Here is a 144179-nt window from a genome sequence, read left to right as displayed (position 1 = left end):
TATAGAAAAACAAGGCATTAGCAGGAATGATTTGTTGCTGTCTCACTGCAGTACCTCATGTCTGTTTAAAATTGCTCTTTTTAAACATTTCACGTATTGATTTTGATAGCTTGTTTGGATGTTTTATCAATAATTTTTTGAATGGACTTTTCTTGTTGTTTTGTTATTTGGGCTACATGTATATTAATATATGGCCAAGATGCTGTTAGGTATCTTTCCTTACACTTGTGGTCTGTAAACCATCAGTAAGAGGAAGTGTGCAAACAACTGTATGTAAAACATAACGAGTAGAGCTCTTTCTGGCTGTATAAACAATCAACAAAAAGGACAAGACTACAAGTAATGAGCATCTTGCAACTTAGTTGAATTTGTGCTTGCTGTTGTGGCAACACTGCTGCTGGAGGCAGCTACAAAGTTTTTGTGCCATTCTCTTTACTTTTTTGTGGTAAATGTGTTTCACTTTTGCACACTTTTTTCCTCTTAAGAATTCTTCTATATGCAAGGATAATATATAAAAATCTGGAAGACAATATATGCATGGGCGAGTTATCAATCCCAAGGCTGGCAGACAGGCTGATACTTGAATCTTCTCAGTAAATGAGCTGGGTGTTGTTTTGTGTTTCGTTCTGAATTTTGATGTCTTCTGATAAAAATTAAACTATGTTTTTAGAGAATAAAAATGGGCTGTGAGAGGAAACACTGAGAACATGAACAGGGGAATACTCTGGGTATACTTAAGCCTAATTTGCTCTAATACTCTAACAAATGTAATGTACCTTAGCCAACAAAAAAAATAACGAAGCTATCCTGCAATATTAATGACCAAATACTCACCCTATTTATTATTTAGGTTTACTGGGAAAATGGTGCTCAGATCATTTCCCCTCATGACAAAGGAATTTCTCAGGCTATTGAGGAGAACCAAGAGCCATGGCCTCAGGCTTGGGATGACAAGCTGATTGACAGCAGCCTGCTACTTCATGATCCTTATGCCACAGTCAATAAGGAGTATTTCAAAGATATACAGAAACAGTGCTTTCACAGGTAACTGGTGTTAACTTTGTTCAGAATATGTGATTTTTCCATATAGCACATCAGTAGGGCAGGTTATGTTGGTGGAAGTCAGAGTGGCCATAATCCAGTTCTGTCTGTGCCTTCTTGATGTCCTTGGTGGCAGCACTGCCAGCTGTGTGCTGAGGTAGCAAGTGGGTTGATAAAGCTGCTCTGGCAGGAGTCTAACGCAGCAAAGTGAGCGATTAGTTTCTGATAATGTCATCTCCCTGCATTCGCATGACCACGTGTCAGCCAAAAACCATAGCAAGACTGGGGCCATCTTGTGCAGCTGACACCAGGCAGCCTTCAAATGAGCTTCTAGGAGAGAAGGTGAACCAGGCTGCTAAGCCAATTCTAGGAGAAGGATGTCTTGCTCTGTCATCCCAGCCTGGCGTGGGCTCCTGGTGGGCTTGAGCGAGTTGCGTGAGCCTATTTCTTGTCACTTGCTCAGTAAAATCTTCACTCAACAAAATCAAGTGGATATTTCTGTTTGCGATTAACAAGTAGAATTGGTTTATGAATTAGGTGAACAGCAACCTGTTAGATCTGCTTATTTACATCAAAATTTTAACCACCAGTAACCATGTTCTTACTCTTGCTAAAAACTAAGTCAGAATTACAAGAAGGTTGGGGCTATGTGGCTAATTATCCCATTTTTCAGAAGAGGAGTTCAATGTCTCCTTAGGAGTTTGCATACCTTTGGCTTTGTTTTACACTTTTCAGTAAATGTACTTCATAAAAACAAGCATGCTGAAATGAGGCGTGCTGCTGTCGGTTCACTGTGTTCACAGCTTGTGGAGCTGATTTAAATGCCAGAGTTGGGGATGAAGACTCTTGTTAGTCAGTTGGGTTTGTTTTCCACTCGCCTCCCTTGGGGTGCAATGTATACTGTCTTTCTTATTCCAGTGATTTGCACATACTGGGACATTAGATATCAAGAGCGATTCATATTGCTGAAAAATGAGGCTAAAGCCAATATTCAAGCTATTACCTTTAAAATTTGACCTACTTTAATTTATAGTTCTAAAAGTGATATAGAATACTGAGTCATATCTGTTTTTGAACATAGTTTTATGCAGAATATTCTTCCATATCCAAGTTTACTGTTAATCTGTTTTATTTCAGGAATATAAACAAGGAAACAAACCTGAAATTTGTTCATACTTCTGTGCATGGTGTAGGTCATAAGTTTGTGCAGTTGGCCTTCAAGGCATTTGACCTGAGCCCTCCTTTTGCTGTTCCGGAGCAGAAGGATCCTGATCCAGAGTTTCCCACAGTGAAGTATCCAAATCCTGAAGAAGGCAAAGGTGTTCTGGTAAATAGATTTTTATTTTATTTTATTTTTAGTAGTTGCAATATCTTTCAGACAGTGTTTCTTTTCCACCTCTAGTCGTAGAGATAAATATTGCTTGAAGGTCTATTTTGATTCTGTTTTCATAGCCTTACATTTAGTGAAGAATCAGCTGTTATCCTTTCATTGAAATTTAGAATTCTTTTTGAAGCAATTGGGTTATAATTAGTTATAACTTTAAACTGCTTTGTTCTGTGCTCTAACAGAATGGGCAGCATCTGCACATAGAACAAAGTGATACAGTTCCTTTTAAAAAATAAAATAATAATATAAATATCTTCACACCTGGTTTTGGAAAGTTTCTACAATTTAAATCTGAAATACAAGGATTAAATTGTTCTGATACAACACCGGCTGGGGACAGGGGAAGTCCTGACAGGTGTTTAGAATTTCTGCTACAAGTATTTCTTCTACACTTTGCTGTCGAAGGATCCTGTTGAATCCAAGTAGTGTTTGACTCAGGCTGCAGAAGCGGAATAATGTAGGCGAAGCTAAATATCCTGACCGTGCTCTACTGCTGCCGGGCTTGACCTTTATTTTTCGAAGAGACACATCATGATTTTGGGTTTTTGAGATTAAATAAATTGGGAAAATTATTTAAAAACTATACAGAAAGTGAAAACATGATTTGGGATTATTAACACTCACCTCGCTTACCACTTTTCCAGACATTGTCTTTTGCTTTGGCTGAAAAAGATGGGGCAAAAATCATTTTAGCAAATGACCCTGATGCTGATCGACTTGCGGTGGCAGAGAAACAAGAGAGGTATGGTAATAAAGAAATGCAAACCATTTACATTTTTACTAGCCTTTAGGCTAGGCTTGTTCGGGAGATTTTTGCTACCTGTGTTGCAGAGGAAGATAGGCTAGTCACAGTAGTCGGTTTTGGACTGAAAACACATAAAAATGCTAGAGGACTGCATGAAGCGGACCACAGTGGGGGCAGTAAATGAAAATAATTAACATTAGACACCGTGTAGAAGCCTGAATAAATACTTAAACTTGCTGCACTTGAGGCATGCACAGAAGCATACGAATTGCTGTGTTTGTGCTACACCTTTTGAAAGGTGGGATTTCAGTTAGAAATTTTTCACAGAACACTTATAAACATTTTTATGTTTATTAAAGAATAACTTGAATATTCAAGAGAACCTTTAGAGTTCCCTGATAATCTCAGGGAACTTCCCTGGTCTTTAATATGAGTTCCTTCTTTTTTAAGTACTGTTAGACCAGACATTTTACTTATCATTAGATAATTTGAGCCTCTCTTGCTCAGTTCCCAATTTCTATGCATAATGTTACACACCTGCATTTCACCTTAAGCTTTTTTGTGGTTCTTCTCAGTATAGTCATTTGTACTCTCTCCTTTAAGGACCAGCTAGCTATACATACATTATTTATCTATGTACATCCTGTCAAGGAATGGAATTACCAAAGGTAAACTTGCTTAAACAGGGGCTCCTCATAAATTTTTCATACATGTGGAATGTGTAACCTGTAGTTCTGGCCTGATATTGCCATCCCTTTAGTTCATGCCCCCTGGTATCCTGTACTTCTACAATTGTTTGCATTTCTGTATTGTGGTCATATTTGATTTGAAAATTGAAAATAAGCTCAAGTACTACTTGGTATCATACCTACAAATAGTGATGTTTCTCTTTTACGTACCCTGATAAAGCAGAAACTAATCTAAGCAGTGAGAAACCATAAATCTTTAACAAAAGTAAAATGCACCTCTCTGAGCTGAAAACCTTGAAGAACAAAAATCTGCTCCTGGGCCAAGAACAGCAATAATGTAAATGAATTCCCTATGCATGAGAGCCAGAAGAGGGGCATAAAATCACAGCAACAGTCCTTGGTACCTGAGGGATGAGATGGGCACCTGCTAGATGTCCTCAGTGATTGTGGATGGTGCAAATATTTGAACCTGTATCAGTTACACAGATACCAAAAAGCCAGGAAAAGGAGCCAGTGCACATATCCATTTTGTTCTCCAGAGCGAATCTCTTTTGGTCTTGCAGCAGCTTCAGAGGTGCCAGTGTTTTCTTCAGGGCTCAGGGGCTTTTTTAAATTCATTAGCCTCACAGCATTAACTAAGGAGGCTTTTCTGTCTTTAGAAGAAGAATGGGTAGATTGGCACTCTCTGCTGTATCTCTGCAGTGTTAGCTGGAATATCCCTATTTTATTGTTTATGGCCTGTGCCAGCCTCAGTTAGCAATTTGGCATCAAAGAGCAAGCATAAAAAGCTTCAGTTTGTGCTAGTTGTGATGGGTTAAAGCAAGAATGCAAAATTGCTGATTGTTTTTTTTTGGTCTAAAAACTGATAGCTATCAGAAACTTGAAGAGGGGATGTTAGTTTAGTGTGTTTATCGCCACTGAGAGCATGAAGCTCTCGTTCTGCTACCTCTTCACTAATTGTTGAGCCAGTCAGTTGTCTCCTAACTTTCAGTCCTGTGTCCTCTCAGACCTCTGCCGTAGGTGTTCATACACTAATCAAATATTAATATAGGCTTCTACAGTATCTGTACTTCTTCTTTGACAGAACCTCCTGCTAGAGCGTTTTCTCTCTCAGGGCTCTTACGCTAAGTTGTCGCTGTGCGTTGCTTTGATGCCTGTTGGCATCAATAAATGCAGGAGCTGAGTCTGCTGCTCTTTCACAACAGGTACTGTTTCTGTAGGTCTTGATTTTTGTCAGTTTGGCAGTGTCTTTGTCCCCTTTTGTGACTGTGAATTTTTGGGCAATTTTGACTTCCATCTTTCTCTTGTTCCTTCAGTTTTTCTTGTCCTTGCAATAAATCAACGTTAATATTTTTTTTTACCCATTTGAGATTTTTTTCCAGTCTTCTCAATGACCAGTTGATGTATTTGTGATTAAATAAAAAGTATTTGTCACTAAGTCCACTAAAAATACTGATCCCTTGAGAATTGTATTTTTGTGTCTCTGTGCTTGTCTTAATCAATGATTTTTATAATGTCTGCTGAATATTTTTGTTGTACTTAAAATATGTTGGAAATATCACTTTCATCTTTGGGTAAACTCAAAAGCTGGTGAGTGTGATAGACGAGGAAAGTAACCACTTCAGAAATTTTTGGGGGAGGAATTATTTTTTTGTTCATAAGGAACACGTTACCTTGTTACTGCTGCTTGGAATTCAGATGCAGTGGTTTATTTGTTAGTATTCATGTATGAAAGAACCAATAATTTTGTTTTCCTCCAGTAGTATCGTTTGAATTCATATCCTTCCTATGATTTTTTGTTCCCCTCCAGTGGTGAATGGAAAGTGTTTTCTGGAAATGAGCTGGGAGCTCTTTTAGGCTGGTGGATTTTCACTTGCTGGAAAAATAACAATAGGGATACTTGTGCCATTAAAGATGTCTACATGTTATCCAGTACTGTTTCTTCCAAAATCTTGAGAGCAATTGCACTAAAGGAAGGTTTTCACTTTGAGGTAAGCAACATGTGACACGTTATTCCGTATTCTTTTATTTGCTTTCCTAGGCAGTGTCCTGTCTCTTTGGAACATTGCTTTTATTTTTAATTGTCTTTTTTTTTTTCTCCTGACTGCTGTAGGAAACACTGACAGGTTTCAAGTGGATGGGCAACCGTGCCAAACAGCTGATGGACCAGGGAAAAGCTGTTCTTTTTGCATTTGAGGAGGCTATAGGTAAGAAACACAATATTATGTTCTGGTATCTTGTAAAATAGTGAAAGTAGGACTACAGCATAAAATGGCAACATAAAGGTGTCCTCAACACAATGGATGTTTTTCCAGTGTGTAATTGATAATCATCCGTTTGTCTGATTGATATTACTGGTTTTAATCCTTTGTATCTCTGCTTAGCGCAGAGTGCGATGATGTGAGTAGCATGGCTGTGTAGACTTGGATGCAAATTCTGCCCCAGCTACTAAAACTCTTCCCCCTGCATTATTCTGACTTCAAGTTGAGTATGTTTACCTGACAGTTTTAAACTAATTTTGAAGTTTTGAATGTGAACAAAATAAAGTAAAAACTTGCCCAAATTATACTTTTAAACTACAAAGCTATAAATTTCTGAGAAGGAAGTTGAAAAGCTATAATGCTATTTCTTGAGTATCTCAGTACTTGAAAAATCAGAGAAAATGTGACTAATTTCACAGATAATTATCAGTGTTACCATATGCTCCCATGTAAGCATAATCACATTTGAGACAAAGTGCTGTACTTGCATTGTTCCTGCAGTGTGGCATTTCTGTTTCATGAGAGCTCCCGAAGTACTCAGGAGCAGCTGGCACTGATATGGTACAAATATGTCTCTGTCTTGAAATTCCATTAAATAACTTGCTTATCAAAATTAACACTGATTAGAAGATAATTTTTTTTTCCACATTTGGTTTAACTCTAAAATGTCTGTACTATAGTTATGTGCATTTCTCCTTTAAAAGATGTTGGTTCAATCAACTCCCCCACCTTCCTCCCCCATTGTATCTTATTTACTCAGAAAATTATACATATCTGATATATTTTTATTTGTTTAGGGTATATGTGCTGTCCTGCTGTTCTGGACAAAGATGGTGTCAGCGCTGCTGTTATAACTGCAGAGATGGCAAGCTTTTTGGCAACCAGGAATTTGTCGTTGTCTCAGCAGCTGAAAGCTGTCTATGATGAGTGAGTTTGGTTATAATTGTTTAATTTTCAGATTTTCTCCCTTCTACATATAGGGACTCAACAGCAACTGATAGTATATGAAGAAATAAAACCCGTGTTATTGTACTAACTCTACAATTGTGTGTTAATAGTAACCTTCTAGAAAGTGCTCCTGCCCCATGGGCATGGATACATGTATTACTTGGTTTTGTGTTGTTTTAGGGTATTTTAAAAACGATAATGTTACCTTACTAATTCCCTATTAATTAATGAGATTTTTGAGTTATTTCTGTTTGGTTGTCTGAAAGGCTTCCCTCCTTTTGAGCAGTTCTGTTCTTGGGTCCTTTTACAGAAGACTGGCCTGATTTTCGGCCAGCAGTTTTGCTGGGTTGTAGAGATCATGGCGCCTTTTGCTGCTTGCATGTGCCAGACGCATAAAAATGTTGATGGCAAAATGGGTCTAAGTAGCTCTGGCATATTTATGCGACTCATAGAAGCCAGCTTGCTCCTGTCCTGGTTGCAGAGCTACTTGCAATTAAATTAATTCGAGTTGGCTCTAAAATTGGGCATTTTATTATATAATTTTGTCTTTTCTTTTGATGGATAGTATGTGTTGGTTGTTGATTGTTCCTTCTGTTCTAGAATACTGAGATTGGAGCTGATTATGCAGAAGTGCTGTGACTGGCCATAATTATTGGCTACATACTGCTGGGTATCCCTCTGAGAGCTTTTAATATGGGGCACTACTTTCCTTTTGTTCTTGTTTAATGTGTTCAAAGACCCACAGAAATCAATAGCAAAGATGGCTACTGGATTTCAAGGAGCAGGGAGTGTTCTTTGTGGGAGTTTTGAGTTGTTTGTTTTAAAGTAGGGAGCAGCACAGGCTGGCTAATACTTTCCACCACTTCATGTCTCATAGACACTAAGAAGGAAGTGATGGAACCTGTGAAGAGTCTCATGGAAAACTCCAGTCTCGGTGCTGCTTGTTTTACCAGTCCTCAGAACTCTGATTTGTCTGATGTCATCCACTGTTTAAGAAGGAAGCAAGTGACAAAGACTTGCTAACACTGTATTGCTAAATCCCACGATTTATTTGCTATTGTATATGGCAGAAGTTTAGCTGCGCTCAAGAAACAGTAATATAGAAGAGGAATTCATGCCTAGAGCTGCAAATATAGCGTCAGACCTGAGAATTCTCCTAATTACTAGTAGCTGGAAGTGTATATTCAAAGAACTATCCTCCTCTGGCTCACACTTTTTAAAATACTCATTTAGTAAACTTCTGCTTTAGATTGCCATCAGAAACAGAATAAGTGAGTGGAACTTAGCTGTGCCACAGTGCTGCTATGTACGTAGCTACTGAAAAGGACTCTAAAAGTCAGAGCTTAGTTAGTGTAAAAGCAGTCTGTAGATGCACCTCAAAGTAATATGTCAATGCACATAGTCACTGTGGAAAAGCTACAGATACAGCGAAGGATGCAAATCTTATTATTAAATAGATGCTTGATAACTAGAACTGCAGGTGGGAATTATTGTTATGTTTTGGGGGTTTGTTTTGTGTGTTTGCTTTTTGTTTGCTTGTGGCTGGTATAGAGTTGCAGTTTTCTAGTCGTTACTATTTTGGTCTTTGTCAGATTTGTCTTGTGAGTTGCGGTTGAATCAGAAGAAACTATGTATTCTGGAGGTAATAGAAGGGGATCTGTTCTCAAAGAACTAAATGCAGATGAGGAAACAACACAGTTTTAGCAGGCTCATCACTTCTTTCAAATATAGGATAGGTTTTGTAAAGTCCCTTGCTCAAGACTGATTCAACAACTATTGACCTTCAAGTTGTCCATTTTGGTATAAACATGACGCTATTTAAGGAACCTTTCAGGTTTCAAGCATGAACATCCTACTACTAATGAAAGATTATGCCCTTGAAATGTTCCCTGGCATCAAGGATACTCATCAAGTGTTGATCACTAGTTGATCACTAGTAAGAGCTCACTTAAACAACCAGTCCAGGCTTGTATGCTTTTCAACAACATGCTGCTTTGAAAAGTCAGTGTTAGCAGATGATTTGTCTTTGCAGATTGTGCATCGTATTACCTGGCAGCAAACAGATATGGTAAAGAGACAATGAGACAATGTTCAGAAGAGTTTGGTTTAGTAGAAACACTTTAATGGGAGAGCAGCTTTTGAAGTGTTATTGAAAAAAAAACCAGTCTGGAATTTGTTTTACTCAGAAAAGGTCAGCTGAAATCCAGTTGAAGAAGCTGTTTTGATGTAGTCTGTTCTCTTCCTATGGCGGTTAGCTCTCTTCAGGGCAATACTGACATCTTGTTTTTTCTTCTGGTTTAGCAGTAAACTTTATAATTTTTAATCATTACAGGGAAAAGGTGTTTGCACAAAAGTTTCTTTAAAGTATGTAAAATAGAGACAATTGAGCTGTTGAGGCCTTTTTAAAATAGTAAAGGGGTGAACTGATACTGTGGTTGGGTGACCATGAGTATAGATTCTTGCTTTATAGAAGGTTGTTTAATGTGTATGGTGTACAACTCTAAGAAGCACATCACTTCTTCAATTCGTTAATACTGTGTCTTCACAGATATGGCTTCCATATTACCAAAGCTTCATATTTCATCTGCCATGATCCTAAAGTTATCCAGCAGCTTTTTGACAACCTTAGGAATTTTGATGGAAAAAACACATACCCAAAATCTTGCGGTAGATTTAAAGTTTCTGGAATAAGGGATCTAACTACTGGCTATGACAGCAGCCAGCCAGATCAAAAGGCTGTGAGTATCTTTTTAAAATTACATATAAATCATATAAGTATGTATATACATGTATATAAAAACTTCTGTGGAGAAACACTGAAAGATTATGTTACATTCTGAGTCTTAAAATAAGTTAGACTGGGGATTATTGTTTTGCCATGGTGGGAGGAAATGAAGGGGAGGGGTGGGGAAGGGTTGGGGTGTTTTTGATTGATTTTTGTGGTATTTCTTCTGTCCAAGATGACAGTCTATAAAGGGAGGTAGGAGGATATTGCTGTCTTGCTATAGCAATGTTGCATTATCTTGTTCTAAGCGTAAGTTAAACTGTCTGCTGAGATGTGGCTTAGGTTTTCCACAATCCATCTTTCTTTTCCTCCTGGGAAATGACATCACAGAGCAATTTGTATTTGCAGTAAAAATATTGACTAGGCTTGAAAGGAGCTACCTAGCAGTAACATACTGCTACCAGATTCTAGGTGGAGGATAAGGCTGTAATTTGCATAGTGTCCTCTCAAGATCACAAAGATGAAGGAAACAACAAAGCTTAATTTTAACTGATCCTTCAGTTAAATTATATGACATCAAGTCATGAGTTTTGTCTTGAATTAATTCTATATAGTCACTTGCCAAGCCTCTAAAATCTATTCTTACTATTTCTAGATACTTCCCACTAGTAAAAGTAGCCAAATGATAACGTTCACCTTTGCTAACGGAGGAGTGGCCACAATGAGAACCAGTGGGACGGAACCAAAGATCAAATACTATTCTGAACTTTGTGCACCTCCTGGAAACAGGTATTGTCACCTAGAGCAGTAAATGCTGTGTAACAGAGACTGTGTGGCTTTTTGATGTTGTTTTGGTGTGGAAGGGGCTCTTCATGATCAAATAATATTACTGCAGTCATTATTTTAGCAAATGTATTTGCATAAAGCTTCAATTCTGCAAAATTTGTTGGTACATTCTTGTCACTGAAATTCCTTTGAGCTTGGTTTCACATTCAGTAAAAACAATATCAAGAAAAACATTCTGCTTTAAATGATAGTAGATACATTCACTCTCTTTTTATGCACATAGTTGCTTTAAATTTAAATAACTATATATAAAGTGTTCTAATATATTTTAAACCCTTTTATGTTTAGTAATTATATCCTTGACTGATAGCCTTAGTTAGTCTTAAAGATAAGCACTTATTAACTTTAATAATGAAAATGCTTTCTCACAGATGAAAATTCACCTGAAAATACTATTACAAATATAAAAGTTGCATTTCTAATCACATACATCTAGTAACAGAAGATCTTCTGAACTCAAACTGGCCATTCTATTTTAGATTATATTGTGGGTTTATGTTTTCCCATAATCTTAAGTGCCTTCAATAAACGTCACTTGGTAATGCACTGATATTCACTTCCATGAGAAATCAAGTGTATATACTTTTAGCTTCTCCACTGTGACAGTTTTCTGTATTTGTGTGGATTTTGTTTCTCAGTGATGTTGAGCGGCTGAAGAAGGAACTAGATGAATTGGTCAACGCTCTTGAAAAACACTTCTTTCAACCAGAAAAAAACAATCTTCAACGAAAGACTGAGTAAAGTAGCAAAATTATTACCTTAATTGGCTTTTTTGCAGCATTAGAAGTGCATTATTTAAGAAGTAAAGATTTTTAGGACCAAACAGCTGAGAGCTCAGACTAAAAAGACTTCTGCCTTTATTAAGAGTTACTCTGGGTACTCTTGGATCTAGTGTCTTATTTTGGAAGGAAAATACCTCTGCCCTTAAAGGACCAAAAAAACCCCAATCAGTTGAACTGAAAGCTTTATCAACTAAATGTTGACTGCAAATGTATTTCAATCAAAACTTGTTTTAATTAAATATTATAAGTGATATCCTGATTTCTGAAATGCAGCCTGTTTTGTGTGGACTTCTATTTCTTTTCTGTGTGAGCGATAGTACGATGCAACTTTATCTAGGTTTAGATTAGCAAAGCAAGTTCTTTGGTTAACAGGAAATATTGAAAGCCTGTGGTGACACTTTGGCAAACTTGGGGCAAATGTTTCAGAAACAGTCATCTTTCTTGGGGATTTTGGCTCAAGAAATAAACAAGAAAGTCACAATGAATTTGCTGGAGAGCTATCTGCTCTGGGACTGTACAGCATATTTAAGGTTAGAGGTACTAAGTGTACTAAACTGGCTTTTAGTACCATGAGTTTATTAAGATAATATATCTGTACACAGCACCCTTCTGTTGCCTCATTTAGCTATACATAATTAGTTCAATGCATACCCAGATCTCAGAGCTGTATGCTGCCAGTCTGGGTGCATAACTCTGCATGTCTAATTTAGAGCAGAAGCTTCCGTTTTTTTTGCATGCTGTTGTCTGCACTTCCAGAGTTATTAACTTTAATGCAGGGGTTTTCTGCATTTTCAGTACTCGTTTTGGATATCAGTGTAGCTCTAACAGTTCCAATACTTCTTGAGTAAAGAAACCTTTCCTTCATTTTTGAAGAGGCATTAGGGAGATGTGAAGAGAAAAAGAGGGAAGATTAAATAGAGGTAGCATGTGGAGATTGTGCACTCCTGTACTCAAGTGGAAGAAGAAAGCTGAAAGGAAATAGCTCCCCTATGCTATTGCTCTTCTACACATTGATTAAAAGAAAAGAAGCAGAATGGAAGATTGGGGCATCTCATTCTCCTAACTTGTCCTTAATTTGTTCCCCCTGTCATTTCTGTAAGTCTTTCAATGTGGAACATCCTCCCTCGGAGAACACTCTCCTTGGGGTGTGTGGGTTCGTGGGTGATGCAGGGTGTCATGTTCATCTGCACCATCAGTTCTGGCAGAACAGGTAGAAGGATGAAGCTTGTTGGGGCAATGGAATGTAGTTTGAAAACTCTAAATTATTACTGAAATGCATTCACAACCATAGCTACACACTTTTTAAAATGTAAAACTTTAAAGCTTGATTATCCTCCCAGAAGTCAATTTCTCTATCCTTGTTAATTTCAATGCAACTCAGAAATTGCACCAGTTGTGCAGCTGAGTATGGGGAAGGAACCTCTTGAAAAGCTCAAGAAATCTCTCAGTGGCGTGATGGGAGGGACACATGTGCCATTTGTGTTCAGCTATGACTTGTTTCATCCTGCATGCAGATGTGATTGATTCTTCAAGGTGTAATGCTTTTTATCTGGTGACATTGGGCTTTTTGCCTTCTGGATAATCACGTACTGTAACCTGCTACCAGCCTGTCACTACCTGCTTGTGACATTCAGTCCATGACTATCTCTGGCCCAACGTCAGGTTGGAGGGAGGAACAGGAGACACAGGCATGTGGTCCCCAGAACAGAGTAAGGGGCCTTATTGCAAGGTACTGGCTTTGTAAGAAATGGAAGGATGAATGTTGGGCCTATACCAGCATTTCACTAGTGGTAGAGTTGAATGTCTGGCTTGTGACTTAACCACAGGCCACCCTTGCGAAAACACGGTTTCCTGTGCTGCATCACAGCCTGCGCTTCAAAGTGAATGGCTTTTTACAAGCTCTCAAACCAGAGTGTTCACTGCCTGGTTAAATGCTGTGTGTCAGTGCTTCCAAGACTCGTTTGTGATTTCCAGCCTCTGTGTGACTGCTGTGGACTGAAGATCAGGTTGAAGACAGGCCACCCAGCAGCAGCACCTTTGCCAGAAGATACAGCAGTAGGGGACGTGCCATGCTGGGGTGTGCATCATCTTCCAGCCTGCTAAAGACAAAAGCTTCTTAAAAGAAAAACACTGAAGCAAGAGCTGTGGTATACATACAGTAAGTGTAAAATGTGCCCCCAGAAGGTAAGTAGGCAGAGAACAAGCAGTGCTTCAAACCTGTGGCACATGGGGTGGACTGTGCAGCCTCCGCCCATGGTCCTGGTTGTATTTGACCTTAAGGGCAGTGTGGATGGATGGTCTGCAGCTGGCTGGGCCCGCTGGGTACTCAGCTGCTGAGATCCTCAGGTGTGTGGGGTCCCAAGCTGGAGAGCACAGACAGAGAAACAGTTCTGCAGGAGACAGGCTGAGGCAGAGTCTTCAGTTTGGATGCTGATGAGCTGTACCCAGGGCCGGGGAAGCTTTATGGCTCTGTACAAGCCTGCATCCCTGGATCTGGATTTTGTTAATGTTCCCTCTCTCTAGGAAAGTCATCTGTGTTCTGCCTTGGCCAGAATCTGTCAAGGTGCTTCACTCCTCAGGAATGCTAAGGAGAACCGGATGGCCAGGTCTGTCCCTCAGGTTCCTGTGACAGGCTGGGTTTCTGCTGAGCTGTTGCTGCTATTTGTGGATCATCTACATGCATTACTTACTACTTCTGTTCTGCCTGGAGATCTCCTGGCCAGATCATCTCTCCTAGCACTAGCAGGGACTGCCTGCTCCTGAGGTGGTAGTGGCAGCCTGGCTAGTTCTGCTGACATGCTGATGGTAGGACCATGGTGATGTTGCTGCTGTTATTGTCAATGTCTGCACCGTTCTCCTATTTCAGACCTTTAGAGGGAAATTCCTCATCCCTCTCTCATCTTCTACCTAACTGATCCCCTAAACTTGTTACCTCTACCAGCTACAGTGAGGCTGATTTATTGTCATCAGGCTCAGAACCCCTTTTTTTAGGTTACACAGAAGATCTTAGGGAACAGGTGAATACAGTATAAGGCAAGACAGAAGGGCCTTTACAGCCATCCTACCAAGGCCTACAAGGGATGGCATGCCGTACACTGAGTGGATGCACTTGGAGAACTCTGCAAGTGTCTTAGAAGTCTGGCAGTGAGACCAGCAATGAGTGGATGTATACGGAGACATCCTTAAGATGGCTTTAGAGCATCCTCAGAAACAGTACAGGTATGGTCAAGATGATGACCCAGTCTGTATCATCGTGTCTTCCCAGGAACAAGGAATTTACGTACTCCATCCCCTGCTCTGTTCCAAACAGGAGTTCATAACTTTGGCTGGGGCAAACAAAAAAAAGCCCCCACAGTGTTTTATCAAGCTGATAGAACAATTATGACAAGCTAGAGAATTACAAGATGAAACTTGTTGCTGGAGTCTTTGCTAACCTTGTCTTGCATCAGAGGAAGAGGATCTAGAACTGAAATAAAGAACTGAAACAAAGGTAGTTCGAGTATACCAAAGAGAGCTTATTATTGCCAGTTAGACCAGCTGTAAAGAAGCTTAACACCCATTCCAACTTCTCCATCAAAGTGTTGTGTAAGATAGCAAAGCTAATTTAGAGATGATTAGTTCCAGGATAGACATTTAATTTGTGAATAGCTGGCCTTGAACCGGGAGCAGAGGCGCTAATATTTAATCCAGAAATGGAAATTGCCATGACTAAAAGAAAGGCGGCTTGCAACCGCGACTGAACTCAAGTATAATGGAATCACTGGCTACACCTAGAGAACACATCCCTGTTACCCAAACCGTGTCAAATAAGCTTGTTTTTTATAACTTCCAATGAAAGTTGTAAACAATTGATCCTGTAGCAAATCAAGCCTATGGGGCCGGGGGGGAAATGCCTCTAGACTGAGAAGAAATTAGCATAGTACTAAGAACTCTGCCAAAAAATCCCAAAACACAGGAATGCTTTAAGAGTAGACTGATGGACTTCACTTGAAGGTTATTAGTTTGTTTACTAGTCACAAATCCACCTCTGAATTTTTTTTCAGAAAGCTTTGTGAAGCAGTTTGGCTGGAAGTAAATACATTTATTCTTCCTTACAGGCTGTGAACTTGGTCCACAGAATATTATGAAAAACAGAAATATTGTACTTGAGTTGGAGAAGGATTTATTTGAGACTTTTGTTATATGACAACAATTCACACAAAGATAACTGGAATTCACTACAAAGGAATATTTAATATATAAGCAATTATTTTCATATTTTACTATTATGTGCTTAAATCTGTAACTAATTCACCTAAAAAGTTTTTGTAAATGAAGTTGCCTGCTCGCCATTGCTTTTCAAAGTTCTGGTGGCTGTGGGTTTCGTTTTGACACAACAACAATAAGCAAACCTCATCTTCTTGTTTAACAGTCACTGTGCAGCATTAAAAGGATATTAAATTAACCTTTGTTAAGCAACACCATAAGTCTTTGCAAGATCGGGGACTTTTAGGCTTCTGTGGCTGAAGGCACCTGGATGCCATACATAAATCTAAAAATTAATTATAAATAAAAATAATCGCAACAAAACTGCCCATAAGTACAAAAGTAATCAAAGGCCTGGATGAAAAGACTGAATGCACCCTCAGCAAGTTTGCTGATGATATGAAACTGAGAAAAATGGCTGACACACCAGAAGGCTGTGGCTGCCATTCAGCGAGACCTGGACAGGCTGGAGGACTGGGCAGAGAAGAGCCTGATCAAGTTCAACAAGGGCAAGTGTAGGGTCCTGCACCTGGGGAGGAATAACCCCAAACAGCAGTACAGATTAGGGGTTGACCTGCTGGAAAGCACCACTGCGAAGAAGGACTTGGGAGTTCTGGTCAACAACAGGTTGAACCTTAGTCAACAACGTGCCTTTGTGGCCAAGATGGCCAACGGTATCCTAGGGTGCATTAAGAAGAGTGTGACCAGCAGGTCTAGGAGGTTATCCTCTCCCTCTGCTCTGCCCTGGTGAGGCTGCATCTGGAGTACTGTGTTCAGTTCTGGGCTCCCCAGTTTAAGAAGGATAAGGAATTACTGGAGGGAGTCCAGTGGAAGGCTACAAAGATGATGAGGTGTCTGGATCATCTTTGTGAGGAAAGACTGAGAGAGGTGGGTCTGTTCAGCCTGGAGAAGAGAAAGCTGAGAGTGAATCTTACCAATGTTTATAAATATCTCAATGGTGGGTGTCAAGAAGGTGGGACCAGACTCCTTTAAGTGATGCCCAATGATAGGATGAGAGGCAACAGACACAGCCTGAAGCACAGGAGGTTCCATCTGAATATGAAGAGAAACTTCTTCACACTGAGGGTGACAGAACACTGGAACAGGCTGCCCAGGGAGGTTGTGGAGTCTCCTTCTCTGGAGACATTCAAGACCCACCTGGATGCGTTCCTGTGCAATCTGGTCTGGGTGAATCTGCTTTAGCAGGTGGGTTGCACCAGGTGACCTCCAGAGGTCCCTTCTAAACCCAACCATTCTGTGATTCTGTATATTAAACTAAGCTGAGTTGCTTTCCTTCACAGTATTTCTTTGCACTATATAAGCACACAAATTCATCAAGGGTAGTATTTCTGCTGAACTTCCAGGTGGAAGCCAACATTTATCTTTTGTATAGCAATTGCCAAGTAACTGAAATGAGGTCGTGCACCATCAGAGCACCATGCATAACAGGATAAGCCTATTAAACTGCCCAATCATATCCTAACGCCCACCTAAATAAAATGTAATATAAATGAAGGCATAGCAACAGCAGCTTCCAAACAAGAGGAAAAGCTTAAAATACTCACACAATCACTGCTAAGTAATTTTCAAATGTATTTATGGGAATGAAGGGGAGGGAGGATTAATCATGACATCTCAAATGCACAAAAACACAGAGACGGCAGCAGGCAGGATCTGTAACAGTAGCTCAACTCTTTCTTGATTCTTTACTCACAATCAGTGATAACAGAAAGCCTCTTGTCTACGAAGATAATTACTAATGTCACTGGCGTGCATTCCTACAGCATTTGAAGTAGGCAAACATGCTATAATAACAGTTATTGAAATTTTGTTTATGAAATGTCTGGAACTATATATAAATAGCATCTGGAGATACAGTGTCATTGGATAAGAATGTAGTACTCCATCCAGAGCTCACTTAAGTCAAAGGACTGCAAAACAATTAGTATCATGCCCTTAATAAGGTACTAAACAGATTTACATGAAACACATCACAAAGACTGTTTTATATAATAGTACTAGAAATTCATCATTATGGGTAATCCAGAAAAAAAAAAGCAGAGAGGCTTATAATGCAACTGAAGCACAATGTAAGTGCCCATACTCACATTCATAATCCAAAATGTCACTGCTCAACTGCTGCCCAACTATGGAGCAACTTGAACTCTGAAAGCATCTTGGGGGGGAACTTAAAACTTCCTGTTTGCCTCGTGTTACTTCAACAGGTGAATCCACAGTCACGGCAGCCCCAAGTTCTGCACTTGCCCACGGCTAGGAACATTCACCCTAAATTTCTACTGGTGGGATCACGTGAGTAGATGCTTCTCCTCCTTGGCCTGCAAGAGAGGCTTCATTGCCTCCATGTTCGCAAAGTGTGCTTCATACAAGCCTGTATATTCAGGTTCTGTACAAAAGGCAGTGGTGGGATTTTCTTTGCATTTTTTAAAGTGTGACTGGACAAATGAGATAAAGGTTAAACTGCTGTTCTTTTATAGATCATGTTTGCAGGATACAGAAAGCCCAGTATGATTTTTCCCCTCAGTCTGAAGAAGTTAATTTGATAGTAGTATGTTTTAGCTAATAGGCTGCTGTAAAGAAAAACTAGCCTGTGAAAGAAAAAAGAACAGAGGTTTACTGTTTCAGAAAACTGAGCATTATTAAGAAGTCTGGTGCTCAGGGCTTTCACCTGAATACAGGAGTTCCAGTCTCTGGAAATCAGGGAAGTGTTTACATTTTAGGGACTGAAACATATGACGCCTGTTCTGGTTTTCTTCTTGTTTTCACAAATGAAACTTTTTTTTTTTTTTTTAATTATTTTTTTTTGCCTACATAAGTGACAGTTTCATCAAGAAGCAGAGAGAAGGAATGCTGTCCAGTGCAGCCTGGAGGCTGATGATTGGGAAACCTTCCTGGGAGACAGGCTGACAAACTGTTCTTCCTGCATCCTGGATAAGCAGACATAAAAGACAGAGCAACCTTTTGTTCTTCAAATAAAGCACCTAAATACCTATCTTCAGGGAATCGCAGATGTTGAATCATGAGCACAGGAGACCACATCTTGGAGACCAGATAGGTGGTAAAATGAGAAAAAGAAGGTGACTTTACCTGCAGTCCCATCTTCTACGTATCCAAATGACCTTATGTAGCTCATGAGCTACATAACACCAAAATGCCCTTCTACTGCAAGGATGGACTATAAAGAACAGTTGTGGCTTTACCGCATGGTACTCTTTGGTCCCATCAGAGTTGTTTTTTTCCCTTGTTATCACCAGTCACACCCAAGTATGTTCATATCTAAATACTCTTTGTTTCATCTGATGCAGCTTTAAACTCTTTCTTGTGCACTGTTTCTAAACCCTCTCTGCAAACAATTTGCTGCCCTAGCAGTGTTTCAAGTCTGTATTGGTCACTTACATGCACACTGCTGAATGTGGTGGAGTTTTATTACTTGGATTTTTAGTTAGTTTTACTAAAAAAGGAAAATACTCTAAAATAAAATTATCATAAAATGTTGCAAATATTATAGTAAAATTTCCTTTCTTTCTGAGGAACTCACATATGATATTTTTACTATACCTTATCAATGAGCATCATAGAAACTGGCTGGATTAAACAGATGAGTGACTGTTCCTGAATAGTTTTTCAAGGTGTTTGCTAAATACAAACACTTCAGGTCCCATTAACTGTAAGAAAATATTTTATGTCTACTTAAATGAAAAAACAGGACTTTTTTCAAAATTAGAGCAAATGGAACTATTAAACCAATGTAAGTATAGTTCTTATCAAAGGCATTTCACTTTGCTTATAAAATATTGTATCAGAACATGAGTAATTTGAACTGAAACATATGAGCCAGAGATAACAGGAAAAATAATAGAGGGCCCTGTGAATGAGTTCAAGCACAGCCTGCCTTCTTTCCCAGCCATCAAAGAGGAGAAGGAAGAAAGGATATGTATTTGTGATGCTCTAGTATTGACTTCTCTTGTTGTTCAAGGATTTTCCAAGCAGTCTTTTGTGATCTTGATCTGTTTCAGTATCACCTTCTGAAATGCAACAGTAAAGCAGTAAAGTCTTCGGAAGATAATTGGTTGGTAATTTGGGAATGCATGAGACTTGGCTGAAGGGCTGGAGCTGTCTGGGTGGGGACTGCAGTTCGCCATCTTCTAGAACATGATGACCAGGGGTATGTGATGCTTGGGCAGCAGGCTTAAAATGCACAAAAGGACACACTTGTCTCAGATACTGAGGCTGGTGGGTGATAACTGGAATAAGAGAGTTGTCCTTAGCTGTGATGGTTTAGAAACTTAAGACAGGCACGGTTTGCAGAGAGTTGGCATCACTATTCCCAAGGAATGTAAAGGGTGTTACTGAAAAACAAGAAGAACTCGTATCTATTCCCATGTCTGAACGAGAAGCAGCAAGCCATGAACTGACTGGGACCAAGGAACTCCTGCTTTCATACTTACACGTAGCAAACAAAAGCCATGTAGATACAACCACCACAAACTTTGCAAGTAGGGGATGTAATGTGACTTATTTCTCACAACTGGGCAACATTGTGCTTGCATTTGACAGTTTACTTGACTGGTTCCCTCTCAGCATAGCACACGTGCAGCAGCAGAGCAAATTTCCTTGAGAAAGCTCTGGTTCTACATATGTGCACAGGCTTAAAAGTAAGCAAGTCAGTGGCCTTGGCTGCCAAGAAGACTTGAAGTTAATTGAGTGCAAAAGTGGTTTGCAGAATGGGAATGCAGGGTGCCTTGATAGTCTGGAAAGAGCACTTGCTGAGGAGTATAATTAAGTCTCTGAATCCATTCATTACTTATCCTCTCTGGCAACTGAAAGGCCAACTCATGCCAACTTTTACAGTGATTTTATACATATATATATACATATATATATGCGTGTGTAGCATCTGGTGTGAGGAAGCAGAGAGAGGAAGGTGCACAGGTGTGTGGGAGCAGGTGAGCCCCAGGGCCGGGCCCAGGCCGGACCGGGCCTTAGCCACTCGGGACTGCAGGGGCAGGGCTGGCTCCAGGTCTGTGAGCGAACTCCCCTCTGAAGGCGGTTCCCGCCTCGCCTGCCGGCCTTGCGGTCCGCCCGCGCTCCGCACGGCCAGGCGACAGCGACGTTTTCCCGCGGGAGATGGGAGGTTGTGACAGACACAAGCGGCAGCGCCGATGAAACGCTCCCCAAGAGGGACTCAGCAGGCCGGGAGAACGGGCCTCAGCTGCCCGCTGTCGCGACATGGGCGCCCGCCTGTTGCCGGCTGCCGCCTCAGAAGGCGCCTGTCCCTCTCCGTCCCCGCCGGGCCGGGGACCAGCGCCTGTTGCTATTCCTGTCGCTATTCCTGTCCGCGCTGCGGGCGGGAGGAGGGGGGGCAGCCAGCAGCAGCGTTGGGTGTATGGTCTCGGACTCGGCCTCCCCCGCCTCTTCCCGCCCGGACCGCCGGCAGGTAGGGGCGGGGCGGACCGTCCTGACCCGGCGGGCAGCAACGGGAGCGGGTGAGGAGCTCCCCCCGGCCCGGCCGGGGAGCCCGCGCTGCCGGTGCCCTGAGGGGCCTCCCCTCCCCCGGCCCGGCGGCCGTTAGCAGCTCCCTGCACCTCTCCCTCCCCTCAGCGGAGCTGGGCAGGCGGCGCCTGACAGCCCGCGGCCGCTGCCCGCCGAAGGCGCCTCCTCGCAGCGAGCACATCCTGCGGCAGCCGGGCGGCGGTAAGCGGCGGCCGGTCAGCCCCGACCCCAGCTCCGGGCCTGGCGGGGGGCGGCTGCGGGTGGGGGCCTCCGTTCTCTCGCCGGGGGCCGGCCCGGGGGAGCGGCGCTGGCGGAGCCTAGCTGCGTTTTTGGAGAGGGGAAGGAGGAAGATCGGGTTTTAGCGTTGAGGAAGTGAAAGAGTCGAGGCGAGAGATGGGGCACCCCGCGGCGGGCGCGGCTGCGGGCTGGCGGGGCTGGTCCGGCCGCTGGGTCCGGACTCTGAGGGGCAGAACCCCCCGCCCGGACGAAAGGAAGCGGCTGTGAGGCGGGTGGCGAGTTCGGCCCGGGCCCCCGCTCCGGGGTAGGTTGGGCCACTGCCCTCCCATCCCGCGGGCAGGGTCGCGCCGTCGGTGGTAGCGGAGCCCTGGGGAGGCGGCAGTAGTTGCTCTGAGGACGGTATCTCCGCGGGACGGGCGGGCGGGAGCGGGGACGGCGGGGCGGTGGTGCCGCGGTTCTCAGCTCGCGGGGCCCGGGGGGGCTGGCTTCTTGTCAGAATAACCAAAAGACACGCTTGAGTTTAATCTGCGATTGACCTCATGTGCCACGCTCTGCTTTTAGTTCTTCTCACTCTTGCCTGCACCTTCCTCACCCATCAATGCAAAACCGCTCGGTGTAACTCCCAGAACCTGCTGCTTCTTGGAGCAACACAGCGGCTCTTCCCACAGGGGTGAAACGAACCTTTCCTTCAGCAGCACTGTTGAGTTTAACCTCTCAATCCCCGCACACTGGCCCTGTGTTTTTATGGCCCTTTAAATTCGCGTACTAAATTAACGAGGGAACGATCTCTTGAAAGCACGTTCATGAGAGGTATGAAACAAATGTGGTTATTTATAGTGCAGTTTGAAAAAGATTGAGACCTTTGTGTGCTCAGTTGTGTTTGGGAGAGAGGCTGGTGTGGCGGATCTGCTGGAGGAACCGTCAGTGGTGCAGATGGTGGGATTTGTGCCTGCCGTTAAGCCCAGTGATTGAATTGTGGGTCAAAATTAATAAAAACATACATCTCCTAAACAGCAAATACCCCTGAGCTGAGGAATATGATTATGCTTTTAGCACTTGTAAATGCTGAAATAAAAATTCGCCACAGCTTGTTTTAAAGAAATGCTGAAAGTCATAGGTAATATGCAAAAGTAGAAATGCTTGCAGGTGAGAAAAGTGACAGGCTGGAAGGAATTCACTGATATATGGATGACTTGACACTTCTTTGGCTTTATAATTTGGTTAACTGAAAAGTTGGATGCAAGTATTTTGGCTGTGGATATGCAATTGAATAAAAAGAAATGGCATTCAGAATGAAATTTACCTAGCGAGCTTTCTTTAGATTTTTTTTTAGTGCGTTGCGGTGGTAGAACAGCCCAATATTTTGTTCAGGTACATAAGAGGCTGACTAAGAAGTATCCAGGCTCTAGCTTCAGTCATCAGCAAGCTCATTTCTGTGGACTCTGTTAAGGAAATAGCAACAGGGGTCAAGGGGAGGAACAGTGAGCCATTTTCTTAATTTGATAGTTGATTATAATAAACTTGTATGTTTATAGTAAAGAAAATATTACAATTTTGCTGGGATATTTTTAAATTAATCATCTATTTTTTATCTTATTTGAGGAGCGATATAAATGCTGGCTGCATTGATAAATATTTCAGGTGTGATCATTACCACAAAACCAAATTGTTTGCTTAGAGTACATGGTGGAACATTGTTCAGGGCCGTATCTGAAACTGCTCAGGGCATTGAAAGAATCCTTTAAAAGTCAGCATTTAATGCATGTGTATGAAAAAATGAAAGGAAATTAAAAATAATGTCTGAGGTGAATTGACTTCTGGACTTGCACATACTGTTGCCCACAGCATGTTATTGCTCCAGAAGGTAACAGCAGATAATAAGTAGCTATGAAACAAAAAGAACATCCTTGTAACAGAAGGGCACATTGCCACTTCAAGTTAAATTAGAACTATTTGAAAAATGAGAGCAACCTGTGGTATGATATCTAAACAATCTTATTTAACCATAGAAAACAGATAAAAAATCTTGTTTGAAGTTTTAAGAAAAAAGCAGCTTGCAACTGGCTGCCCAGTGGAAAAGTCTAATGGATACTGTGTTGTCATACCAAAGAGAGTCATTTCATGCATATTGATGGAAACATAAAAAGACCTCTTCTCAGCAGTGACCATATCGTGACATACCTTATACATATTCTCGTTTGTGATTTTTTTGTATATCCTACTATGTGGATAGAGAAATCTGTCAGCATGAGTGAAGACAATGTAAATCTCAGTCTGGGATCAGAGAGAGAGGGAGAGGAGTGGTATTTAGTTCTGGCTTGTGTTCCAGAGCTCTGGCTGCAGGCCAGGGCTCCTCATAATCCTTAAGTAGTATGATATTTCTGCTAAAATAATCAACGCTGAAGTGTAGTCAATACTAGTGCCTCTGGTTCCATTTATCACCAGGGTTCAGCACTAATGCTGTGCAAGGAAGAGCAGAGCAAATTTGTGCTCTTTAAGATGAGCTGTTTTTCACAAGACCTTGCTACATGGTTGGAAGTTTTGCTTGGTTTCTTGGAGTGCAGAAGGAACACGGACTTAGAAAAAACTGCTGTCATGTCAGCAGCCTGATGTGATGTAATTACACAGTTCTCTCTCAGATGAACTGCAGAAGTTAAGGAAGCTGGACCTTTTCTGTTCAGCAACTCATCAGTCAAACTCCTAATTTAATCATTGATGTGTAGAAGCTCTGACTGCTTTCTTGCTTGATGTATCTTCTAAACTCACCAGTTTTGCTGTGGGTCCCAGCACTCCAACTGCTACGAAGTGAGGGGTTGAGCTGGAGGAGAGGGAAGGATTACTTAGGTTAAGAGTCTGAAACTTTTGGCTGTATCTCTTTATTGAATTCAGTCCAGTCCAAAAGAAACAGCAGAAGAAGGATAACTCTTCACCACTGTTGTAGTTTTTGCCTTTTGTGTGTGTTTGTTCTTTTGGTTTAAAACAATCTCTCTCCCTTCTTTAGCTTTTTATTCCTGTATTAGTTTGAGTCCATTCCAAATCTGTCTGGTTTTCTGCCAGTTGCCAACGTGTGATTTACCGTGCCCTGTCCTCCTAGGTTAACACTGTTTGTTTTCTGTACCCCACAAGGTTTTCCTTCCTAATCTCAAAGCCGACCTGGGCTCATCCAACCCAATGGCACCCAGAGCCTGTACCTTGTCCTTGTGATAAAGTCGTTGCTCTCTTGAGAGAAAGTGAGTTTTGAGGGATGGTGTCCTGCATGATGCCACTGCTTAGACATGTCCCTTCATGCAGGGAGAACCTGGGGCCCAGGATGGCGGAGGTATCGATTTTTGTATCTATTCCCTTCACACTGTCCTGCCTTTACCCTGACTTCTCTCTACAGGTGTCCCTTTTAGTTTCTGGTGACATAAAAAGATGAGAATACAACTTGATTTGAGAGAACAAGAGCCTGATATGTGTATTTCATTTAAACACAGTATCAAATTTGGCTAGAACCCGACTATCTGTGTAGTGTTCCATGCTTTCTAAGCAAGCCTGCTCCCTGCTTGTGAGAAGCAGCTGAGTTGATCACAGTGAAAGTGGAGTTGAAGACAAAGAACACACATCTGTTCCCATGTGTATCTTTCACATTGGTGAGTCAGTCTGGTGTCTCCTAGTAGAGAATCTGGGGTTAGATTTATTCGTGTGGTTTGTGTAAATATCATGTGTGCTACAGTTGGCCTGGCTGTTCTTTATGCTGATGGGGCAAGTACAGCTAAATCAAAGTAGGTTAAGCAGTGGCAACTTTAAGATACAGTCTGGAGAATATTATAGTTTCTCAGGCAGTAGCAAAGCTGTTAGCTGAGGAGTGTCACTCAGGCTTTTCTCAGCTGAGTGCAAGGGCAGCGGTGATCCTTCAGAAGGTGCTGATGGAGGGGAGAAAGAGGAGCTATCCCAGTTATGTTTGTGAGCACTGGGAGAGCAACTGGAGCCATTCAGCCTTTGTACAGAGCAAAGCCTGGCAGTCTTCTGCCAGCCTAGAGTAATGGAGTTGAATGCGCTCAGAGCTGTCATCAGAAGATCCAAGTTTTGGTGGAAGGAAACAAGAAGGCGGCTTTATTTTTGTACTTTTTCTATTCTATCTTGCATTAAAGGTAAAACAAGCATTTGCTTTGAAGAAGCTGTGAGTAAATCAGACACTTGGGAGAAAGAGGAAGCTCGTTTGAGCCTACTGTACTAATAAGGATGATAAACCAGTACAGCGCCTGCAGAGCCAAGTTTCAGAGGAGATTAACTGAGTGGTGGCAACCAGAAGTGAGTGAAGGTGCCAAAATTCCAGGTGGTGGAGTCAAGGCAGATGGAGACGGGCTCAGAGCACGGACACTCTTTGGTCATAATGTGTGCTTAATTTTATGGCTGAGAATAGGCCTGTTGAGATAAATAGAACTATTTTAAAGTCTACATTAAGCACGTACACAAATACTTCATGGTTTTGAAGTAAAACCTAGTCCTTGGTGTAGACTTAAAGGATATTAATGCCGGCAGCATGAAATTCGTATAACTTCTGCTGGGGTTTGCATGTAGATTAACGTAAGGATGACAGGAGGAGGAAACAAAGAAAGAATGGCTGGAAGATGGACATGGAGCATGCAGAACAGTAACATACTGAATGACATGGGTTAGATAAGGAGACCTGATGTGGCTAAATTTGTGCTCTGAGAAACTACACTTTTAGGCCCTCTTAATGTTAGGGAAAAAAAAAAGAAGCATTCTGACTTCTAGTTAACTGTTTTCTTTAGAAATAACAAATGCAGACATTGGAGTATTTATGCTGTTGACTTTTCAAGGTGTTTATTTTATTAGAGAAGAATGCCAAGAAGCTTTGCATTTATGTTAAACACATTCCAGTCGTACAGTGTTTGTGGAAGTATGACAGAGTATCAACCTATTGTTGTTAGTTTATTTTTTTTTTTAAATACTGTTCAGTCCTTACAGTTGGCATGCAAAATGTATTATATTGTGGTATTTATTCCTATTTGAGTCTGCAGTGCCTTGTAGGTCTGGGGTAGAAGGGCGTGGTAGATGGTAGTACTCCAAATAAAACTTCTCTTCCTTGAAAAGCTGATTTAAATGAGGATGATGTTGTTGTATTTTTACATGCATTTTATTTAACTAGTTTTTTTAAAGGTGTTCTGAGAAAACACAGTTGAGAAATATGGTTACAAAAAGTATGTGGCTAATAGGTTATCATCTGTGCAGTAGCTCAGTTCTTCTGTTTTCAACTAAGAACAGAGTTTTCATAGGCTTTCTTAACCTGAGACTATTGTGTGTGACACTAAATAATGAGAACACTAAAAGCTAAAAACTAATTTTTGTGTGTTTCAGATTACACACCACTATAGTTGTAAATGAATCCCATCTTCCCTTCAGTTGCTGAACTTTTTTTCATTGTTATAGTTAAGGAGAAAGCATTCGTAATAATGTGTCAAAGAAGAAGAGACAATTTTGATTCCTGACAGGTGCAAAACTGTAATGCTAATTGTATTTAGCAGTCCGTGTTGATAAGGTGAAAAAATGCTTCCTGAAGCTGCTATCCCATGCAAAGCAATGCATTTATATTAAAGATGTTTGTTTTCTTGCTTGTTTGTGAAACAGAAAACAAACAAACACACCAAAAAAGTGTTGTAGTATAATTGAAATGAGACATACAAGTTCTGGATTTTTATGGCCTTTTTTCCCCACACCATCCATGCACAGACACACACAGAGATTTGTAAAAAGGCTTTTTAAAAAATTGTTCTACACATCTGTAATGCTACTTAGGATGATTTCTTCAAAAAGTGTATTTAAAACTTGCACTATTGTATGCTTTTGCTAAATTGGACATCCTTGGGACTGGCAATGTTGCCACAGAGTTCATTTGTCAAAAGGTGCAAAAGTGCCAAAAAAAAGTAAATGTACCTAAAGACATGATGCCTGCAGTTCTCTTGTTTTCATGCTCTGCCAGCTACTGCAGAAACATTTTTCCCCACTCAGACATTTGGAGATTGGTCACATTTTCAACACTCGTTTAGTTCAAAATTAATTTCCATCTTGACTTTTTTTTTAAGAAGATTTTTTTTAATCCTAAAATTTCCTTTGATTTTCAACAAGGTGGAGCACTGTCAGAAACTCTGTTTGAAAATATTTTTACAAGGACAAATAAAGGACAAAGTTTAACACAAGCTCATGAGAAAAATACTGCTGTTTTTGATCACGTTTGTAGATTAACAGAGACAAGAAATACTGTTGCCACAGTAAATAGCTGCCATGAATTAAATTCTTGTTCAAATATAATTAAAAATGTTTTGTAAGGAGTTCTTGGGACTGCTCATGTTGTTTTAATAGGTCTTTTCTTGGGAAACTCTCAGAAGGCCGAGGGTGAGCTAGTGTCACGGTATTTAAACATAGGCAATTATAGGCCTGTCAGCTTCTCATCAGCCTCGCACAAAATAATGCAACAGCTGAAAGCAGGTTCAATTAATGAGGAGTTAAGACATGGTGGTACAGCAAATGCCAGTCTGTGTTTTCATAGACTATATTTTGCAAAATGAAATGTATAGATGAATGCAATTATTGGATTTTGTTACTAAAACTACAGATATATAATAACAGTAGTAGTAGTAGAAACTGAGTATAACAGGATTATAACGGGGTTGTATGTAACTTGGTTCCATCTGATATTGTAAGAAATGAAAATAATACAATATCAATGTGGTAAACATTAAGTAGTGCTGTCTGGCTGACAGGCCTTGAAATGCAATCATTAATTGTGAATCATCATCTGTTTTTTAGTGGGATGCTGTAAAGATTGTTGCTCATCTCTGCTATCTGCCAGGTTTATCAGGATCTGTCAAGTGCTGTTAACTTCTTCAGATGATAGTGATTTCTGGGGTGTTATTTAATGAAAAAGTCTGGTTGGTAACAACCCATGATCACTTGAAAAACTGTACCCAAGGAAACAACTCCATGTTAATAGCCGAATTCAAAATCATCTACCTATGAACGCAAAATATGACCTTTTCTTTCTTTTTTTTTTTTTTTCAGAGGCAAAGGTGTCTTAGCATGCGCTGACTTCAACACCTTAGCTGAGTTCTTTCTGTGATAATAGGGTTGAAATAGGCCAGTGTGATCCACATGCGCCTGCCCATGAAACAGACAGAGGCTAGAAAAAATGTGCATTTTTGAGTTTAGTTACTGATTAGATAGTTTAGCAAGGGTCATAAAGCAACTTTTAAGTCAAGATGGACTTTTTTGCAAGCAATGTGCTATTATGTTTGTTAGACCTGAAATTGTAAGTCTCGATGTAGGAGTAATGTGCTAGTTATGGCTCTTCTGATGTTAGGCTATGAAGTATTTGTGTTACTGACAGTTTGTTTTTAATAGGGTTCTAGCACCTACATAACTATTTCTTTTACTTTCAGAACTCTTCTGTTCCTTAATCAAAGGCACCATCCAGAATTGTCATTCCATGGAACTGAAATATTGGTGAATTAGTTCCTTAAACAACTGTAAAATGGAGCCGATAACATTCAAAGTTAAAAAGTGTCAAACACCTAGTGATTTCTCAGCAAGTTTCAGTCTCCAGCTCATTGGTTCTCTGCCAGTGCATTCCCTAACCACCATGTCCATGCTGCCTTGGATTGTGGCAGAGATCCGGATGCTCAGTACAAAGTCTTCCAAAGAAGAACCTAGCACCAGCCAAATCCGACTGTATATTTCACCAGCGAGTTTGCGATGTGAACCAGACACAGGGAAAATCCAGCAGTGGGATCCTTTAATTTGTTCGAGTTTGTTTGAATACAAGCCACAGCAAGTCCACAAACTGATTCACAACAGCCACGACCCAAGTTACTTTGCTTGTCTGATAAAGGATGGAGCAGCAAAACACCAAAGTATCTGCTATGTATTTAAAGCTGATGATCAGACAAAAGTAAGTAAAAAGAAAAAAAAATAAGCAACCCTCAGTATCATACTGCAGAATTTGCTATCTACTATCATGTGTTTTATAGAGTATTATGTCAGTGTGGGAGAGTTGATGCTACTTCTTTTAAGATGGAATTGCCTTTGTGATGTTTGAATCTTTTCAGTACAGTGTAAGATCTTTTAGTTGCATTTACAATTGGAGACTGTATCTTACTAAAACTTAGTGACAAGTGTCACTTTACTTGATGTTAATGGTTCAGTTGAATTTGAACTGCTCAGTTTGTGAAGTGCAAGGCGTATAACTCTCCTTCAGGATCAAAGCCTGAATTTAATTGGCTTAAAAAACACTTCAGTTTGGGATATGGGCAGAAATCTTGGCCCTCAAGTTAGTGAGAGTTTTTCTGTTGATGTCACTAGGGCTAGGATTTCACCCTTGAGTCACTGTGAACTTTATCTAATCCTGTGGTCAGACCTCTCAGATTTCTATTTTCCTGAGTTGAGGCCTGTATGACTGGGAAATAGAGAGAACTCCTTTCTCAGAAGGAGGAGAGGGTAGGCTGGAGCCTCCATATGTTGCATACCTCCAGCCACAGGACACGGTGGAAACCTCTTCCCAGCTCTGTAATGCACAGAGGCTGGCTCGTGGTGTTGGAGAATGGGAGACAGGCCACAGCACAGTGCTGCGACTCCGTGACATGCAGGCTCGCTGCTGCATGGCATGAGGTGGGAATTGGGCTGCATGCATGCACCAGGGCTGAAGTTTGGCTCAATCTGCATTTCCCCGGAGCGAGTTGTGTCCTTGCTGAAAAGGTAGAAGCATTAAAAATAGTCAATCTCATCTTTTGTTTGCGAGTAATGCAAGACAATAATGCTCATGAATGAGTAAGGTGAGTAGGATTTGGCTCAAAGCTATTGTGATCTACTGGGGGCAAAGCAGTGACATACCCTTCACTACATGAGTGTACACTCTAGATATAATGTTGGAAAACAGAGTCGTGCTACATGCTGCGTGCTTGACTCATAGGAGATGTCCTGCTGAAGCACCTTGGAGGTATTATATGAATGTACACCGCACATGAGATTTATGTCAACCTGCCCAATAGCAAAACATTGTACAGTTCCAAATCCATGGTCTCAAGCTTAGAGCTCAAAACATATGGAAACAGCTTTAGTTAAATCCCCTCCCGATAAAAAGGCAGTTCTGATGAATTAGAAGGAGAATACATTGTAAATCATAATGTGTTCAAGTGAGAAATCCTGTAAAGTTAAAATGTAAAAATTTGTATATGTAAGGGGCAGGAATAGGGAATATATGTTTTGAGACTTGGCATTGAATAGAAGCTGGTAAATGTATTTTGCTGTCTGCTTATACACTTACTTTTGTGGCTTGTGATTTACAGGATTATGGCTAGTATGCAACACTGATCACTTCTGGTACATTTTCTTCTGCAACAAAAGATTGAAGTACTTTTTCCTCATGTTTGATAAAATTCTTAGACATGTTTGAAATGAAAGAAAACAAAGTAGGTCTCTAGTCAAATTTGAAGTTGTGTCTACATGTTTTTGGAGACAACACCCAGAATTTTTGCGTTTGCTACTTGTTTTAGCTGCTTAGCCGCAGATTGATGCAGCTAGCTGTCCTTTCAAAAACTACCTCAAAAGGAAATTGGATTCTTGTCTCTTCACTTGCTTTGATTGCAATGGTTGTTTCTCTTGACTTTTTTGCAAGCTAGGCTCTCAATTAGGAAGTAGACATGAAATCAGCATTTGTGGACCTTTGTTTTAACAAAAGGGTAATGGAAATACCAAGAGTTCTTCTGAAGTGAAGAGCTACCCGTTCTACTGAAATTCAGTGTGATTGCTAATTAATTTACCTTTTAATTAAGTCCTTTATGCTTTATAGGGTGTTGTTACTCTGCCCTGGATGTTGTCATACAGTGCCTTGTAGCTAATTGGTATTTGTGTATTTATCAAGAGGAGTGAACCATTACCTGCTTTACAGATACCCAGCTTGAAAGCATAGGAGTGTACTGTACTGTACAAATTGAGGGAGCTGTTTGTTAAAAGCCAGTGAGTTGCAATTAAGAATTACTATGTTGCCATAGCTTATGTTCAGCTTCAGAAGAAACGAATTTTAGAATCATAGAGTCATTTAGGTTGGAAAAGACCTTTAAGATCACTGAGTTTATGTGTTTGTAACACCTCTTTACGCAGCAATCTTGGACATCCAAACTTTTGTAATAATTGCACTTTATCTATTTTTATTTGAAAATAAAACCAAACAAACCCAAACCCAAACAAACAAACCAATTGTTACTAATTACAATAATATTGTAAACTTCAAGAGCCACAGTTCGTTATATCTGCATAGATAAATCTGTACTAGGGCTATATTCGACAGTTCTCAGATTAGGTCAGGTCTGACTGAGGATTTGAAGTAGAAAGTACTTTGTGGCTTTGCAGTAAGTTCTGAGTATATCCTCACCTTAGGATAAGTAGAATAAAAGAGGGCAGAAGGATGTCTGTGAGAGAAGTAGACTAGGAAGATTAGTATGTTAGGACTAAAGCAGATGAGTAGAAGATTAAACAATGAAGATCTTTGAAGAGGAGGACAAGAAATCTGGACTTCATGCAGACAGAGAAATAGTACTGGAGGTGTTAGGAAGTGCAGAAACCCAGGAATGGTTAGGCTTGTAGCATCAGCATTGCAGATAGACTGTACTCTATTAACTGTAGTTGTGCTCCTCCGTATACGCGAACTGAGTGAGAACATATACTTGATTAGTGTGGGATTACCTTTGTATGTAATACAAAAGCATTTTGTTAATGAGAGATGATTTTTTTTTCTGGGTAATGCTTAACTAAAATCTAGAATTGATGGGGGTGTGGGAATGCATGCCATGTTTTTCCTGGATACAAATACAGCACTGGTTTGTTGTTCCTCCATTACCAACATATCCACTTCAGAGAATGAATTAGTAGACAAGCAAATAATACTGAATAATGTCAGGATTCATTGCAAGGAACTCTTTGTTCTGTTTTTCTTTAGAGCTGAAAGAAAAGGCAGTGCCCTGTTGTGGTCTTTGTCTTCACTCTGTAGGATCTTTTATAATTATTTCCATTGCATCATCGTGGCAGTACATGGCTCATTTTCCCTGCTGGTCTAGCAGTAAGTAGGGAAGGATGAAAGAAGCTTTCCTAGCAACTGCTCCTTGGCACATTACTTGAAAACAAGCACATGTATATAGAGATCATTTCACTCCACTTAGTACAAAAAGGATGGGTTTACACTGCCTAGGGAGGGCTTCTCTTATGGGTTAGAGTTCCCTTTGTAAGCAGATCTGTGATCTGGAGCCTGCCTTCCTTTTTGATGTTTAACCTCAGTAAGTTTCCTCTAGTTATAGATACTGGAGTTTCTCATCCCTTCACCCTCATTCTGTAGAGGTTCTGATGAGGCTTCATGACTGGATCATTTCTGCCAGAAGATGGGGCTGAAGCATTAATGCCTCTTCTTTGCAGGTGCTCAGGATTGGATTCTATTATATTGCCCATAGGGAGTTCATGAAGACAAATGATAAGTAATGGATGGGGATTATGCACACTGTGTACCACACTGTTGTTGTTGTTGTTGGAAGCTGAGGAAAAATTCACTCTCCAGAAAATCTATGCTTGCAGGGTAGTATCTTTGTCATAAGAATGCAGCCTTGTTGAGCAGCTTGGCCAAAGTGCTTGGGTATTGTGGGAGTGCAATGGCTTAAATGAATATATACGTGCTACCAGCCTACCTGTCTTCCCAGTGGCATCTGGTCTGACATCTGATTACATTCTACAGCAATGTGATTTTATTGACATCATTGTTGCTGTTGAAAACTATAGATATGGAAAATTATTGGCATTTTTATCCCGCACTTGAAAGATGGTGTTTGGACCTGTAGGTGAGGTCTGCTGCTTCCTTCATGAGCTCATTCTCCACAAACACAGCACCACTCTCCTGTAGGACACCTTGCTTTTGTCCATAATGAGAAGCTAATGGCATGCTGTCACAGGCTGTCCCTCTCCAGCAGATACAAAGTAGCCAAAACATTACAAAGGAAGAGTAATTTCTGTTCTTATTTTCAGTTTGGAAAAGTAATTCCACATGCCGTTATGTTGATCTTTCTTTTATGTGTCAAATGATTAGTTTTACTTAGGTATGTTTAATCTTATTTGATGGATGTTTTGGCTGGCTAATGGAATACTGGTCACTAGTTGATCTGATAATGCCCTGGGCTAGTTTAGATTTAAGGCAGGTTAAGGTTGTACTGTCCTTTATTATGCTTTTATATTTATTGTAAATAAAAGATAACAATTCTAAACTTAATGTTTTCAAAGAAGTCTGAGTCAAAGAGGCTATTCAGTATCTCAGCCTTTTCCACCTCCTGTGCTCCATTCAGCAGCAGGCCCATGTTTTCCTTAGTCTTCCTTTTGTCATCTGTATAGGTATAGAAGCTCTTGTTGCCTTTGACATCCCTTGCCAGATATCTTGTAAGGATAAATATTTCTGTGATGTTATTGATGATGGATGCAGAACAGCAGCATGAAGAAATGTAAAAAGTTCAGTTCATATTTTGAAAAGGTTAAGTTTAGTTCTTTTTTTTTTTCCCAAGAGTCTGGACAGAGGTTGTCATAACAGCCTGTAATATATACTTGCGTTTACCAGAGCCATTAAAGCTATAGTGGCAAAACACTGGATAGAACTGTTCTTTTCTATTTTATAGAGAAATATTGCTTGTGGTTTAAGCAAGATCACAGCTGCACAAGACATGCACAGGTCTGCTTGCTGCTTCTAAATCTTCATTCTGTAGCGTCATACATCAGGGACAGCTTTTGGCCCAGGAACTGGGTTTCTGGTGGTTGCAGGTGTGTGGCCATGCGGGTTGCAGTGCCTGGGTGGTTGTAGTGGACCGGGGCACCTGCTCCAGACCTGAGCCTGCTCATTGTCTTCGCTTGTGCCAGTTCTCCCACACAGCAGACACAGATAAGCCACATCTCCTTATGCTGATTCACTTTTAAAAACGTAGCATTTGCCCTGTTGTTGAGCTGTTTGGTTACAACAGTGATCTCTCCTTTTGTCAGAGCTCTTTATTTCTTCGGTTGACCAATTGCATTAGTGTTACTATGTTTTTAAATAACCTTCACCTACTTTCCTGAGTTACAATAGCTTATGCACTTAAGTAGATCATGCTGTATTACCTGGAATGCAGTACGCTCTGTTACATGCTGTTTGTGATCTGATTATGTGCTGGAGAAGCTGGTTTCAGATAATCAACACTTAGCTCTCTGTGAGGCTGCACAGAGCTGATGTTGTGAGTGAACTTCACATTATTCATCTATAAAAGGAATGGCAGAGGCCCAGTGAACTCTGAAGCAGTTGTTGTGAGGCTTAGCTTCGTGACTGAGGATTCTTGCACAACTTGTTTTCACATTAGACTCTAAGATATGGCCTCGCTAAGTATCTCATTTTTAATTGCGCCGTTTCCTTTTCTTAAAAGAATTCAGGCAAGATAATTTTAAAGGTGATCTTTTTCTACTATATTTCACTGCTTGATGAGTCTAAGGAGATTAAAACATGGTTCTTTTGCAAAAGGCATAAAACACTCAAAATGAAGTAACTGGACTTAATTCAGTGCAACTGGGGGCCTTTTTTGGCTGTTATCTGCCACCTATTCATATGCACCTTTGTTTGTTTGTTTGTTTTTATGGAATCTATGTAGTTTCAAACTGCTAGCACTGCTTTTTGGTTTAGGAAGTCTCTCCTGCCTCCCTAATGCTAACTGGAGAAATTAATGTAAAAACCAGGAGGAAAAAAGCCAACAGAACAAATGAAAAATCAAATACATATTTGTGCACATACTTACTCCAGTATATAAAGTAGGTCAAAGTTTAGCTGTGTAAATCTTCCTAGAGTGTCTTGTGTAATGCAGACAGACAGCTGTGTCTTGGACACTCTCGCCATTAATCAGGCTTTATGCTCGTCCTGAGCCCAGTGCATAACTGTGACTACACCAGCTCTGTCTTGGGATCTGTTCAAAGGATTCATGTGTGTGAACTCTTCTTTCAGGGCACTTTAGTGCCCAAGGACCCTGTCCCTAGCAGCATTATCCCAAGTCTTTATGGGGCTCTTGTCAGACCCTAGAGTGACTTTATAACACCCTGGCTCAGCTCAGTGCTCCTCTGTTCACCCTCATTTTATAAGAAATACTGCATGATTTTCCTTAACCTCGTGTGTAATTGCCACATGGAGGAACTCATTTGTGCAATTTCAATGCCGTGTCCCGAGTCAGAGATAATGTATTACCAAGGAAGATGAAATTAATCACATGGTTTGTAAAAAGAGATGCCTGTTCCCATTTTCACATTGGCAGCAACATAAAAAATTAGATTTTATTGTGATTTCTTCAATCTCCTAAGTCATACAGAAATTTCTGCTACAGGATGACTAAAAAGAACTCTTACAGTGACTTCAACAGTATAGTTTTCTGTATCAGATGACATTGTTAGCATACTTTTTCAAGTTCAATAATATTGAAAGTAGCCATGTGTTACTTGTGCTGTCATGTGTGCTTTACTTTAGAGCCAGAGTTCGTGCCAAGTTTATTTATTGTTCCCTTGCTTTTTCTGTTGGGGATTGTAGCGAAAATGCACAACAGTGGAAATGAGGCTAAAACGTAATTAGCAGATTTGTGATAGCTTCTCCTCTGACTACTACCAATTCCTTTTGTCTTACAAGGTCTGATGCTTGTGGCCTGTGCAGTCCAGTACAGGTAGCTGGAGCCATAATATCCAAGCGTCCTCCAGAGTTACAGTAGAGTTTCCTTCAGAAACTTGCTTTTCACATAGAGAAGAGCTTCCTTACGTATCTGCAGAGAGAAGCTCGCTCTTAACATCTTAACCTAGTCTGAGTCCAGCTTTTGGTGGCCTTGCAGACCCTTGGTTGCTGACTTGCACTTTCCCACCTTTTCCTCTAATCTCGTATTATACCATGGTATCACTCAGTGAGGCAGTTCAGAGCAATTTAAATATTCCAAAGGGAAAAGTGATACAGTTTCAATTCACTTAGCATCCTAACCTGATCAGACAACAGTTTTCTGAGCACCCTTGTGAGAATCAGGGAGAAGCAAGGCCACGCTTTCCAGCTGGTTCCCCAGTTTGGTCAGTCTTAAACTGCCGTGGGATTTTAGTTCAAGTGTAATATCTGATGATATACTGAGGTTTAGTAGCTGTCCTGTGTTAAAAGAGGCAGTTCTGTTATTCTCTTCTCTTCTGATCCATCCCCTGGTGTACACTCTCAGTGTTTTCCCTTGTGCTGGTGTTGGTGTTTCTCCAGTTCCATGTTGAGCTGCTTTAGGGGAAAAGGTAAAAAAACTGAACTGCATTCTGCTCCAAACCAGCTCAGTGCACCTTGCTAGATCAGCTTAGGTGTTCTGACAAAATCCAAGTTGACACAAATTTGGAAACTAAAGTGAGAATGTGAAGTAATTTGACAGTTTTTTTCCTGGTGCTTTGACAAGCAGATGATAGAAGCACCAGAGATGCTGCAAAGGGATTGGGCTGTGCAGCAGGAAACCTGATGTTGTTTCTTCGTATGTGACACAGATCCTGAAAGTATGGCTATGGGGATGGAGGTGCACAGGGAGACTTGCAGGCTTATTTGGCCTCTATGGAGGTAACACGGGGCCACCTAGACACTCACTGTCACAGACCAAAGTCTGTGTCTGTCCCACTGGCATTGTGTGGGAAGAAATCACTGTATGTGCCCGGTGAGTCCAAGATGGAGTAGCCCTGCTCTGAGAAGACAAAACCAGCATGGGAACAATCTGCGAGCTGATAAATATCTTCTTGTAGTCTTGTGCCTGTGGCTGTTATGTGGATGGGAATGGAAGGCTTTTAGTACATTTCCATGATTTACATCTAATGGTCTTAAAATTACTAGCGAACCTCCCTTGGAGAGGTTGAATGTGTTGTGAAATACGGTCGTGTGGCAATTTTTTTATTTTTGTGGTTTCGACATCATTCTGGCACTAATTTTCGGGTACTCATCTCGTGCCTTATGATGCAGCACATTATTTCATTTTCTCAGCTGAAATAATTTCTTTCTTCTTTGCTGAGCAATATCCTCACAGAGAAAAAAGTTAACTCTCTGTGACCAACTGCCTAAACTTTGCAAAACTTTGGTGATGCTGCAGTCTTCAAATTTGAGTGAAAAGCTTGAAGATAATTTAGTGTGGAAGATAAATATGAAAATGTAAGAATTTTTTGAATCCACAGAGTTCTCAAGGTACAGTGTAGGTCTTTAGTTGAGAGGCTATGTCATACACTGCCTCAGCACTAAACATGTTATTTCCCCAGCTTCAAAAGGGGTAGCAATAACAAAATAAGTAACAGTAAAGTTATTCAGCTCACCTTGCTGTAGCAGCAAAGTCTGCCTTCTGCACAGGTGTTGGATGCAATACACACAAAGTGAATGGGTCTCCTCATTGCCTTGCAACCCAGTCAGACATACAGCTTCAAACCAACTCACAGCAGAAAATTATGTGCAAATTAAAAAAAAAGAGTTCCACCTCTGGAAAAGTCTAGAGTGAGAAAGAGAATGAGTCTAGACACCCAGGTTCCGTATACAGAATTGAGAGTTCAGAAAATACTGTTTGGTATATAGCAACGTTGAATATTAAGCTGAATGTATGATACTACAAAGAGGAAAAATTAATGATAAAAGAACTCCAGTGAATTTGCTGCAGTTACCCACTGCTGTGGCCGACTGAAGTTAATTTAAGACTAGAGGATGTGTGGATGAACTCTGCCTTACTGAGCTCCAAACAAAAGTCACAAAGTCTAATTTAGATTCAGTAGAGGGTTTTATTTTGCATTTAATTAATAAATGATCTTAAGGAATATAAAATATGCACAGTTGTGATGTTTTAAAATTAGTTTTGTGGGTACATGGAACAGTGCAACAGTGCAACTTAGAGCTAGAAAGTATATGTTAGAGGCAAAAACCCCTGCTTTGGCAAACAACAGTTCTGAAAAAAAACAGTCTTACCTAATATAGTGTTAGATTTTGTGGCACACACCACAATAACATATTGAGGACAGTGTAATGTAGTTAGTGAAAGCGAACATTCAAAGTGTGTACAATCTGTTTTTAAACATGTGGGAAGATAGCTTTTGTCAAATATATGAATAAACAAAGGCCATATTTGTCGTGTAGGTTGGTACAATCTCTCCAGACAGACTCAAGGGTTGTTCTGGCATGAGTCAGATTGCACGACTGGTTCTGTATCAGTGATCTTTCCGCAAGACTAGTAAAAACCAAAGCTTTCTGTTTTCTCTGCTTATGAGTTTCTCTTAAAAGCTTGGGCTTTAGCTCACTTGGAGCTGCTACTTAAACATATACATTCATGTTTAGGCAATCGTATTTTTTTTGTTTGTTTGTTTGTTTTTTTTTCAGGTTCTAAAATGTCCCTAATGGACAAATTCAAGCCATCCACTTAAAATATGAAGATGCCAATTAATAAATTATGGTACTGAGTAAATCACCTTCCTGAAATACCTCCTTATTTTTCCAAGCAATCAGCTTTTCATTTAGAGTTTTGCCTGCATGGGGCTGACATTTGTGCTATGCCCTCAAGGTCATCAGATCTGGGCTCTTTGGCTGTAGTGGAGCAGAAAACTAAAGCAGGGGAGGCATATATAACTGCTGTATTTACTTTAGCAGCACAATCTCCCATCCTGTTTTATGTCAAAGTGAATAATGGGAACAAATCACCATCATAAAATCAGTGCTTTCCCTTGCCCAGTGTAGACACAGTTGTTCTATATTTCTGTTTTTTTACCCTCTCTGTGGACATCAAGTTATGGGAAGGGCTGTGGGAAATATTTTCTTAAAGAATGATTTGTATGACTGGACAAATACAGGCTTAAATGGATATGTATGTATGCCCTAAAGGTTGATCATTGAGGATTTGATACAAGGATTGAGTGGATAATGCCAGTTTATACTTGGTTTGTCCTTTGTATGAAACTACTGGTTGACGTGGATTTCTCTTTTCTTTCCCACCCTCCCCCCGCTTTTCCCAGAGTGACGGTGACTGAGATCTATTGCTGGTCATAAAACCAGCTGCACTGCTGGTCATTCCTCATGCATTAAGTTTGATCCCTCTATGTAACTGATTAAATGCTTTTCATCTCCAAGCTTCTTGTTTCAGCCTCTAAAAGAACCCCACTAAACTAATTTCACACATGCAGAATGTGCTTAAAAATTGTATTCTTAGTAATCATGGTATACTTGTCTTCTTGAGTTGCTTCATTGCTTGTATCCAGGGCTTCTGATCATAACATAACGAACTTTCACAGGAAGAGAGAATAAAAGATGAAATTTGTAACTCACTTAATCTGAGATTTCTCGAGGCCACATTCAGCACAAAGGTGAAAAACAGAGCTTGCAGCTAATATCTGGTGTTGTGTTTTATATCTAAATGTGTGGCTAATTGAAATGGAAGTGTTTCTTTCAGAGTCTAAAATAAAATTGTACATAAATCTTACTTCTGGGTCTTGCTGAAAACCTGTATGCACTTTACGTTTAGGCTAGTTCAATTGAAGACAGCAGAAATACTTGCAATAATGATGCTGAACACGTTTGAACTTGCTTGGTTAGCACCTAGAGTACCTGATATATTTTTCTGTTTGGTTTTATCTTTGGATTTTTTCAAGTGGCAGTTATGTTGTTCATATAGGGAAAAAATGGTTTCCAGTTTCGGTAGGCAATTCATTTAGAAATTTTTAATGAAGCAATCACTTAAAAACAGATGAAAAGAAAAATGGTAACTGTAATTCATTAGAGTAATCAGGATGATTAATGTATTTGATTCAACACCACTATTATGAAAATTGCGTTTCTTTCTTTGATTAAAAATGCATCTGAAAGTATGGCATATGTCTAGGAAGCAATAATTACTAAAGAAGAGCTTCATTCATCACTTTTGATTCTCTGCTGACTACTAAACCCCTGTTCTAATGTGTGTCTGCAAGTACAAATAGTGTTGGTCCCTGCAGAGATCTCTGACTGAGCTCAGAGGCATTGATAGAAGGTGTGTTAAGACCTTAGGGCTGCTTTAGTTTGACCTGTAGTCCAGCAGGGATGAGGCACTTTCATTTTCCTGGTTTAAGTGCATATTTCAAAATGGCGCAAAAGTGGGTAATGATTTATTGGGAAGAGGCACTCTGATTCCAAGAGCAGGACTGGGATTTAGGAGAGGAAGCAGCTGCTTCTGCAGAGCTCTGCACAGTATTTCTGCTTCCACAGAGCCCTGTACAGTATTTCTGCCAGTGACATTTTCATCCACAGTCAGGCCCTTAGAAAGTTTCTCTAATTGCAGGAAGTGAACTTCATTGTTCTTAAAGGGATTAGTCGCCAGAGGACTTGACTCCTTTTTTCCCCCACTCCGTGCAGAACAGTGTGTAGATTCACCGTGGTTTAAGACGAGGTGTTTAAGTGCCACTTAGTGGCTGTCCGAAGCAAATGTACGATACTGCGGTAGGATACTGTGAGAGTTCTCACCTCTCCTGCTGTTCCCAGCCAGCAGGGGAATTCCTCACCTTATCATGTTGAAGGCTTAATCTAGGCCTGGTTGAAATCAATCAGAAGACCCTGGGTGGGCTTTTGATAAGACTTACAGTACCACCATTCCCAATTTACCGGTTTGTTTGGTTTTTTTACTCTGCATGTAGGTTGCATACTGCACAAGTTTTTCTTTAAAATGAAGTCTTTCTCCCCATACCTCCCCCCCAACTCTGTTTCAGTTTTCATATTTTAATATACTGTCCATATGCCACAAAGGATTGAAAGAGTCAGAAAAGTAGTTCTCAGGAATCTTAAAGAAACAAAACATGGATTTCTGATTTATAGGTAGATTTCTTATCAAAGTTACACCATGCAAACTGTCAAAGTTATAGAATATGAACTGTCAAGGTATTGGGATAGATCCTTTCAAGCACCTTGAGACTGCGCACTTGCAATAAGCCATATAAAAACTAGTTATGTGATAAATTTTCCTTATCCGAATGACACTCACTGACTTGACTTTTGCACACACACACACAGGGGAACATCAGTCTGTTCTGTTACACAGGTCTTGGTAGCAGTTTGAGACAGCTCAACTGCACCTGGATTAGTGCTGAGTTAGTCTCAACTGAAGTTCAGTCCTGACTGGATTGTGAGTGAAATCAAAGCATGTGTATGGGGACGGTATTATGGACCTACAATAAGAGAATGTAATACTTTTTTAAAAATTATTTTTTCTTCTTCTTTTTTTTTTTTTTTTTAGTTCTTGCTGTTTGGCTGTATATTACAGCTTTTTGCATATTAGAAACAAGCTGGAAAAATGAATTAAAGCTGGCCTACATTCTACTCATAAATTATGATTGAAACCAAGAGGAGGCTTCAGGATTTATTACATCCTGGGGTAAAAGACCCTGCTCAGCAAATTTCTGAGGTTTACGTATTGATTTGGGTCTTTGTGCCTGTGAACACATTCAAATCTGTGAGCTCAGACTCGCAAGTTGCAACGGTATCTGAATTTACCAGATTGTCTGAGAGAAGAGTTCAGCTGCCCAGCCCATCCATCCAGCTGTCTGCAGGATTCTCCTGGAATGCCAGAATTCCCTGTTGGTGCGGGAATACCCAGGAGGGAGGAAATGGCAGAATCGGTGCTTGATTATTTTATTGTAACTTTATTTATTTATCTATTTATTTCAGGAGTGTACCACAAGTCGAGTAATATTTTGGGCTTTATTCCTGAAACTATGCACACATTTCCCAAACTTTACATACTCCAAGTCTGACATGAAATGACACAGCTATCTAGCATTCTCAGTGACAAGACATGGTTAAAGAAACCTGTAGTGAGGGAATGCGTGCGTGGATCCATGGTTGTGGGAGAGCTGACTCGGCGCGAAGGTTTCCATTGTTCTGGCAGCAGAGCGGAAGCGCTGTCAGCACATGTGGCCCAAACATGCAGTGATGTCTTACAGTAACATATCCTGAGCCGTTTGAAGTGACACAGCTTTATCAAAACCACAAAAGAAACGTAAGGACAAATCCTATTGCTATATTTTAAAAGTCTCTGTATGGTGTATTATATTTCACAAATGTTTCCAGTGTGTTTTCAGGGGTCAAATGGAATTGGCTGAAATAACTAAATGTGGAATGCTGTTTGTAATTAAACCAGGGGCTACAGACTTGTGAACAGAAAGCTAACTGAACTGTGGGGAAAACGTTTTTTTAAGATCAGTAGAGATGGTGTTTGAATCTTGCTTTCACAGACATTTTATTGCCATTTTCTGGCTTTTGCTGTTACTGAAAGACGGTATGACTTAGCCAAAAATATGTAGAATCACAAGAGCAAAGAATCCACAAGACTGCTAAAGATACACTTGATGGGTTAATAAGCCCTGAGAAGAAGTTAGGAAGGGGAGAGATAAGAAACACTAAGTTAAAAGGGTGTGCAAGGGAACATTGCTGATAAAATTTTCCACTTATAACACAGCTGAGAAGGAACATAATCAACATCACAACATAGCAAAATAAAAATTGAAGGTAATTTAATAGAAAGCCAGATGTGCATGCACCAGGCAAAATTACCATACATGTAAATCATTATTTTGGTGTGTTCTCAGCAGTATTCTCAGTCCCACACTACACAGGAAATACCTTGGGAAGGGCTGTGCTGCAGCCTGGATCAAATCAAAGGCTGGTGATGAGCAGCGGTGCTGAGCAAGGGCCGGGCGAGCTGCTGCATGCGCTCCTTCATCACTCCTTCATCAGCTGTGAGGGGCTGCTGGACTTCCCATCAGGCTGCTCTAGTTCTCCCACCGGGGCTTTGTCCAAGAGCACCAGAGCGAGGAGGGTTATGATATGAAGGCAACATTACAGAAGTTAAAATTTCTTCAGCTTGATTGCGGAAAAGAACAAGACAATATGGTATTTGTTTCCTCTTTTTGTTATCTACATTTAAGATGCATAAGGATATAGCAGCAACTTGGTCTGTGATTTCAGTGGGGGCGGGACTGGATCCTTCTCAGATGAATAGCTTTTACACCCACATGCTCATCATGTATAATTGCAATACAGCTTCATTACCTGTGGGTAATTTCTGAACCCTACACCTGCTGAGAGGTAAACCTGAACTGATAGTTTTTATTGTTAAGCTCTTTTCAGCAAAACTGAGAATATTATGAGTTGGGAGTGGAATGGTTAACACTTTAAGTTTTTTTTTTTTATTTGAACGGTTGTGGTTTTTTTCAGTTTAGTGAAATGAATGTTGCTTTAGAGTATCTGAACTACAGTAAAAGTCCAGTAGAATCTGTGTACTGTCTGTGGGGATTGAGGCTGAATTTAGTTATCAGGAATCAATGTACTTTTGGCATGTATCAGTGCTGTTAGAAATTAATTTATTAAGTAAGTCGTAGAGAACTGAGAAGACTGGCTACTTTTCATGGCACTTCATACTGTGGAACTCAATGTAGTTTCCTAGTTTCCTCCCATTGCACACAAAATAATATTCTTAGGGCGGTGGGACTATTTTTGTTTTTATAGTTAATTACGTGAACAAAGAGCTAGGCTACAACTCCATAAAATTATGCATACAAGATTGCTTATTTTGTATTATTTACTACTGGGGCATACTAATAGGATGAAGGGAACATGGACATCTTAACTAATGTAAAGTCCCATGTAATGGTAATAGACATTCATAGTATATGTATCTCCCATATCACATGGGGAATTGATGAATTTTATAGTTATGTTCTGATTTTAACCAGTCAAGTGAGAGTTGTCATTTTCTGTTCACAGTCTGGTTTTCCTCAACACTTTCTAGACTTATATATAACTTATCCATTATTGGAAGTAGAAGTGCTTAGTATTTAAATTTTTTAGCCAGTGTGACACAGTGCTTCTCCACCAAGGAAATGAGACATATTTTCAAATGAAGGATCTTTTTTCCCATCTGAGTAACTTAGATCAACCATATAAGTTTCAAGATCAAGGAACATTTTAAGTATAAACTTTAATTAATTGCATTTCAGAAAATGCTCCTTAAACTTTGAGAGTTTTGTTTGTTTTTTTCTGCTGAGACCTTTCAGTGCTAACTGCAAGGAAGCAGCGGGAGGCTGGAGGAAAAGGGTGTAAAGTCCTTCCACGGCCATGCATCTGGTGCCAGTGGACATTAATCCCTATTTGTCACATCCTTCACTTTGCATTGTCGGGGGGATTTTTAAAATAAGCAGTCTTACATCATTAATATTTTATGGTTTACCCAGTAGTCTCAGAGTGTGTGTGCAGGTGTGTGTCATCCCTGTGGTGGCTGCTGCTCCCTCCCCCAAAGCCACCTGGAGAGCTCAGCTAGATGTCCCTTAGCTTGGTGACACTGAGAAGAACAAGAAATATTGTCCTGCAGGGAGAAAAATAGGATGTTTCTAACTGTCTCAATAACAGTCAAGACCTAGTTGATGATCTCAAGGGCTTGACCTGTGTCTTTGTCAGTGCACACTGAGAGCATCCCCATTTGTTTTGAGCTCTGTGATCTGCTTCTGCAGTTTGCTCTGCTTGTGCTCCACTCTGCCTGCTCCAATTCCACAGCTGCCAGAAAACCCATCATTGCAAAACAGAATAAATGCGTGGAACCTCTGATGTGCCTGTATGATGATTCCCCACTATGTGCTGAGTTTCCCCTGTTCATTTGCCACATTGTCCTTGTAGGTTTTTTGCATCCATCCATTCAGATCAAAGTGACTTCTTCACAAGTCTGCCTGGACTTACCTGCAAATTCAGGCTGTGGTCTTTTGCTCATTTACAGAGATCTGATCAGTTGATCACAACTGGATCGATCTGCAGTGCTCATTAGATCTTGGTTAAACGCAGACATATGACCATGCTAGAGGGGAATTAGTCAGAACCCATGGCAGAGTTCCTGACAGCTTTAAGCTTTTTTTCACCCTCTGTGGGAAGACAAAAAAATACTCAATCCAGCATAAAGTTTGCCAATCCAAAGTTTACTCATAAATGTTTTCGAAAGTGTTTGAAGTGGCAGGATGTTTTTACTCCAGACAAGCATTTTGCATCAGGTGGCCTTAATGTTTATGAATGAGCACTGAGACCCTAAAGCTAGATTGTGTTTATTGTTCACTGATGACATATAGCCTTGGTTACCTCTACAAGTGTCCTCTTAACAGCTTTACATCCTGTAGGCAGCTTCAGCTGTTGAAGGTAAAGCTACTTTTTTTCTGGTTTTAAATTCTCTGTAGCGATCATCCTTATGCAAAGAGAGATCCCTTACAGGATGATGGTATTTGCTTTCCATGAGTAGTGTTTTCTCCACTCCCTTATTTGGTCAAGGACTTCACCAAGACCTTTCTACTCTGAACTTTCTGAATCAAAGGCTGAGATGGTCCATTCCACTCAAGATATCTGACTGCTCAGCCCAGCATCTGCTTCTGCCCAGAACTGCCTTACGATGGGGAGGGGGGGGGAAACAAAAACAAACAAAAAAACCCAATCTGTACACATTTTCCAAGAAAAAAAAGAAAATCTGAATACTTCTTTGTCCAAAACAGGCCCACAGGGAAGAATCTTTAGATAATGGTAGCAGCTAGGAAAGCTACTTCAGCCTCATGATGCCTTTTGTCATAATTTATCGTCATTGTCATTTTACTCTCATGACCTCATTCTAGTTGATCTAACCTTGCCTGCAGGACAGCATTTAGCCAAGTAGGACTTCGATCTACTGTCAGCTGAGCAACACGGCCTGTGGGCTCTTGTGCCTCTCTCCTATATGGTGTAGGATCAAGTTTCCCTTCACAGATCCCTCATTCCCTCAGTCCCTCACTGAGATCCAGGATCCCAAATGAGCCTCAGCACATGATAACCCTCTTATGGATGGATACTGCTGGTAGGGAAGAGGACAGATCACGCATCACCAACACTGCTTTTTATTTCTGAGTGGGAAATGCTAATACCACTTGAATCAAAGCATTTTAGCAGTTACAAATTTTGTGGCCAAAAAGACAATTGTATAAAAACTAAAACCTACAGGAGAGCTTGGAAGGGCTCCACTGTGGAGTCAGTGCCCAGCACTCTGGTGAGGAATTGTTCTTTTCTGTGTGCCACACAGGGAGCGAATTGCATGTTATCACTGGGCACCAGCCCGATGTCTTGTGTTTTTCATATCTGCTACTGGTTAGCTGATAGCCAAATACTTCGGTTTATGCTTTTAATTCACTAACAGCACGAAAAAGATTACCCAAAACATTATCATTTCCATTTCCATTGGGTATCTGGAAACCATCAAGAAAATCATCCCGTTTTCTTTGATGCAAGCTGAATTTCATCTTCAGCATGGATGTGCAGCCCGGGGCAGTGGGCTCCTCTGCGCTTTGCATTGAGGGGACAGTGGTCAGCCAGCAGGTCTTGCTGTTGTCTCTTATCAGGGGGCTGATGCAGATCTTGTTTGGTAAGGTGTTTTGGTTTTGTGATTAATTTTTTATTTTGTATTGAGAAAAAAGGAGATTGTTTATAATTTAGCCAAAAGAAGCAACAAAGCTCATTCTTTTCGTCACTACAGTATCTTTTCAGAAGCCAGCTAGTCAGGCTTGATGAAGTCTCTGGATAGGACGAAATCCAGAGGTTTACATTATTCTTTTCCTTCAGTGGATCCAGATGAACCATTTATCTCATCATGCATCATACAGAGGTGCCATAAATATGTGGGATTTTCAAAATAGACACCTTTGTTTTGGTATCTTTTAATACAGCTGTAGCTAAGAATTGAAACATTGTTATATTCTGAATCCACATGACAAACAATACTCTCACAGTAGTTACTTTCTATCTTTTGACTCTAATAAAGGAGAAGCCATCTAGCCTACTGCTTGGGATGGGAAGGGATGAGACAAGACTCAAGGAAATCCTAATGAACAGTGAAAACTAAGTAGTAAAGGATAAAAATTGTGTGTGTTTTTATACAAAGGCCAAATAATAGATACTGATAATTACTGGCAGGCATATTCTTTTGTGTTTTTTCATCTGAATTTACAAAGACCTTCTTGTGTACAGGAAAGAAAGATGGAAATGAAACTTGTAACAGGGAATGTGGGCAGAGGGGATAATTTGTGAGAATAGCTGCCAAAACATGTTTAAATACAATTCAGAGGAAAAAGCTTCGAGAGGGAATTAGTTCTGCTGTAAAACCACCACTAGAGTTAACACAAAAGCAACAGGACAAGCCCGTTCTTGGGTAATTCACTTGCAGCTATACCCTGCTGCAACTTCTTGTGAGGCTTCATTTACCAGTGACATATTGTGAAGACTCTCAAAACTATTTAAAGCCATTAAGTATAAAGAAAGTTGAAATCGGAGAATGAGTCAGAAAATGATCCTCTTTTGAGTTAAAAGTTCAACTGTAGTTTCCTTTCTTTTTAATATTTCCTTACATCTCACATCCCTCTCTATCTACAAGTGGTTCCCTTTAATAGAGAGCTGCTTTGGAGGACAAATGATAGGGGTATTTGTGTATGTGTTAATTTACGAAGGGCATGTGTAAAACTGAAAAATCATCCTTCTGACGATGTAAGCTTTAAGTTGTGGCTTTGAACTATTTTAATTTCTACTATTTTATAAACAGCCACAACTATCTTGCTAATATTTTCCATGATAACATGGAGCTGTTCATAGGAATGAGGGGTTTGCTTTGTTTTTTAAAAGATCATACACTTAGATAAGGTTGTGTCAAGTGCTACTTACTGTTTATGCAATACAGATGTCATTCCTTGGCCTTGAATTTTTCCATTTACTCAAAATGGATATATAGTGTTTTTGGAGAGACAGTTATTTGCACAAGCCAAACTTAAAATAGAAAAATACAGAGGTTCGGTTTTTAGAAAGTTGAACATCCTGAAAAATGAGTGCAGTTATTGTTCTTACTACATTGCTAAATCTGTCTTTTTTTGGAAGGTGAACAACACAGTGACCTTTTAGTTTACACTGAAGAATTTCATGCGTTACTAAACATTTTTGTATCTGAACACTTAAGCCTCGCTGCCAGCTGTTTCCCAAATGCCAGTGTGTGCCCACTCCTTCCTTCAAGGCTGGCAGATATCATCTCTACTTAAGAGATGAACTAAAGCAGAGCGAGCGGTGAAGTGGCATGCCTGAAAGTCCTGTTAACAGCAGAGGTTGGAATTCATTCGCTGTTACTTTATCTCTTAATTCAGTGTCTTTACCACAAGACCAGTCTTTCTCCCAGTCCTAAAGAACCATGTAGAAGGTTTCAGAGGGTGTTTAAAATCCTACAAACATCACTAGAACAATTGCATGCAACAGGTTTAGAAGCTAAATAGTGTGAAGTAACATAGTGGGGATGGCTCTTTGAGCCAGTTGCAGTCAGGGCGAGAAGCCAGATCTCCTGACTGACATCAGCATTTAATGTGGACTCAGAGGAGATACATGTATTGTTAGTTTAAAACTTTGGAAGGGTGCCAGTCAGGAAGGGAGAGCTGGAAAAAATCCCAAGCAAGCAGGATCTTCTCAAAGAAAGGGAAGAAATAATTATGTAGAAATACTATTGTTCACAGTCAGTGTTAGAGAAATGCAACTCTAATGCTACCACTGAATAGTGCAACTATAAGCAGCCTATAGAATCATAGAATGGTTTGGGCTGGAAGGGACCTTAGAGATCATCTGGTTTCAACCCCCCTGCTATGGACAGGGACACCTTCCACTAGACCAGGTTGCTCAAAGCCCCATCCAGCCTGGCCTTGAACACTTCAAGGGATGGGGGGCATCCACAGCTTCTCTGGGAGCCTGTTCCAGTGCCTCACCACATAATGAGAAACATTCAGCCTTGCTTTTGCTCTCAGTTGCTCTATGAAATAAACGCAGATCCAATTCCATACTTCAAGTGGTAATACTTCTAGTGTTCTTGTAACTTGCCTAGTTTAAAGCCCTGAGAACAGATGTTGTTTATTCATGTATGTGCTCTATACATCATGAACAGTAGCAGTAGTGAAAATTTCTTCCCTCTATCATGTCAATAAATCTTTAGAGACCACCACCAGACTGAGTGTAGGTCATATTAACTCGTTATTTGGCTTATTGCATCCATGCAATCAAACTGCCCATGGCCACTATTGTAATGATAGAGTGAGCCCTTCGCCACCCTTGTGAATGACCTCTACTTTAACCTATAGAACTTTTAGAAAATGGATCTCTAGTCTCATTTTATGAAAATATGCAATATATTTGTTGTGGTTTTAGTTCCAGGAACTGTAGTGTAGGTTCTAAGTTGATTAAAAAACAGGTCCAGACAGGCTTTGGGTCACCATAAGTAAGTTGTAAGTGGTAAGTTGTAAGTTGTGGTAAGTAAGTAAGTCGTATACTGATTTGTAAGTAAGTTGTAGCATGGAGGGTGTTGGTCTCTTCTCCCAAGTAGCAAGTGATAGGACAAGAGGAAATGGCCTCAAGTTGTGCCAGGGGAGGTTTAGATTGAATATTAGGAAAAAATTCTTCACAGAACGGGTTGTCAGGCATTGGAACGGGCTGCCCAGGGAAGTGGTGGAGTCACCATCCCTGGAGGTGTTTAAAAAGCATTTAAACGAGGTTCTTAGGGACATGGTTTAGTGCTAGAGTTGGGTTATGGTTAGACTCAATGATCCTGAGGGTCTCTTCCAACTGAAATGATTCTATGATTCTGCTTTTTCTAGGTAGGTGTTACTGTTCTGCATCAGCATTCTGCTTTGCTGGTTTGTGATTCTCTGTTCTTCAGGAGGAAGTCAATGGAAGTGTCATGCTTGAGTACCACAGATGCTGCAGGTAGAACCCGAGAAGAACTTCTTTTGTGTTGCCACTTCAGCCCACTGTGGCCCATTATCACACACACAGCTCATGCTACAACACTCGCCAGCACAGCATTAGGAGGTGATACAGCTCTGTCGGCAGCTGCCTTGTCCGCTTTGTGTGAACCAAACCCAGGACTGAAGGATCGTGCAGTCTGGGAAAGGGGCCAAAACAGCCCCTTTTCTGCTTCCATGAGCTGTGAGATTGGCTCTGATTCTTCCCAGCCCATGTACGTGGGTGTCACTTTTGTGCTCCAGTGGACATTTAAGAACTTAGACCAATGGGAAGATGTCTGCTTTAAACCCGTAAATCATTCCTTCAGCCCTGAGTGTGCAAATGTGAGCACATGCAGGACACCATCCCACTGGGGTGACAGTCTAGGTAAGAGTGTCTTTGGGCAAAGAGCTGAATTTGTCACTTCAACATCCAACTTTGAGCAGAACAGCCCCCTATGCTTTCCTGTTATGATTTTGCAAATTGAATTCTTTACTTTGTTTCTGTGAAGTGATGGAAAATAAAGGACTTTTGGGGGTTGGGCCCAATGTGTCTCCTGTGAAAACCCAGCCTTTTTTGGCTAGTTCTGTGCCCCCCCTGAGGAAAATTTTCAGGCAACCCTACAGCAGCTGAGTAGAGGTGTGTGTTCACTGGCAGTCCAGCTGGAGTGACAACAGGAATGAACACCTTTCCTGTCTGGGTGGCAGGTAACATAGCTTGGCCTGACAGAAACATGCATACTATTGATTTGTGCCATGCTGTTTTTTAAATGATCTTATTTGAGAGCTTATTTGAGAGCTTATTTCTGGATGTAGAGCTGCTAGTGTTTGATGTCAAATGCCATTAGCTAACATGAATGGTGAGCCTGACTGGAAATGCAACATTTCACAGTGGCTTCAAAGAGATGATTTTTTGCTTGATCTTTTAATGTAAAGCGTGAGTTCGATGCCAGCATGTTCCAGAAAGTTACATGGACCGCGTGGGATTTTTTTTTTTTTTTTTAATACTTGAGAATCCTGTCTTCTGCGTTGAATTACGTAAAAGGGCAACGCGATGAGGTAGCAGGCGGTCGTCTGCGTTTTCGGGCGGGTTGTTGGAGGGCGAGCCCGCTCCCTTCTCGCCTTCCCGCCTTCCCGGGATGAGCGGCCGCAGCTCGGCCCGCGGAGGCGGAGCGCGGCGGGGGCGGGACACGGCCCCGGCCCGGCCCGGCCCTGCATTTCTCTTGCCGCACGGCAGCAGCAGCCGGCGCCGCCGCCGGGAGCCTCCCCAGCGCGGCGAGCTCACGGTGCCGCCGGCCAGCGCCCGGAGGCGGTCGCGGGGAAACTTTGTGCGGCCGGGCGAGCTGGCTCCGCTCCCGGCAGGCGGCGGGGAGAGGCGGAGACGAGCGGTCGGAGCCGGGGATCGCCGCCGGCCGCCGCGCCGGAGCTCGTAGGATGTCACCATTGTTCAGCTGGGTGGCTAAGGTAGGCGGCACCGCGCCCGCCGTCCTCCGCTCTCGGGAAATAAAGTCCAGCCTAAGAGTTTGCGGATGTTCGCGTTTCATTTCAAGGCAAGTCAACCACCCCTGGGAAGGGAGCAGAGCCCTGCTGTATTGTTCAGCCAGGGAAAGAGAGGAGGACTCAAAGTGAAAAGTAAAGGCAGATTGAAATAACTCACGGCTTGGGTTGCAGGGTTCAAAATGAAGCTGCCTTTCTGGACGGCTGTTGTGCCTTGCCGCGGATCTGTGGAAGAGGAGAGCTGTAGTTCAGACTGCACAGAAGGTGTGGTCTCCTCAACTCTTAACGTTTCTTGTGTGCTCTGGAGAATGTGTAACAGCACTCCCACAGTTTGTTCTGGACTTTTTTTGCTGTTTGTCGTACTCTGGATTTATGAAGAGCAGTAAGTTAGCTTTTAGTGAGTTATTTGTCTAAGTATGACAATGCGTGTGTTGTGCTGGCTTCTACATCTGTGTGTCTTGGGCCTCAGAAAGATTTTCCACTGTAGTTGTGAAACTATCTATAGATGCAAAGTGGTAGAGGTGGTTAAAGAAATCTAGAATATAGTTCTTAGCTCAGGTTCCAAAAAAAATTGTTCTTCCAAAGTAACAGTAATTCTGAATTTAAAATATTATGTTGTGAGGCACAGTAGAAAGTGTAGAAGAGGACAAATGGGTGAAACAGCTGTATGAGAGGCGAGAATCGGGGGCTCCTTGGAGGAATTATCTGGGGAAACAAAAAGACTTTATCTTGAAGTTTAACAGGCAGCCTTGCTACCAGGAAGGCTATATAAAACCTTGTTCTCCCTTCTGTTTTGCCAGGTGTAAATGGTCAGTTGCTTAATCAGTGTTAGGCATCCCTCTTCCTGAATATGTAATAGGTGAAATACCTAACCTGGGAAGATAGTAAGAGGGCAGTGCTTGATATATTACTCTCCTTCAGATTCTCAGATAGAAGAATGTGCTCTATTCTGTCTTAAAATGATCCTGCTTGGTTTTAGTCATGCCCTGAGAAATAGAAATGCATACTTTCTCCTTCTCCCTTAGTTTTTCTTCCTTTTTTTTAAAGAGCTACCAGGTGGAAGGCTTTTTAAAGGGGTTCCCTCTCCTGTTATCACTGTGGTCCTGTGTTGTGGGTGATGTAAGGCCTGATTTGCCATGTTATCCAAGTGAATGATACCGGCCAATTTCCATGCTGACTTTTACAAGCGTGCCAATCTCCAATACAGGTGGCTGCTCTCAAAAATGAGTGATGCTGTCGAGTTAATACTTTAGGGATGCTGCCAAGGGGTGGTCAATTTCCCCTCTCATTCACTTGTTAGCCGGACAAAGCAGCTACTCAGAGAGCAAGTTAGTCTTGGAGGAGGTACAAGGCAGAACTTACAGCGTGCATACTTGGCCATGTTTTTAGAGAGAGTAACAGAAGCTCTTGCAGAAATGCACTTCAGACTCTACTTTCAGGAGTGCTTTCTGGGCTTTCAGAACTAATTATTGCAATGCTGGTTCCTCACAAGTGTTTAGTTTTATTCTTTTAATGGCTGTTAATCATCACTGCTAATTTGGGGTGGAAAGTGAAGAAGTGTATTTAGAAATATAAAATGAGGCTTGTTAATGGAGAAAGCTTTCCTGCCTGCCAAAATATCATCAGTAAAAATGTAGGAACTACTGCTGTAGGCTTTCAACACAAATACAAGCCTTTCCAGTTTTTGTAAGATGGTGGACCATTCCAGAACAAGGAAAAACTGCAGGGCATGGCAGGGAGGAAACTATGCTCCGTGAAACGAAGCTGTCCCCTTGCACCTATTTCTTAAAAATGGGTAATCCCCCATCCAGTAACGAGTGCTTAGTGTCACCATGCAAGTCCCCAGGTCTGCAGGTACTTACAAGTGAAGTAATTTGCTCCCACACGCTATAAAATCGGTTCTTAGTGTTTATATAAACATAACCTTTTAATATGTCTTCATTACAGCTTTTAATGTGCTGTTTTACCCAGCTCATCTCTGACCTACACACAGGCTCCTTGGGGATGAGTTTTGTGGTGCTGCCAGGCCAGGTTGTGGGGCCCGTTCTGGACTGGAGGATAAAGCCTTGCTTGAGTCTTACATGGGTTGATGTTGCCTGCATTGGCCCTATGGATGCTGGCTAAACCACTTGAATGATGACTTGGTGGATAATGAATTCTCCTGTTCTAGTCTTCTAAATTTATTTAAATAAAAAAATAACAGTTATATCTGTTTTTCCTGTATGATTTTATACAAAGTCACACAACTGATTCAGGGGAAACCTCTGACTGACCACCTTGAAACATAGTTTGTTGGAGGTATAAACTAACTTTGCACTGTTGTGAGTAGACAACAGTCACTTTTGTAGATAAACAGAGATATTTTAATCTATATGCAATTTAGTTCTCAGCAATAGCTGTTACTAAAAGTAAAGAAATCATTTTGGAGTTGAAAAACATCAAAGCTTTCAGTCTGCAAATAAAAAAAATATAGAAATGCAGATTTTTACTGATTTATGGTGTACTTGCACAGCATTAATTCATTAGTAGGATATAATAGTACAGTGATAGTTGTTAAGAGTAATTTTATTTCTGTTTCAATCATATCTAATTCAGCTTTAGTTTAAAAAAAAAGTGTTAGTTCTCTATAATTTATTTCATTTTATAATGCAAGCTTCTATTCAGAAGCAACTTGACAGAAACAAGAATTAAAGAATTAATTGCTGAAGAAATAGAAAGTAAAAAACAGTTCTTAGTGTAATGAATTGTATAAATAGAAAATTTGAGTAAATGTGTCCTTAGATTCTCAGCTAATTAAGCAATTTATGCCTAGTGTGTCTTTCTAGATAAAAAAAGGAGTACCGTGTATAACATAAAAGCTGTGTTTAGCTTCAGCGTGTTTTGTCTAAAGGATTATAAACTAACAAGGAACCAGTAAAGAAAATAACTAAGATTAAAAATGCAAAGCAAGGTTACATTATAGAAGAAACTTTGATTTTAAATAATGGATTTGCTGGTGTAGATCAATCAACCCTGGTCAGCTGCCTTCAAGCTGCAGAAGAGCAGGTTGTCCTGAGGGGAGCCGAGAGCAGTGAGGTGTCTCAGTGCAGATGAGGAACCTCTGAGAATGGGCCACCAGCACTGGCAGCAAAGCGGGTGGGTTTGCAGAGTGCTGTCCCCAGCAGGCTTGGCTCATCTTGCACTGAGAAGCTGATATCATTTGGATTTCTTCTGCTCTCAAGGTCAAATTTTATGATATATTCACAATAGGTACTCTGAAATTCCCAATAGCAAAACAAGAAGTGGGTTGGGGTGGGTTGTTATTTTTGGTTTTTTGTTTGTTTGTTTTCTTTTTGTTTGGTTTGGTTTGTTTGTTTGTTTTTCCCCAAGGACTGCTGAGTCAGAATTGCCTGTGAGCTGAAGACAGTTTGGGAAGCTCTCAAGGCATCAAAAAAGAAAGTTGCTATGCTATTCAGTGCAGCAAGACTTAGTTGCTTGGTTTCTGCCATGAAACATTACTGAAGTAGTAATTACAATAATATTGGAAATACTACTTATTTTTCATGGAATCCTGATATAACTTAATATGCTGCATTCAAACTGATCTTCCTGATGTTTTGCTATTATTTTTACTATTTTCTAAATAATAGAGTGCCTAATAGACCTCTGGGGGATAACGTGGGAGTAATGATCTACTTGTTAGTTTAGGTCAGAAGCTACAAATGAAATTAATTTGACTTCTGGAAGAGAATAAGAAGGAATGAGAGACTGAAAATCAGGAAGCCAGAGAAATCTCCTTCCATCTTTTTTTTTTTTCTTCTCGTTTTTAAGAGTGTTCTGAGAGGGTGGTCTTGGCTTTTTCCCTGGTCTATTTTAGGGTATATCACACTCATTCATGTGAATTTTTTGTTCTAGGTGTACTGACTTGCCTCTTTCCTTTATTCCTCACAGCTTCCAGCAAAGTTGAGCACCTTTGGGTGTCTTTAATCCCTAAGTGAAGGACTTGCATTTTAGCAAAATTAATTGGGATTTGGTCTCTTAAGGAGTCCTCTTATCCAGACATTTTAATGCTAACTTCCAGTATACTCTGAAGTTAATTAAACTTGTCTTACTTTTAAGCCCACCTTACTTCTAAGATGGTAAATTATTTGGGGAGGTGAATAGACAGTAGTGGTATCCTATGATGTACAACCCTTGCTTGTGCTAGTGCATTTACTCCCAATTACCCTTTTTATAAATGGATTTGGATACTGTACCAAGAATCAGACAGTTAATAGAGAACTAGTGTTGGGGAAGAATGAGGAATCATTGGGGAGGGAAGGCTCTAATGTCGTGATTTTGCTTGTAGACAAATGTGTGCGAAGGCCTTGAGGCTGCGAGTGGAGGGACAGACCCTCGCTTGTCCCCTGGGCCGGATGTCGGCAGCGCTGCAAAGAGCAAGTTCAGATTTGTGCCAGAGCTGTGCTTCGGTGCCTGAGTGCACACAAGGGCCCTGTCAGAGGACACTAGGTTTCTGCTCAGTGTGTTTCTCCAGGTCAGTATTTGTTTGCGGAAAAAATGTTACTAACTGACAGCTTTCAGGTAAGCACAGATTGTTGCAGAATGCCGAGAAGTTGAATCACCCTGTTTTCTGTATGCCAGTCACTCCCCACCTCCCCCCACGGGGGTCTGGGCGATGACCGAGGAATATGTGCTCAGCATTTGAAATGAAGCCAGTCCTACGGTGAAACCCCTCTGTTACTCAGCAGTTATGTTACCACTGGAGCTGTTTGGTTCTATTTTTTTGTCTTTCTGTTTCTTTTTCTGCACGCCAGGCCTGAATTCCACCTGGCTGCTTAGATATCCTCAGTTTGATGGGAGAGGGCCAGAGCACGGTCTGGCTTGCACGGCTTTTATGTGGCTGGGCAGACATTGTAGGGCAGTGTCCTCTGCATTTGTAAGGTACATCACAGGTGCTCAGTAAGGACTAGGGCTTTCCATAGTGAAATTCCTGGCCATGTAGGTTGCAGCTTACCAAGGCTTTTCTTTTGAATCATTTATGCCTTTCAGAATTAATTTCTTATGAGTATCTACTTTAGGGTTCACGTTGACCTTCAGATTTAATAACAAGCCAAACCTGTCAAGGTAGCTGAGCTTGCTGTTTTGTATAGGTCCTCCTCCACAACTCAAAACAGAACTTTTAGACTTCAGTCAAAACCTGTTTGCTTTCCTTTGCTGAAAAGCACTCTGGAAATTGCTGCTATTAGCTATTGTCTTGTGGACATGTTTTGGGCCAAACCAAAAGCAAAAATATTAGTAAATCCTGCAGGATCAGTGAAAGCTCCAGGTCCCATTGGAGTCAGACAGTACAGCTAAGGGTTTGTTTGGGGTTTTGCCATATGTATGTGTAGCACCACAGTTTAACTTGATTTGCTTTACATTTGGTGATCTAAAATACCGTTTCACATAATTGCCTTCTTTTTTGGAAGGCTACTATAATAGAACAGTCTTTTATGTGTTCTAGAGGTGTTTCTGAGAACACAAAAGCGGCCATTTGGCTCTGGGTTCCCCAAGTATAAATACCTTTAAGAGAAAGAGGTGCTTTGCCCAACTTTTCTTCAGAGATGGGCTCACAGAGCTGCAGGACAGTTCCGGTTTGTAATTTCCCATCATGCTGAATATAGAAGCTGCAGCATTTCTGAAAATCCTCAGCTTCAGAGGGATGTTGGAACTTTTTTACTGTGCCAACTAATAAATACTGAAGATTTTAGGATGAAGTGGTTTAAAAGACTTCTCAAAGCTGAAGGAGCTGAGGCTGTATGTGGTGTGCAGAGGCTGACTGGTGACTTACTAAGTCTTCAATAGAAACACTGTTAATGGAGTTACAGCTTGGCTATTTGTTTGTTTGTTTTAATTAAAAGCCTTTACAGCTTAACTGTTTGAACTGAAATATTCGTGGATGGCAATGACTGAGGAAAAAAAAAACCCTCGGCCTTGATTTTGTTAGTATTTTACATATCAGTAAAGATATACAAATTATGTCAAGATGTGCCCAAATAGGAGCTTGCTTACTAATTTCTATGGGAAGGTAAGGCAGTAGAGCTGGGGAGAGCAGCTGGAACTCAGAGAGCAGAAGCCAAGGCACGGAATGACATTAACTGCTATGTATTGGTTTTATCACCGAGTTATTTGTACTGAGTTATATCTGAATTGGTTTTAGTTATTCTTACTTTTTAACCAAGTTACAATAACAAATCCTGAGATTAGTTAACGCATAAGGTTTTAATAGGAGAGATTTAAAGTAAAATCTTCCTGAAAAACATGGTTTGTTTACTGAGAAGCAAGAGGGCTGTTCAAGTCCCTGGTGGACTACAACTTAACAACTGGGTTTGTGCTTCCTCTCTTCTCTTTGTGTCTGCAAGTTCCCGAAAGGCCAGGTTGGTATTCCTGGGCTGGCTGGCCAGGTGTGGGAAAGCTGCAGTTACTAGACTAGATGAAATCACCTGCAGGTTCCATCTACACTAGTGAGCAGGACACAGCAGCATGTTGTTCAAGGGAATCTGCTGGTGCTGAGGACAAGTTGTGTTCCTGGTTCAGGGAAGTGGGTTTTACTTTGGACTAGCCCGAATTTGGTGCTGTGAACCAAACACCTGTTTGCAGTGAAAAGCATCGCAAAATGAATGTTTAGTTCTATTTAAATGGGGGTTGGTCCAGGCACTTTGAAACAGCTCCACAATGCAATCTGTCACACAAGGAGTGGATTGGGAAAATCCCATCTCAAACACATTCCTGGGCCAAATTAAAATAGTGAAGTCATCACAGTTATATGGTACTTGAGAATCCAGCTAGAGAAGCTGGACAAACAGCACATGCATGGCTTTCCAGTAGATGGCCCTGATTCAAGGAATGGGAGACCGTCAGGGAATTTATGTTTTATTGGGATGTTGACCTTTTGGCTACTGCTTTATGAGAATTTTAGGTCTGAGGGGGTTGTCCAGAGTTTCTGTGAGCTAGATTTCTCTCTGCCACTAACTGAAGCACTGGGAAAAGAGAGTACAAACAAGTATTGCCTTCCATTCTCAGGACAGTGTGTGTGTAAGTGGTCACACTTGAAAAAAACAAACCAAAAATGAATCTTGACTGAAGTATCTGAAAGCTTCTTCCCAGCTCAGAAGTTGCTGGGTTTGGGCATGTGAGTGCTTTTCTTTGTGTGTTTACAGCATCATCACTGTAATCAAAAACATGTTTTTTCCAAGGGGAACCTTTGATATGCAGTAACCAAGCAGGATTTTCAGGTACAGATATCCTGTGAAATGGCAGGTTTGGGGAGAAGAGACTATTTGTAAGTAGTTGTGCAGGCACGCTTCCAGCTACTCAAAGCGGCAACGCTGAGCTAAACTAAACAGCCCCTTACTTTTTCAATCGAAGGTTTTGGGGGTTTTGTGTTTTTATTTCAGGGAACTCTGTAACCAAATATCTTACTTCTATTAGATCATAACAGTTGCCTCTGTGCATTTACTGGACCATTGGTCTGCTGCTGTAGTACCAATGAGGTGAGCTCATTGAAGCCGTTGTCATGGAAATTTGGATGGTTAACACTAAATGTTTCATGCTGGTTTTGTTTCTTTGGACCTATTTATAGCTTCCAATCTCCTCAAATGCAAGCCATGGAAAAAGGGGATTTGTAGAAGTTCTTTGGAGTTTTAGACGATTATGTACAAGAGGCTCGTCTTTAAAACTCTGGTGGTAGTTATCCAGAACCTGAACTAAAAAAAAGTGCTGGAATTCTGTATTTAGGGTAAGTCCCACTGGAATATAACCTGTAGGAGTTAGCATTCTGTGGAAGTGATTGACATTTCCATTTGACATACAGTCATTGGAGGCTGACTTTTGTAGACTTAAGAAAAATGTTCTTTTTATATGTGAACACTGTTCGTGGAGCTGATGCTATGTTTTTTTTTTATAAAGTACAGAATCATATACAAAATTATTTATTGTAGACTGTTATAATTCAGGCAGCTTTTTTTTTTTCCTGTGGTATTTCTAAATATTTGATAATGGTTTCATATATGCTTAAAAAACAACACATAAAGGCCCAGTCTGCTTCTATATTAGTTGTGGCTGAAATACTGGCAGTCCCTGTTGCTGACATAGTTTTGGAGGCGAAGAAGTTGGCATTACAAGGAATCTTTCCTTGAAATCTTTTTTTCCTTCAGCTAGTCTGTTATTGTATCCCATAGAGCATCATCCTTGTATCACCCTCCACCTTCTTTTGGAGATCCTGTAAGTCTGTGATATCTGCATTTTAGAAATGTTGAATACACACCACTCCCTTTTGGGTTTCCTCAGCAAGTAAGTGTTTAAATATGGAATACTTTGGAAATATTGTGAAGGTCAGAAATCAGTCACTCAGGAAGGGGTGTGACAGCATGAACTGTACAGCTTAGCTGCAATTCAGTGTTTGATGGTTGTCTGTCTGATTTACCATTTTCTAAAAGAAAGCAGGCCTTAACTTGTGGGGAAGCGTGGAAGAACAAAAAGGAATAATAGAAAATTTACTGTAGGAAGAGATGGGGTAGGCTTAAAATAGCAATTTCTTAACCCTGAAAAGAGAACAGATTTTGAATTTTTGGGGTGTATTGTTATAATTTGCAACTGAATAAAGTACGATGTGGATCAAATTTGATTTTTATCAAATGGTAATACAAATAAATGGTAGGAGGTCCAGGAATGCTCATGATCATGGGCCAACATGTCTTATCAAGAGTCTTTGTGTATACTCTTACAGGTACCTTTTCTTATTGATTACAGTTCTCCATATATTGCATTAATATGCAGACACTGTTTGGAAAGACACTGAGGCTAGGTCTGTTTGGTGATTTCTAATTTTTTGTTTCCTATTGGTACAGCCAGCTTGCTCTCACTGTAGTAGTGGAAGAACTAGCAAGAATCCTGAGAATATCTTCCATTTTCAGTCAGTCTGGCGCTGTGTCTTTTCAATGCTGTGGGTTTTTTGGTTTTTTGGGTTTTTTTGTGTGTTTTTTTGGGGTTTTTTTGTTGTTGTTGTTGGTTTTTTAAATTTTTATTTTTTTCCTGCATTGCTTTCTTATATAGGAATAAGAAGAATTTTGAGACTGAGACTCAAATTAATGAAATTCCTTTAATTTCTTCTTTTGTTGTTCATCAATTGCGTCATTAGTATTTCCAAACTCCTGTCAGGCATCATGTAAGACTTTGGTGCTGGTTGCTGTTATGACATATAAATAAGTAAACCAGATGATACGGGTAAATGATCTGACTGCTGCTTTAGAGAAGTGTTGGTAATACTGTAGTATGGCTAATGGAGAAGGAACAGAAGGATGAATTTTGGCTGTTACTCCTTGGTTACTAGTGTTTTCCTAGATGATCACTGCTGCTCAGCTCAATCAGCAGCTCCTGCATAGGCCAGGTAATAGTGCCAAACTGAGATGACCAACAGTTTGTTGGCCCGGGCTGCACATCTAGAGATCTACCATTGTAGGTCTGTAGTGAGTTTGGTAAAGGACATAAACATAAGAATTTTTGTCAGCAGGGAGAACCATCACGCAATTTTTACAATCTGGAAACACTGCTAAAACTTATGGCTTCTTATTCTTAGGTATTTCTGGGGTGGCACCTTGGCTTGGCTCTGGGATGGCTTTCAGGACTGATTCCATAGCTCCATTTGTCTTGATGATGGTGCTTTTATCTATGTTTTGACAACTCTTCTCCATGTAGGAGTGAATCTGCAGCTTTATCTAAAAAGGATAGTGACATCTTGGTTTTTATGTCAGGACATGCTAATTCACTGTTGACTATCAACACAAGGAGCACGCTTGCCTGCCCTGGAGCAGCTAAAGTGACAAGAGAACAGCTGATGAAGATGCCCATGTTTAAATGAAGAAATGAGATCTGGTTAAGATGACCCAAAGCACAAACAAGTGACATGAGGTGTGAAGTGGTGCAGTGTGGGATGGGAGCAGGGCTGCTGGGGGCAAGACAGTGAGTCTGGAACCTGCTCTGCAGCTGATGTGTTCCTATAGCCCATGATGGCATTTGCAATGAAACGCTGTTTTGCAGGCAGTCTGTGAGTTAATGGCGTGTTTTCCACACTGAATACATTCCTTTGAATATGTTGTTAGATAACTCAGATACCTATTGTCCCATCTGTTTTTCCGTTCTCTTCACTTTTCTAGCACAGTTATGTGTTAATACTTAGTGCAGGTGTATTGAGTCTCTTACAGTGACTGTCAAAAGCACCTGATCAAAGGATTTATCAAATGACCACTCCATAAAAACATATTTTTCCAAGCTTTTTCTTACTTCTTGCAAGATTTTTATCAAATCTGGATCTGAGAGGAAGAATACAATGCTGAGATGTTGATCTCTTTACCTGCTGTAAAATTTTAAGACAGCTTTATCTTTTAACAGGAGGGAAGCAGAGTCTAAATTATCTGTCATCAGCGGGAACTGGAAACACTGAAGTTTTAGGACAATGATACTTGGCTCTTTGGAAGAAAAATTGGCAACTCCCCTAATGTGATCTGGCTATATCTTAATGGAGGGGATCTTGAGTAAACAGCTTGCTCTTCCTTTCTCTGCCTAACAACATCGCATTGATAGCTTCCAGTAAATGCAAAATATTCTGAGGAAAACAATGTGGTTTGCACTGTCCTGTTAACACTATAAAATGTGTATATATTCCTAAGACAACTATTCATGTAGGAATCAAAGGCTGGCAAACACCTGATATTCAAAGGAAGTTAATTTTCAGAAATAAATATGTTATTATTTGGGTCATTTACAATGTATTTTAAGAGGAAAAAAAAGGACTACAAGCTAGTATCAACTACAAGTGTGGATTTCATAGAAGTATGTTGTTAATTGACAAGTTTGAATAATCCCATTAGACCTTCTGATGAGAAGCCATCACTAGAAGGCATACCTTAGGAAAAAAGCCACCATGAGTCAAAAAAACCCCAGACATGAATCATGGAATTGTTTAGGTTGGGAAAAGGCTCTAAGATCAAGTCCAACCATTAACCTAACACTGCCAAGTCCACCACTAAACCATGTCCCCAGGTGCCATGTATACACACATACCTTTCAAGTACCTCCAGGGAAGGTTGTTCAGCTGTCTCCTTGGGCAGCCTGTTCCGATGACTGGTAACCCTTTGAGTAAATACGTTTTTCCGAATATCCAATCTAAATTTCTCCTGGAAAAAACTTGAGGCCATTTCCTTTTGTCCTGTCATTTGCTGCTTAGGAGAAGAGACCAACACGCTCCATGCTACAACCTCCTTTCAGGTAGTTGTAGACAGCGATAAGGTTTCCCCTTAGCCTCCTTTTCTCCAGGCTAAACAGCCCCAGCTCCCTTGGCCACTCCTTACAAGACTTGTGCTCCAGATCCCTCACCAGCTTCATTGCTCTTCTTTGGACATATTTCAGCACTTCCATGTCTTTCTTGTAGTGACGAGCCCAAAACTGAACAGAGTATTTGAGGTGCAGCCTCACCAGTGCTGAGTACCGGGGACTGAGAAACCATTTGCTTTACATCCAGAAAGGACTAAAACTGGTGAACTAAATAACTGCTTTTCTTGAGTGGAAGTCAGTGTAGATGGGCTGAGAACCTGTCTTGTATTGTACAACTGGAATTTAAGCAGATAAAAGCCTTTCTTTCCCCAAAATTATCTTAGTAACTAAATTCCTGTTTTAAATCCTGCTATTGCCTTTCAGTTTAAAAAAATACTCCCCCCCTCCCCCCCTAACCACACAAACCCAAAACAAAGAGCAAAAAAAAACCAAACCAACAAAATCCCAACCAAACAACAACGCAAAACCTGGTCCTCATCCTGAAAGCTTTCAAATGCCATGACTGTCTTTTTGCATTATCCTTCTGTTTCCCCCCGCTATAACCTCCAACTCAGCCCCAGGCCTGTCTCAACCCTGTGAAGGGAGCTGCTTGCAATTCCGCTCCCTTCTCCCAAAAAGAAGAATTTAATCTCTGTTGATAATGGATGAGCACAGATACTTCTAGCTATTACTTTACAACAGTTATTGCCTCCTTGTGTGATAGTCTTCTTGTAAAATATGAGCCAGGAATCTTGTAGGTATGACCAGCAACCACTGTTACATCTTCAGGTGTTCCTTTCATTTCTGAAATTGTGTGAAAAGAAAACTTTGAAACAAAAGATGGACAAGATAACACTATGAAGAGGTTATTGTGCTTTTAAAATATTTGTTGGATTGCTTCATTTCACATTTGTTGCTTGAAAGTTTATGGTACTGAATGGAGGAGCTGATGAAGCAAGATGAAAAGAAATGGTTTTGATTGCTGGGACAGGAGGGAGCTGAGGAAAAATGAATTAATGCACTCCATATAAGCCTTCCAGGTGCAGCACAGAGTATACTAATGGCCTTCCCAATAGTAGATTGTGTAGGAATACCTGCTTCAGAGACAGTCGGGTGCTGCTGCATTTAGAGCTGCACTAAAAGCCCACAGGCACCATCCGTCAGCTCCAGTTTGGTTTTGGATGATGCATTTTCATGGGGAGGGGTCCAAATGTAAGCAGCAATCTGGGACATGGCCGTTTATTTATGGAGAGTAGCCAGGTATTGTTGTATTTTGGACTTCAAGTAAGGTATGTCTTGAGAGCATGTGAAAGGAAATCTTAAAGTACATCAGTAGCATGATGTGTCTTTCTTGGGGCGGAAACACCACCGCAGAATAGAGCAGTTCAATTTCACTAGAACACTGAGTACAATTATGTTCTATTTCTGAGCTTGTTTACAATAATCTATAAACAGATTCTGCAAATATTTTTTTTTTTTTTTCAGAAAGGAAAGAAAACCCTTTTGTGCCTCTTGAAATTGCATGGAGTGCTCTTCAACTTGCATGACTTTGCAAAAAGTGCAGCCTTTTCCATCTAGCTGAGGAGTCATGAGGAAGGTTCTTGAGCTGAGATCTGTCTGTAATATTAAAATAATGTGATACTGTGAAAGCGGCACAGAGTACACATGGCATCAGTCTGCATTACTTCGCAATCTTCTGGAGGCAGAACTTGGTCTGTGTGGGAAGTCTAGTCACCTTTATGGCTTTTTATCATAACATGTAAACTGTAGAAGTATATGTTGGCTATGTGGAGCTCTGCTCTCAGTACTTTTTGTGTAACTCATGCACCAAGTTCCAGGTCAAAAAGCACTGGATTTAAACAGATGGCTTTCTTCTGCCTCGCACAGAATATCCTTTGAATTTCAGTGCACTCTTGTTCATCAGCTTCTTACATACATCCCTGCAAAATTTAAGTCATAGGCCCATTACCCTCACTTATCCCATTCTCTACATAATGCCCGTTCAAACCTAGCTAAACAAACTGCACCCATAAGTAGACACACGTATGATTGCTTTTCCTTTCATAGGTCTGTGGTGATATTGTCCAGCCATTTAGCTTTCCCTTATCAAGGTTGACACGACATCTGTGTTGTCCGGTTTGCCAGTCCTTCCCAAGCAGTGCATCTGCGGTGTGGTTAGCCCCGCTGGCTGCTGGCCTGGCCACCTCTCCCAGCCCTCTGGCTCTGCTTGGACTTGTTCTCCTTCCTCAAAACATACCCACAAGTTCTCCAGTTAAACCAGACACCTAGTACATTTTAGCTGCTGGAGAGAGAAATGAGCTAGACCAACATGCACGGATGGTGAAGCTGCTGAGAGTGGCACAGTTCATAGTTTTTTCATGAGCGGCAAAGTTTTGGGTCATATGCATAGAGGCATGAAGTGATGGAGCAAAGGTGAACTGTTTCTCCATGCACCCACTGATCTCAGGTACTTAGGGAGCTGGTGGTAAGAATCTCTCTTTGGCTTTACCTGTGGTGTGTTTCTTAAGCAAAGAAAAACAGAAACTGCTGGGAGGATGCAAAAGGTGGTTGTCATCCAGGGACTGGAGGAACTATAAACTTTGTGCCTCTCTTTCTGAATTAAATATTTGTTTGAAAGTGGCATTGTAGGAAGAATAAAAGTCAACAAATAGGAAAGGAAGAAAGCTAATAATAAAAGTACTCCAAAGAAATGTTGATTTAGAGTCAAGGGATGAAAATTTGGAAAATGAGAATTGAAGTTAATGACTAGAAAAAGTGAGGCATAGGAGGCTGTAGAGCAGTCTCCAAGGAAGATAATAGAAGAAAAAAACCTGTGAAGACACTTGAGATAAGACTTGAATATAAAAAAAGGTCTTTCACTGAAATGAAAATGAACTTCAGAAGCTTGTTACTCTTTTCTACCTTGAATTTCTACTGATGTCAAAGTATAAGGAAATTCCATAGCTTTTAAAACTACTTTTTTCTTTTCTTTTTTTTTTTTTTTTTTTTTTCCTTCAGTGACAGACTAAAGACTCTGGTTTTGTGCTCTAAGTTTTTAGTTCATTCTTTGGTTAAACTAGTGGGCAAAACTTCTCACAAAAGAAATCTCAGGTGGTTGTGTCTTGCCCATCTTTTCCTTGCAACTGTAGGTTTCCTGTTGGGCAGAGGAGGCTGAGGGATCTCCGTCACTGGAGTTGCTTGGAACTCAGCTGGATGTGACACCCAATGTCTCATCTAAGTTTGAAGTTGGATCTAACTTGAAAGTTTGCCTTGCTTTATGCAGGGGGCTGCACCATCAGGGGTAATTTCCAAATGAAAGTATTCTCTCATTCTTAAAGGAGAAATTATACAGTGTCTCAATTAAACAAACAAACAAAACCTCACTGAAATCCATAAATTAAAAATCCATTAAATCAAAAAATGCCAGACTTGGAATCCATTGAGTGGAGAAAACCATTCAAAAAAGGTAGTTGACCACTAGTATGGATTTAGGGAGTGATAAGGAGAGGAAGCGTTGGTCTCTCCGTTATTACTACACAGCTCAAAAATTATTTTGCCGCTTTTCTACTACTTTTACAAAGTGTTCTGTGATCATAAATACTGTATGAGTGACAAAAATATTGTTGTCTCTTCTGATACAACTTGATGGCTTTTCCAAAAATATGTAGCTGTGGACCCTATTTTTTCTGTGGCAGCACTGCCTAGTAAAATTTAGAAGGAAAGATATTAATAGCAAACAATACTTTAGACTTCTTGACATATTTTACTGAGCCTGCTATGGTCAGGAAAAAAAGGGCAAGTCAATACAGTTAAAAAGAATTCAAATAATGTGTCCTATGATACTTGAGTTAGGCAAGAAAAACTCACTTAATCAAAACATCTGCTTGTTTGAAGAGCTGTGTAAGGATTGTTAAAGCTCTATTCCAGCTAGGGTGCTGTGGGATCTTCTAAGGTTCAAGTCAAGATCTTATCCTAATTGTTTCCAGTTTCCAAGCATTTAGGTAGTCTGTTGTGTAGGATCTGTTATACATAGGCCTGTGTTATGTTAAAAAAACCCACCTGCTGCCTACTGCCTAGAAATAGTTAAGCCTGTGCTCAAGCCCTTCATTGACCCAAAGCCTTATGAAGGGACTGATACCTTTGTAGGTATGAAGACTGCGTAGCATCGAAAATCATCCTACTTTTTATTCTCTCTCTCTCTTTTTTTTTTTTTGGTTTTTATTTTTCTCATTGTGGCCAGTCAATGTGTTAGCAGTTCCTCTCCTGTGACACACTTTGCTTTCCTACCTACTGTGTATTGCAGAAAGAGGGAATCTTTTTTTTCAGTCTGGTGTTATTTACCAAAAGGCAGCTGTTACATTCAACTGTTACTGGGCTTTCTTCATTAAAATAGTTTCTCACTCTTTCTCAGATCCACTGACAAGCTGAAGACATTTGACGTCTTATTGCATGCTTGTATGTAAACTTATAGGGTGACTTAGTTGCATGGGGAAGAAAGGGAACTATGGTTTCTCTTTCTGTGAAGGCAAAGAGCCATTACTGTTCCTCAGATGCAGCAAACCTGTGTATGCTTAAAAATTATTGCCTTCTCGTTATTTGGTGCACAGTGTAGAAGCTGTAGCTGTTTATCTAGTAACAGATTAATGTGCATTAGGAAGTTCTAGGTTTGTGTTTCTGCTTGGTTATTTGAGAGTCAAGTCACAAGAATATTTAGCATTTCAGTTTCCTGCTTTGTCTCTGCAAAATAAACATTTTCATAATAGCAGAAATAAGATGGTATACTTAAAAAAAATTACAACAGTCCACTGTTAGTTTTAATGGTTGTTTATATATATATGTATTCTGTATCTAATTCAGACATTCTAAATGCAAAAACTTTTCCTAATACTTTTCAGTTGTATCTTTTGTTCACCAGTCCTGTTTGGCCCAGAGTGAGTGATGAGACGTAATGTTCTGTGTTCAGTAGCTTCATCACTGCTTACACTGCTGTTCTATACTTAGTTTTGTGGGTTTTAGGGAAATAATTTTAGATCATCAGCAGTTGTTTTTCTAATTACAGAAATAATCTTTATCCACTAATTACATGTTTATTCTGAGAAAGAAGTCGTAAAACACTTCAGAATAGAAGTATGCTAGAAAAGAGAATTTTTGCAACAGGAAGAAATCATACATGTGTGCAATAGTCTTTCCCCGCTTAGCCAGTTCAGATTAGTAAACACAATTACCTGTGGGTCCATATAGGAGATGTTAGTGTCTAAGTCACCAAGCTGAGATAGAATGGACCTCTGGAGGTCATCTAGTTCCAGCTCCCTGCTCAAAGCAGAATCACCTGGAGCAGGTTGCTCAGGGCTATATCCACTCAGAGTTTGCATATCAGCAAGGGTAGAGACTCTGTAACCTGTGACAATAAGACAGACTTTTTCTTATATTCAGAAGGAACCGCAAAACCTTTAAAAAACCTCCAAGCAGCATTGACTCAGTTCAGGAGCAACTTGATCCTTGCTGCTTTTTGATACAATATGAAGAGCCATAAAACCTGATTCATTTTACATCTTAATTGCTGGAGGTTTGCGACTGCTGTGGTTACTGTTTGCTCACTGGCCTGCTTCTTAATCTGGAAAAATTCCAGCTGTGGTTAATAAACAATTGCTAGGATGGAGCCTACATTGTTTGTTTTAATAATTTGAAATAATTATAATAAATTTATTTACATTTAATGGATTTTGTTTGCTTTCTCTCTTTTTTAAAAACCAATGTTTACTTGATTTCCATGTACTCAGCATCCAGGTCTGTTTGCTGAGGGAGCCAGGGTCAGAGGACACACGGAGAGTGTGGATTCTTTGTTTCTAGATACCTGCATAAAAGGCCTGGAATAGTACAGGTAGATGAAAAGATCACAAGTCTTGATCAAGTCAAGAATGGTTCCAGGGAAATATGTATTTTATTTTTTTCTCAGTTGTCATGGCATCTTGTCTTTACTAATGAAAAGAGATTAATGTTTAATATATGCAAGGGTCACAAGAAACCGAGGTGGTGATTTGCTGCTTCTGCTAGAGCAATATTGTATCAATTGCCCGATCAGAAGTAATAAAATGGTATTAACAGGCTGTGAATTTTTTTAGGTTAACAAGCAGGAACAGAGGAGTCAGTGTTTTTCAGTAAGTGAAGCATGGAAGCCAGCTGTTATTTTAAATAACATAATTCAAGCCTTAGCATGTGTGAAAATAAATAAGTAAATACTCCCTTTGGTTTTCATCAGCAAGCCCACTAGTTCTCCTCAAACATGAAGTTTATTAACTGTTGCAAAGTCCTGTGAGATGTAGTGTCTTTCTCCAACTACTGAAGTCCAGCCACTGCTTAACAGCTCTTTTGTCAATTCCCAAGGTGTTTGATAACTTAAAACGTTGAAGAGATCAAATTCAATAACCATACATCTGTGATGGATCCCAAATAACCCTCACAGCACCTGCACTGCTGGAAACTCTGCTCGTAGCTGTCAGCAAGGGTGGTGCGAGGGGACCTTATCCCCAGCTGGGGGTGGTGCTCCTTGCCTGGCTGAGGGCTCATGTTCCCAGCTGTGAGGACACGAGCGTTTTCTGGGAAATAACCTCATTTCTGTGCTGTCACCTCTGCAGCCTCAGCAAAAGCGGACATGGGATCACAGGTCTCCACGTGGGTTCTGGGCAACTCAGAAGTAAAATTGCCTGTGGCTGGTGAATCCAGACACTCCCACAAGAGTAAGATGTATTTATTAGAAAATGTTAAAGCAGTTGCAGCTTGAAATATGGGTAAAATAAAGGTTTATATGTCACTGTTATCCTGATATGTTGTGAAACTAGAAACTGGTTCTTTGAAGGACTATTAGATAAAAAAACCTGAAGTGAACCTTGAGCTCCCTGTGGAGCAAATGTGTATCATTTGATGTAATAAAGATTCATTGTACACCTTACGTTCTTCTTGTATATGATTAAAAAGTTAGGCACAATGTTGGCCAAGCCAAGGCTTTCTGGCTGATTCATGACACAGCTGAGATCAGGCTTCTGAAGTCATGACCTTGCTTTTCTTACCTCCTCCCCATTGTCTTTGCTGGTGATTAACTGATGACTCGTGCTTTGCGCTCGAGGGTGAAGTAATGCTTCCTGAGTCATCTCATTTATTTATTTTGTAATCTGTTACTTATTATTTTAAGCCCACTAGCTATATGTGTGTGTATATCTATCTACCTGTCTATCCATATCTATATATCTGTGTTTTCTTGTTTATAAAAAGAATCCGACTGAGATCTTTATGAACACCCAGAATAGTGAAATTCAGTTTTCACTGTTCGGCCTTTTTTTTTTTTCCTCGAAGTCCTTTGCTGTTTTCTGCATTAGTTTATGTATATTACTGCATTATGCTTAAGCATTAGGTGACCATAGAAATGTCTGGAAAAGACAGAGGTCATGTCTCTGAAGCATTCTTTAGGTTTAGGGAAGCCTTTTCTCATAGGGGAGATGGTTCTTCTGGGCTGCTGTTTGTCTGCTGCTCCCAGACTCCTTTCTATACTATCTGCAACCAAGGACTTGTAAGTAAGCTCACTCCAACTGATGCTTGACAGAGGAAGTTTATTTTGTCAGGAAACTGGCACTCTTAGCATTGGTTTTTTCTTGAAGTAATTTGGGGGAATTAAAAAGTTGGCAGAATTATCTTTTTTAATCACGGATGATGGCCCCACATTTGTTGTTATAGCAGCAGCACATGCTGCAGAGGAACCTTAATCTCTGAGGGCAGTCAAAGCAATGGCCTCACAGCATATGCATGTTCCTACCTTATAACCATATCAGAAACTGTGAGTATTTAGTGTTACTTAAAATATGTCAGACGACAGTTTGGGCTTTCTTTAGAATACCAGCACCTGTGGGCTGGAGCAGACTGCTCTCTCATACAGATATCTTGCAAGTGATACTGTGTATGGAAGTAGTATTATTTGAGAATGTCATCTAGGATAGTAGATTAAAAATGAACATGTAAAAGCATTAGTATGTTTCTTTTAAAAGCACAGCTACATACAGTTTAAAAAACAAAACACCAAACTGCCAGAACAATGTAGCACGCTATTATGAAGGTGAAAGCAAATTTGCAAGACTCGTTAATCTACATGGCATGAATGCTTGAATAAGAGAAGGGAGTGAAAAATAACAGATTAAATAACTTTCCCTATTAGTCTGTGGTTTCTGTTATGCTTTCTGAAGTATTTTTATCTTTCATTTTGAGTTTGGATTTGTCATGTTACAATGGTTGCTTCAGGTGCAGAAGTTTTACTGAGAACACATGGCATTACCGGAGATGAAGCTCTTTTGACAAAGTGTTGATGATGGTGAACTCCTGGCAGGGAGACAAATGAGCAATTCATCTAGTCTGTGTTTAAATTCTATAATGTGTCTGTTGGACAAATACAAGATCACTTCAAGTGGTCTTTCAGAAAACAAAACCAAACCAGCTATTCCAGAAAAATAACAGCAGGGAGCACCTCTTAGTATTGCAACTTGTTTGTCATAAAACACTAGATGCTCATATTGTGGTTTTGTTTGTGTTCTTTTTTTCCCCCCTTCCTGTAGGTGCCTGAGATTATAAGCTCTATTCGACAAGCTGGAAAAATTGCTCGTCAAGAAGAGTTTCAGAATAACCTCTCGGATGTTGAAGACCCTTTTGCCAAAAAGTTTGAGGTGCTGTTTTGTGGACGAGTGACAGTGGCACATAAAAACGCACCTCCAGCACTCATAGATGAATGCATCGAGAAATTCAATCACGCAAGTTGTAAAAAATCTGATTTCAACTCATCATCCCAACAACATGAAACTGCCAATAACTTCGGAGGCTTCTCTTTCAGCAACAAATTTCGGTCTGTCTTCCAGCCCTTGGTCAGTGAAGAGGAGGAGAAAAGGCCGATTAGGAAATCTTTTTCTCAGCCTGGGCTTCGTTCCTTTGCTTTTAAGAAGGATTATCAAGAGGGAAGCCATAGGAGTAACAGCTTTGTCAGGTCTTTTGAAGAAGATGCAATTTCACTGAACCTAAAAAGTCAACTGATCTGTGGACACAGTGTTGTGCAGCCAACAGACATTGCAGAAAACCGGACAATGTTGTTTATGGTAAAGCAAGATTTGCAGCTTTTGGTGACCTTTTCAGATCTTGGAGTTTGGAGTGGCAAACACCAAAAGAGATGTCTGACAGATGGCAGTTACTCTTTAATAACTTAATTGCAATTACCAGACCTTTATTTAAACTCACCTGTTTCTCTAAGAAGCATTACCAGTCAGTGTAAATTTTTGTACATAGTCAAAATAAGATTATATTAAATAGCTTAAAACTACCTGAAACACTGGGCTGCTAAAGACAGCTTTTAGAAAGCTACAGCAAGTTAGTAGGTAGTTATACAATTGCAAAATGGTATATACAATTACACTAGCTAGTAACAGCAGAAATACATTTCCAGGTGAATGAGTTACCTGTAACTAGAGCTGAAGGACCAAACAATGACTGGGGGCAAGCAGACTTTATGTCCTATGCTGAGCAGCACAGTTTGTGGAGGTGTTCCTGCTGCCAACATATCTGTGTAATGATGGAGTAGTGTAGTAACTTCGTAGGCTACCCTACACCTGCCTCCACCTCTGTCCTGCTTTTGCATGGCTGTCTGTTGTGGTTTAACCCGTCAGGCAGCCAAACACTATCCCAGCCCAAACCAGGACACTAGGATGGCCTTTGCCTTGGTAGGAGAGCAGCAAAAGTAATTTTCAAGACCTGAGAAACAAGTAAGGAATGTGTTATGTGCTCCTCTTATAATCCTCACGATGGTTAAGTTATAAAACATATTTTACATATCTGGTATTTTACGAACATAATGCAAACCTGGAGCTGCTTTTACGATAGCTGGCTGTCATAATGTCATCTTGGATCTGTCAGCTGCTGTTGGGGTGGGAGTTTTTAAGGACAGTAACAGAGTGGAGTGAGTGCAGTTACAGCAGGTTTTTTGGAGGAGGGAAAGAGAAGTGCTGCTTTAAGAAGGATTGCCAAAGTGTTGTTTGTAAAAAGTAGCACACAGAAAAAGGTGTTGTTAGCTGTACCTGATTTAAAACTTCTGGTTTAGTTGTGACAGGCTGGCATCAGAGACAGAAGTGGAAGAAGGTGGAGAGAAATTTTGCGCTCCATTAAAAACAATTCCATGTTTACCTTCTTCCCTTGAGCACATTTCACACAGAAAATATAGACTCCATTTATAATAATGTCTAATTTTTAAACAAATCCTGACTCCATTATTAGAGATCTGGAGATTATAGATGGACTGCTTAGGTTCAGTTCCTCTTACTCCGGTGACTGCATTTTTAATTTATATTAAATTGATGCAGCAGTTCTCAAAGATACAAGTAGTTTCAGCCTGGATATATCAGTCACCTGCTGACAGGCTCATTTCCAAGTTGTGGGACTCTGCTGATCTGGCTTTCTGTCTTGTGTTCCTTTTTGCCTGGGAAAATACTGTTTAGTTTGCACAGTTGTATTATTTTGCCATTCAGCTGAATATAAGGGAGTGAAGTAACAGTGGTTTGTGCCTCCGGTATTATACACAAGCTGGCAGCTCGTGGCAGAGCCAAGGTTGTTGTTTGTCCATTCCCCACGTTCAGCGGGTCTGGGGTGTGCACAGCTTTGCACTTGGCTCATCAGTTTGTGTGTGGCTACATAGGAAATGCTAAAAAGGAACTTTATATCCACAGGAAAAAAAATCTTTGTATTTTCTTAAAGTTCTTACTGGATTTTCTCCAGGACTGCAGCAGAGGTTGGTTGGTTTATGAGATGTGAACAATGTTCAGATGAATTATCTGCTGACTCTCCTCATCTGGGTCCGACAGCCCTGGTTTTGGTGTATCTTCCTGAAGAGCTGCTTTCCTAGCAGTTTCTTGGGATTTTATTTTTTTTATTTTTTAGGCTTTTTTCATGACTGTATTTCATGGTGGGGGGAGGGGTGTATACTTCCCACCCCTCTTGTCCAGTTGCCTTCAGATGATCCCTCCTGCCTTAGGACCATGTGTGGAAGGAGTGTGTGGGGCTGAGCTGAGAAGGAGCCTCTTGCTGCAGGGAGGGGAAGGCAGCAGTGAGCAGGAGGCAGCTGCTGAGTAGGTGTTGGAAGGAATGACTCCATGAACATGTGGGAGGTCAGCCCTAGGGACTGTACAAAGAAACTAGCAGCGGGCTGGGGAAAATCACTGTGACCAGTTGGAGTGAAAGAAGACGTGAAAGGTGAAACGACAGGACTGTTTTTAGACACACAGGTGTGGCACATCTCACTTGACCCATTTACACAGAGGATTGCCCTCTTCCCCCTTCCTTAAGAAATTACAGGTAGATTGGTGCTACTGGTGTTTTTGTATGCATCTTATTGGATTTGGTAGTGGCTCAAGCTTCAGTAGATGTGTCTAAGTCGTGCTCATAAATGTACTCAGATTCTACTCATCTTCCCTAAAATCTGATATGAAACTTGTCCTAAGCAGACTTTCTGATGTGCTAGAAACTATGAGGAATTTAAAATTTAACTGTTAAAATGTTACAAAGAGATTGCCAGAAGCTGAAAAATTGAAAGCAAGACTTTCATTTAAAAAATGCCCGTTGTCCATCAAAAGCTAGAGCAGCAGCTTTGGTCACTGCTGTACAATTGGCCTACAGATTAAATTAAGTTAGAAGATAGACTCCAGTATAAGCCCCTTCTTATAGTTTGAGTTAAAGTCTTTAAATTAAATGCTCTGTGTGTCTTAAATAAATAAATAAACCCCTAAAAAATAATCAGGTGGAATACAGGTAGAGGCACACACTTGGTTTTAAATTTTAGGACAATTTAATTAAGTAGCTTTTGGGAACGTGGTATGTGTCCAGTTCAGCAGAAAACAAGAAGAGGGAGTGTGAGTATATTTTCTCAGTGCAAAGTTACTTGTGGTAAAACATTGCTCTTATCTAATTAAATGCTATTCTCAGTCTCTTGTATCAAATATGAAACTAAATCTCAGTGCAGTAATGTGCAACACACTGAATACCAAAACAATGTTGTTTCAGTATTTTCTTCTGGTAATAGTAGAGTAATTGGTCTAAAAATGCAGGTAGGAAAAAAAAAAAGATATTTATGTCCAGGAGACATTTTTATAATGAGACAAAGGCAGTGAAATGTTGCTTGTTATCATCTTTCTATTTATTTTGCTCTTTTTAGATTGGCCAGTCTGAAGTTTACCTTATCAGTCCTGACACAAAAAAAGTAGCAATTGAAAAAAGCTTTAAAGAAATATCCTTTTGTTCTCAGGTAAGATCACAGTGTTCTCTTTCTCTCTCTTTTTTTTTTTTTTTGTTTAAATCTTGTCCAGTTGAGAATGTTCATGTATTCCTCTCTCCAAGCATTTCATGTGGATTCTCACTTCAGTGATTTCAGTAATTGCTATTGACAAGTTGCTAGTTAATCAGTAATTTTGTAAAACCATCATTATTTTCTCATGTTTTGCACTGTAATTCCTGAGATAAAGACTTGCTTCTGTGTGCAGTGGATGAATAACACGAGCTAGAAGCAAATCCCTGGTCAGCTCTGGTTTGAGATTTCAGTAGGCAAGATTCACAGCAAGTCTGGGATTATCTGAGCCATATTTTTCAAGAAGTGATAATGAAAGGAGATAAACAATATGTAAGACTTCTCTAAAAATACTTCAAAAATACATTTTTTTCAAGAGTGTAAGTTGCATGTGTGTGAAAGAGGACAACCCTCTGCCACACTGAGGCAGTGTGTGTGATGCACTGAGAGCAAGCACGCTTCAGAGCCACCTCATTCCCTGCTAATCCCTGTTTCTTATGCTGCAGACTTTCCTTCCCTGTCCTTCTGCGTCTCATTTGCGTGGTTCTGACTTTGCTTGGGTTATGTGAGGGTGGGATTTATCTAATGACTCAACTTCAAGTGGTGATGTTTTGAAAGAGATGCAGTTTACACACGTGAAGATGAAGAAAGGCACTGAGCAGGTGACACAGGCATGTGATTCATACTCAGCTACTGCCGCAGCTCAGTGGTGCGGGGACAGAAGTGTCACGGTCACAGCAAGGCCATGGGACAGCTCTGGCAGCTGCAGCACTCTGCACCAGCAGCTGCACCAACTGCTGGTGGGTCCTCGAGCAGGAGCAGAGAACTCTCCTTGGAGTGTTGCTCAAATATCAACCTGCAGACTCAAACAGCTGCTGGTAAAGACATTTCATAGACCAGTTGCTTTCATTATGTCATGACATAGGGATTTGTCTTTCCCTACCTATTTTCTGTCCTGCAGGGCATTAGTTGTATTTAGTTTGTCTGTGTACCAGATTTGATTCAGTTTAAGTGAGTGGGGAAATTGAATTTAATTCATTAAACTGGAATAGAGTCCTTAGAGAACACTTAATTCCTTTAAAGCCTGTTATAGATCATTTTAGTTTAACTCTCTGAGAAATTAACTTGAACTAAGATTATATAAATAAACTTGTATTTATTGAGGAATGGATGATCCTGCTAGTTTAACTAGAAATTCACCTCGAATTAAACCAGTGCAATGCTTGTTTGTACTGTGAGGCTTGGGTGGGAGTAAGATATAGTATAGCAGGGTGTGAATTTTGTCATTCTTTCTTGCACTGGAAACTGTTCTGCACTTGCCTTAACTTGCATACTGCAGGTCTACTCAGTGCATCACAGGCTCTTAATGATATTGGGGCAAAACTTTTTTTGTTTACAGTAGGTCTATTTTCCCATTTTTAAATACAGGGAATATGATTTGCTGTGATTTGCTTCTAGCTTTTTGGATTTTTATTTATTTTTCATAAATGACTTTGGTTTTTAATTTGATGTGAATAGCTTTCATCACTAAGTATACAGGTAGCTGTTCTGAAAATTTTGGAGTAAACCTAAGTATTATAGTTTGTGTGCTGTCACATCAGGAGCTTTGAAGAGAACTTCCAAATTGAAGAGAAGTCTTTATCCCCATGTTTCCTTAGACCATCTTCTTAGCCAGGAGCGAGCTAGCTGTAGACTTGATGATGTGCCCTGAAGATGAGCAGATGGTTGTGCTCCTCAGAGCAGCGAGAGTGAGATTCTCCTTGAATTCTCCCCTCTTGTCTGAAGAATGTGTTGCTGGGCAGATGTTGCATCAGTTTGGCAGATGTTGGTATTGGGGTACTGAGGGCTTTTCCCTCAAGTTTGCACATTTGAGAAGACTTGACAGAACGATCATATAGACTCATCTTGATCATACAAGAATTGTAATAATATTTTCTTGAGGGCACTAGGATTAGATTATAAGGGAGAACAGAATCAATATCCAGTTTCCAGAATGCCTGATCCATCACCGAGATACTATAATGGTAGAAAGAAGTGTGTAGCCCAGGGGCACACATCTGCATTAGCTAATCTGAAACAGCTGAGAGCATTTGCCACCTCCTGGTACCTCACAGTTTTGTGGCAGGGCCATCATCCCAGCTGGGCTCCCTCCACCATCACAGCTGGGTTTTCAGGAAAAAAAAATGAGCTTTCAGAAGAAGAAGAATGGGCTGTGGGGCTAGAAAGGGGGCCTGGTGTGTTCTGTACATGTCTGTGATGTGGGTGATGGTGGGAGAGAGTCTACAGGTTGTGTCAGCCTGTTATTGCTTTATTACCTACTTGCCTCCTAAAATGCATAACCTGGACACAGCGGAGCTGGAGTTGGAGAAGCTGCAGGCTTTCCTTCATGTGAATGTGCTTCTGATCTTTTTGTTCTCATGTCATATTAGTGCCTAATGTTTGTGTAATAAACCCTTTGTGCCTCTGTTTAGTTGTCACACTCCTACAAACCAGGTATATCCATACACATTAATGTATTTTCCTTCATTCAGCTGTCATGCTCTGAAGGTTTATTGTTAGTATTTTGAGCTAAGACAACATTGTTCAGATTGCTTCAGGATATCTAATGCTATAAAGTGTTCTTTTTGGGACACCTGGCCATTCTATCTTATGAAAGTGTTTGCATTTTATGGTGAAGTGCTTTTTAAACTTTTTTCTTCCTGATAAAAAGACAAAGAGAATATTCAGTGATTCTTCCTTTGTTATCAAGGAAAAGGAAAAAACAAACAAGTCCTGCTTTGCATCTTTGGCTTGTTTAAATTTTGCTGGATTTTCTCTTTTACTATGGTTCAGCATTATGATTTTAGATACAGCAGTTTATTGTGTCTCTTTATTTGTGCCATGACAGCTACAAGGCTGTTATTAAAAAAACCAAACCCAACAACAACAAAACCCACAACCAACAACCTCTCACTTAAGTGAAATTTAAAAGATTCATGAAGTAACAGGTTCTAAAACAAAATAGATTTTTAATGCCCAAATGACTTTAATGTAGCGGAACGGGGATATGTGACCTAAATGTAATGCTTCTGGGAGTTTCATGCTTTTGTTATTGGAAAAAATGCAGTTACAAAACACTGAAAGTAAATACGACTGCTTTGTTACTGTTTTTTTTTTTGTGCTAGGGAATTAGACATGTGGATCACTTTGGGTTCATCTGCAGAGAGTCTTCAGAAAGCAGAGGCTTCCACTTTGTTTGCTACGTGTTTCAGTGTACAGATGAAGCACTGGTAAGTGAAAGAAGAGCCTAATAGAATCTTAGGCCCTAAAAGTCTTCTGTTCCTTCATGTTCTTTATTTTGATGAATGTCTTCAAATCCTGTTCCACTCAGGAACATCTTTATTTTTAAAATGTAACTAACATAGATAGCAGTCTGCATTTGTTCTGAAAGCAGAAGTTAAAATCCAATATAACTTCTTTTCATTGCATGAACTAAGTTAGACTGCATGTCTCCTTTTTCTGGAAGAAGGTTTTTTTGTATTGTACCTGTTAAGACAATGAGGACTGCACTAGTGTGCTCTAGGTCAGGCTAGTGCATCACAATGGCAGTAAGCTTTTTTTTATTACAGACAAGAAAGCGTTTCTAGATAGAGGTAGTATCTCTTACTAGACCAGAGTAATAAAATTGGGTGGCCTGGAAGAGATAGGGCTTTGCAAAGAGCTTTGTCTTGTTTGTGTGCAGGAATTGCACGGGAAGATATTTTCTTTTTAATCCGAACCACATTCCCAAACAAGTGGCACCATCATTCTGTTGTGTCTGTGTTAAGAAAAACTGACAGTCAGTGGAGGAGTGAAAATCTGTTCTTTTGCACTCTCTTCTTTTCAGGTTGATGAAATCATGATGACACTGAAACAGGCTTTCACCGCAGCTGCTGTGCAACAGACTTCCAAGGCACAGCCCCAGCTCTGTGAAGGGTGTCCTATACAAAGCTTGCACAAACTCTGTGAAAAGATAGAAGGTGGGGTTTAAAGAACTTCTGGTCAAATATTTTTTTTTTTAACAGTTTTATTAGGGAACAGTCTTACATGTGGAACTCATAAGGGAATAAAAGCTTAAAAAGAGCTTGGGACTTGGGATGAAGGGCTGGAATCCAGTTTATTTAAAGTTTTATTTTTAGAGGACTGCAATGTAAACTTATCTGTAAGGTAATAAGAATTTTTTATCAAAAGTTAAACTCCTTTCTTGTATTTGAATCGACTTTTTGAAAACTAATTAAAAGTCTAAATATTACTGACTTGCAACTAGCTTGGCTCTATTAGCTTTATAAATGCAGACGATTGTAGATGGGGAACTTGTGAAGAATATATGCTGCAATAGCTGTGATCTGCTGTCCTACTGAATCCACTTAGATACTGGCACTATGTTACCACTAAACATGAACTGAACACTGAGCTTTTCATATGAATGTCTGTGATGTTGATTTATACTCCTTCATGAAAATGCAGCAGTTAGAATTGTAGTCGTTTAACAGAAAACAAGTTCAAGACATACAAACTTCCTTGCATTTCAGCAAATTTCACAGTTGTGTTTTGTTCATTTAAGCGATGTCTGGGGTGAATAAAGGGCAACAACAGCTTGTCAGAGCACGTGACAGTAGCTTATTGGACTAAAACCTATCGAGTATTAATTTGATGAAACTGGAGAACTTCCAAAACTACTTTTCATTCTGTTTTGGACTTCAGCTAGCTATGATTTTTGAGAAATTTCTTGAAGGCAAATGATTCTTAATGCCTTTAATCCTGCCATATGGTTAATCATAGCGTCTGCATCTGAAGAAGTGCCATGATCAGAAACTGAAGTACAAAATACTGTTGATGGTTTGCTGTTTTTCCACAGAAAACAGAGGAAAGGAATTTAATCCAGGATAAGAGCAGAAAAAAATAATCTGAATGAGAGGGTAGTCTGCTTTAGACTGTCAGTGAATGCTTTCAGTAAGAGGCAAAGCAAGAACTTCACTAACATGCAATAATTTTACTTTATTTCAGAAGAGGCCCAGACAAACAAATTGGAAAAAAATAAATGGAAATTATATTTACACCATAAGCAAAATCCAAGCAGTACTGCGTAAAACACGAGCAATGCAGTCTGCTAAAATGCAGTAGATTGTGGGTTTATTTTATCTTGTGTGATAATGGAATCGTCAGCTAAGAGTATAATCCTGGTCTGTGCTCAGTAAATCTCCTCGTTGTAGAGTTCATGTCCCTCATTTTAAAGACATGAGTTCAGTAGTAGCTTTAAATTAACCTAGAGTTCTTTCTAGTGCCCTGTTATGCAATCAATGCAAAGGGTCAGCTCAAATAACTGATGAGCTTTGGCTTAAATTGTGTGCATATTTATGTGATTGATTAATTCTGACAAATTTGACCCTGGGATTTGTTCTTTTTTGTTCCTCTTGGTAGGATTACACCCCTCTAAGACAAAACTAGAACTACAAAAGCATCTAACAACACTAAATAGCCAGGAGCAGGCCTCTGTTTTTGAAGAGGTTAAGGTAAGCTCTTTGTTCTGTCCAAGATTTTAAAGCGATTTATGGATTTTGCTAACATTAGTGTGAAGCACCGAAATTATTTTTTTGTAAATTATTTGTTATCTTTATTTAGTGGACTGTTAATCATCTTGTGCTTTAATTTCAATATCATCATTTTTCTAGGGCAGTTTAAAACTTTGTATTTTGATGAAAATGGCTTATTATACTAATTTTTCTTTCCCTAATACTACTTGTTTTCCGTGAAAATGTTGACTTCTCCCTTAGTAAAACTGCACACATTTTTTGTGGAGGAAGCCAGTAACTTGTCCTGTGAGAATAATTCAACATTCAACATTTTGACCAAAACAAATTACTATAACATTCTCAGATCAGAAAATGTCCCGCCTAAAATTTATCCTAGAACTGAATACTTGTCAAACTGACTAAAAAAGCTCAACTTTCTGTCTTCTGAGTGAAATCTGTTTTAGCACAGAGGAAAACACAGCTGGATTTCAGACAGATGATGAACATTGTAGGAAATGTTATTGTGCTTGGCACACTACTGAAGATTAGGAAATTTCAGACTTTTAAAAAAATCATGTTTCCTTCCTCTCTTGAGTCATTTCAGTCTCTTTGTGCGTTTCCATGTACCAGTTTATCATCCAGTACCAAATTTGGAAGTTGTTCTGTGAGAGCGATTCCATGAGCTAAGTAATATCTTAGTGTACAGCAGCTAGCTGGCACTGTTGCCTTTTAGTATTCTGCACACATTTTAACAGTCTAGAGCTTGTAGTAGTCACAGGAAACTGTTAATTGCTTCTGGTGAGAGTCTGCAAACAAATAACTTGGTAAAACCAAGGGTAAAGTACATCTCTCCTGCCCATCTTTATCAGCTGATTTGTTGAGTGGGACTGCCTGAAGCTTTAGTTGTCACATTTTTACAGCTCCATATGTTGTAACCATGATCTGCATTTTTAGATAACTTTCTTTCTAAGGATATTTTGATTAATCTGATATGCTACCCTGGCATTAGCTAATTCATACTGTATCCTCTGCATTGCATCAATAGGCTTAAGACAGCATATCCTTTTCAAAAGTTTGGTTTCTGGGATTAAATTCTATGATAAATTGTTTCACAAACATTTTCTCTTATAATAATTCAGATCTAAATAGAATGCAGCTGAGACAAATATGTTTACCTTGTGCACTAATTTTTAAAAGACCTGTGTCATTTTCCAAAAACGAAGTGTCCAGTGAGAAGGATTTCTAGGAGAAGGGTTGTACATCATCCAGGGATACCTTATAGCAGCATTCCAGCACCTAAAGGGGCCCTACTAGAAAGCTGGAGAGGGACTTTTAACAAGGGCTTGTAGTGACAGGACAAGGGCTAATGGCTTTGAACTGAAAGAGGGTAGATTGAGATTAGATACAAGAAGGAAATTCTTCACCGTGAGAGTGGTGAGGCACTGGAACAGGTTGCCCAGAGAAGCTGTGGATGCCCCATCCCTGGAAGTGTTCAACGCCAAGCTGGATGGGGCTTTGAGCAACCTGGTCTGGTGGAAGGTGTTCCTGCCTGTGGCAGAATTGGAACTAGAGGGTCTCTTAAGGTCCCTTCCAACCCAAACCACTTTATGATCGTAACTGCAAGACAGTGCTTCATGTGTGCTACAAACTCAGAACTATGGTATTTTGGGGTTTGTTACATCAGAGGCAAGTTGGCAAAAATATTTTTTAAAGTCTCTATTTGCTTGTGGCAATTTGATACCTCTACAGTTGTCCTTTATCTTTCATGTGAATTCTGTCAGGGATGAAGTGAGGTCGTTTCTCTGGCGGTGCTGCTGCTTTGCCTGGGACACTGGTGTCCTCTGGTGGACTGGAGTGGTAGCATTAATTAAGTTACAACTTGTTCTTACACTGACAATGTATTGACACTGACAAAATGAGAAAAGTAAATATTTGCTAATTGTTCTACAAATGTATAATTACTGTGCTTGTGGTGTTTTCAATTAAAGAAACTAAGACCAAGAAATGATCAAAAAGAGAATGAGTTGGTTATCTCTGTTTTGAGAAACATGTATGAAGAAAAACAGAAGGATCATGTACATATTGGCGAAGCAAAACAGGTAAGTAGTCATTCAGTTCTAGTTCATGTAAAGAGGATGCAGGAAAACGTCTTCCATTGCATTTTTATATCTTTTCAAACGCAGATTTCCATCCCTGGTATTTTAGAACTTCACACTGTAGAACCAGGTGAACACGGGTTTTGCTTACGACTCATAGGCTGTCATGCACCAAAACAGACATATCTCAGATTTTGAGGTGTTCGGTACAGTCTGATTTCGGGCCTAGGACACAGAGATGCAGACAGGGTACACCACTAATTTGGTTGTTTCTTTCTTCTCACTACAATGACAATTCAACGTATGTGAGGGAATATATAATGAATTTGTAATTGCGCTCTGCCAACCTGTGACATTTGCCATCCTGCTGTCTGTGTGAGTCAGTGTCGTGATAACACGTTGAATTTGGTCCTTGATAAAGATGATTGCATTTATTCAATAGCTGGAAGTTATTTCTTGTGTGCAAACCACCATTTGAAATGGCGTCAAGGAGGAGTAGCTGAGGAGGATTGCTGCCGAAACAGCAGCAGAGACTGTCATCCCCTTCCAAAGAGCTGAGCTGCCTTTCATTCTGCATCAGGTTGCATCAATGCTGTTTAACTGGCTATTTTCCCAGCACGGTTAAAAACAGGATTAATGATTTTGGATGTCTTGGTGAGTGAGACACCTTGAGGAGGTCTGTATTTGAAAGATGATCAGCACCCATTCTCTGGAAACTTCCAGTTCCAATTATTTGACCCTCTTAAAAATCTTGGCCGTCACACCGCTGCTGGCCAGTAGTTCCATTGTGATGACTGCTGTTGGCCATTTGTGATATTAACTAGCAAATGAATACATGGAGAGTGACCAGACCTTTGAAGAAACTGGGGAAATAGCAGAAAGACTTCATGTACTATTTGTTCACTCTGTTAATCTCTTCTCCTTTATGGTTTACTGGCTAATTATTGAACTCCCTGAGGAAGCAGGAAGAAAACTTTGCATATTTCATTCTCTGATTTCTTGTCTTGGGCATCTCACTAGAAATGTGTTTGCAAGAAAAAAAGCATTGTTGTTATATCATGACAGGAAGAAACGCTGCCTGATGTCCTCCGTCATCATACCTGAAATGTTTTATTTGATCTAATGCCAGCTGATTATCAAATAGTTGTCAGTCACAAATGGCTTGGAAATAGGAATATACGAAACTAGATAATATCTTAATATGTCTTCAGTGTGATTTGAAAATTCCTAAGGCCAGCTGCAGTCTGTTAGTTCAGTTCCTGGAACTAAAATTGGTTAATCTGACATTTGCAAAGATGCCAGTCCTTTAAGAACAGAGTTGACTTGCCCTCAGTCCTTCATTTGTCTTATCATAACATTTTATATTTACTCTGATAATTTATCTTCAAAGCTGTGTAATAGCACATACCTTTGAACATGTACTCTGGCAGTGTTATTTGTCTTGGCAATCATTAACCCATGACATCCTGATATGCCTGCTCCCTTCTTTTCTGCATAGGTATTCACTTCCTTGTTTTTCATCACTTTAAAAAAAAAAAAAATTTAAATTGGGAAATGAAAAAATGAAATTTGATACTAGTACATGGGTCTTATTTAACAAAAATTACATTCAAAATAAGTGTCTTTTCTTAAGAACATAATAGCATGTAGCATCTGGTTTGCCCTTTGAGGATGAGTGAAGGTAAAAAGAAAATACAGAAGCCTGTAACTTTGTTATACTGTAAATAGGATGCTTTAAAATCTACACAGGGCTATTTGGTGATGATGTGTTGTTTGGCTTCCCACGTACTAACAGTTACATAGATTAAGCATTCAGAACTCCAAAAGTAGGGCCAAGTAGAGTGGGCTACGGTGCCTGGCAGCCTTAAGATGAACCCCCAAAAATAACACTGAAAACCATGCTCTGGTTTCTACTGCAGGTGTTAGGTTTGGATGGTAATTTTTGTATTGTAGTGTCATTTTTGTATTCAACACATTAGTCTCACAAGCACTAAATATGGACTGAAGTATTTATTTACAAAGCAAAACTCTCAATAGGCTGTTAGCTTAAGTTGGAAGTGTTTCTACTAGTGAATATATTTCTGGCCCTTAGCCCCATTTGAATGGAGACACTTGAGAGTTCTTGTTGATTATGAGCTTCACCGATTTTGATTAATGGAGAAATAAATCCATGAGAAATCTCTGATCTGTTACACTTAAACATTTAGAATTTGTACAGTTGTACTTTGACATTAAAGAAAATTTGTCCACATAGCCAAAAATCCCTATCAAAATGGCAATTCTTCTGAAGGATGCTACTATACTCAACATGTTTCCTCTAAGAGATTTCCTGGTCTTAGGATAGTTTGTTAAACTTCAGTATAAGTGTCAGTAGAGAAAAAGGCATGAAAAGCCAGGGACACCAGGAGAAAGTATTAATTCAGGTTACGGAAGTGTTCAGACTGTTCCCTGAGATTCTGCTCCAGGATGTTGAGTATTTCACGTTTATGTTTTTAAACACTTTCAGACTTCACAGCCCCCTGCTGAGAATGCCGTCAATGAGGTGCCCAGCAGTGCTCCCAGATTCAGATTAGATATGTTAAAGAACAAAGCAAAAAGATCTCTGACAGAATCATTTGAAAGTATTTTATCACGTGTAAGTATCTTCATGTTTATTGCTTCTGAACATAATTTAATTGTTATATTTATTGGAATGATAGAAAGGTCATATTTGTTATGCTTCCAGGTTGTAGCCAAGTGGTTATTAAAGGCGCAGTGACAAAAATATTTGAGTGTACATGGTAGAAGGAGACAAAAGAAAGCTTGCCTTTGGTAGAGAGAATGCCGAGTCCTGGAAGAAGTGAACTAATTGCTTGATAGAAAAGAGTGTATATAGGCTTTTCAAAAAACTAATATGAAGTTGAACATGAGAACTTATGAAAAGTGACCGTTTTTTTATTTCTCTTTCAGATTTAGAAAATTTAAAAAGTAATTATAGTTGTTCACTTCTCTTTATTTAGAAGGAAATTATTAGGCAACTGACTAAGGATTCCTAATGAGATAGTATTATTAGTGGCACAGAACTGATGAATCTGAACTTCTGAACACTAGAGATTCTGTGAAGGCAAGGAGTGTAAAGAACTTTAGAAGACACTAAGAATGTGAAGGCATTTATGCAATATGACATCAGTCAAAATTCTTTGTAATAGAAAGCCTTTTCCTTTCTTTGTATCTTGGAAAGAAGAACCTAGTGTGAAAATTTTGTGTTTGGAATACAGAAGGTACTTTAATAGTAGTTATAGTACATGTGTGCAATATGTGATTATGTACATGTAATGGAAATCACATAATTGTCAATGAGAATTCTTTAATTCCATAGGATCCTTTAAAATGTCAGTGACTGTCCTGAATGAAGCCTCTGTTTCTCACAGGGGCTGAGGCTATTCTTAGGCATTTTGGGAAATTAAATGTGAAACTGTCTTTGAAAATTACAGATTCTCACTATTGTATATAAATCTCTTTTTGGTACGCCTCATATATTATAATCTTCACTGCAGGTGTGCTTTATCTCTACAGGGCAGTAAAGCCAGAGGTCCTCTGGACAGTGCTGGTGCTGGGGATTTGGAGTCCTCCATGTCCAGTACTGTAAGCGCCACAAATAAAGTGAGTAAAGCCTGGGGTGAATGTACATATTTAGAAACTTCAGATAATATTCCCTGAAACAACTAGTCAGATGTGAAATGCAGTTACCAGTTGCTCATATTGTTCCAACATCTTGCATTTTGTTTTGATTATTTTTTGGGAGTAGACAAACTAACTGTGTGTGAAAAGAAAGAAACCACAGAACAGCCAAACAGTTTGATAAGAACCAGAGTAGAAGGGGTAGTTGTGTCCTTTTCTTCCTGCCTGTAAGAGTCCTGCTGCCACTTGCTGATCCATAGGATATGTCTTTATCCCTGTGCCAAGTCCCTCTGAGGATGACAGGGCTGTGTTCATTGCAGGTGGTCTACTGGATCAGCCACTGCCTTTCCTTTTTTTTTTTTTTTTTTCCTTCCTTCCAGCTTTAAGCAATATTTAAGTTTTTTAGAATTAGCAAGTTGGTTACCCAAATCATTTTTTGTATATATAACATGTTAGAATGTATGTGAGTCCTCTGAGGGACAACTTGAACAAAGTCATTTCCCAGTTTACTCTGGTAATAGAGATTCAGACTAAGAAACAGCAGTCACACGTCAGTACAATGGTGATATGTAAGATGCTGTTATCTGTGGAGTTTCACTGGAGGTTTCTATACTTTTTGATGAGACACACAGTAAATTCGTGTTACTCTTCTCCAGATGTTTGCAGTTGCTTTCAGGCCTTTAATTCTGTTCCCTGTCTTATAAAAAAAAGAGCAGTGTGATTTGGGCTCCATTTAGAATCACAGAATCATAGAATCATTTCAGTTGGAAGAGACGCTCAGGATCATCGAGTCAAACTGTAACCTAACTCTAGCACTAAACCATGTCCCTAAGAACCTTGTCTAAATGCCTTTTAAACACCTCCAGGGATGGTGACTCCACCATTTCCCTGAGCAGCCTGTTCCAACCCCTGACAACCCTATCTGTGAAGAATTTTTTCCTAATATCCAGTCTATGCTACAACCTCCTTTCAGGTATTTATAGACAGCGATAAGGTCTCCCCTTAGCCTCCTTTTCTTCAGTCTAAACAGCCCCAGTTCCCTCAATCGCTTCTCACAAGACTTATGCTCCAGGCCCCTCACCAGCTTCGTCACCTCCTCTGCACTCTCTCTAGTACCTCAGTGTCCTTATGATTGGCCAAAACTGAACACAGGATTCAAAGTGGGGCCTCATCAGCACTGAGTACAGTGGCACAATCACTTCTCTAGTCCTGCTGGCCACACTGTTCCTGATACAAGCCAGGATGCTGTTGGCCTTTATGGCCACCTGGGCACACTGCTGGCTCATGTTCAGCTGGCTGTCAGTCAGCACCCCCAGATTCCTCTCTGCCAGGCAGCTTTCCAGCCACTCTTCCCCAAGCCTGTAGTGCTGCCTGGGGTTGTTGTGACCCAAGTGCAGGACACGGCACTTGATCTCGTTGAACGTCATACAATTGGCCTCAGCCCAATGATCCAGCCAGTCCAGATCCCTCTGTATGGCCAGCCTACCCTCTAGCAGATCAACACTGCCCCCCAATTTGGTGTCGTTTGCAGATTTACTAAGGGTGCACTCAATCCCCTCATCCAGATCATTGATAAAGAGATTAAAGTGAACTGGCCCCAATACTGAGCCCTGGGGAACGCCACTAGTGACCGGCCGCCAACTGGATTTGGCTCCGTTCGCCACAACTCTTTGGGCCCAGCCCTCCAGCCAGTTCTTTACCCAGTGAATTGGCTGGAGGGCTGGGCCGAAGTGTTTCAAATTGTACTGTATATAAACATACAGTTTGTAATTATGTATCTTGTTGTGTGTATCTTATTATGTAATTATGTATCTTATCTATATATGTGAAATAAAATATTATACAACATCATCTGAATCTTGCAACAATGTGCAGCAAAACAAATGCAGTCATTACTACCAGTCCTAGTCTGGTTGGTTTAGCCCTGCAAGTATGTACTGTGAATGCAGGTTTATATTAAAAAGAAACATAAAAACTAAAACGAGAGGTGGAATAATTTCCCCTTTTGTGTGGTTAGAAAGCTTTTAGTCTTATATATAAACAATATAAATAATATAAATAAAAAGCACAAAAGAAGCCAATCTTCTTCCCTGGAGGCAGCCTAGCACTCTGCGGGTTTGGATACAGGTATGGATTCTGCTCTAGTGCCTGGTCACCTACAGACTTGTAGTAATCAGGAGTCTGCTCTTTCTGCATATGTTTTTGAAAGAATGGCCTACTCTGCAGGAAACACATAAGGTAGGGAATGGAGAAAAATGCATGGTTTGGGACTGAAAGAGACATCTAGTCATAGGATTGAAGTCCTTTATGTGAATCTCAGGTAGACAAGAGGAATATTTTCTTGTTGGATGAGGTGCTAAATATACAGTAATCTGAAGTGCCAACCTTTTTGTTGCTGTCACCGTTACCCAAACCTGACCCATCTGTTCTGACCCCATTTCTTATGCGTTGTATTCAACATACTATAAAATACAATTGCTCTAAAAATTACTTTTTCTCTGTAAAATGGAGATTGTGATTTGTTGACCTAAATGATTAATAACAAAGAAATAAAACATTAAAGATTCTTTCTTTGAGCTATCATGGTAAATATGTGCAAGTTCAAAGCAGGTCTCCGTGGGTTGTGAATAATGACATGGGACTGCAACCTCAAAGGTTGATTTTAACCCCACGTGTTGATAACCTTCTCTTTTGTGCTGCTAGGAACCACCATTGTGTGAAAAGGAAAAAGACAGACTTCCTACGCTTCCTGCAGAAAACGCTGTCAAGACCAGTGGATCAGCGGGTGATCTCTCCAGCAATGCAGATGATTCTTTTATTGAACAGTCTGTTATGTTACCTCAGCAAAGCTTTCGGAGGCGAGCAAACACACTCAGTCACTTACCTACAGAAAGCCAGGAATCTCTGGTACCTGTTGAAACGTCGCCATCTGTTCCCCAGAGGAAACTTATGAGGTATCACTCAGTGAGCACAGAGACTCCTCACAGAAGAAAGTAAGACTTACTAAAAGCAGGCTATGATTTAGTTTTTTGAGGGCATATTTGGGAGTGATAATTGCCTACCATGTATGTCCTCTTAATGGATAAGAAATGTATCATAGAAGTGTGTCACTCTTTGGAGGCTTGTAGGTATTCTGTTTAAAAACACTTTTAGCTCTGTGTGTTCCACAGGGAAGATGAAAGATGACGTGTAGTTCCACAGTATATGTCATAAAACTAAGTGCAATCACAATGCAAGATTGCTTCTAGGGGTTCAATTATATTTTTGCAAACAATATTCATTAATTTTTCTCTTTTTTTGATCTGCAAGCAGTATAAATGCATGCTACTTCTTTTTGTTTGTTTATATAGAAAAACCCAGTAGCATTTTTGATGCTGAAAACCTTACTGGTTGGTGCATTCATGTGTGACTGTAAAATAACACACAAAACTGACATAAATTGCCTAATTGTTGATAGAGATGTGGCTCCTATCTAGCTTTTCAATGAGCAGTAGATTTTACTTGTAAAACTAAGGTACTGCTTGTCTTTATGCTAACATTCTTCAAGCTATCCTCCTTCAGAAGCCTGCCTCTACATCTCTAAAATCTCCTCTTTATGGCAGTTTCCTTTCCTCCCTCTGTCTGACTTTTTCCAATTACTATGGCAGCATTTCTGTCTGTAGGCCTCTGTTTTACTGCCAAAACTACTCGTTTGCACAAGTTAGACAGTGGGAAATCTGTATGTGTTCCAGCTCATTTTCCCTGCAGGAGGCAGGGCAGTAACCGAACATGCCTGAAATAGGTGATGACAGTGAAAAAAAAAAGAATTACAGTATTTGAAAGGAAACATAACCTGGGTTGCCTTTTTGTCCCTTTTTTGAACCTTTTTAACTCTAAAACACTATAATGTTTTTGTAGTGCAGTTTAGGACTTGTGTTGTTGGTCTGTTATCCTCATGAAAGTTGCCTTGATGCTTGTAGCTGCTTGTTCAAGTAGTTCTTCTCTTACTACAGGAATGCAGGTAGAAATTACGCATGTTTTTCATTTCCTCAGTTACTTCTGTTTGGGTTCGATCATTTAGTTTTTAGTAAGATCTGAGTGTCCCTGCTCACATAACTCAAACAAAAAAGAAATCACTGTTGCTTCCCTTCCATAGCAAATGTGCAGAACCAGGGGAAATGGAAAACATAGAAGAAAAGTATGCTTTTATCAAAAATCACTGGAATGATAGACTTGTCTTGTATGTTTTATGAGTGTTTTTGAACAGCTTACCTCGATTCATAAATAGTTTCCAAAGTGTAAATAAATTGAATTCTTCGTATAGCATTTCACTTCTCATCCATTAAAACTCTTGATCATATGCCTGACTTTATCATAGAAACCAAGGGAAGCACATAAGAGGGAGAAGAAAGGGGTGCGTTAGTGACGTTTTTTTGGGAGTTTAAGTTTAGTCATACACTGAAATGCTTTGCTGAAGCCTGTAAATGGGACTTTGCTGATGGGGTTAAAATGTTCAGCCCCTTACAGTTGCTTTATTAACTGTGAAAAACATGGGAAGTAGCTCATTTGTATGTGCCAGGTCCTTTTTAAAGATTAGAGATTTCACTTTTTTCCCACCCCCCCAGCTTTCCTTTCTTACTGTGTTTTGTTCTTTGTGCTACCTCAACTCCATCGCTCTGGTTGGAATCCCGCTATATGGTTTGAATGCATCTCTCGGCGAATCTAAAAGTTCTTCTGGTCAACTTGCACGTTCTCCTGCTCTAGCTCGTCTTAATCCCTCGGCCTCTTCACCCAACTTTTTAAAGTATCTAAGGCATAATTCAAGTGGAGAACAAAGTGGGCATTTTGCGCAAAAGAGGTGAGCTAGCACCTGTATGTAGTTTGGGATAGAGTTTGTTTTACCTTGTTATAAATATGAGGTTCTATAGTGCAAATAACTGAAACAATTTAATGTAGACCAAAGGTGGTAGATTTTTACAGGAGAGGGAACTCTTTAACTGCTCTGTTACTGAATGTAGAGCTGCTAATTACATAATTTTGTTTTAATGAATAAAATAATTTCAGACACATGGCTTTGTTTAAAGCCGGTTGCTCCAAAGCAGCTTGTTGTTACGCAGCAGACAGCAGCACTGCTTAAACTGTGTGAGGGGTAAGTTGCCAAGAACCTGTGATCCAGCTCATTCTGTCCCTCCTGAATAATTCAGTTCTGTTCTGGTTTGTTCATGGTAACACAGAAACATATTATTTTTTGCCGGACCTTAAAGGGAAATTGACTAAGCTAATTAAATGGGGCAAGAAATAGCAGGACTGTGGAAAGCCAATGCCAAGAAACCCACAAACAACCAAAAACCCCTAACAAACAATCAAACCCACCCCCAGATCCCCCAAAACCAAACAAAAAACCCCACTCCACCAGTTCGTGTATTTTGGTTACTTTGAGCAATATCAAATTATCCTTTTCTGTGCCTCCTTTCTTAGAACAAAAACATGTGTAGGGAACATTGAGAAAAGGACATTAACTCATCATTTCCACAAGAACCTGACACAAGTAGCTCCCTAAAATTCTTAACCATAAAACCCCTCCTTAAGCTCCTGAGCTAGAACTGCTTGAGCTCAAAAAGCTAATGAGACCAGATGTCCTTGGGAGCGCTGTCAACAGTCACTGGACATTGACAAGCAAATTTTTTTTTGCTGTTTATTGTTTGGTTTTGTTCTCTTGGGTGAAGGTTTATTGTTTCCCCAAGGTGCTGATTCTCCTGGTCCTGAAAAAATACTCAACTGAGAACCTCATTTCACCAGTTCCTTCAGTTGTATTTGCTGCGTACTAACCAGCAGTTAATTTAGTTTTACCTCAGAACTAGCACTCAATTGAGATTCACCCCAGACGTATGGTATAGCTCAGAAATGTCCTCTTTACTCTTCATTTTAATAAGACTTACTTGAATCCTGAAGGTTAATTTCTCAAAAGTAGATTTTTCCAAGTAGATTTGGTAATGATTCTGCACGCACAACAGCAATTGCTCCTTTCCTTTCCCTGTCATTTAAGGGTATGCCATATTACACCTCTAACCAACAAGGCTGAAAATGGAAATCAATAGGGATATCAAATAGGTTAATGAGTTTAAATCAATAAAGTCAAACTGCCCAAGTTAATTGTATTCTGTAAGATAACTTGCCGTTATCTGAGTTGTTCTCCCTTCTATTAACCTTCTTCTAAGTATGTTGGGGACTTGCTATTTGAAAAGAAAGAGCAGAATTATGTCAGCCAGAAGACTTGATGAAATTTGATTAGTGCTCCTGTCTGTCTCATAAATAGAGCCATAATCCTAAATGATCAGTCAGAAGGCTCAGTTTTTAACTTAAAAGTTTCAAGCTTGTCTGAATGAAACCCTGTTAATGCTTTACAAAATGCTTTTTGCCAAAATCTTATTTTTCATTTGCCAACACAATGATTATTAGTGTCAGCTTTTCCTAACCTTTTGCTACAAACTTATTCAGTCATTGAAACTGATATTTAAGTAAATGTGCTATGATAAAGCTTTTATCAGTTCTTACTTGATTGAAGGAATTTACTTGAAACATGCACTAAAAATCTTGAGATATACCAAAGACTAATAACTTTACTGGAAGTACATTTATTTATTTTGGAACATTTTAGTTTGCCCAAACAAATTCATAGTTCAGTGTAGCACTTTGTTAGCAGTTTCCATTTTGACTTTGGTTTCCTTGGTACTCAGGCTTTCAGGATTTAGCTGCTCTTTGTTTGAACTTAGCAGTATGTGTTATTTTTATTCTTTGAGTTTATACTTCTGTGTTCTAAACTATACTTTTCCCAACTGCACTCTCAGCATCTCCTACCGTACTGCCTTAAGGAAAAAGCTTCATTCTTCCTCTTCTGTGCCAAATTTCTTAAAATTTCTGGCTCCTGTAGATGAAAATAACACCTCTGACTTTAGGAGCACAACAAGGTAGGGTTCTCTCTTAAAGCCTGGAGGTAAAACTGTATTTTCAAAGGTTGCTTTGTCTGAAATATTTCAAATGCTTCTTACACTTGCAAAACCTGATTTGTGCAACAGTTCACTTGCATGTACTCTGCATGTGATTGCTGTCAAAAGGATGGAGCTATCCCAGACTCCTCCCCCATTAAGACTGCAGAACTTAGCCATTTTTATGTTGTAATGGTCATGCAGCTTCCATCTATGTACTTCTGTGATTATTCCTGCCAAAGGACTGTATTAGCAGTTTTCAGGTAAGAGAATAAACATGGTTCATCCTGAGCAATGGCACTGTCGTCAAATGAGGATGGCCTGCAAAATGCTCCTCCCAGTTGCTGCCAGAGCTATTTGAAGTTCACTTATCCCTTTCAGCTTCAACAAAGACTTGTGCAACCATTCAGCCAATGGCTGGAATAAAGCAAAGAGTAGTTTAAAGATGTAACAGGTGGAAGTTATAAGTAGGATTTTTAATAGGAAAACAGCATTGCTGTTCATTATTTCATTTAATATTCTGAATAAAAACCTCTGTATGTAGTTTGTGGATTACATCAGAGCAGGTAACATTCACGGTTCCTGGACACTGTTCCCAAGTTCGTTGCTTACTTCAGGTGGTGACTTGTGAACACAAAGGTTTAAAGTTTTGCTCCAAGTGTATGTTGTGAAGGAATACACTATGGACCAAGTTCACAGAAGGCTGTAAGTTTATTTGGTGTTTATAAAGCTCCTTGATGTGTGCTAATAAAATACATCAGCAGAGTTCTTTGTATCTCCTATAAGCAATTGCTGGATTTTGTGGATGGCATTTAAATAGCACAATTGTAAAGATACATTATGGTGTGTATGTGTGTGTCATTAATGTGTTATGTTTAATACACTGCTGCAAAGAAAGCTAAAAATTAATTAAAACTGGAGAAAGAAGATTGCACAGAGCTCCCAACCCCTCTTGGCAAACCTAAGTGGTGGTTGCAGCCTTGGGTAATCTTGCTGCCACAACGCAAACTTCCCCCAACTCACGCTAAGTGCTTGACCCAGCATGTGCACAGCACACCACTCCTTAGGTGATGCTTCATGTTGTTATATGCACTGAAGACTGTGTCACGGTTACGAGCAGATTCAGGTAACCCACTTACAAGCCATTCTGTGTTCTGCAATTTTAGTGACTACGAATCCAAGCACAGCCAGCAGGCTGCTGGTGCGGACAGCCCTGTACGGACTCGGCGGCATTCATGGAGGCAACAGATATTCCTGCGAGTTGCAACCCCTCAGAAAGCATGTGATTCTCCCAGCCGATATGATGGTAAAGTCTGTGTTTGCTTGCTCCCATGAGAGTTTTTAGTGGATGTGGTCTGTGAAGTGTGGATCGTTTTGTCTGCTGAGTGCACATATTTGCCTGGTGCTCTCTTTGGACTGTCTTTGCGGTTTCCCATGTACTTTTTGGTCATGTTAAGCTCATCGGCTGTTGAGTTTTTGTTTTTCAGCTTCATGTCTAACATAGTTCCGATTGTGTCAAATTAACTAACCAGAGAATAAATTATTTTCATGGGTACTATTTTAGTGAGTTCTGTGGAAAAAATATATCACCAAGTATTGCTCTGAAGAAAAGGCGGATGCTTCTGTTTCATCTTTCCATGCTGGAGTATAGAACTATAGACTAGAAAAATCCAGGCCTAGCAGAAGGAATTAAGTTTATGACCTCTGAGTTCTGTAGCATGTTCTTTCTACCAGACTGAATTTGACCTCATGAACTCTGCTTCAGTCTGTGATTCTTTGCCACCTGAGCCATAGTTATCCACCGTTCTCGTATTTATTTCCTGAAATTCTATAGAGCTAAAGAACCACAGAATTGAAAGAAAAACACTGCACATGAGCATGTAGATGCATCATTTTATGCATCTCACTTTATGTGACCCAGGTAGTACAGCACACACTGAAGTCAAGAATGCCTCAGAGAAGCTCGTGTCTTGTAGGTAATGATCTCTGGCTCACTAACGTTTGCATTTCACAGCTTGAACTCTGCAAGCTCTGCCTGCTAACTGATCTCTAAGGCCATTGTGTAAGAAATAAAGAAAAAGTTTAAGGGAGAGTAGTACATTATAGCAAATGTAGTAAGAAGTAACCATCTTAATGTCACTGAGACATTTTTCTTACATCTTAAAGAGATACCTTGATTAACTGGGCACAGCGAATAACAAAAGTGTTTCTGTCATTAATGTATTGCTCGCAACATAATTTGACTGACGATGAGGTACGCTATATACGGGCATAGATGCCTCTCAAATTTAGTGTACTTCAAAATGAAGTGATCTCAAGAGCATGTTGAGTAAATATAAACGTGAAATACTTCAAGGCATATGAAGGAGCTGTTCAACCTCACCTGTTCTGTGAAGCTACTGCTTTTGCGGGTCTTACTTGTTTTTGAAAGTCACAAAACCTTCCCATATTAAATAGGAAAAAAAACCCCACACCTCTAAATTGCCTATCCAAGCATTTCCTCTGAAGACATAATATCTGCAAGATACCATCATAACAATCTACAGTTGGATAAGCAAAATAGTTGGAGAAACAAGGATGGCCAAAATGGAAAACAGAAGTGCTATTAACAGGAGGAGAGATTTGAAATATCTGGCCTTTGTCTTCACTCTTCTTTTTCTATTTTTGTTCCAATGTACGTATTCCATTTATGACCAGAGGAAGAAAACTCAGAGGTGTTTTTATTATTACTATTATTATTTAAAACAAATATTGGGTTTTTCCATTTGGATTTTCATGCATCTCCTGGAACATTTCAGGCAGTAAAGGATGCTCCCTCATGGTCCAGTCTCTGTAGCCTTTCAGGAGCTGCTGTACAGATGATCTTACATTGGTCTCACCACCACAGTTAACTTAGTAACCTCTGTAGTTCCAAAGTAAATATAACTAGCTACCATTCATCATCTTGCACCTCTTTCTTTCATCTTCTCTCGAGGAGAAGCAGCACATGCAGTGGGGTTTATTGATTGGATAAGTTACCTGTACTTGCCTCCTTTCTTGCTCTTTTTAAACTGTTTTCCTTTGGAAACAGAATTTATGCAAACAGATGATGTATCGCCAAAAGATCAATTTCAGCCAAACTGAATAGAGGGCAAGGAAGGCTTTAAAGATAACATGTTTTGTCATGTTCTGCAAAAGTAAGCATGAAGGCAGGGAAACAAAGGAACATTTCATGAGTTTCCCTTTATAGATTGTGACTCCACTTGACCAGTTTCTCCATTCAAATGTAATAGCCAACACACCACTCCAGGGTACTCTGCAGAAGAGCAGTAAGAAAAAAGGCTAGGGATTTTTTAGAAGCTAGTAAGTTAGCCAACTGAGAGCCAGATCTCTGTGAGTCAGAGATGATGAAGTTTTTCAAGCTTAGCATAGGCTGCTTCACTAAATTTTGTATTATGCACAGAATCACAGAATCATTTTGGTTGAAAGAGACCCTCAGAATCATCAAGTCCAACCATAACCTAACTCTAGCACTAAACCATGTCCCTAAGAACCTTGTCTAAATGCCTTTTAAAAGCCTCTGGGAATGGTAACTTCCCTGGGCAGCCTGTTCCAATGTCTGACAACCCTTTCTGTGAATAATTTTTTCCTAGTATCCAATCTGAACCTCCCCTGGCACAACTTGCCACCATTTCCTCTTGACCTGTCACTTACTACTTGGGAGAAGAAAATCCACCAGTATGCTTGAGCTGTGCATTGCTTTGACCACATGTGGGCAGGCACTGTCAACAAAATGAAGCTGCTCTGTGGCTGTAACTTCTTTTGGTTGTAATCAGTAAACATGCATGTGTAAGACGTCACAGGGAACAGAGAAACAACTTTAGGCTTTTCTTCATACAGAAAGATCTAGATCCTGACATTTGTGATTCTCTTTCTATAGGAAAGTTGCAAGCTGAATCTCAAGATGCTTCGTGTTCATTGCCATCCTCTGTGTGGTTAACACAGGAGGATGTGAAGGTGCATTAAAATGTTAAACAAACAAAAAAACCTCACACACAAAAAACCCAGCCAGATAACTGGTGTATAGCTTTTGCAGAAATTGAGCTTAATCTTAGGAGGTTCTGAACTGGAGGGATGTCTGGTGTCCTGAGTTCCCGCATGAAAGTGACAACACTTTGAATCCCACAGTCTTGCACTTCTGGATCCTTTACTTCTTCAGGAGGTGCTCCTAAGTATAATAATTTGAGCTTAAACTTCATTTGCTGTAGCTCAGCTGGAGAGAAAGATTGCTGGCTGTGCTTTGGTGGTTGCATTGTGTATTACCAGCCAGAGAGCACACTTTGTTTTGCAGACACCATTATTCAAAAGGATGGTTTTATTATATGTGATGGAGGGTGTTCATTTCTTATTAGTTCAGGAGTAAAATGAAAAGTCAGTAGAGGAAAAAACAAAAAATTACAAATAGATACACTGGAAAGCTGTTTTTTCTTGTCAGATGAGATTCCTGTCTTCCCTGACAACTGGACTCAACCCAGCCATGCTCAGGCAAGGCGAGTGCTCTGAGACAACAGAAAGCCTGGAGTACAGGAAACTATGACTATTACATTGCTATGGGAGCCGTGTCCCATGTACAGGCCCCCCTCCAGCCACCTCCTGCTGTGGATGCTGCCACTTTCCCCTTTCTCTGCCATTTTACCTTGCTTCTGTACATAACTAAAGGATGAAGCACATCATAGAAGTTTTATGCAGTTTGCTGCCTGACAGATCAGCTGGGTGATATCTAGTGAGCCTGAAGATGAGACTGATTTCCAGTTTAGGGATCTAGAAAGGATTTTCTGCATGGGTTAAATGATCTATAGAGATTTTTGTTGCTTTTCAACTGATGGCTGGAGGTTTGCAGGGTTGAATTCTGCTAGTTCTGTTGCAACAAGCTGTGGTTCAAGTATCCAATCTCATCTCTAGCTGTTTGCCACATCCCATGGAGCAGTTGTGCTGCTGTGGGTGGTGTGGGACACTGGGGAACGGCGTTTCTCTCACTGCCACCTTGAGACATACTCTGTGTCTTATCCTCTAATTTTTTATTTATTTGTGGGGGTGGAATGAGTGTTGTATCTGTGAAGTGGAGAGAGAGAAAATGAGGAGCACAGGTCTCTTAGAAAATGGATTGCATTTTTATGTGGTACAAAACTATATTTCTTTTAAAAAAAAGGTTTTTGTTAATCTCTTCTTCTAATGCTTTTGTGTCTTATTTTCTATGTACAAGTACACAAAATTCGCTCTGCTTCTCCTACTCACTATCTTAAACATTCTAAGTAATAAAAGTGTTTCTTCAGTTCTTTGTTTTTATCTTTATACTTGCCCACCTTACTCGCAGCCAGATCTTCACACTTCTGTAGAGTCTTAACAAGAGCCACATTCTGTGGCTGTGCAAGTGGTTTAGGACTTCCTAGTTCTTTGCCTTTGCTGGTAAAACGGTGAAGGCAACAACTCAAATGATCATTTTAAACCAGCTCAAGTGTGGGCTCACTCAATAAAAGGTGATTAGTTCTTAGTGGGATCAGTTTTGTGGTCACACTCACAGCATTTGTTGCACAAGCGCAGGAGCAGGCATAGGCAGGGACACGTGTCTGGAGACCGAGGGTGGGTGCTCGCACTCTGATCAGGAGCAGGACACAGATCAGCGCGGAGTGATCGTGAAACTGCACCTTGCACTGCAGTGCCGCAGGATATTTGCATGCTTTTATTCAGCATCTACAAACCTCTGTGCAGGAGACTATTTTCACTACAGTTTTCTCATACTGACTGTTCAGAATTGGTCATAGTGGGAGAGCTGTTGTGCAGATTGTCAGAAACTCCAAGCAGTGGAAAGTGCTAGATTTAGAGGGGGTGTAAATAGTTTTCTGAAGTAAATGGTGGGAAAGTGATAGTGCTTGTCATGAGCTTTCTTGCTACAGGAGGTGTGTTAGAAGTAGACCGCAAGATTTTTATAGCAGCTGTGTCTGTCTTAGGTTGGAGTGATTTGTTTCAAGGTGAGGTGGAGTTACATGTTGAACAGTGAAAGAAATTGTAATTTGGTGGAATGAGATGCTTGATATTGCTTAGCAGTACTCAGAAAACAGATTTAGATGAAAAAAAGGAACTTTAGCCAGAACAACTACACAGGATTTTACAACTTGACTTGGATAAAAAAATTCCTTCTTTTAGAAAGTACAAATATCTCCTCTCCGTATAGGAAAAAAAACCACAACAAAAACTAAACTTGATTCGTTCATTAAAAAGAGTTGAATTTCAGGCTCTGGCAGACAGCTGTTAAATCCTAAGTACGGAAGAAAAGTTAGGGGCTGAAGAACTGTTATTAAAACTAGTTGTAGTTAGCACCTACCTAGCTGTTTATGTGCTTTGTGGTGAGAGTTATATCTCTTTCATTATTTGAGAAAAAATATTTTTAAATCTTTTTTGTAGTAGTGTTCCAAATACTGTGAACAGTCGCTCTAGCATCCTGTGCTTAAAATGTTTAGTGTAAATTGTTTGTAATGTGTCCTCCAATACTGTTTTCATCGTTCATATTTAACAACAAAATGGTTATTTATTAACAAATTACTAGCTTTGTAAATGCTGTAATAAAGCCAGATTGTTTGAATGGATTACTCAAGTCTGTCCCTCTCAGAGCAAATACACGCTCATAATTGTGATGTGCAGCACAGGAGCTTGGCTGTAAGCAGTAAGTACCATGTCGAATGTGTGACAGTTTCTGTGCCCATTGAAGTATCAGGGCATTCATTTCTCAGGGCTTGAAAATATTAGTTAATGGGGTGAATTTGCAGGTAGTGATTAAGAAGCATTTGGCTTTAAAAGAAAAATCAAACTCTGAATCATCTCTCACAACTGATTTTAATTGATTGTATTGAAATACACAGTTTTTCAAGAATTCCTTGTTTAGCCATTGCCCTAAGTTGTATGTCAGACTAGAACTTGTTGCTTCCTGTGGTTCCATATCTGAAGCTTTCTGGTAACAGAGGGCTCCTGGTCATGTTACCACATTTGGTTATGAAGTCAAATACTTTAGACTTCTGTGTAAAATAATAGCAATATTATATCCTTGGTTATAGAAGTTTGCAGTTCCTCTTTAATTTTGCATCATGTGTGAAATAAGGTGTTGCACTAACTGAATGGAAGATCTGCAGAGAACTAAGGATGTGGTGAAAGTCCGTTCTTTTGGGCAATTTAATCTGGTATAACTGTGAAGATTCTTTTTTGTTTGCTAAGATGAATTTTGTAATGTTTAAAATGAAGTAAGGAAAAAAAAGTGTAATGCAGAAAATAATATGCTTAATGGAATTCTTCCATCCACATTCTCACCATATCTTGTCTGACTTCTCTACCCTGGAGAGCAGATGTGGCTGGTAAACTGCATTTAGAGAGCCGTGTGTAAACAGCTCTGTAGTGAGGATGGCAATAATGTGTTGTATTTGAGCCTCCTCCCTATTAGCTTCCTATAAAAATAAACCAAGCCCTTCTTTTTTACATGAAGCATTGCAGCTTCTAGTCAAAGATGAATCTTATTCTCTTGTTTTTTTGTATTTGAGGCTGGTTAGACTACGTGCTTCTGAAAGAATGTTTTTAAAATTTAGGCTTTTAGGTGGGTTTGTCACTTCTGTTTTTTTTTACCTTGTGTGTGTGGTTTTTCTGAGTGGGTTTCCTTTTTTTCTTTTCGTTTGTGGAAAGCCTTGTTTAATACTGAGATTGGTTGAATATGAAGCTATTGTTTTGGGGTTTTCTTCTGGTCAATTAAAGATGAAATTTCCTAAACCATAAGATTTAAGGCAATGTTTTTATAACTCACTGTTGGAGTACTTTAATGTCCCCCCACAGGTCCCAGCAAATGCTCTATATTCATTGCAGCTTCTTCTGGAGCTAATGAAATTTCCTGTTTATATCATTAGCAGTCAAATATTGTCTGTTTTAATTACTACGGCAGTCATTTGCCAGCTTTTATTTTACAAACCTTATTTAGTGTGGACCCTAGTAACAATATACCATGATACTCTGCTTTGTTTGTCATCTTTGCACGTGAGAGATTTGTGTAATGCATTTGTTGATCCTTTTGGAGTATAGGGATACTCTGCATTTTAGGCTTGAAGCACTGCCGTGTGCAGGCAAAGAGCTGACAATAAATGAATGCATCTGCTCTGCCAATTCCATCTCAGTCCATTGTTCCTATTGGCCTTGTCCTTTCTTGGGGTGTATAAGTGGTGGGAGCATCAGTTGAGCGTTTTTGAGGTATGTATGGATGCCCTAGTACATTTGTGCAACATTTCTACCTGCTTCATGAGCAGTTTTATCTGCAGGTCGTTACCTTGCGCAAGGTCTCACACGCACAGCAATCTGGTGGCTTTCCCCAGGAAATACACTGTTCCTCAGGGAGTACTTAGTTTGCAACCACAGACTTGTAGAAGGGTATTGTGTAGAAGAGGAATTCTGAAGGGTAGTCCAAGTATGAACTTCAAATGGAAAATAAGCGGTGTGTTGATAAAATATAATAATAGTTACTGACTCAACTTTTCCAGTCCTGAAATTTAAAGAATGGAAGTGTGGTAGGCCTGTAGAAGTACCAGGTATGGAGGTAGAATTTTATATAGAAGGGAGCAAAATATTGGAAAGGAGTACAGGTCAAACATGGAAAAAGAATCAGCAAAAGCCGATAGGGTCAGCATATGAACAGGGAAGCAGTCTTTCAGTGTGTGCTGAAGTGTTCAGATCTTGCTTAAGTACACATACTAATCTCATAAAAGTTTTGAAGACTGCACATTACCTGGATTTTAACACACAGCATATTGATTCAGTGGAATGTGAGCTCCCAGTTATGTTCAGTTGAATCGTTGTACTCATTGTCTTTGCTTTCTCTGCTGTCCTTCAGATTGTTTGTGCATAATAGTGAAATGCTCAGTTTCTTGTTACAGTATTTTATGTTGTGGATCTGGAAGCTGGATGGCATGTCTGTTGACCACTCTGTTGTATATTCATGGACGTGGCCTAGTGCTGATTTACCAAATGTCTGGTTTTTTACTTTGCTTTGAGGGATTACCTGCACATACCATCTCCCCCACCTTCTTTAACATCCAGACAGCTGATGCAACTCTGCAAACTTTAGACAAGCCACCTGAGCAGTTAAACAGGTTAATTTTGTTTTCTGTACATCCTGCTACATGCCAGCATGGAGATGGGAGGGAAGGCAGGTTGTGAATGTGTTGCACTTTATCAGTGTAGACTTTAGACTCTCTGTTAAATGTCCACAAGTGATAAGAAGAAAGAAAGGACAGAAAAGGAGCTGCCATTTGGAAGGCAAAATCGAGCGTAGAACTCTTGCACAGAAGAATTAGAGGTAGGGTCAATAATCATAATTGTTCAGCCTAGAGCATTTTGTAACTTTTCTGTTTTCTCTTATATCCTTAACCATTGTGAGTTAAATTTCTTTTAGTGAATACTGATCAGGTTAGTCAGTAACAGAGAAAATTTTTAGCCTAGACGGAAACAGTTTAATTACTGGAGGAGGAGAAATAAGCAACATCTCCAATAAATAAGAGGGTGATATTTTGTTAAGATGACACTTGAAGACCAATCCACAAAATTTGCACCGAGAAAGTAGAACATCCTTGTTAAAAATAGGATTATTTTAAGTCTTGGATGTGTTCATTCTTGGTTTTGGAATGTAAGGTGTTTAATCCATTTCCTTGCATGTGTTTTGGCAACCTGGTTTGTTTTGTTTCTTTGTTTGTTTTCAAGTAAAATTGCAAAGAAACTCTGTAGATAGTCTGATATTTTCTGACACATACATTCATGTATACATGCACAAAACCAGAACACATATCTGACTCTAAAGGAGATCACAAACGGTGGAGAGGATATATAGGATAAGAAGAGATTTATTTCCCCCAAGATGTAAATGTATTCTATATGGGATGCCTTAATAACGTAGCAAGAAGTGAAAAGACTATCAGTAGCATGCAGTGGGTAATGGTGCACCTATCTGGATGATTTTTACTTTTTGCATTAATCTTTGGTGACCATTTCTGTTAATTCCTCATTCTTTGGCGATGTTGCTTTGTGCATGTAATGCAGCCTTAGAGAAAATTATGGTAATTTTTTTAAGTTTTGTATTTTATTCAAGCAAATTAAGGCAGTTTTACCAGCATTATCCTTAATAGTATGTCCCTTATAATGTTCTTTAATATGCACTAAGAAAAATTGGCATGAAAACTACTACAGAATATTTTGACAGTTTAGTGTGTGCATCTAAACCAACAATGAGATAAAAATTATTTTCCTTTAATTGTCAAGTTGAGGATTATCCAGTGTGTGTTCCTTCTCTCCTGATGGCATTTAACTAAACCTCTTTTATAATTGCAGTCTTACCATTTACCTGTAAAGAAAAAAAAAAAAAAAGTGAAGGTTTCCTGTTTTCTTTTAAGGGATATAATATAATAATTATATTTATTTTTTTTTATACAGCTGTGTTTTTGACTGCTTCTGTCAGTATTTCCTATTTCTCTTTGCAACAAACAGTGATTGCCATTGAAGTGTCAAATATTCATTCTTTGTCTAATTCACATTCCGACAAAGTTCATTGTTTTCTGAAGTGCTGTAGATACCTAAAGTGTGGATACCCAAACTTAGACCCGGAGTGCAAATTTGTAGAAGTTTAATTTGTGCTGCTAGCTGAAAATGTTGCATTTATTTTTATATGTGTATTTTAGCCCTTGAATTTAACTGTGGTAACAAACAAATGTTGTATAAGGAAACAGGTGGTTTTGGACCCACCCTACTTGTCTCTGACTCTCTGAGAGGAAAAGATTGACAGTGGCAAAACTTAGAAAAGGAGAAGCCAACAGCTGTGAACGTTTCCACTCTTATTTAGTCATCTGAGCTTAGTTGTGCGAGCGCCTTTCAACAAACAAGAAGAGAATAGCTGCGTATGAACTGTGTGAGTCAATGTATGGTGGCTTTCTGAGCAGATTCTGAAGAGGTGAAAACCTTCCTATTTTGTTAGTTTGCAGAGATGAGATGATTTGTGTGTGTTTAATTCAAAATCACTAGGCTAGCCAATGATAAAGAAATGAACCACTGAGCTGCCACGCAGAGTAGTTGTTTCAGGAGTGTCCCTTCTCTAGGAGCTGTTTGAAATAGCATGCACAGATGTACTTGTCCTTGGCTGGAGAGGCCCAGGAATAGTTTTTGTTGCACTGATTTTAAAGCATTTTCTTGCATGCATAACTGGTCAGCTGGACCTCAGGGAGCAGTTTCACAGCCGTTCTGTTTGACTGAAGAAGTGCTGTTGCGATGGCTTTCCATTTGGGATTTGGTAGGAAGAGATGGGTTGTTTTGACCATTCATTTCACAGATGGTGAACTGAGTAATTTTTTGTCTAGATACAGGTTATATCAAAGACTATTGAGCCTTCAGAGAAGCTCTATAAAACAATAAAATTAAGTGATACTGCAGCAGTCATTAAGAAAACAAAGCATACCAACTTATGCTTCTTATGTTGCGAATTTATTTAAAACCAATGTTGTTTGCCCTTTCCCTAAAAAGAAAAGCATTTTCAATTTACCTGACATTTATTTAATGTTTACTTTCTTTTGTAGTGTTTTCAGTTGTCTTAGAATTACCTTGCATGCTTGACAAAAAGATATATGTGGTAGACTGGGCGAAGCCAAAAGAAAAATTCAGGTGGTTATGATATGGTCAAAAATTAGAAGTGAGAGCAAATATGTCGTAGGTGCCTGTCTCCCTTTCTGTGTGCTTACCTTAAGAACTAGTAATCATCCCATTGTATGGCCTTAGGTGGTGGTGTGTTTGTGCAGCTAAGGGTGTGTGTTTTCTTTGTTAAACACAGTTTAAAGATAATTCTTTTAAATCATGTGGGCGCTATATGTGATTTGATCTACCATTTGAATCATGCCAGGTTTCAGCTGTAGGTTGTGTTTTTGCAATTTCCCAGACGTGCCTTTTCTTTTTTAGTTCTGGCCTTGTAGAGCTGTAATTAGGGAGCCATGCTCCTGGTGTATGGTACAATGCTTTTAACAGGTTACAGAAAAAAAATGTTCCAGGCTTTGGCCCATGTGATTCTTATTCAGAAGCAGCTTGTAAATCTGCTTGAAATTGTCATTTGGGAAACCTTGCGTGGTATTGCTACCTTCTATATATGTATTGTGTACGTGTGTGTGTGTGTGTATGTATGTAGATATGTGTATATATCTACATCTCCAATCTTTGAAAGTGTGTCCATTCACCTATTCATGAAATCTAAATAGTTCACAACAACTTCTCTCTTTTAAAGATTACTCCGAACTGGGAGAACTTCCACCCAGGTCCCCATTGGAACCAGTGTGTGAAGATGGCCCCTTTGGGCCAGTGAAAGAAGAAAGGAAGCGAACACCCCGTGAGCTTCGTGAGTTGTGGAAGAAAGCCATTATTCAGCAGATACTGCTCCTCAGAATGGAGAAGGAAAACCAGAAGCTACAAGGTTGGTGAAGTTCTTGATTACATGCTACTGCAAAAGAAAGTCAGGTTTTGATTTGTGCTGTGGCTGTGTATTGGGCCAAGTCTCAATGAAACATGTTAGGAACAGACAGGTAAATCAGTTTAGCAGCAGCTCCCCCAGGTCTCATTAGTGTAGGTTACAGTTTACACTTTTTTTTTTTTAATCACTTCACATTATTTGTCTACTCAGTGTTAATTTGCACTCTTTTAGTTGTACCATGGCTGAGGTTCTTTAGTCAGGCATCTAGAAGCTCGTTTATTCATCTGAATTCAGCACAATCACTATCATGAACTGCATTCTTTTGTACATTTGCATTGACTGGTCATTGTCTAGGTACTGATCATTGCAATGTTCAGTGTAGCCAGTCTTGAAGTCCATAGTGAGCTGGTTATGGATTTCAGTGGGTGCCTGCCTGCGTACACACACTGTGCAAGTGCAAGCAAAGCTTTGCATGGAGTAGTAATGACTTAGCTCAGAATGGTGAGGAGAAGGAGCTTGAAAAACTGGAATTTGCAGTTGTTCTTCACCAATTTTTTTCTGTGGCTGAATGCATAGCTGCAACAAATCCATTGTGGTGGCAATTTTTACATATAAAATGCAGCTGATTAAGAATACACATTTTATTGTAGCAGTTGCATGCAGAATTACAAGTGATTGCCCTTGAGAGCTGCTGCTTTGATGATATGAATGATGAGGACAGAAATGTTTATCTGACTTATTTTAGATCTTCATGAAGGCAGTAGGCACCTGGATCCTCGAGGGGTGAGGTACCTGGCAATAAAATGGCAATTCCTCTTTGCCTTTGTGCAAACCTGAGGAAGGATTGTCTTCCAGGAAGAACTGTGTAGAGATAGGGCCCAGCCATGTAAAAAGGTCACTATAGCAAACACAAAATCCTTCTTTACACTTGGGTGGAGACTCCTGCCTGGAAGGAGGAAATGCTTCTCTCCAACATTGCATCTGGCCTCCCACAACACTGGGCCCACCTGTGTGCTGTTTGCTCCTAGGAATGTGGGCCTCCTATTTCACCCTGATATCTGAAGAACACCTGATACCTGAATTTCCTAAGAACCCACAGGTGAAAGGCATGTTCCCAGCAAATGTACTTGCTAATCCAGTAAAATAAAATACAGCAATGGACACCAAATAACCACTGCCTTTGGCTAAGGGGCCAAGACTATCTGGAGAAAGAGGGACCAAGGGCAATGATTTATACAGTCTCTTCAGCTTAGAGCAGTGCTGTTGTAAATGAGCTTCTGTCAAGTTGTCCTTTAACTTGGAATTTTTATGGGACCTACTGTTTAGAAATATATTTTCTCTGGTTTATATATTTATACTCCTGATTTTTTTTTTTATTCTCTTCTATTCACATTATCTGAATATGCAGCCTGCAGGCAAGTTTTTGGCAACTACAGGACATTAATGTCAATTAAAATTTTAACAAGTTTAATTAGATGCTCCAATTTTATCTGCCCAAAATAAACACATTTAAGCCTGTTACCAGGAGCTAGTTAGTGAATGAATGAGACGGGTGTCGGCCTGGCTGAAGACCCAGGCTGTGCCATACGCACAGCGGAGTGAGGAAGTTGTCCGAGGTAGCTGCTGCGTGAAGAGCTCAGGTGGTAAGACCTTGAAAAAACAGGTGACCCTGCTGCAGTGAGCAGTTTGTAATGTAACGCCGCATGCCATGATGCTTTTGTCTCTGGGAATTAAAAATAAATATTTTATGTGCAGTGATAATTCTCAGAGTACTACCGTTTGATACTGATGTCTTAAAATTCAATGTACAGTATGTTGTATCTTTACTGATATTGCTTAAGTGTGATATTAGGAATTGAGTAGTGTCAGTATGTAAAATAAGCTTCTTGATAAAGGCATGTTCTCTCCTCAGTGCTTGCATGTCACTCCCACTGTCACATTTTTGCATGTGGCATAAGAAGACCAAATAAAGCAGAAAAGCCTGAAAAGACTGAAGGGTTGTCAAGTGCCAGAAAATATTTGTTTGCAAAAGGTGGAATATTGAAAGATTTCTCCAAGTTTGTTTTCATATAAGCTGAAACTTAAATGCCATTTTTAAGTTATCTTCATGCAATACCACCTGTGGTTTAAGTTGGTTTTTTTTTTAATATTCTTGTATTTGACCTGAAGAAAATGTGAAGAAGTTGACAGTTTAGATACACAGAATCACTTTCAGCGTGGACACACAGCTACGATAAAACCATCAGTGCTTGTAATTACATGGTTCTATGGTTAAACACTGAATATAATCTACAGCGAAAAATCAAAAGCAACAAGAAACCAGGAATAAAAAAGCATAGGGAGTAAAATTAAGCTGCAGCTGTCTGTATCAGGATGGGTAAAGCACGTGTCAGTACAGGTGCAGCCAAAGTCAGGTTTTAAACTGAAATATACTACTTCGAAGTGAAAAGTCAAAAACCAAATTAGAAAATGTCAAAATGAAATACTATGAGGTCCTAATCTTGCAAACACTTAGGTAACATCATAACTCACATGAATAACTTCACTGAATGAAATCGTTCACATGTGAAAGAACTACAGGATGAGGTGGTACATGGGACACTCCCCAAATGTAAACAGCTCTTTTCTTTTTCAGTTTATTAAATCTATACTCTTGTTTTAGCCAGTGGAAGTACAGGACAAGCTAACCCTTTGTGACTTGCAGAATTTGATAATCTAAAAAACATAATTGCAGATACAGATCTCAGAACAAGAAGAGCTTAGGGTATTGGCTGTTTTAGTGTCACTGTGGGCCATGAACATTTCAGGTGATTTTTAAGTGTTTAGTAAATTCACATAAACAAGTTGAGCATACAAACAATGAAGAGTTAAATTAACAAAAGGTAACATCATTTTAATATAGATTGTCTGAAGACTGTAATGTGTAGAAGTGTGATTTTGTGAGTTTGTACTGTGAAATAACCAAAAGCAGCAGTAGGCTTATGATGTATGGCAGAGTGTCCTCAACATGAGAGAGTCCTGTTAGTGTTACAGTAATGCAGCATCACAACAATGAACTATTTTGAATGCATTGTGGCAACTTAATTAAAAATCATTGTCACTTCATAATACACTGTTTCATTTAAGGGGAAACCTTATTGCTGTCTACAGCTATTGGAAAGGAGGTTGTAGCATGGAGGGTGTTGGTCTCTTCTCCCAAGTAGCAAGTGATAGGACAAGAGGAAATGGCCTCAAGTTGTACCGGCGAGGGTTAGATTGGATATTAGGAAAAAATTCTTCACAGAAAGGGTTGTCAGGCACTGGAACAGGCTGCCCAGGGAAGTGGTGGAGTCACCATCCCTGGAGGTGTTTAAAAGGTGTTTAGACGAGGTTCTTAGGGACATAGTTTAGTGCTAGAGTTAGGTTATGGTTGAACTTGATGATCCTGAGGGTCTCTTCCAACCGAAATGATTCTATGACTGTATAAACACTGTTCCTAATCATGGTATGTGTAATTTGTTCAATGGGTGTTATTTCATTAGTCATCATCTCTCATGTTTCTTCAGATTTAAGAGTTGACTAGCACTAAGGAACTTAATTTAAGAGGCCAAACACAGTTAATATTGCAGATGATATCTTAAATCAAATCAAAACAAAACACCTACAATCACAAAAATTTAGACATGTAATGTTTCAAAGTTATGAGGTTTAATTTTAGGTGGATTGCATGATGAAGTTCTAAGTTAATCAGTTTTATAAATAGTAAACAATATTGACTGGTGTATTCATTATATTGCTTCCTAGCTTCAGAAAACAATTTGCAGAACAGACGTCTGAAACTTGACTACGAAGAAATCACACCATGCTTGAAAGATGTAACTCTGATTTGGGAAAAGATGTTGAGTACACCTGGAAGGTCAAAGATTAAATTTGATGTGGAAAAAATACATTCTGCTGTTGCACAAGGTAAGCAGAGTTTGGTTTTTTTTTTTTCATTTGTTGAAATGCATATAAGTTGTATGAGAAAAGAAACAGGATGGCCTCTTAACCACTCCTTAAAACCAGATTCTCAGTAGAGCCGTTCCTCACGTTGCTAACTATATGAGTAACAACATTCAGTATCCTCATGGTTGTGCGTATGTGAGTGACATTCCCTTTCAGCTGAAGCTGTGATTGTGTTACTGGAGTTATAGTACTTGGTATTCATTTTTCAATAATATTTGTCATTACAGGAGAGTTGTGCAGTAAATCAATGTATTACAGTTGTTGCAATCTGATTTTATAAATTAAAAGTTATAATTAAAGAAGAAAGCCTCGGTAATGCCAAAGAAATGACTGCGTAAGGAACTGAAGAAACTGCATTATTATTTGGAAATTCTCTGTTCCAGCCTGGATAGTATGTGTATTTACAAACAGTATATGTGGATATCTCTGCAGAACTGCCTTTTTTTTCTGAGTTTAACAACATATTGTACCTGCAGATGTCACTTACAGTGTTCCTCACAGGCTCAGCAACCAGCCCCTCTCTCTGCTACATCAGAAGTAATAAAACCTAAGGATGTTTTTTAGATCTTCTAAGAAATTAGTTTATTACTCAGTGTTACTTGCATCATGGTTGGACCTAAAGGCCTCATACACGGTGTTGTGCATAGCTGATGGTGAAGATGGCTACTCCAGGGAGCTTTTTATAGTTCTGTACTCGGCTTTCCAATGTGTAAAGGAAGGCTCAAGAATTCACCACTAACAGATATTTAGTATTTTAAATATGCCTATATGTAATTATTCAAACAAGTTAAACCAAATTGTCCATTTCAGGTGACTAGGCAAGTCTAGATTTCTAACAATATCAAACACCCCAGGCACAAATCTCTGCAGAGTAAGGAAAGTCCATTATCACAGATTTCCTTCTGTTCACGCAGGGAAAGGGCTCTGTCCCATCAGTATTTAGGCATGAGAAGAGCTTGGTTTCTGTTTATAGTCTAGAGATACTGACCTGTGTTAGAGTTCAAAATAGAACTTGAAAAACTTGGAGTGATGCAAAATAAGTAAATAAATAAATAAAACCCTGCTTAGTGGATTGCTAATAAGAAGCACATCCAAGTAGCCAGTAGGTGGGGAAATAATCCGTAGCTCTTGGTGCCATTGTTCTGCTCTGTTCTTTAGAGCCCAATTACGTCAAACCAGGCTTAGAGTGAAGTGATGCCCAATTTCATATATGTGCAGAAATGAAAAATGCATTTGAGTTTAGCAAGTTCTAGTTAAGACTCAAACCATTAAAATAACTTGAGTAAGCATGGGAAACAGGTAAGAAACACAGGTTTCGATAAGCGTGGGGCTTTACTTAGGATAACAAATTTATAGTTTTCACCTCTAATCACTGTAGTAGATACTTAAATGTTGTGCATCTTTCATTAAGTAAGTAGTAAACTAAGTACTTTATACGTTTGATGTATACAGAGGTAAACTTAGTATCAGGCTACTTCCTTAAAGGGAATTTTAATTCATTTGTCATTTTGAAGCTGTATATGTGCACTATTAAGCCAGTTCTTCCCTATGCAACATTATCAACCTCACTGAAGCTAATGGGAATTAGATGTGTATCTGAAGAGTAGAACCTGGCTCGCTGTCTGAAGCAGCACTTTCCCTCACTGTTTCATATTGGAGACTTTTCAATAATAGGGTTTAAGTTCCCTAAAGTAATTTACAGAAACATTTTCTAAATGCACTTGTGATGTGGATTCACATATTACACATTTCTACTAGCATTTCATTTTCAAGCAATTGTCTCTGGATTATGGATAGTGTAGTAAAAATAAATATTGCAGAGATTAATTTATATCCTTTTGTGTTTATATTAGAGAAGTCAGTGAAATTGTTCAAATATATTTTATTGTTTTTCCATATAAGTGGTATGGTTGGGTCAGTTTTGATTTCTCCTGTTGCTGTTGTCCATATATTACATAGATACTAAAAGGAAAAAGTAGTCCAAAAATCTTCAAGTCATAAGTTACTTCGAACTGTGATATCTGGTTCCTGTACATCATGGTTTAGTCAGAATATTTTCCCAATAACAGTATATTCATTTCTTGTGTAGATAATGTAACAGTGCCAGTCTTGTGGTGAATAAAGTATGTGTGTAACAATTACCTTTCTGTTACTTTGAGAGCTTTGCATATAGGTACAAATGAAACTACCATTACCTATGTGAAATAGTGAAGTAGCGCCATCCCTTCTTATAAAGAAAGAAATTCAAGCTTTGAAACATTTTTACATGTACCAGTCATTCAGCAAATCAGCAGCAAAACTAGAAATACAGTACTGGCTTTCTGATTATCTGCCTTCTGTTATAGTCTCTACATCACATCTTATTTGTACTTGTGTATACTTTCGGTATGTGTGCATCCTGCTTTCCTAAAACTTACTCCTAACAATGGTATCAGTCGTATATTAGTGAAAAATGTTAATTAGTTCTGTTGAGGTGTTTTATTGGGTTCTTTTCATGGAAAAAAAGGAGATAAGCATATAACTTTTCAGAGACAAGTATTGCAATTTTTGCTGCCTCTTCCAGTACTTCTCAGACTGGATCGAAGTGGCAACCTTAGACTCAGACAGCTCACCTTGTTTCTACTTTATATCTCTCCTATTAAGATGCTGATGTCTTTCACTGATTGAGGAAGTAAAAGCACTGTAGTTTGATCTGCTTCTGTGGTCTACTGGAGATAGCAGATATGAATCTAGCAGATAGGGATCTGCTTGCATATCTAGCAGATACAGATCTTCATTTCCTCAGTCCTGTAGCTCAACTATAGCTGAACTCTCAGTACGAATACAAATTACTGTTTTAATGACTTTCTTCTGTCAGGAGTACCACGTCACCACCGTGGTGAGATCTGGAAGTTTCTAGCAGAGCAATACCATCTTAAACATCAGTTTCCGAGTAAACAACAACCAAAGGACACACCTTATAAAGAACTCCTGAAACAACTAACTTCCCAGCAACATGCAATACTTATTGACCTAGGTAAGTACAGTAGCGGTCTGAAATTAAATAAGGGGTTTATGATCTCTGGAATCCGCTGGATGGCACAGCACCAGAAGTGATACTTTGTTTTTGAGAGATATATTTATTTGCAACCAGAGACAATTTTTTAGCAAGTACCCATCAGTCAAGGCAGCGTACCTGGTGCTGATACCCCTCACAGTGAACACTGTGGTTCTGTTGCAGTTGTGTGCCTCAGTAAGGGGTGAGTAGTTTGGGGCTGGGTTAGTGAATTGAACACCTTCAGCAGAGGGCAGGGGGTGGGACAACTCCTGGACAGCAGGGAGCACAGTCAGGCTGAGTTTGGGTGGCTCACCCAGCAGATTGGGGCTTGCCGGCTCAGCAAACAGTTCATGTTTTCTGCCTGGTTCTGCACACAAATACTTTCTTGTCTTAGCCGTGTGCTCTGCTTGCAGAAACAAATGACTGCGTGTGTTGGCAAATTGGCAAGTGCATGGTGGTTTTCATGCAAAGTGTTGGTTTTGCGGGGGAGTGATTTGCTAGCCCAGTAGCTGAGGGAAGGATTGGGCCCTGTTGTTTCAGTAAGATGAAACTAGGAAGCCGAAGACTTTGGGGATTCACGTGGAGATAGAGTAGTGCAGCACAGTAACAGACAGCATAACTGGGTAGGCAGCTAGAAGAGATTTGCATGTTCTGACTTGTGTTCCTTCAGGCTATCGGAAGTGTTTCTCTTAAGCAGATCTTTAAGAATCCTTCTGAAAGCATGAACTTTTCCCTTGAGAGAAAAACCTGTGTTCTTGCAAAATATGGTTGTAATATTTTTTTAAAAAAATCCTGAATTAAGCTAAAGAAGTCTTGCTAACACAGTATGAGCCAATGCAATAATAGTATTGCTCACGCTCAGTTGAATTGGTGCAGCCTCAGCTGTGAATAGTGGTTCCTGAGGATGAGGACAGCAGAGTGCATCTGGATGCGGAGGTAGGGTATTGCAGCTGCTTTCCTGGACCAGTTTCCTTGTCACAGTGCTATTTCATTACATGGACAAGAACAAAGCCACAATTCCCTGATGGCTTTTTGTGTGCATTTTGTTTTGTGGCCCCACCTACACAACCACTGCAGGCTCTGGAGTTTCCAGGTCCTGAACACCAAAGTCATGTTCAGTAGATGATTTCTTCTCTCAGTAAGGTAAGGTAAACTGATTTCCAGATGCTGTCAGTGTAGGAAACCTCTGTAATCGTCATTATTTGTTGAGCACAGTAGAAAATTATGTTTTGTTTTACTACCTTTCAAAAATAAAGTAGTAGGTACTTACTTTCTCATTCTGATGGTCTTGAGGTATCACAGTTCATTTAGAGTCTCTTTCCAGCAGGGCCAGGAGTTGTTTGCTCCTAAGTAAAAGCTAAAATTCTTAGTTAAGTCATCACCAGGGCCCCCAGAAACAAATAAGCTTGTGAGTTTAGCAGTTCTGCGCCTCATCCATTTACTGTTTTTTGGATCTTCTTTGCATTTTTATTCTTGCTCAGTTTTTAACTTTTCTTCATGACCTATATGAAAGGAGCCTTGCTGCGCGCAAATACTGATTCTGTAAGGTTCAGCTCTGTGACAGCCTGGCTGGAGGAGCCCTGTTCAGGAACTGAGTGCTGGTGTCCCATGTCACAGGCTAGAGCAGCTACCATATGGCAGGACTCTGCCCCCAGCTTTGTCCTCTTGAAACAGGAGCTCTGATACTATCTGGCAGCACAGCAGCATACCAGGAGCTAGAGGGTGGGGCGGTATTTAACAAGTGGGCAACCGAAAAACAAGCTCCACTTAATACTAGAACAAAAGAGGTATTCACATTTCTTCTTTGTTGAGGTATTTCACAGGGGAAATCTGATAGGGGGAGGGCTTTTTCCTTAGAAATGAAAATATTCCCTTTTGGAAAAGTTTTGTGAGAAAATCTCTAAACATGAAGCCTTTGATGTCTCTCTTCACAGAAGCTCAGGGTGGTTGAGGTTGGAAGGGAGCTATTGAGATCATCTAGTCCAACCCCCATACTCAAAGCAGGGTCATCTAAAGCAGGTTGCCCACGACCATGTTCTCTCAGGTTTTGAGTATGTCCACAGATAGAGACTCCATAACCTCTCTGGGCAGCCTGTGCCTGGCCACCCTTACAATAAAGGTTTTTTTCTTACGTTAGGTGGAATTCCTTGTATTTGAATTTGTGTCCATAGCATATATCATATTATATATATATAGCTACACAATTCTTGATATTGTATGGGCTGCAGAAAAAAAAAAAGAAGACATATTGAGTTTTTACTCACTGAGTAAATATTGTTAGTGAAACTGATTGTGTAAGTTACCTAGCTGGATTGTGGGTCCTGGCTCTGTGTGAAAATTCACACACAGATAAGCCAATCTGGGGTAGAAGCCATCATCTTGCTCTAGAACTGAGGGACTGGAAATAGCTCGATTGTGTTCCTACAGCTCTGCACTTAGTATAGTTTCTCTTAGGCTGGGATTTAGAGAGATGTGGGGAATAGATCCAAGGCCCATTGCTATCAACAGGAAGTTTTGCTCCAACTGACTCCCGTTCTCCAAGCACTTGTCACTTGTGCTGGTGTTCATGGGACATCTCTTAGAGCTGACACAGCTGAGTGACAGGGCTCAAGGACTAACTCAATGTAAAAGGGGATTTTTCTCCCAGATTAGTGAACTGGATCAGCTCATGGAAGAGCCTGAGCTTCTTGCTGCAGGGAAGGAGGAAGGACCCATGAGACTGGGAGGGGCCAAGGCAAGGAGGGAGGTGATGAGACACATTTACTGGGAAGAAGAAAAGAGAAAGGGAAAGGGCTCAAAGCCAGAGAGCTCAGATGTTCTGTGTCTGGATCGTGATAGTTGTCTAAACCCCAACACTTTTTAATCAAAAAAAGAGGACTGGATGAGTCATTGAGACACTGAATGGAATCTCTCACTATTGTGGGCATCCACCCCCTGTAAGCCCTTTAACAAACTGATCAAGGGCCAGTCTTAAGAACCAGTTACTTAGCTGTTCCAAATAACGGACCGTCCCCATCCGAGAGCCTGTCTTCTCTGACAATTTCTAAATTCATTTTGCAGCTACTGTAACAAAACTAATCGGAGAAGTCTTTATCTTTTGAGAGTCAGTAGTTCTGTGTTGCTAGCTTCCTTATGGTCTTCCTGAAGATTGACAAAGAATCTACCTTTCAGAATAATCTACCTTTTGAAAGACTGTTTAATTTGATAATGTGGCAAGTATTTTTTTTGTTTATCTTTTAAGTCATTAACTTCAGCTGTTTTCACAGGGCGCACGTTTCCAACACATCCGTACTTCTCAGCACAGCTTGGAGCTGGGCAGCTGTCACTCTACAATATTTTGAAGGCCTATTCACTTCTGGACCAGGAAGTAGGATATTGCCAGGGCCTCAGTTTTGTAGCAGGAGTTTTACTGCTTCATATGAGCGAGGAAGATGCTTTTAAAATGCTGAAGTTTCTCATGTTTGACATTGGCCTGAGGAAACAGTATCGTCCTGATATGACAATTTTACAGGTATTATTTCAATTTTTCTAATTAAGGGGTGCTAATGATAAGTCATAATAATGCAATATCAGTAGCATTGTCAAAATCTGGACTTGAAATTAAAGTCAGTTCACAAAAACGGAGAAGGGTAATGCGGAAAAAGAATGCATCAGCTTAAATGCAGTAGTTTCAAATAAAAAGGCAACTGGGGAATCTGTGAAAACCATGAATAGGAAGAACTCTGTTATATGTTTTCTGAGGTTCAAACAACCCTGTAAATGAGTCTGTCTTAGGCTCGCAGTTGACCCATCCTTAGACTTCTCGGTGGCTTCAGACTATTTCTTTTCGTCACACAATTCTGTCCAGACAGCAATTGACAAATATATTTCTCTGTTTCTAGTAAGAGTGTGAAGTATGGACTTTGCTACTATGAGTGTTAAAACATGTTTATCTTTAGTGTCTTTGTTCTTATTTCATGCAGATCCAGATGTATCAACTGTCTCGGCTACTTCATGACTACCATCGAGACCTGTATAACCACCTAGAGGAGCATGAGATTGGCCCCAGCCTTTATGCTGCTCCTTGGTTTCTCACCATGTTTGCATCCCAGTTTCCCCTCGGATTTGTAGCCAGAGTATTTGGTAATTCTTCATAAAACTTCTATCTGTTTTTTTTTGAAGTCTTACATTTGAGTCCTTTCATTAGCAACAGCATTATTATACAACCTATTTCAGACATCCAGAGAAACATTATACTTACTATTGATGAACAGAAGAACAACAGAGGTTATCTTATGGAGCAAGTGGTATTTAGAATAAAATGGAAAGAGAGGAGGAAAGCTTATGACAGTCCCAAACTCTCCTGTGTTTTCATCTTCCTTGTTACCTTTTCCCACCCTGTAACCACTTGTAGCGAAGATGTGAAACTTGAAGCTGTGAAGGAATGGTGTTAAGATAACGGCACTTCAACAATTAGTTAGTTTCAAGCTGAAGAGATGTAACAAAGGCATCATGTGAGAACTATATCCATTTACTCTATTATCATTATCTCCAACAGTGTCAGTGGAAAATTATTTTGAGGGTTGTTTTCAAAACACACAGAGATGGCCCTTGCAGTTTAATCACAGATTTCCTCTGCAAAAACATAGGACTTTTAAACTAGTGTTTCTTATCCTTAAAATTTGTAGCCTGACTGATAATCTCACTTTCTGAAGATGTTTGGAAGCATAGGGGGTTTAGATTCTAAAATTACTTCTGTTACCTATTTTTGGAATCTACAGAAGTTCTCTTTTTTTTTAAAATTAAACTCCCATTAAGAATTTACCTTGATACTGTCTTATGGATGTGTATTACATAGATTAATTGTTTGGTATTTGAGAAGATGCTTTATTTCCTTTTCAGTTGTTTGATTTTCAGTTTCATTATGTTTTACTGGATCTTCCAGGATGAGCAGGGTGGATTGGAGCTTTCTCCCTGATTCCTCTCATCTAATGAGAAGCTATTTTCTTTTTGCTTAGTCAATTGCACTTAAGAGAAGTAATTACTTATTAGACTATTAAAATCGACACTTTCCTGACTTAAAAAAGTCTCATTTACCACAATAACAAATAATGAATATAGATTCTGAGAAGAGTCAACAAGAATCAAATCCTGCTTCTGTTTAAGGACGTGCCAAAAGTAGTACTAAAAAGAAATGGCGGTGAAAAAGTTGGTGTGATTAGCATTTTAACTCCAGGAAAAGCGGCTTTTTTTTTTCTTGGAACAGTTCAAAGTTTGGCTAAGGTACATTGACAAGTATCTAGCTGACAGTAATAATCTGTAGGAATTAAATTAAGCGCTGTATGTGAGTGTCATATACTGAGTTTATAATCAGTTAATCTTTCAGTTATTCTTAATCATTCATAGTATTCTACATGATAAGAAAAATATTTGAGTTGGCCAAGTGACAGCAGTGAGAGTAAAAAAGTGTCTTGTGTATTCAATATATTTGGATTTCTGCCTTAATACGCGGATTAGTATTTTATCTCTCATTGGAGGACTGCAGGGCTTTAAAAAGCAAGGATTGACATTAGAGTAGAAGGCATAGATACATGACCTTCACAGGAATGAAGTTCTGACCCATGTGCCCACACGCTTTTGCAGAACATAGGTACATTTTCCATCATTCACTTATTATAGAACCCTTGGGATGAAAGAATGTTGCCTTTTAATGTTGAAGTAACTCACCTGTAGGTTACTAAGACTGTGAAATTCCACGGCCATTTTCTAATGTGGTGTGTCTGAACCCTTGACATTTGAATCCCCACCGCTGTTTAACAATATAATTGTTACGGACCCCTCCTTTAGACTTCCGTAGTGTACTTTTTGCAGGTGTCTTACAAGCAGTATGTAAAAGAAGTGAGCTAGAAAGAGGTTAACCCAAAGACTGCTTTATAAGTCAAATACCAAAACTCCTTTTTACTTTTTAATTCTCTGTTCAAACTTTCAACACTTCTCCTGAGTAGGATGTAATGAAAGTTCAGTGTTAACAAAGATGTGTTCTTTAATACCCCTATTTACTTTTTAATGAGGGGAACTTGGTAGAATAATGTTTATTTTGTTTCAAGATTGTAGATAAAAATTGATTTTTTCAATCTTTTATTTTAAAATCCTGTAGGCTGCCAGTCACACTGACATTAATTTGGTACCTTCACTGTACTGTTGTTGGCTGGCAGCCCACTTAACAGGAAGCGCGAGGAGTGGGTAACAAACAGGTCTCTGTTAAGTACTTGCTCTTTTAAATGAGAGAGGGATTTCAGCCCTATATTACCAGCTCAGCTCATATAGACATTCATTAACAACTTACAGGTCACCTTGAGTTCATCTGCATGTCTTTATGGTACAGGTTCTGAATCATAAATATGCATCGTTTTAATATCTTTTTTTTTTTTCAGTTTGTGTTTCCTAGCCATTCTTTAGCATTCCCTGTCCTAATACGGAGCATCCCCTATAAAGCATTTTTCCATAGTTTTCAGTTTCAGTAGAGGATTGAGGCAGATGCCTGCTCTTTTGCCGCTTTTCCTGCCTTTGAACTTCACAAGGAATCAGAGTTGAAAAATGTTACACCACTTTTAGGACAAATGGCAGCAAAGTGCAAGATTTGTGGTTGGTTATTACTTGTGTTTTAATTTCTCATAGGGAAAGAGAGAGAGGTGAAATGAGTTATGATTTCAACATTACAGGCGAAAGAATTCAAGTGGGAATTTCATTCTGATACAAATTACTAAGGAAGGCCGTTAGCCAGTGTTTTCATATATTCTTTACTACATCAGAGATACCTGTGCTTTTGCTAGAAGTTGTTTCCCTTATTATGTGGTTGGTTTTTTCCCTCTCTCTATTGTTTTTTTTTTATCAAGACATACTGTTTATTTGGTGTCATTGTGCCACCTTGTAAGTGACCGTGACTTCATTCACAGCTTCAAGTACAAGGAAGGAAAAGAGCAAGAAATAATCTGTTTAAAAATAAAAAGATATTTAGGAAATATGGAATAAAACCAAAGTATCTTCTCCTTTTCCACCTCTACCAGTATCATTTCACATGTTAGATGCGTTTGCCTGTAGCGAGTCTGTCAATAAAACCAGGAGCAGATTCTGAGTTACAGTAGCAGGAAAGTCAGATGCAGGGCAATGCTGTTTATGCTGTGGACAGATGGGTTTGTGAAGATGGGTTTCTTGTCTGATGCTTTCATTGCAGTCCTCTGTTTCTTTCTTTTATAAAGACATAGCTTGTAAAGGAAAAGAAAATAAAAGAAAGGAAGCTGCACTGAAAGGTCACTGTACACTGTGGTTTCAGTATGCTTGAATGTACATCAGGCGCTGTCACTGCAGAGCCACCTGCAATATTAACTCTTAAGCTGTATTACTAAAATTTCAGGGTACTTATTAGTGTAGCTATTAGAATATTAACGTAAGTAGTTGATACCCATACTATAAGTAAGCGCATGAAACTTGGAGCTGCTGGAAGGTGTGCATTTAGCCTCATGTTCAGTGTTGTATTACAGAGAATTTTGTAGCTTTCTGCACCAGATGAGAAAATAACAGAACTTCACATATTTGGTTCTGTCTTCACATGTAGTTTTCTATTCAAATTCAGATTCCCATGAGCATCTCAAAAGAAAAAAACCCACAAAACTATTATATAGACAAAAAGTGGCAACACTGAGAAACTTGACTACCTGATTTATTGTGCACTTAGCTTTAATTCAAATTGGATTTTTTTGATGAAAACTCACTAAACAAGTTAATAATTTATTCTATTAGTCGAATGTGCTATTTACAGTAATAATTTTGATCCTATAAGATTTCCAAAGCCATAACCACAGTGATAAAAGCACGTGTCTGGCAGCGTATACCTAGCCTTCACATCACCCTTTTGAGAAATTGTTGTCCTTGGACATTTTACTGGTTTAATATGCTTGTCAAAAAATGTGCCTGCTTGAATGTACGCTGTTTTTATTTTGTTTTCACAGACATGCTCTTTCTTCAAGGATCAGAGGCCATATTTAAAGTGGCTTTAAGCCTTTTGGGAAGCCACAAGCCCTTGATTCTGCAGCATGAGAACCTAGAAACTATTGTTGATTTTATTAAAAGCACTCTCCCCAACTTAGGCTTGGTACAGATGGAAAAGACCATTAGTCAGGTATGAAATAATCTGAATATGTAAGTAGTATGCAAATAAATGCTCTTTCCTGAGAGAAAAGCCACAACTTTGTATCCCATTACAAGCTGAGAATTCTATTATTGTAGTTCTGAGGATGTTGAAAACTTTTGGAAGCATGTGACTTGTATAGTGCCTTTGTATTCATACATCTACATGTTGATTATGGTCACTTTATGAAGTCTTTCATGAAAATGAACTTACTGTTATTTTAAGTGTGCGTAAAGCCTATTATCGGCAGTAATAGTATAGCCCATACGCAGTGCATTCCACAAAAACAGCAACAAGAGGAGCTAAAAGCTGTCTGAGTCTTTCTGTCTCCAAAGAATCTTGCTCTCCAAGTCTCATTTCAGAAGCAAAAATTGACTCACAAGAGCCTCACAAATGCTGACCTTACTTACTGAAGTCAGAAGCCTGCCTAGGTTGACTTTGCCTGTACTGGTTCGGTACAACACTGCCTTTGTGTTTCTGCCAGGAGTTCAGGGGCCAGCGCAGGCCCTCGCAGCGAGCAGTGGCACCAAACACTGGCCATCCTTGATAGACTTTTTTAAATGGCAGGCAAGGAAAATAATGCAATATTGCTAATCTAGCAGAAGGCTCTAGACTATATCTATAGGATTTGAAAAAAATCACAAATGATTGCTGTTAAGGCTTGCCTTTTTAGAAACCCTGGCTGTTACGCTTGACATCTAATTTGCAGCAGGTTTTTCTGAAGGCCTTTTGTGGTCCAAACCATGGAGGGAGTGCTGCAGAGAACTGCAAATGCCTGGCAGGCACCCCAGGCCGAAGGAGATCTGCAAGGCCTGTGGGTTGATGAAGCCAGCCGGCAGCAGCACAGGGCACTGCAGGGTGCTTGCCAGGGGTCCCTTCTGCTCAGAAGAGAACATGCGCTCAGATTAGGATCAGGAGCGTTGCTTCTGGTGCTTTCTATCGAAGGAAGGAGGGGGAGAACTAAAAAGCCTGTGTGAAGGGAAGGAAAACAAGTGACTTCTAGGGGGCAGAGGGGATGGATGTCATCTGTCAGGCTGAAAGCCTGGGATACACAGCTCTGCAGAGACCTGCAGTGCTTGGGCAACCTACAGAAAGGCATTGGCTTTGAGCAGAAGCAGGGAGAGATACTCTGTTGAGGCAGATTGAACTGTTCTAGATTTAAAGTGGGCAGGTAGCGTGAGCTGAAGGGAGAGCAGTTTCCCCGCTTTGATCAAGGCTTCCTTTGAAGAGAGCAGCTGTTTGACCAGCCCTAGAGTCCATACGCAGCTCCTGGGCTAATCCACATCCTCCTCATGCCTTCTGCACCATGGCCTGTGGTTTACATGCCCTAACATGCCTTCAGTTAGCTGGCTTTCAAGTCAAGCTTTTGATTTGCTTCATGTTTCCCCACTTTCAGATTTGATATGCTGGGTATGACGGCAGGGATTTCTCTTCCTTCTCAAGAGCACAGAGGCTAGAAGTGGCAGAGGTCATGAGAGGAGCCAGCATTCTGCTCTGCTGGGTGGCACCGTTTGTTTTATTGAAATTTCAACAGTGTGTGTTCTCCAGCAATGCTCAGATTTACAGAAAGTGGAAGTTCCATATGTGTAGCCAAACTGAAATGAAAATTGTACTTGAGCCTTCTGTACTTAGATGCTTAGTGTGTGTGTTTCTGCTGCCATACAACTATTTGAGAGACTTTTTATACTATATGTAACAGGTGTCAGACATTTAATAAACTGATGTTTTCGTTAACTTTGTCCAACAGCTAATATTTTGTAGATAGAGTAGATAAAATACGAAATAATTCTTGTTATTTCAACAGGTATTTAAGATAAGATTTGATTTTTGACTAATTTCCAAAAGGAATAAAGTACAAGAGGTTTAAAAATAAAGAACAACCCTCAAACTTCTATTCTTGGGCTATTTTCCAGATACATTTTTAAATCAGCTTTTGTTTCTACTGTGTTCTATGATTGGCACACTTGTCCATTTCATTTGTCAGCCCCTTCACTGCTTTCAGAGGCAAAAACTAACTCAAGGATATTAGAGTCATATTTCCTGAGCAATTTGAAAGCAGATGTTTGCCAAAACTCAGAAAAAGGAAAATACAATAGCAGGTTTTTTTCCTTTGGGTCACTTTCTGCACCTGAATTTATTTATGTACTTTTCAAGTAAATGGTTTTGTTAATATTCATGTGTAAGGCTGAGCACTCATTTTGGTGATTCATAGTTAACAATAATAGAAATCTGCTTTGACATTACATAATGTTTCCATTAACTGTATTAGTGTAAGGATAGATTATTTCATTTTCTTTCAATCTCTAAGAGTACTGTAGAATCATAAATAAACCTAGCAAGGTTTACTGGTTTTCATTTGAAGTTTTCATTCTGCTTAGCCGTACACTTGTACCTGTGGCACATGTGCTTGGACCACACTTTTCTAAGAAAAATGATACCAAAATCCAAATGTGACTAGGAGGGTTTCTGCCAAACTGAGATGCATTAATTTTGAAATCCCAAAAGGGGATTGCCCTACAAAGTCTACACTTCTTGAAAACTTTACTGTGCTTTTACTGAAGTAATCAGCAAATCAGTAGCAAAGGTTTTCAGTAGATCCAATGCCAACATATTGCACTCCACTGCCTCAGTCTTGCCATTCGCAGAGTAGGAAATGTGAATGCCAAAAATTAAGTCCTTTATTTTTTGTATGCAGTGATTAAATATCCTCATCTAGATCCACAGATTTTAAAGCATAGAATGAGCTGTATTTTTTATCTGCACAGCACCTAATAATATTTTTATATACAACAGGTGTTTGAAATGGATATTGCCAAGCAGTTGCAAGCTTATGAAGTTGAATACCATGTGCTTCAGGATGAGCTTATAGATTCATCTTTAAATGACAATCAGAGACTGGATAAATTAGAAAAGGCAAACAGTAGCTTGCGCAAACAAAACTTTGATCTTCTGGAAGAACTGCAGGTACAATTTATAATTCATATTTAATTAACATTCTAATTTATCTACCTTTTCAGAAGAGACCAAGGCACAGGAGAGATTGGTTTTTGGTCTAGTGACTTTAAAGCGTAGCCACTTGCAATTCTATTTATATTAGCCTTTAAAGTTTAAATGCAGAAGAAATTCTGAGAGGGGTGGGTAGAGTATATTCTTGCCATTAGTGAAAAGGTGATTCATCACACTGTCTCTTCTCTTGTAATTAAACTCATAGCTGTAGAAGACTAAAATACTCAAAGTGCTTTCTCAACTTCATTTTTACATTTTCAGTCACTGCTTTATTATAGCAAGGATACTAGGCTATCAGAAATGGGAGAGCCAACAGCAGTGTTACAATTTAGAGATACATCAGATATGGATTACATTGTGTGTAAAGAGATACTCTTTAGTGGAAGAATTTTTTAAACTGTTATCCAGATTGTTTAGACAATATGTGAAATAATAATTTATAATACATGCTTGGTACCTGCTTGGTTTGCAGCATTTTCAAAGGCAGCACACCTGGTCTCTGTAGGGCTTATTCTTTGCTTAAGTCTTCAAGAAGTCAGATTTCTGGCTGCTGTATAACAGAACATTTGTTGTAAAACTTTTGACTGTGCATTTAGTTTGTTGGAGAAAGAGACATCAAGGGTAGGAAGCAGGTATTTCAAGCCTCTCGATTACTGTTACAGACATAGACTTTGTAAGATAATAGGTAAGGGAAGGAGTTCAGGTTTCTCATCCATCAGTCCTGTGTCATGACTAGCTAGCCAACTGTGCAGGCTTAAGCTGTGCTTAAGCTGTAAGTTCTGACCCTGTGAGATCTGAAGCTGTTTCACGTTCTAAGATGAGCCTTAGCCAAGTCAGAAGAAGAGATACTTCTCTGCAAGATATTTTCATAGAGCTTCAAGCACATGGGCAGTGACATTGTTGAATGAAGTGGGCTTTCTGAGCTGAGATTCAAGATGTGATGTTCTATAGATACCTGCATAAGGGGGTTTTCCACCCCCTCCTGCCCATGAAGACTTTGCAGCCCTGAATAGTTTTTTACAAAGCTCATCTCCACCTGAGTGCCGGCAAGTCAGCACCTGACATGTGGTGGGGAACTTATTAATAGCTGTCTGTGTTGCTGGAGGAATCCCTTTGTCTTGGAGGTGGGCTTCATCAGCCGCTGTTTCCTATGGTCAACGGTGACCTATTGCTGATGAGAGGAAAATACATCACCAAACAATGTGGGTCATGGTTTGTCAATATTTTGCCCCCAAAGGCTGAACTTTATAACCCACCATAACTGCATGAAGGGCAGCAGGCTCATCAGAAAGGCAAATAAGTCCCTGAAAGCCAAGACCATCCAGTGCTTTTTTCTCCAAATGTTACCCAGTTCTGAAACTCCCAAAGAGATCTTCTTTACCTCAGCTACAGATCTCATGTGATGAGTTTGAATGATCTAATGCTTGTTTCATCATGAAGTAGAATGCCCATGTGTGCAGCCTTTCAAAGGAGCACTTTGGAATTTTTCAAGATGTGTTGTCCATTTGCATATTGCACTAAAGCCCTTCCTTCCACTTTGCCTCCATATCTGGCATTTCTTGGACTCAATGTGGAGGTGAAATGAGGATGCAGCTCACAGGCTGGCTTGTCTTTGCTTTGCAAAGCATGTGGAATTCAAGAAATATGCCTGGCCAGAAGTGTCTCCCAGCTGACCCATGGCTTATCTTATCTGCAGTTCTTTGGTATATAATTTGCAAACTTCATAATTTTCTAAGTCATTAATTAATTACTTTGCATTATATTCGGAGTTTAATTGTGAACCAATCCAAGCAATCAAGTTGGGACAGGTAAATTTCTTGTTACAGGCAGCAGCATAGTTGTAGTCTGAAGTACATAGATTTAATAACGTTCATACTTGCATTTTACCTTTGCAATTTTTTATTTGGAAAGTATTTTATATGTATTAATGTATCTCATAAAATAGTGTAAAGTTGGTTTCACTTTTTAATAGATATCCTTTTTTTTCTTCCCCTCTTCCCTCCTCCTCATTTCTTTCTGTTTTGAAAGGTGGCTAATGGAAAGATCCAAAACCTTGAAGCCACAGTAGAGCTTTTATTGACCAATGAAGGCAAACTGAAGCAGTCCATTCTCACTCTTGAGCAGGAGCGAGTGGCTTTGCTGAAAGCAGTGGAAGAGATGCGGAAAAAGATTGGTGATACAGACGGGAAGCCTCTGCTTACTAAACACACGGATGCTGACTGACATTCACAGTTGTAATGTCAGAGCAGAGAAGCTGAGCAAAGAAACAAAGGGAAGAACTGAGTCTTTTTGTCATGATCCATGGGAATTTGACATTGTCACATTCGTTGTACATGCCTTACTGTAGCAAAGCAAGATACAGGCATGGTGGCTTCCCACATCAGAGAAGCTGGTTTTTCGGGGAGAAGGCTCTTTCTTCTTAGTATGTAGAAATACTATGAACAGTAAGATGCCACGTAATAACAAGCTGGAGAAACTTAATAGTGCGTGCAGTCATACACAGTACACTGTAAAGATGTCATGGATACTTCCATAAGTGCTTCTAAACCTAAGTGCTTTGTGTCTGTTCCATATTTTGTGTGTAGATCACCACCACATTAAATAGCACATCCTTTAGAAGGTGCATTGAAGAAATACAGCAATGTAAAAACTTTGAATGGGTGACTGCCCCATTGCAGCTATGCCATGGTGACATTTACAGAGAGTTTTGTGATTGGACTCGAGATATTTATGACAGTCTAATTCCCCTGCAGCTTGACTGGGTTCTGATAATGATGTTGTTTACACTTCAGAAAACTGCTTACTGATGCTTGAAGGTGTCAAATCTATTGGACTCCAGGGAGCTGGACTTCGTCATATGTAACTATGCATAATTGTGGGGTTGTCATTTGTTTTTATAAGTACATTGTTTTAATATTTTTTTGTTTAACAACAGTTAATTTAGTGTATCATTAGTTGGCATTATCTGATATACTGTATATAGTAACTGCATTGTACTTAACAAAATACACTGACATACCTGTAACTCTCGCAACATCATCCCAGGATTTATATTCAGATTCTTCAGGTTTCACCTTATTTATTTCTGATGTGCTGTGTGATGTAAGACATCCTTTTGCTGGGAAACTTATGCCCGCTGTCATTTTTTCCCCCCTTGATTTAGTACTCTGTGCCCACCCATCCTCTGGGAGATGTTATTCTTTAAGACTTTTTCTGAAGTAGTGGAGGCATTTCAAGAGCTTCATGTTGTGCCAGATATGCTTAAACTGCTTTATAAAGGGCAGGGCAGTTTGAATTAGGATACCATTATTTTTACAATGCATCTGTCGAGTAAGATTACACATGTAAACAAACAAAATAAAACCACCGAACACCTCATTTTCCTTAATGCAATGAAAGTAGTTTTCAGGCCAGTGAACGTACCACTGCTATAAGTGCAATAATATCCATGTATATCAGGTGATTTGGGTTTGCTTCAGAATTAAGAATAGTACCATAGCTCTATTCAGTCCCCAAGCACAGAGTTAATAGGCATCAGTGTTTTGTTGTAGTGGAGACTGACCCAGGAAATGTGACTTTTCTTTTTTCTTAAATGGATGTTTTTATTTTCAGACTTTCAAAGCCCACAGTTCTTTTTCTCTGACTAGCAATGTAGAAAAGGTTTTGGTTTGCTTTTTCCTTTTCTCATGCAATTCCCCCCCAACACATCATGGTTGTATTTTAATAGGAGAGCTGCACCTTTCATCTACTGTGCAGAACAAATATGTCTATGTAGGTGAAAATAAGAGAGAATTTACTTTTCAATTTCTAGAAGCTTTGTTTGACTTTGTCTTAAATTTGTCTGGTTCTTGCAAATTCACTCCATATTCACTTAGTATTCAAAGTCCACATAAATCACTTATTATTAATCCATTTACCTCTTAGGCTTATTTTTTTATTTGGAAATACATATTGAAGCTCATGCTTCATGTTTAAAATCTTGTCATAATGGATCTCATGCTGTTAGAGCACTCAGTAATACTGCATTTTTACAGCATAGTGCCATAATTCATACACTGACTTTTTAACAAGAGCAATAAAAATAATAACAATAATCTATGTCTACATCTATGTTTGTACATTTTTTGACGTTTAAAAATAAAAACATAGTTGGCGGGATGACAGTTTCCCTGAAAGTACAATCTGCAGTGGTTATTCATGAAAGCTCAAAGTCCTCAGACTCATCTAAATGTGCAATGTATCCAGTTCTGATCTTGGAACCTGTATCCGGGTGTGTTGACTAAGGTGAAGTACGTTCCACATGACTCCAGGGATGCATTCCTTTTTGTCATGTTTGCTTCTCTGCCAGTGTGAGTGGAGGACTGCTTCTAGTCTGAAGCCTTTTATTGTGAATTTGTGTAATTTCAGAAGCAAGTGCACTTAGATTGTCCCTGTTGCACCCACACTTGTGTCTGGCTGGATGTCGTCATTGATCCTGACCTACAGACTTGGCTTCCCAGCTTGACCTTAGACCTGCCTCACCACCACAGCCTTGCCTGGTGACCTGGGCTGTTGATGTGCCTTGCTTGCCCTTTTTGGGTATTGTGGGACAGCCCCCCAGTCAGTAAGTTGCTCCCTTTGCCTGTGACCCTCAGCTCCTGGCACACATTCCCCTTCAGAGCGGCCCCTGCCTGTGCTGCTCCCCAGCACACAGCCCCACTGCACAGCTTGGGTTACACGTCTCCACTGCTTCTGATGCCAGTGCTGGGCCGGTCAGAGCTTGCTGAGGTGTCTCTGCGTGCCCCCACTCTTCACTGAGCAGGCAAGCCCGTTCTCTCAGAGCTCGCGTAGGCTCCTCCAACACAATGGTCGCACTGTGTAAAAGGTCCTTTACGGGTCTCCCATCTATTTCAAAACACTGTGATCATGTTCTTTTCCACTTCAAACAGTGCACCGTATTTGCACACTATGTTGATGACACCAAAAAAGCGCCTAAAACAAAAAGAATGCATTTGGGCTACAGCTGGATGAATGCCACGGTTGCTTGAGGCTCCTTAGATCATTGCACAGTATTTACACTGTGTCACACCCTGTGATGTGAAGTAATTTTTCTTTAACAGAGCTTGACTAGAACAGGTACGTGGGAGGGAGACGAACGCTGGCAGCTGAGCCAAGCGTCGGGAGCGCAACCCAGGCCTTGCCTTGGGAAGGCACATGTGTGGCTCACACCCACGCGGTTTTACATAACCTGAATGAGGGTGGATCACTGGGTACTCATTTGCTCATGCAGCTGCCAGAAAACGTTCCTTTCATCTAAATGAACTTGAGGCTGCAAGAATTCAGCGCCTCAAAGTAGGTCTTTTCAGCATAACCCAAAGCAAGTCAGTAAGTACTTCATTATGGAGAAGACTCCACTTATTCCTTTGTATAAATGGATTTTTAATTCTGTCTAATTGTATCATATATTTCCGTGGTGTTAGAAAAGCTTTGGGGCTATAGACACTAAAAGATGATGAAATTCCTTTAACAGAGAGAAGAGAGATGATTACAACAGGCACTCTGGAGAAGCTTGTACTAGCTCCCCATTGCTGACTTTTCAGAAATCCAAAGAGATTTTAAGAAATTTTCCTGACATTTCTAATATGTTATATTTCACAAGTAGGAATTGCTGCAACAGAAGGAGATGGAAGCAGGACTCTGCTTTTGATTAGGAATAAAGTGTCCAAAAAAATGTTGTGACAATGGTCATACTGATCCAAGGCTCAACTGCATGCTGCCTTCTTTCTGTTGGTCCCTAGTACTCTTCTGTAATACCTTTCTATTTGTTAACATTTCACACTAGACTGCTTGTCTACAAAGGACATATAAATGCATTTTTCATTTTCCAGATAAAAGCAGAATATAATAATTACCTTTTGTATCTGTCCTGTTACTAATGAGATGGTGAGTTTCCATTTCTCACTAGTTATTCACAAGTCAGTCTAATCAAGATGGTCCTCAAGAAAAACATCCTCTTGCTGCAGCTTGATTTGCTCTACTTCTCTTGAAAGCTGGTGGGGTTTTTTGTTGTTTGTTTGGATTTTTGTTGTGTTTTTTGGTTGGTTGGTTTGGTTTTTTTGCTGTTCAGCTAGCATTTAAGAAGTTCCCAAGTTCTGTTTTCTCAGATTTTTTTTCATAAGCTGTTACAGGTTGAATGAACACTCGTATATAGTCTTTTTCCATGTTTCCAACATCTGATGCTTAGGAAGTTGTTGGCTCTGTAGACAGTGAAATGTCTTGCATTGTCAAGGATTTGGACTTGCCAAGGTAACAGGTGAATCAAAGAGCGTGTTTCTTCCGTGTACTAGTTAAGGTGAGCTGAGTAGTTTGAAGAGTTGGCCACCGACTGGGACTTTGAGCTCATGAAGCCATAGATTCTTGATGGGATTAGTGGTGCAGGTATGTCTCCCCAGCTCATTATTTGCTGTTTCCTCTTAGGGCATATCACAAAAATATCCAATCCCAAGATAAACTAAACCAAACCTGAAATGTGGTTGCGGTTACCTATCTAATGGCCTGCTACTCTGTGTCTAGTATTTTTTCATAAGGAATCTCAAATAGTGGTTTCAGAGGTTAGATACATTGGAACAGTGAACTTTGCAGTTGGCAAAGTAGCAGTACAAGTAACAGTATGTAAGTAAGGAATAATTATAAAGCATTTGGAGTGCATTCTATACAGTAAACTTGTCGAGAAGATTGTTAAATAAACATTGTGCTTATTTTGAGAGAAGGAAAACCTAAGATGCTTATAAAAAATGGAAAAAGATGGGCTGTTGAGAAGGGAATATGTAGGGCCAGCCATGATGCTGTCAGGACCTGCAGTAGGATGTCAACATACCATAAAGAAGTGTAAGTGCAAATACCCATTGAGCTGAGAGGTAATACAAGTCTCAGCATAGGGAAATAATCTGGATAAGCCTCAGAAAACCTTTCAGGTTTTTTGCAGTTCCTGATGGAGTTCATAGAGGGAGGCCTCAATGCAAGCAAGGTTTCTCAGATGAAGAAAATGTGCTATTCTTCTCAAAAAGTGGAGAAAGTCGAATAAGACCTGATCACATAGCCCAGTCATCTGGTCAGGAAAGGTAGCTTCCTGCTAGAGTGGAAGATAAAAGAAGACTTTTAAAAATGAGAATATCCTCCAGTAGCCTCTGGCATATCTCTGAGATACACTGATGTCCTCATGAGAACAAGCTTCAGTTTCAATAATAAACAACACTTAATAGCAATTTGAGTAGCAACTTTCCAGCCATGTTCGCTTTTAGAACATGTAACCTCGCTGGGGCTGAAATGAAGACGGTCCATGATGCCGGTCTATTACCATAAGGTGTCTGTTTGAAACTCCTCTCAGTGACATCTTCCACCTACCTCAGCTTTGACAGCAAGAAAAAAGTATTTATTTACAACATTTGGATTCTACTGTTTGACTGCCAAATTTTGGCCTTACCCGCCCTGTTTCGTGTTACTAAACTACATGACGGAGTAGAAAGTTTGCTTTAATGCACTGACTTGTTGGAAGGCAATAAAAGAAAATAGGGATGGTAAGACAGAATGTAAGTAGGCATTTTATCCTACCTGTACAGAAATTATAGCTGCAGAAAACTACAGGCGGCTCACTCAGCTCCTGCAGCATTTAATTGGGATGGAGTCGTGTATAATGACTGACTTCAGTGCTCCTGTATGCTGGTTTAGCTATGCTGGCTGGCATGAAAGGTGCCATAGCAGCCCGTTATCCCTGCTCCGGTAGCTGCCAAGCTGTCTGTGAGGTAGGAAAAATAAGTCTATGTTAGCCTAAATCAAGTATGTATAAACAACATGTTCTATCCTCTGAACATCTTTAGGCATCCAAAATGGTTAGCTCTTTTTTTCTTTTTTTTTTTTTAAAGCAACATTTCAGATTCTCTCATAATTTATTGCAAGCATTTCCGTTCCAGAAAGGAGGATAGGAGTACTATTGTAACTGTGGCGGATGTTTACAGGACATTAATAAATAGGTTCAGATTAAGGCAACAATTGCTTAGAATTGTGGACTAATTAAAGAATATATATTTGGATATTTGAGGGGATCTGCACTATTTTTTGTTTGCTGAGTGTCTGTCCCAAGTACAGTAAATTTTTGTTTCCCCTTTTTAAAACTTTATGCCTCAACAAAGGATAAAAACTTCCATTGTCAGCTTTTGCTTAAAAAAGAAGTAGGAAGTTCTGTGATTAAAAGAACATGAGTGTATGTGAGCGAAGGAGGAAATGAGAGTTTCAGAAGCAAAGAGCTGACAGCGGGGATTTACCCACACCCTTTGTGTGACCTCTGGAGAGATCTCAGCAAACAACAAGGAACATCTCACTGCTGTGGCCTACAAATTTCAGGAATATTTAGTCCCTGCAATGTGATCTCAGATGAAAGGTTATCATACACTTTCCTGTGAAAGCCCCTTCTGTATTCCCCTCCCAGCAGCTACTCTGTCTTGCAACACAAAGCTGAGCCATGCATATAACACAGACAAAGGGCAGAACACTGTGCTGTCTGTCACTTAACCACTCTGTCACGATGAGCCAACCAGTCAAGAGGAAAAGTCATAGTGCTGGGGACTAAGGTACTTGCCTCAGCTTGTGTGGTCCATGGGGGCCACCTGCTCTGCACTGACTCCAATCCTGTGCATTTTGGTGAAGTGCATCTTCTGGAGAATCAGCAGGATGTGATCCAGCAGGTGTCAAGAGATGACGGAAATTTGATCTAGGAGAGAAGGTCAAACAAGAATGAAAGGCTGACAGCTCCATAGAGCTAACAGACATGGGTTTTTTTGATCCAGCCCATCAACCATTGGAATAAAGGTTTCTTAAAATAGTTTATATTTTCTCCCTTATTGCCTTTGTTACCAAGTGTGGTTTCTGCTCAGCAGTTGTTAGCACTAAGAAAACCAAGAGCATGAGAAGTCTGAAAGCTTTTATGCTTGTCAGGATCTTGCTTTTTCAATCACTGACTGAGGGGCGTGTGTTATGTCACGTCTCATTCCCCATGCATGGTTTCAAATCTAGTTCCTTTCTTCCGTTCCTGATCCCTGGCTGCTTTCGTGAGGCAAGTCTCCACGATTCTCTACAGGTAGATTTTAAAAACGTTGTCTGTGATCTGAGGTATACTGTGGTATACTGAACCTACCAAATGGAGCAGTTCCTTTCCCTCAGACCCCACACCTTGCTGCTCTGCTTCCTAGCCAAGTTCATTAGTTTGCCATCAGGACTGCACCAAGGCCAGTTATGTGATTCCCAGTTTGGAGTTAGTCTGTGCCAAGCAAGCTTGGAGTGCAGGAGTTTGCTTATGTCAGCCCACGCTGTTCCATGGAGACACACTTTGCATGTCATCAGGTCAACTTCAAGGCTTCCTTTTGACTAAGGTACAATGAGTACTGGAAGCACTGGGAAGCATTTTTCCAGCCCTTGACCATTCCTGTTGTGGGCTTCTGTACCACCTTCCATTTTTTGTAATTGTTGGAAGACAGGCACACATGATGCATGTGGTGCTCCATCGATGGTCTTCTGCATGACCCTGGTTGGTCCTTGTGTAGGTTATGTTAGACCTTCTTGTCCCAGCATGCCCTATGAATTTGTGCTAAATTTGCTGGCAGTGACTGTGGCTCCTAGGGCCTTTGCAGTCATGGCCATTTTCCATGATCCAGATGTTTGTTCCGTAGCTATGACACAGATTATTTATTCCAAATTGTGTAACTTTTCACAGCTTTAAAACATTTGATCTCCTTAGGCTTGCACACTACTTGTAACAATTAAGAGTGCTCAGAAGCCTTCATATGCTTTTATCTTCTAAAGGTTCATCTGGGGGGAAAAACTTCTAAACTGCATTTCTCACCTCTCTATGGAAGCTGCAAGATTCACTGAAGCTTCCAGTTGGGAAGTAAGTACACCATGGTCACCCAGCTTTCCCCGTTTCCAGCCCCCACTGCTCCCTGAGTGGGCAACGCACTGGGCACTGGGCATCGTTAATTGAACTTTTAAATATAAGAGCAACTTTTAAATATAAGGAACTCAAGAGTTACCAACTGTGTTCACCTTCCAAGCTGCCTGGACATCCAGCATGTACTGAGGTTCTCGCTGGCTACTAAACTGGCCTAATTTTGAATGGGAAAAAGCAGATACAGGTGACACAGGAGGTCAGATGAAAACACGTGAAGATGTGCTGAATATTCAGAAAAAAACCCAAAAAAAGACCAAGCTCGTTCCTTTGCCTTAATTCATGTGGCCATTTGTCCTAACCATTTTCTGATTAATAAAAGGGAGAGCTTTTTCCTGCTCTCTCCAGCTGTCTTTTGCAAAAGGATTGTAAAGCTTCAGGCAAAGCTGTTACAGCTGTCATAACCAGAACCATCACAAAAGTCAGACGGATTGTAATACGGGCTTACACTGGGCAGATGGTAACTATCTGCTTAATTTCAAGTTTTAAGGTCTTTCTGTCTCTCAGATCTTGCACGTTCTGTCTATGTAAGGCAGAGGTGTCAAACTCATTTACACCGGGGGCCACATCAGCCTCTCAGTTGCCTTCAAAGGGCCAAATGTCATTTTATTTATACAGTCCTAAAATGACATTTGGCTCTTTGAAGGCAATCATGAGGCTGATGTGGCCCCCAGTGAAAATGAGTTTGACACTCCTGAGTAAGGGAAGGAACACCAACATCGTGAAGTATTACCCTGCTGTGTCTTATCAGGAAGGGGATAAATTTGATTTCAACAAGAAAACCCACAAAACTTTTGGCAGAGATGTAAACTTTTTTGTCATTATTCTTTCATTTTACTTTTCCCTTAGTGCCTGAAATTAAAGGACCTAGATTTATCCCCAGGAGGGAATTTAATCAACTATTCCAACAGGAACAGGATGGTACCCTTATTATTCCTACCTCAGATAACAAACTGCCTCTGGAGGAGGAGTTCCTTTGTTGTTGCTGAGTTACTTTTTTAATGTGTTTATTACCCTTGAAGTTTAAGACCTAAGCCTCTAATCTCCAAAGCAAAGCAGCGATTGTGACCCTAAGCGAAGGAGGTGCCGTAATGCTGTTGTTCGGTATTGTGCAAGCTGCTGAGTGCTGTGCTGTGCAGAAAGCTTCTGTCTCCTCCGGATATCAACTTCTATGAGATGTAGTTTTCCTAAATGACACCAGGTGTTGTACAGTCAAACCAGGAGAGCAGAGGAGCTGAACCTAATTCTTGGTGTGGCCCTTCCCATGTGCGTGTTGCTCCAGGCAGACACCTTCTACAGGTGGCCCTAACCACAGGTGGGTTAAAAAGCGTTCATTGACCTTGATTCTTCTATAAGCTTCCTAGTTTGGCATTTGAGTGCTGTATGAAGTTAGTGTCTCTGGAGAACGGTGTGTTTTCCCGACAGTTAACTGTTGCCTAAATCAGAGGGGTTTAGGCCACAGGGGACTGATGACCTAGCCAAGTACAGAACTGGAAACTGGCTTCAGCTACAATGCTGAAGCAAATGTGGCAATTGAGGAAAAAAGTATGGAAAGACAGAGATGACATAGATGAGACCAGACAACTTCGAGAGGGTCCTGCACGCTCCTAGGACTGTGCTTTGCTGTGGAGACCCCGCTGAAGTGCTGCTGTCGTGCCAAAGGCAGGGCAGGCAGCTGGTGGGACGTGTTAGAGAAACCAATTAACAGACAGAGCATCGGAGAGAAACTGTAAAAAGGGCAGGGCGGGGGCACAGGAAGCGAAAGCCCCGTAACCACCAGCCCTGTAACCAGCAGCCCTGACCTGCCACCGCTGTCCCACTCTGTCCCGCACACGTGAAAGTGCTGCACAGTGGGTGGGGCCAGAGGCATCAAACCTCCCGCGTGCAAGGGGATGAACATGTGAAAGACAGCTGGTGGGTCCTTGTGAAGTTTCCAAAAGAAATCACACTGCTGAGTCTGCCTCCAGTTTTCCACTTACACCAACCTGAAAGATGAGGATTTGGGTTTGATTTCAATTGATTAAATTCAGGCTCCAATTATTACGTCATTTATATATGGAAAGTAATTGCATTTTTGTTATCTCTTTTCCAGATACAGATTTGGCTGCTTTGCCAGAGTGAACATCAAACAATGTTTCCTTCGGAAAATCCTAGGGAATTAAAACTCATCTAGATAATTTTGTACTCATTTCCTGCATTTAGCATAGTTTTAATATTACTGGTCTACAATATGACTCAAAGACTCTTACTCTTCAATTAAAGCCGTCAGTTAACTCCAGGCATTGATTTTCAAAATGAATATTTCACTTCCTAATTCTGCATTTGTGCAAGTCACAAAGTGCCTATTTCTGCATGAAGGAATTCACATCAGTGGTGAATCAAATTCTCCACTAGATGGCAATGTTGTTTCAGAACATTTGTGTCGAAAGGTGTTTCTCTGCCAACAAGTTTAAAAGGACGTGGAATCCATGAGATCTGTCCAAGAAGTGATTTTTGGATGATTTGGGGAAGAAAAGAGTTTCCTTTTATTACAAAATCAGTTTTAGTTAGAAAAGGTTTTGATGAAAACTTTGTAGGTACCGTAATTATTAGGATCACAGAAGTCTCAGTTCATGAAAACAACTTTGAAAATGTCTAAAACCAAGTATTGACAGAGAATGCAGAAAATGAGCAGAGCGATCTCTGCCTTATGCTTTTATCTAATACCCACCATTGTTGCTCAGCGGCTCAAAATCCTTCAGTTGTTTCTAGCCACAGTTTTGATGGTAAGTAGAAAAAGACTCCTCTCCGCCTTTTATGGCCGTGGAGACAGAGAAGCAAAAGACTCTTTCTGTAGCAGTACTGGAAAGCCTCGCCAGCTCCATCAGTGCATTCCTTGGGGTAAAGGAGCAGCTGTGCTCCTCTTCTCCTGCCTCCCGGGGCTTTTGTTCGGCCGGGCTGGCATGTTCAGGCAATACCTGAGCCGCGGTGAACGTGTGACAGAGGCTTTGGGCAGGCCCTGCAGCCACTCACACCCGCTGCCATGGGTCTAATGGCTCTGTGCAGAGCTGCTGTGCAGTGCCGGTGGTGCTGGGCAGTGACACCGGAGACCATTGCTGCAGCGGGGCTTCTGGCAGTATTAGTCCACTGTGATAAAAAACAGGTCAGGGAACCAGCACCTGACTATTTACAGTGAATGTAGGCTGCAGAGATGGGACCAGAGGGTGGCCTTCATCACAGAAACATGATTTACCTTTATCTGCATTTGGCAAAACACAACCTCTGTGAAACAAAAAAAGGCCCACATGCCCCGCTAGGAGAAACACAGTTCCTTTATGTGCTGCAAGCAGACAGCTGCAGGTCTGCTCTCAAGCAATACCTTAGGCCAGTGCAGCTCTGGAAAATGTTTTAATAAGTCTTTAAATAGCATGCGGCATTAAGGCTAAATGGGGTTTCCACCTTAGATCTTGACCTAAGGTTTCCAGCTTCTATACTAAGATACAGCATGATATTCAGTGAACTCTCTTGTATTAAATTCTGCCTTACTGTGCTGATAGTTCTAAACTGCAATATTGCAAGCACTAACCTAAAATTAGGTCTGTTTGTTTCTTAGAAGTTATTCACCAGCGTTACAAATTAAAAGTGGAATGACGCTATTTGCGAACAATACCATGCTTTCCACTAGCACTGGCTGAGAACATCATCACTTAACTTACTTCAAGAAGAGAGTTCCTGTCAACACTGGATCCTCTGATCACATGAGACTCAATTACATGTATTTCAAAGTTCATCTGGGCTAGTTTTACTTTTTGTAATAAAGCAAAGTTTAGAAAAAAAGACTTTCCACCTTTCCCTTAGAAGAAAAGAATAAGAAAGATACCACCAGGAAAAAATCAATACAGGTGTGATTTAAAGTAGTGATTCCTGATTTTGGTAGTTCTGCAATGCCATTATATTAATTGCTGTCAAAGGATTATTCAGGCCTTGGCTACAGAGACGGTTATGGCTATAGGTACAGTTACGGAATGGAGCAATTTGAATTGAGAGAGGCAAATGTAACGGTTCTGCTTCAAATTTGCATTACTTTCCTTGTTTGGTACTCTTTGCTCACTTCACCCTGGTGGGAACACAGATAACTGTCATTTTTGCTTTCAATCAGAAACACAAAGGTTTATAGCACTCTCAAGAGACATGAGAGAGTATCTCACACTCAGCGCAGACTTTGCAGACCCTCCTGAGGGCACCTGCCCGTTGCCAGTTGCTGCGCCCCTGCCTTATCCAGAGAGGCCAAACTTACAATGAGAGGTAATAGTTTTAATCCCAGATAACACGTGATGACCTTTGGGGCTCAGATTGTATTCAACTGTCCAGATAGGAAGCTGCAAAATCGGAACTGAATGAAGGTGAGACACACGTGCTCTTATGACATCCACACCCCATTGATTACCCTGGAGGCTTTTGCTGACCTGCTCACCAAAAACACTTTCTCATGGCTGTTTCTCTTTCAGTCTCCCAACCCACTAGCAAGCGTGCTGGCCAGACGAACCTTGGCTAAAAAATACAAAGTATTGTTAATTCTAAAGGTGCTAAATGGTGCTGTCTCACACAAAACTACTTCTGGTTTCCATCCAAGTATGGTTTCAGCAAGTGCAGGACTGAAGGTTAAGGACTAGATTTACCTGAGAAGGATGAGCTCATCCTGGTTATCCAGTCTCCTGTTATCACACTAAGACTTGGAGACCGTGGGATATATTTTGATTTTAGCACAGTCTTTTGTCACAAACAGCTGCTCTGATAACTAACAACATAATCAATGTTATATGATTGTGACCTTTAAGACCATCGAGAGCCTCTAGCTATGGGAAGAGTTAGTTTCTTCATGTTGCAGATCATCTGAACACAGCAGTGTTTCTGGTGCCCTTTGCAGAACAAACTTTCAGAAAAGCCTCTGGCCAACCCATCTTCTATCCACAGAACAATTTTCTGTCTATACTCAGTGACAGCCCAGTAACCCACAAGGTCCACTCAACCTTACACAACACTAGTGGCTTCCAGCCTGTCAGCAGAGCAACCTCTGTGTGCTTTTCACAGACAAAATGTGCAAGAGACCTGGAAAAAAATATTTTTTGTTTTTTTCTTTCTCTTTTTCCTAATTTGCACCTGCTAGTTTTGAGACAGAACATGTCACATGTCCTTAGCAGATTGATGAATTTTCTTCCCAGAGGTGAGGCCAGTACCTGACCTCACAGTTTTGTTCTGAGCCAGGTTTGAGCGGCAGAACCTGTTTGAGGTTGCTGGGAAATGGAGCTGCTGTTGGCTGACCGATGAGATCGTAGGCACACGTGGTGCCTCCCCAGGTAACTCACCATTGCTCACAACACACAGCCTGCTAAGAAAAAGGATGCACGTGAGTTGTGTTAGAGCTGTTTTTTACTGGAAAATTAATTCATGATCCATTTAGTGAACAGAAAAAGTCTGTTTTGGTGATATTTTTCCTCTTATTGAGAAAAAGATCTGAGCAAAGTAGATGTTCTTGTATAAGTTGAAGTGTTATCAGCTGTTTTTGTTGTGTTGTACCCTTATTGTTCTCATAATCTCTCAATATTATGAAATCTAATTTAATACTGGTTGTTTTAATTTGGCAATCTAGTAGACTCTTATCCAGAAAAAATTCACTGTTTCCACTTATCATCTGAAATTAAAATCCTGGCAATCTTACAGCTCTGTGTTAGAAAACAGCTAGTTAGAAAGCATTATTCCATTTCTCTGCTCCTCTATAGAGCTTTTCATTTTCAGATTTCAAAAGCTTTAGAGAAAACATCCCATTTCTCTCCCTCTATAAAGAAAGAGTTTAAATGGCCCTGTTGGGGCTCACCCTGCCCTGCAAAGGCAGAGGCACGAGAGAGATGGATGTTGGAGGGCCCTTGGCCCCTCTGCACCACGCCAAGCCCTGAACAGCCCTGCCCGCCCTGGGTGCAAACTGCCAGCCAGGCTGCGGGGCACAGTGGCACGGAGCCAGGAGAGAGAAGCTGAACTGTAGTAGCAGAAGTATTGACAGATATGACCGAGTTGGAGATGGTGGTGCTAAGATAAATGAATAAGCAGCAATCTGCGTGCCACTGAAGTCTTTAAAATATAGTTTTCACTTTTGACTGTATATTAGATGTGCAAACTGTATGGTCTAAACAGAGCATGATTGAACATACCGTTACCTTTAGAAAGCTGAAATATTTAGCTGTTCTTGCACCAGTGAACCCTAAAATGAAATGACCCCAGATTTATGTTGCTGCTAGCTCTGCACTGCAATCATTGCTTATTTTCAGCAAAAGGTAATTAACTTGCTTTGTCCAAATCTATGTATTTCTGAAAAAAAACCCAAAAGCAACAACAAAAACACCCAACCCCAAGGGCCCTGAGGCTAACACTTTCTCACATGCAACAAGAGAAATATGTGCAGCACAAGAGGCAGGGCAGGGACCCCAGGGCAGGAAACACCCCGAGCCAGCTTGGGGGCCGCTGTACCCTGCGGTACATGTGAGAAGAGAAGGGCAGGGCCGGGGCGAGGGGAGCCCAGCTGCACCCAGCAGTGCCCAGAAAGTCTCCAGCTTCACCTTTGGTGTGAGCAGGACTGGCAGACATGGAGGAGGGTAACACTGTTAATGCCAGAGGGCGACTTGGGAAAAGCATCAACAGGTGCGAGCTGCTGGGCACCACTGAGACAGGATTTAAATTGATTTAAACAGCCTGGTCTCCTAGATTAATCACCTGTGTTTCTGCCTGTGTTCTGCAGGAAGACCACCTTGGAGCACAGCTTGCACAGGCTGGAGGCCCTCCAGGTTTTACCCTGTTCATACCTTCTGTTGCAGAGCAAAGGGCTTGGTGGGGTGGAGCAGACACCACCTCTGGAAAATGCTAAACTGCTCCAGCTGAGCTTGCCCGGCTGAGGACACGTGCAGTGGGATCCTGAGCTGTGCCTGTGCAAGGAACCATGCAGAGGCCAGGGAGAGGATGAGATGAATACAATTTCTCAGGCTGTTCATGGGATTGGAAAAGGAACTGTGGCCTAACATAACCTCATGGCTTGGTTTACCACAGGCTATCCGCCTGTTTCTGTAGGACTTCACAGCTGGAGCAGAGCTCTGTGCTCATGCTCTGCATTGCTGTCCGCACATAAACCAGCATGAGGGTGTCTGCTTGAGCTCCCGTTGGTGGTGTGTAAGATAGATAGATGCATCCTGAGCATCCATGGGTCACGGGAGCAGCACAGCTGGCCAGCTGCAAGCTGCACCCCAGCACAACCTGTTGCTGTGAAAGGCGCTGAAAAACCACTCACTCAATTGCTATGCTGAGTGCATCCTGGCTTCATCTGCTCTGGGCCTTTTCAGCCAGCTGACCCCTCTGCACTAGGTCAGAGGCATGAAGATGAGCTGAATGCCTCAACTGTAGCACCCGTGTGCTGTGAAATGTGAGCGGGACTGAGGTGAGAAAGTTTGCAGGGGTAAAACATGGGTTAACAATGCAGGACAGCTCTGCTTATATTGATTTGGGAGGTCGGGGCAAACCTCCTGCAGAAGATCTGGAAGTGGCTAAACTGTGTATATGGTGTGCTGCAAGGTGACTCTTTGATGTCATTAGAGAACAATCAGTAGATCTATGAGCAAATACAAATGCTGAACAGGAAAATAAGTGCATCATTTTGATGTCCAGGGATTTTAAGGAAAAATATGCTGATGATGCAACAGGTACTCTCTCTCTGATCTTTTTGAACCTAATACCCAGAACAGGCAGGAAGCATTAGAGCAGAAGCAGGATTTCCTCCTAGTAAATCAGTTTCCCACTTTTAGTCTGGTTATAGTCTAGTTACATTGTACTGAGTGAGGTCATGTTTTTTGTTTTTTGTTTTTTTTAAGTTACAGACCGAGCCAAAGAACAGACAAACAAAAAGAATGTGAATGCATTTCCTTTGGCATGTGCAGAAGTGTAGCCAGAAGTGGCTCGTGGACAGACCGCATCTCAGGGCTGTGAACAACTCGTCCCAGTGCCGGCGCTGTCCTCACCGCACTCCCTCAGAGCAGCTGCTGCACAGTGACTCTGGATTACTTTCCATGCATACTTGTTCGTAACTACTAATGAAAATCAAGCCTGAAATATTGTGTTTCTTCAGCTATGTCTTCTTAATGTAGCCATTGCCAGCTGCCTGATCACACTGTGGATTTCACCTCACTCTAGTTGTCTGATTGCACTGCACTCTAATTTTCTTTTTTTGTTGTTGTTCTCTGCAAAGCTTCCTGTTCATCCAGATAAATCTTATTTGCTGATCACCTTTCTCTAATATTTTTTGTAGGAGATAGAAAGCTTTTCTTACCAAAAACCTGCAAGTTAAGTAGATTTTTTTTTTCTCTGTTCTAACCTTTACGTTTAAGAGCAGTGACCAACACAGCCTTTAAAATTACTCCTCCAGAAGTTTGGGTTTTTTTTTCTAGAAATGCTGACTTGTGTGAGGTGCCATGGGGAGAGGGGCAAAGGAAACAGGGGGCTGGAGCAGAAAAGGTTCATTTCTTAGGGGAAGCACCAGGCAGGACACGCACTGCCAGCTGTAAGAGGTGCAATAGGGCAGGCTGAAGTTTCGGGAGGTTTGCGCTGTGAATCGGGCCGCTGTGACCCACCGGCAGGTGTGGCTGGTGTTTATGGGAGCTGAGCCTTTTCCACTGGGAGCACCAGCAGAATGCAAATGCGGAAAAATTGGCAGGAGGGTTGTGCTGGGGGCAAAGCCAAGAAACCACATCCGCCCCGGAGCTGAGTGCCGCGGGCCAAGCGTCACGAATTGTCCCAGAAGGTCAGGCAGCCCCAGCAGCTCTGCGTTGCTTTGTGCCATGGGCCATCACTTGGCAACGACCCGTGTCTCACTCCTAGGGGCGGCCGGCACTGCACAGGTCCCTCCTTGGGCCAGGGCGAGGGTCGGGGGAGGCAGCCGGTGAGGGGAGGGACCCTATGGCAGGCACTGAAATCCAGCTGGAAAGGTCACCCTGTATCTTCCTGAATATGTCATAGAAACCAGGCTGGCAGAGGGCAGACGCAGAGCTGCAGCAGCAGACCTTGAACCCTTGTGCAAATTTGCCAGGGGAAATGGAAAAGCAAACACGGAGGAGCCCAGTGAGAGATGTGGGGTTGGAGCTACCTCTGAATAGCAGTTTTAACTGGAGTTGGTTGTTAATTTTGCAGCCAAATGCTTTTCATCAGCTATTGCCTGCTCTGATCAGACTCAATAATTTTTCATTAGGATGTCTATATACCGAACATATCTTTTTCCCTTTCCTTTTTTTTTGTTTTTATTTTCTCTTTCTTTTTCTTCCTTTTTCTTTTAAGACAGAGAGCGAACAAAGAGTGCTCGTAAGGACAAAACAGGCTATTTGGTCATGACATCCCGTGAGTGCCTTTCCTGCAAGCAGCCAGCAGTGGGATGATTAGAGCCCTCCTCTGGGACCAGGAAAAACCCAAGTCTGGCTGCAGCCCCTTCCAGCTCCAGGCCGAAGGAGCAAACTCGCTGTTTTCTCTCCCAAGTGTTTTCTCTGTTGAGGAGTGATAAGAAATGTGTTTTTCAGTGGTTTTTGTGAAAGCTCCTGTGCTTGTTGTAGAAAATTGTTAATTTTACAGGTTTGTTTTTGGTTTTGCTTTTTGTTTTTTTTTATTAATGGTTCACCTCACCTTGGGGTGGGTGGAACAACCGGCTGGCTTGCCAGCCCAGGGAGAAGGACAATCAGTGCTGAATGCCTCAGACCAGGCTCTTGGCTGATGGGGCATCTCTTGGCTTTTGCAAAG

At 40.2% G+C, this 144179-nt stretch overlaps 2 protein-coding genes across 3 annotated transcripts in view; both read left to right on the top strand.

Moving 5' to 3' along the window:
• PGM2 (phosphoglucomutase 2) overlaps nt 1-11389 on the top strand; it is a gene marked incomplete at its 5' end in the record, with an annotated part of 18585 nt that extends 7196 nt beyond the window's left edge. The window contains 9 exons of the mRNA XM_080344395.1: nt 851-1044; nt 2179-2368; nt 3073-3170; nt 5673-5853; nt 5976-6069; nt 6921-7050; nt 9620-9809; nt 10452-10585; nt 11281-11389. Of these exons, the coding sequence (XP_080200521.1) occupies nt 851-1044; nt 2179-2368; nt 3073-3170; nt 5673-5853; nt 5976-6069; nt 6921-7050; nt 9620-9809; nt 10452-10585; nt 11281-11383 (1314 nt within the window). The 3' untranslated portion in view covers nt 11384-11389. The remainder of the gene's footprint in view (nt 1-850; nt 1045-2178; nt 2369-3072; nt 3171-5672; nt 5854-5975; nt 6070-6920; nt 7051-9619; nt 9810-10451; nt 10586-11280) is intronic.
• A 17562-nt stretch (nt 11390-28951) lies between these two features.
• TBC1D1 (TBC1 domain family member 1) lies at nt 28952-126628 on the top strand (the record flags this gene model as incomplete). 2 transcript variants are annotated; one of them, XM_080343212.1, is made up of 21 exons in its annotated part: nt 28952-29368; nt 71703-72233; nt 75332-75421; nt 78625-78729; nt 79326-79458; nt 80900-80991; nt 82980-83090; nt 85594-85722; nt 86643-86729; nt 89451-89740; nt 91456-91584; nt 93575-93694; nt 94879-95018; nt 106029-106214; nt 109995-110156; nt 113053-113211; nt 116499-116743; nt 117195-117354; nt 121221-121390; nt 124193-124363; nt 126434-126628. In XM_080343212.1, the coding sequence occupies 21 exons, from the start codon at nt 28952-28954 to the stop codon at nt 126626-126628; spliced, it is 3822 nt and encodes a 1273-aa protein (XP_080199338.1). The 2 variants fall into 2 exon arrangements, with proteins under 2 accessions (XP_080199338.1, XP_080199339.1); XM_080343213.1 differs by lacking the exons at nt 91456-91584; nt 93575-93694 and having other exon boundaries at nt 89451-89701.
• Between the last annotated feature and the right edge of the window lie 17551 nt (nt 126629-144179).

The sequence above is a fragment of the Nesoenas mayeri genome (assembly GCF_963082525.1).
Source record: "Nesoenas mayeri genome assembly, chromosome: 4".
Taxonomy (NCBI): Eukaryota; Metazoa; Chordata; class Aves; order Columbiformes; family Columbidae; genus Nesoenas; species Nesoenas mayeri.
Note: the sequence above shows the minus strand (reverse complement) of the source record. Positions and strands in the feature narration are given on the sequence as shown.